Below are 126,677 nucleotides of genomic sequence, written 5' to 3' on the forward strand. Positions count from 1 at the left end.
TTTATAATACACTGATTTGTTATAACCATGTGGACTTATTTTTGGATTCTCTGTTTTGTTCCATGTGGTATTAGTCTCTTCCAATATCCATAACATACATTTTAAATTACTTTAGCTTTATAGTAAATTGTAACATATGGTATGAAAAACTCCCCTTCATTATTCTTTCTCATAATTTTGAATTTTTCCTGAATTTTAGAATGAGCTTGTCAAATACAACCCTAACTCCCCCCAAATTGTGACTGTTATTGGAATTGTATTACATTTATACATTAATTTGGAAGCACCGTCCTCCTTTACAATATTAAGTTATCCCGGGTGCCTAGCTGGCTCAGAGAGTGGAGCATGAGACTTGGGGTTGTGACTTTAAGCCCCACGTTGGACTGTAGTTTAATTAAAAAACAAAACAAAACAAAACAAAACACAGATTAAGTTATGCCATCCAGGATTTTAAATGGCTTTTAATTTAGTCCAATTGTTTTATGTCCTTCAGCAAATTCTTAAGATGTTCTCAACATAGGTCTTGCTACTTTTTAAAAAACATACTCTTGGGTATCAAATGGGCTATTCTGTAGAGATCTGTCTGTGATTATTGCCCTCAATCAGGATAAAAACTGTAAATAAAAGTCTACAACTGTGAATTTTCCTATGCACCATATTTTTGTTTTGCCTCATCTTGAAAAATAGAAGTTAAGGCATTCAAAGTTTATAGGATGAACAAAATACATCAAGAATTAAAGAGGATTTTTTACTGGCTAAGATAGGTGAACTGTTTGTCTACTAAACTTGTCTGATCCATTAAATTTGTCTCCTCAAGCAAGATAAAATGTTTGAGTCAAAAGTAGATTCCATGCCTCTCCCTGGGTCTTGGAAAGAGAAAAGTTAGGAGTAAAATCCTTACTTTTAATGTGTAGAATCTCAAATAATCATGTGCATCAGAATCATTTGAAGGGATTATTAAAACAGAATTTGCATTGTAGCAAGTTTCCAGGTGATGCTGATGGTGTTAGTCCAATGATTACACTTGACCTCCGCTGATGTAGTGAAATAATGCTGGGAGAGAAATTCCAGTAGCCTTGTTGAGATAGATGCAAAAGGAGATGGTAGAGAGAGCATTAAAAGTTAGATCTTGGGGCACCTGGGTGGCTCAGTCGGTTGAGCGTCCGACTTTGCCTCAGGTCATGATCTCACAGTTTGTGGGTTCGAGCCCAGCATCAGGCTCTGTGATGACCACTTGCTCAAAGCCTGGGGCCTGCTTCGGATTCTGTGTCTCCTTCTCTTTCTGCCCCTCCCCCATTCACCCTTTGTCTCACTCTGTTTCTCAAAAATAAATAAATGTAAAAAAAAAAATTTAAAGTTAGATCTCTTTCCACAGTAAGGATTATTATGTTTGGCATTATACTCCTTTAAATTTATGATTTTTTCCTCTGGGTTTAGGTCTTATTCATATCCCATATATTTTTGTATGAAATGTTCTGGTTTTCTGGTTTTTCAATTTGCATACAATTGGTAATCTCAACTTTGAATTCTGCTGTGACCCAAACATTATGTAGTAGAGTGCTTTAAAAATTAGTAAGGTTTTAAGTCTTTTTGTCTCATTTGTTCATTCATCCATCAAATATTTATTGAGCATCATCTGAGTCACATGCTTGGGATATATCAATGAGTAAAAGAGACAAAGATTTCTACCTTGTGGAGCTTACATTAGCGGGCAGGAGATAAGCAATCCACAATAAACATAGTAAGTAAGTTATATAGCATGCCAGAAAGTGTTCAGTGTTATGGGTAAAACAAACAAACAAATAAAAAAGAAAACACATACACACACAAAAATAGGAAAACAAAACAGAGACAGGGGAATCATGGATGCAGGTGGAGGGGGCTGCAATTTTAAATATGCTAATCAAATTAAGCCTCAGTGAGAAGGTGAAATTTGAGCAAGGACTTAAAGGAGATGAAGGAGCTAGCCAAGTGGACATGTAACAGAAGAATGCACAGTTTATAGCTTGTGCAAAAGCCCTCAAGTAGTAGCATGTCTAGAGTATCTGAAGAACAAGGAGGCCATGGGAACATGCAAAGGTAGAGAACTGGAGATGGGTCAAAAACACGAAAGGGTGAGTTTTTTATAGATTTTGGATACTAGCCCTTTGTCTGATATGTCATTTGCAAACATGTTTTCCCATTCTGTCGGTTGCCTTTTAGTTTTGTTGATTGTTTCCTTTCCAGTGCAGAAGCTTCTTATCTTCATGAGGTCCCAATAGTTTATTTTTGCTTTTAATTCCCTTGCCTTTGGAGATGTGTCAAGTAAGAAATTGCTGCGGCTGAGGTCAGAGAAGTTTTTTCCTGCTTTCTCCTCTAGGGGTTTGATGGTTTCCAGTCTCACATTCACATCCTTTATCCATTTTGAGTTTACTTTTGTGAATGGTGTAAGAAAGTGGTCTAGTTTCATTCTTCTGCATGTTGCTGTCCAGTTCTCCCAGCACCCTTTGTTAAAGAGACTGTCTTTTTTCCATTGGATATTCTTTCCTGCTTTGTTAAAGATTAGTTGGCCATACTTTTATGGGTCCAATTCTGGAGTGTCTATTCTATTCCATTAGTCTATGTGTCTGTTTTATGCCACTACCATGCTGTTTTGATGACTACAGCTTTGTAGTAGAGGCTAAAGTCTTGAAAGCAAAATCTATAAAGAATTCACCAAACTCCACACCTGAAAAACAAATAATCCAGTGAAGAAATGGGCAGAAAGCATGAATAGACACTTCTCTAAAGAAGTCATCCAGATGGCCAACAGGCACATGAAAAGATGCTCTAAGTCACTCCTCATCAGGGAAATACAAATGAAAACCACACTGAGATACCACCTCATGCCAGTCAGAGTGGCTAAAATGAACAAATCAGGAGACTATAGATGATGGCGAGGATGTGGAGAAACGGGAACCCTCTTGCACTATTGGTGGGAATGCAAACTGGTGCAGCCACTCTGGAAAACAGTGTGGAGGTGCCCCCCAAAATTAAAAATAGATCTACCCTATGACCCAGCAATAGCACTGCTAGGAATTTACTCAAGGAATACAGGAGTGCTGATGCATAGGGGCACTTGTACCCCAATGTTTATAGCAGCACTTTCAACAATAGCCAAATTATGGAAAGAGCCTAAATGTCCATCAACTGATGAATGGATAAGAAATTGTGCTTTATATACACAATGGAATACTACTTGACCATGAGGAAGAATGAAATATGGCCTTTTGTAGCAACGTGGATGGAACTGGAGAGTGTTATGCTAAATGAAATAAGTCATATAGAGAAAGATACCATCTGTTTTCACTCTTCTGTGGATCCTGAGAAACTTAACAGAAGACCATGGGGGAGGGGAAGGGGAAAAAAAAGTTAGAGAGGGAGAGAGTCAAACCATAAGAGAGTCAAAAACTGAGAATAAACTGAGGGTTAATGGGGGACGGGAGGGAGAGGGGGGTGGGTGATGGACATTGAGGAGAGCACCTGTTGGGATGAGCACTGGGTGTTGTATGGAAACCAATTTGACAATAAATTTCGTATTAAAAAAAAACACAAAAGGGGCCAATTCGTATATGGTTTTTGTAAGCCACTGTTATGACTTTAGATTTCACTTTGAGTGAAATAGGGAGTGATTGAGGGATTCTGAGCAGATGAATGACACAATATAATTTATATTTTAAAAGTATCACAGGCTGTTATGTTCTGCATAGACTATAGGGAGCAAAAGTAGAACCAGAGAGATCAACTAATAGGCAATGGAGCAGTAATCCAGATGAGGGATGATCGGTTCCTCAAAAAATTAAAAATAGATCTACCCTATGACCCAGAAATAGCTGGGTCAATAGTGGAATCAGAGTGGGGGCAGTGGAAGAACTGAGAACTGGTCAGACTCTGGTTCCATTTCACAGAATTTCTTGATAAAATGAATGTGTGGTGTAAAAGAGGGAAATCAAGGATGACTCTAAAGTTCTTAGCCTCAGCAACATGAAAGATGGAGCTAACGACAGTGAAATGAGAATAACAACTGAACAGGTTTATGGTTGAAGATCAGGAAATTAGTTTCAGATGTCCTCTTGACATCTAAATGGAGATATGGAGTAGACAGTTAGATATAGGAAATTGTGTATCAGGAGAAAAGTCAAGGTAAGATATCCATTCAGGAATTATCAGCAAATGTTTTTGAAAGCCATAAAACTAGATATCATCACTGAGACGTATAAAGGACCAAATCCTGGGACACTCCAATGTCAAGAGACCAGAAAGAAGCATCAGACCAGTGGAAGAGACACCAGTACTATAGGGAGAAAACAGAATTTGGCATTCTGGAAATTAAGTGAAGAAAATATATCCAGAAGTAAGGAGTGACCCACTGTGTCAAATATTGCTGTTAGGTCAAATAAGATTAGGATTGAGGATCAATCATTGGGAGATGGGGGGTATTAGTGACCTTAACAAGAGTGGTTTCGGTGACTGGGCGAAAGCCTGATTGAAATAGGCTAAGGTGAGAACTGGAAAGGAGGAATAGTATAGACAAATAAAGACTAGTATTTCAAGAAGCTGTGTTACAAAGGGGAGCAAAGAAATGGAACATAACTGTCAAGGGAGGTCGAGTCAAGAGTTTTGTACTTTTTTTTAATATAGAAGAAATAACAGAATGCTTGAATGATAGTGGAGATAATCTAATATGGAGGCAAAAATTTGTTAACAGAAGAGAGAGAAGGGAGAATTGTTGAATTAATTATCATTGAGCAGCTGAGCGGATATGATCTAGCAAACTTAAAGGGCCAAATAATGACTATTTTAGGCCTTGAGGGTCACAAATATTCTCTGTTGTATGTTCTCCTCTCATACCCAGCCATATATAAAAATGTAGAAATCATTCTTGGCTCATGGACTATGTGAAAACAAATAGTAGGATTTGGCCCACAGGTAGTTTGCCAATCCCCGAGCTAGTACACAGGCAGAAAGCCTGATTTTAATAAGAGCATGGAGAATATGCATAGCTTTTGTATAGTCATAGGCTGAAAAGCATAGTACACGAATCCAGCTACTGGTAGGTAGACACTTAGAGTAGCAGAAGCTCTCCTGATTTCTTCAATTTTCTCCAGGAAATGGGAAACGTTATCACTAAGGGTAAGATTGAGAGCAGAAAGTGCTGAATATCTGAGGAGGAGAACTGTATAAAATAGTTGTCTATGAAAAGGAGAACTTGGATAAACTTGGAGCCAACATAATTGGATTGCCTGCCAGCATTGTGAGATCACTTGAGGATTGTGTTCATAAATTTAAAGTGAGACCTCTTCACACTGTCATTTTTCTTCCAGTCATGGTCAGCTTCCTGGGAGCAAGAGTGGAATAAACAAACACCGATTAGAGTTACAGTTTTGCCAGGTGAGTACGATGAATCAAGAGAGAATATTAAGGAAATGTCCAAAGGAGTGATCAATAATAGACCGTGAAATTTAAACAGAGGGAAAAAAGGGTGAGAGGCAGTGAAACAGTGATAGGATCAAATATATTGGAATTCCCAATGACTTGGAAGAATTGTTGGGAAGCAGGTATTTAGATGAGGTGAGCTGGAAAGAAAGAAGAAGGTGGTCATAGAGGGGGATGCACGAAATTCGGATACTGGTGAGTTTATAGTTACTGGTAATAAGTAGGGAATGACCAAGGGAGTGGCTTAAGTGCCATGGAAAGGAAAGCTAGTCAAGATGAAATCAAAACATTAGAAAAATCATTGAGGAGTGCCTGGGTGGCTTAGTCGGTTAAGCGTCCGACTTCAGCTCAGGTCATGATCTCACAGTCCGTGAGTTTGAGCCCCACGTCGGGCTCTGTGCTGATAGCTCAGAGCCTGGAGCCTGCTTCTGATTCTGTGTCTCCCTCTCTCTGCTCCTCCTCTGCTCATGCTCTGTCTCTCTCTCTGTCTCAAAAATAAATAAAAACATTTTTAAAAACTTAAAAAAAAAGATCATTGATATGCATATTAAGATCACCCAGAATGGAGGCAAGAATGTTGGAGAGACTGGAAAAGATAAATCATCAAGAAATAAAGGTAACTTTTGTTGACTTGAGGTTTTATTGTTTCGAGAGCTTAAGAGTAGGTTTTAAGATTTGTACCTCTGGAAGTTTCACTAAGGTTTTCTATGTAGCCAAACTTGATTAATAGTTGGAAATGCTCCATAGACATAAGACAATATGAATTTCCTACTTGTAAGATAGAAAATTACGTTCATAATTATTTTTCATTAGGTTTTTCTCAGTAAATATGGAGAGATCAGTTAGGAGGACATTGTATAGACAAAAGAATGATGGTTTAGATGAGGCTGGTGAAAGGAAACAGATGGGGGGACAGAAATTAATGAAATCAAATCATCAAGACCTAATGATGAATTGGATATGGCATATAAAGGATGGAAGCACCAAGGATGTCTTCTAGGTTTCTATAAAAAGGTGAATGATGGTCTAGCATTATCATTAAGAACAGAGATTCAGGATACCTTGGTTCAAAGTTAGCCTTACTTACAAGGTGTGTGATAGCAACACGTTATTTTGCTTCTCAGTTTCCTCACTACAGAGAGCAGGTAATAATATATGAGATTTTTGTGAGGATTAAATGAATTAATGGATGTAAAACACTTATATCAGCCCTAACACATAGTGAGCCTTCAGTGAGTATGAGCTATTTTTAGTCTTTACTGAAACATTCAAAGGTCATCCATTTTGAAAGGCAAGGAACAGATCTCAGCTTTGTATGTTTCAAAGCATATACTGGAAGCATACATGTGGAGGTGCTAAGTAAGTGAGCAGTTGGATAGTCAGGTCTGGAATGCAGAAAAAAAAAAAAAAAGATCTGGGCTGGAGATACAAATTAGTGTCATGTGTGTTCAGATGGTACCTATCCACAGAAACCGTTGGGGTGGGTAAGATTGCCTGGGAAAAAAAAAAAAAAAAAAAAAACAAAACAGGAGAAAGACTGATTTTTTAAAATTATTTTTTTAATGTTTATTTATTTGAGAGAGAGAAAGTGGGAGTGTAGGAAGGGCAGAGAAAGAGGGAGACAGAGAATCCCAAGCAGGCTCCACACTCAGTGTGGGGCTCGATCTCACAACCATGATATCATGACGGGAGCCAAAATCAAAAGTCAGTCACTTAACATACTGAGCCACCCAGGCACCCCTGATTGTTTTTTAATTGAGGTTAAAACTCAATTTTAATATGACATAAAATTCACCATCTTAACCATTTTAGTACAGAATTCAGTGACTTCCCAGTACATTCACAATGTTTGCAACCACCACCACTGAATTTGAACATCATTCAACAAAGGCAGTATTACTACCATTAGGCAGTAACTCCCAATCCAACCTCTTGCTAGCCCCTTGCAAATACTAATACTGCTTTTTGTATCTATGGATTTGGCTGCTCCTGATATGTAAGTGGAATCATACCATATGTGGCTTTTTGTGCCCGGCCTCTTTCACTTAGCATGTTTTTCAAAGTTGATCCATATGCATTGGTACTTCATTTCTGTTTATGGCTGGATAATATTCCATCACATCCATATACCAGTGTGTTTATCCACTCATCAGTTGATGGACTTTGGGGTTGTTTCTACTTTTTGGTTTTTATTTGGCTATACGCATTCCTGTACACGTTTTGAACACTTATTCTCAGTTCTCTTGAGTGTGTATTTAGGAGTAGTATTGCTGGGTCATACGGTAATTCAATGTTTAAACTTTGAGGGCCCCAGAAACTGTTTTCCATAGCAGCTGCATGATTCTACATTCCCACCAGCAATTTATGAGGGTTCCAATTTCTCCACATCACTGCTAATACTTGTTTTCAAATTATAGCCATCCCAGTGGGTGTGAAGTGGTATTTTACTGTGCTTTTGATTTGTATTTTCTTAATGGCTTACATTGTTGGGCATCTTTTCATATACTTCTTGGCCATTAGAATATCTTTCTGAAAGGAATATAGTCAAATCCTTGCCTATTTTTAAATTGGGTTGTCTTTTTATTGATGACTCACAAGAGTTATTATATACTTCAGATTACAGACCCTTAACAGATATATGACTTGCAAATATTTTCTCACATTCATTGGGTTCTTTTTCTTGATAATGTCATTTGATGCATAGAAGTTTTACATTTTGATAAAGTCCAATTTATCTATTTTTCATTTTGTGACTTGTGCTCTTGATGTCATATCTAAGAATCCACTGCTAAATCCAAAGTCATGAAGATTTACCCAAATATTTTCTGACATTTGTACAGTTTTGCTATTACACTTAGGTCTGTAATTCATTTCGAGTTAATGTTTTTACATGGTGTGAGAAAAGGGTTCAAATTCAGTCCTTTGCATGTTGATATCCAGTTTTCTCAGCAGCATTCATTGAAAATACTATTCTTCCCTCAGTGATCTGTCTTGGCATCTTTACCAAAAATCAGCTGATCATATGTGGTGCCTGGGGGGGTCAGTTGGTTAAGCATCTGACTCTTGATTTCAGCTCAGATCATGATTTCATGGTTTGTGAGATTGAGCCGTGTTGGGCTTTTTGCTGACTGCACAGAGCCTGCTTGGGATTCTTGCTCTCCCTCGCTCTCTACCCCTCCCCTGCTCATGCTGTCTCTGTCTCTCAAAATAAATCAATAAACCTAAAAAAAAATCCATTGACCATAGATGTATGGGTTTACTTTTGAGCTTTCAATTCTATTACATTTACATATCTATTCTTCTGCCAGGACCACACTGTTTTCATTACTATAGATTTGTAGTAAGTTTTAAAATCAGGAAGTTGAGGTGCCTGGGTGGCTCAGTCAGTTAAGCGTCCAACTTGGTTTTGGCTCAGCTCATGATCTCATGGTTCATGGATTTGAGCCCCACATTGGGCTCCATGCTGGCAGCACAGAGCCTGCTTAGGATTCTGTCTCCCTCTCTCACTGTCCCTCTCCTGATCTCTCTCTCTCAAAATAAATAGACATTTAAAAACACTACAAAAAATAAAAATGAAAAAAACATCAGGAAGTATGAATACTCCAAACTTTGTTCTTTTTCAAGATTATTTGGGGATCCTTTGTTATTCCATATGAATTTTAGGATCAACTTGTCAGTTTCTGCAAAAAAAAAAAAAGATGTTGGGATTTTGGTAGGTATTACAATGAATCTGCACATCAATTTAGGGAGTATTGTCATTCTAACAATATTTGGTCTTCCAATATACAAACATAGAACTGTCTTTCCATTCATTAGGTCTTCTTGAATTTCTTTCAAAAATGTTTTGTAGTTTTCAGTGTACATTTTTTACACCTCATTTAGACTTAGTTCTTGGTATTTTATTCTTTTTGATGCTGTCAATGGAATTGTGTTCCTAATTTCATTTTTGTAATATTCATTGCAAACGTAGAAAGGCAACTGATTTTTATAGGTTGATCTTGTGATTTTGCCAAATTTGCTTATTAGCTCTAATAATATATTTTGTGGAGGGGCGCCTGGGTGGCTCAGTTGGTTAAGCGTCCAACTTTGGCTCAGGTCATGATCTTGTGGTTCGTGGGTTCTAGCCCCACATAGGGCTCTGTGCTGACAGCTCAGAGCCTGGAGCCTGCTGTGGATTCTGTGTCTCCCTCTCTCTCTGCCCCTCCCCCCACTTACGCTCTGTCTTTCTCTCTCTCTCTCAAAATTAAACATTAAAAAAATTCTTTTTTTAAATTAAAAAATATTTTTTGTGGATTCCAGTTAGTCATGGAATAGAATCCTTTTACTATGCTGCTAAATTCACTCTTGTTGAGATCTTTGTATCTATATTCATTAGAGACATTGGTCTGTAGTTTTATTTTCTCATGGTGTCTTTGTCTGGGTTCAGTATCAGGGTAATGCTGACCTCATAGAATGAGTTAGTGTCTCCTCTTCATCTACTTTTTTTTTTTTTTTTTTTTGCTAAGACTTTGAGTCTTCAAAGAAGACTTTGAGAAGGTGTTGTTTTTTTAAATGTTTGATAGAAGCCACCAAGGAAGCCATATGGTTCTCGGCTTTTCTTGTTGAAAGTCTTTTTGATTACTGATGCAGTCTTGTTACTTGTGGTATTATAGGTCCATTCTATTTCTAATTGAGTCAGTTCTGGTAGTTTGTTTTTAGGAATTTGTTCCATTTAGATCATCTAATTTGTTGGCATATAATTGTTAAACAATTCCATTTATTTCAAGGTTGGTAGTAGTAGTAGTAGTAATAGTAGTAATGTCCCACGTTATTTCTGATTGCAGTAATTTGAATCTTCTTTTTTTCTGGTTTATTCCATTTAAAAGTTTGTTAATTTTATTGATCTTTTTAAAGAACCAACTTTTGGTTTGATTGATTCTTCTGTTTTCTGTTGTTTATTTCATTTATGTCTGTTCTAATATTTATTATTTCTTTCCTTCTGCTTGCTTTGGATTTCATTTCTTTTCCTTTTTCTAATTCCTTAAGGTGGAAGGTTAGGTTATGGGTTCTAGATCTTCTTTATAAATTTAGGCATTTACAACTATAAATTTCCTTCTTAGCTCTGCTTTTGCCGCATCCATGTTTTAGTGTGCACTGTTTTCTTTTTCATTCCTCTTATTTTAAAATTTCTGTTGTAGTTTCATACCATTGTGGTAAAAGAAGATAAATGATATGATTTCAATCTTTTTAAATTTATTGAGACTTATTTTATGGACCAACCTATATTCTATACCGGAGACTGTTCTGCATGCATCTGAGGTATCTTGGAATATCTCCTTCCCTCCTTTCAACTCATTGGTTCTTTGGTTCTAGAGTGAGTCCCTTGTAGAGAGGATATAATTAGAACATTAAAAACATCCATTCTAAAAAAAAAAAAAATCCATTCTGCCTGTTAATTGGAGTTTAATGCATTTATATTCAATGTGATTAGTGATAAAGACTTACTTTGCCATTTGCTTTCTCATATGTTGTATATCTTTTATGTTGCTCAGTGCCTCCACTACTGACTTCTTTTGTGCTAGCTATTTTCTAGTGTATCTTTTACTTCTCTCGTCATTTATTTTACTACATAATTTTTAGTCTTAATAGTTGCCCTGGGGACTATAATTAGCAACTAATAACAATATTGTTCAAATAAAAATCAACTTAGCTTCAAGGGTATAAAAAACTCTTTGCTCTTAGGGTTCATCCTATGTTATTGCCAATTACATCTTTATACACCATGTGCCCAATCATATAGATTTATAATTACTGGTTTTTGTTGTTGTTGTTGTATTTTACGTCATACAGAAAAAAAGCTACAAACCAAAAATACATTAACTCTGACTTTTACATTACCTATATAGTCACCTTTAACAGTGCTTACTCATGTGGATTCAAGTTATTGCCTAGTGTCCTTTCATTTCAGGTTGAAAAACTCCCTTTAATATTTCTTGTAGGGAAGGTCTACTAACGACAAATTCTCTCAGTGTTTGCTTTTCCGAGACTGTCTTAACTTCCCCTTCATTTTTGAAGGATAGTTTTGCTGGATATAGAATTCTTGACTGACAGTTGTTTTTTTTTCTTTCAGCACGTTGGATGTCATTCCACTGCCCCCTGGTTTCCATAGTTTCTGTTGAGAAATCAACTGTTAATTTTATTGAGGATCCCTTGTATGTGAGGACTTGCTTCTCTCTTGTTGCTTTCAGGATTCTCTCTTTGTCACTGGCTTGTGACAGTTTGATTACAATGTGTCTTGGTGTGAGTCTCTGAGTTTATCCTACTTGGAATTCATTGAGCTTCTTGGATATTTAAGTTCATGTCTTTCTTCAAATCTGTGAAGTTTTTGGCCATTATTTCTTCCCTTTCTCTCTCTACTCTCCTTCTGGGATGCCCATTATGCATATATTGGTATGCCTGATATTGTGCCACAGGTCTCCTATATTCATTTTTCTTCATTCTTTTTCTTTTCTGCTCCTCACATTAGGTAGTCTTAGCTGACCTATCTTGAAGTCTGCTGAGTTCCTTAACTGACAGCTCACACATATTGTTGAATTCCTCTAGTGAATTTTTAGTTTCAGTTATTATATTTTTCAACTCCAGAAGTTCTATTTAGTTCCTTTCTGTAATTTCAACCTCTTTATCAATATTATCTATTTGGTGAGACTTCAACCTCTTTATCAATATTCTCTATTTGGTGACACATTGCTGTCCTCATTTCGTTTAGTTCTTTGTTCATGGTTTCCTTTAGCTATTCCAGCATATTTAAAAGAGTTGGTGGAAGGTCTTTGTCTAGTAAGTCCAGTGTCTGTGCTTCCTTGGGGACAGTTTCTATTAGCTTCTTCTTTTTTTTTTTTTTCCCTGTATATTGGTCACGCTTTTTTTCTTTCTTTTCTTTCCTTTTTTTTTTTTTTCCTGCCTGGTTATTTTGTGTTGAAAACTGGACACTTAGATTATTACAATGTGGCAAGTCTGGAAATCAGATTCTTCTTCCTCCCTGGAATGTTTTCGCTGTTTACTGTGGTTGCTTTTGTTTGTTTAATGACTTTTCTGAACTAACTTTATGAAGTCTGTATTCCTTATTTGTTACCACTCAAATTTCTGTTCTGTTGGTTTAGTGGTCAGCTAGTGATTCAACAGAGATTTCCTTAAGTGCCTAGAGTCAAAAAATGAAGAAAACAATTTCCAGGTTTTATCAGAGGGCTCTTTGCGTGTGTTGGAGCGTGTCTTTATCACCCAAATGGGCAATTTATAAATCTATCTTAGATTTCATTAAGCAAATCTGAGCAGATCTTGAACATTAGCCAGAGGTGAGACTTTAGGAAATTTGCAGGGTTTTTTCTGACCATTTGCCCCAGGTAGTCTTTTAGATTCCAAGGAATATGTAGGAGCTTTTCAAAGATTTTATTCTCCAAAGTATTTCACTCTTCAGCCTTTCCTCCCAGGCCTTCTGTTGTGTCTATTGTTTGCCCCAACTGTTCCTCCTTTCCCCAACTAGCAGCAGCTAATAAATTTGCCTTTAAATGTTCTTGACAAACATCCCCTCAGTAGTCACCTTTGACTCAGGAAGTTCCACATCAGGCAAAATAAGGGCAAGCCCTTGCCCCAGTCCTTCAGGGAGCCACCAGACAGGTCAAAATAAACTACTACAATTCTCCAATAACAAGGTCCATTTTGCTACCTCTGGCACCAGGAACCTACACCAGAAATGAGGCTGTTGTCTTCAAAACTGCCACTGAACTGGGGATGAAGAAATGGGGCTAGGGTTAGTTTAAATAACACAAAGCTCTCCTAATGGGATTCTACCACCTTGTTCTTGATTAAATGTTTGCCTGGTTACTGTAACCTTTTACTAATTTCCAGTTCACATAAACTTGCTTTTGACAATTATTGCCAAATTATTTGCTGTTTATGTGGAGGGACAGGTCCCTGGAGTTCCACGATGGACATTTTTGTTGACATAACCCACAAGAGACTGATTCACAGAGAACTTCAACATTTGGTAGTGGAGTAGAAGAGGATGAATCTGCAAAAAGGAATGAGAGGGGCTGTCAGAGAAGAAGAAAGAAAACAAAGAATGTGATGCATTATAGAAGCTAAGAGAGAATGTAATGCAAACAGTAGCTATTCCTGCCAAATATTCTAAGACCAAGTAGGAAAAAGATTGGAATATGTTCAGTGAAAACAGGTACATAGAAGTCATTTGTGACCTTAAGACTGTTTTTCAAGAAGTTTTCTTCCTTCCTTCCTTCCTTCCTTGCTTCCTTCCTTCCTTCCATCTCTATCTCCAATGTGGTGCTTGAACTTACGACTCCAAGATCAAGAGTTGCATGCTCTACCAACTGAGCCAGCCAGGCACCCAAGACTATTTTTCAACATGATACTGGTATTTTGAGAAGGGTAATTCTTTTTTTCTTTCTTTTTAAAAAAAAAATCTTTTTTACATTCATTTATTTTTGAGACACAGAGCACAAATGGGGGAGGGGCAGACAGAGAATGAGACACCGAATCCAAAACAGGCTCCAGGCCCCAAGCTGTCAGCACAGAGCCCAATGTGGGGTTTGAACCCACAAACCGTGAGATCATGAGCTGAGCCAAAGTCAGATGCCCAACCAACTGAGCCACCCAGGTGCCCTTCTTTTTTTCTTTTAACAATTTTTTTAAAGTTTATTTATTTATTATTGAGAGCACAAGCTGGGGAGAGGCAGAGGGACAGAGAGCTATCAGCACAGAGCCCGAGGCGGGGCTTGAACCCACAGACTGTGAAATCATGACCTGAGCCAAAGTCAGATACTTAACTGACTGAGCCACCCAGGAACTCCAAGGAGGATAATGCTTAAAGGTGAGGGACTGTCCTACACATTGCAGTATGTTAGGTATACTTGATCCCTGATAACTAAACAGCAGTGCCATTCTTCAGCCTTAAGTGATAACCAAGAATATACAAATCAAAACCAAGAAGTACTGCCACATATCTTCAAATGCCCCCTAGAGAATAATTAGCATTATCTCTTCAAGAACCACTGCATTAGAAAACTGTATTTTGGTGATATTATGGGGGCAGATGACAGTAACCTGGAATGAAACCAGTGAGGTGCCAGAGACAAGGCTTACTGGAAGTTTAGCTGAACTGAGGAATGGGACAGTGTAGTAACTGGGATCAAGGAAGGGATGGGGTTTTTTGACATAGGATTCAGGCATGTTTTTAAAAAAATGGATACAATCCAAATAAAAGGGAGAGTTTAAACACACAAAGAAAGGGGTAATTGTTAGTGTAAAGTAACTTAAGAGGTGGAAGGAAAGCATGGGGGAAGGAAATAACCTTAGAGAAGCTTAATTCCTGTTTTGAAACAGGGACCTTAGGACGATGCAGTAGCATCCGAGCTAATTTCTCTGGCTTCTTCCTTGCCATATAGACTATTCTTAACACAGTAGCTAGCATTACTTTTCTGCTTTTAACTCTCCAATGGCTTCCCATCTCACTCAGAATAAAAGCGAACCTTCTCACAATGGCCTGTTAGATCCTTCATGATCTGCCCCTTAATCCCCCTCCTTTAACCTATTTGACTGCATTTCCTAAAACTTTTCCCTTCTGCAAAAAGGAATGAGAGGAGCTGTCAGAAGTAGAAAGAAGTAACCACTCCCCCCCCCCCCCCCCCCCCCGCTTCCTTATTGTTCTTACACACCAAACTCCTGCCTCTAGACGTTTGCTTTTGCTGTTCCTCCTGCCAGGAATACTCCTCTCCAAACCGCCAAACAGCTTGCTCTCTCACCACCTTCGAGTCTTTGCTCAAATGTCATCTGCTCAATGACTACTCTATTGATTACTTCTTAATCAAGTCCTTCTTATAACCCTCCACTCTTCTCCATAGTATTTACTACTTTCTAAATTGCCATACCACGTATTTGTTTTATTCCCATCTTCCCCCACTAAAAGGTAAGCTGGTGAGGGGAAGTAAAGATTTTTCTTTGTATGGCCCATTCATGTATCCCCAGCACATAGTGGGTACTCAGTAAGTTGTTAAGTAGGGAGGATGCGTGTAGGGAGATTTGCAAATTTGGAAAGATAAAATTTCTATTTGATGGCTTCAGTTTGGGAGGAAAGTGATGATGTGATCTTCTGAGAGTGTCGGGGAGGTAGTAAAGTGAGGAGGGTAGATTTGAGGAGAGTGGAAGTTTGAAAACCTGGTTAAAAGTTGAAGAGATATATAAATAGAAGATTGTCTAGATGTACTTAGGGTTCATTTGATTTTAGTGATTATGAAATTTTAGTGGAATCAGACTGCTGTATTTTCCAATAGCCTTTGGCAGTGTGCAATTGCTCAGATGTTTGGTCTAATTCAGGCCGCAGTTCTGCCAGACAGAGTCAAAGGGTTTAGGGTACAGTTCTCAGTCTTGGCTGTATTTTACCATCTATCACTTGGAAGGACTTTGAAAAGTGGCTAGTTTGTAAATTCAGACCTCACATGAGTAAATAAGGACCTTTGGACCTGTTAACTATTTACACTATTATCTCTGCTTAAAAAGATACACCATTTACTAATATGGTGCTGTCCTGGAGATTTTTACTCCCCTTTTCTTTTTTTAAATTTTTTTTTTTCAACGTTTTTTATTTATTTTTGGGACAGAGAGAGACAGAGCATGAACGGGGGAGGGGCAGAGAGAGAGGGAGACACAGAATCGGAAACAGGCTCCAGGCTCCGAGCCATCAGCCCAGAGCCTGACGCGGGGCTCGAACTCACGGACCGCGAGACCGTGACCTGGCTGAAGTCGGACGCTTAACCGACTGCGCCACCCAGGCGCCCCAACTCCCCTTTTCTAAGTACTGATTTTGGTTGCAGCTTTCCTAGTTTTCCACATATTTGAATGAAAGCCTTACATCACAACTCTGAGAACTCAAACGGTTTCTTTTTAGTTACATATTGCAGTTAAAATACAAACTCTCTTGGGGGCACCTGGGTGGCTCAGTTGATTAAGCATCTGACTTCAGTTCAGGTCATGATCTTGCAGTCTGTGAGTTCGGGCCCCACATTGGGCTCTATGCAGACAGCTCAGAGCCTGGAGCCTGTTTCAGATTCTGTGTCTCCCTCTCTCTCTGCCCCTCCCCTGCTCATGCTCTGTCTCTGAAAAATGACTAAAACCTTAAAAAAAATTAAAAAAAATATATATATATATAAACTCTGTAAGAGCAGAAACTAAGTTAATTTGCTTAATACTGTGTTCCCAAGACATGATACACAGGTCAATAATGTTTTTGTTTTTTTTAATGAATGAATAATAACCACCAGCAATAGGGCATGTATATGCCAGGTGCTGCTAAAGTATTTATGTAATTTCATTTACTTCTGACAAACAGCCTTATACCCTATCAAGCCAATTTTAGAGACAAGGAAGCATAATCACTGAAATTTTAGTAATTTACCTGACGTCACACTGCTTGCTAGTCAGTGAATAATGTAGCCAGAGCTTTACATTATGTCATTCTGATTCCAAAAGCCATGCTTTTAACCACTATACTATGCTGTATGGGAGGAAGGCAAGGACAGAGAAAATAGGTAAAAATTTCAGGGAATATATTCTTATTTTGTGATCCTTTAGCAATTCTAGCAAAACCGGGGCACCTGGGTGGCTAAGTTGGTTGAGCATCTGACTGTTGATTTTGGCTCAGGTCATGGTCTCACAAGTTGTGAGACTGAACCCTGTGTCAGGCTCTGTGCTGGGTGTAGAGCCTGCTTAAGATTTTCTCTTCCTCTCCCTCTGCCCCTTCCCGGCTCTCTCCCTGTCTCTCTCAAATACAACTCCTGCCCCTTCAAAAAACAAAACTAAAAAAATAAATTCTAGCAAAACCTTTTTAAGTCACTTTTACAACTAGAGGCTTGAGGACTTCACTTTTTGACTCTTCTCCATGAGTAGGATCACATTAAAATCATGGTCACCTACAGCCTAATGGGCCAATAGTTCTTCCTATTGGCTGATACGTTAATCTGTTGGTTGAAATATGGGTCTTTTGTGCACATACAAACTTGCAATCTCTCAATAGAGAGGAATGTAAATAGTCTAAGATTTGTTATACATGTAAATTTTCAAATGTTATCTAATACAATATTTTATCCGCATTAGGAATAAGCCAGCTTTTCTCTATTTTATTTGTGACAGCCAGACTGGATCTTATAGCCACATGTCTTTTCTTCTTAAAATGACAATACTTTGCTAGTTTCCTTTTTTAGTGTTTATTTATTTTGAGAAACAGTGAGCCCAAGCAGGGGAGGAGCAGAGAGAAAGGGAGAATCCCAAGCGGGCTCTATGCTGTCAGCACGGAGACCAATGTAGGGCTTGATTTCATGACCATGAGATCATGACCAGAGCCGATAACAAGAGTCAGATGCTCAACCAACTGAGCCACCCAGGCGCCCCTTCTATTTCTTTTAGCAATTTTGTAGGTAAATATCCTTTCATTCAACATATTTTTCTGATGTCACAGAGATATCATTATAGTGGGGGACAACCAATAAACAAAATATGTATTATATGGCAAATAGTTAAAAAAAAAAAAAAGAGGATGACAGAGAGAGAATGGTGGGGTGCCATACACAGAGTCTCCAGAGGGAAGACCTTTCTAAAAGTGAAATAGTGTGAACCACTCAGGCGGCCCAAGTTTTTTTTTAAATGATGGCAGCTATTAAAACATGTTTTTAAGTTGACAGGAATGAATCACTTAAGAGTGAAAAAATCATAAAGTAGACAATTCCAAGAGTTAAACAGAATTCAAGGCAAAGGTGGCCAAGTTTGCTCTTAGTAATTTTGACAGTTTATCCACAGTTACTGGAGTATAGCAGCATATTCAGATATAGAAAGGTTGGTAGATGCAATGGTGAGTAGCAGACAGCTGTTATTGATTTCTGATTTTTTTTTTCTATTTCCCTGGAGAGATTAGAAGCATAATAAGGATCTACTCAGGAGGAGTGGGATTAAGAAGTTAAACAGCTGTTTAAGAGAACAGGCGTAAACGTATTAGGGAAATTAGACTAAGGGTATGGGGAGAACACAAGGAGCTCAATCCGGAGTTAGCAGGGCTGTGTTTTTCTCCAGCCAAGTTCAACTGCTCCGCAGCAAGCATACAGTGAATTAACCAGGACTGTGGATTAGAAAGATAAAATGGAAGAGAGAAGGAAAGGATTGAAGGTATTCACAAAGGGTTTATAACAATGGATAATGAAATCTAAAAATAGGCAAGGAATTTTTTAAAACATGGGTATAACATTTAGATGTACCTTTTAGTAAATAACTGATTCTTATTTTGTGAGGTAGTTCTATGAAGTCACCGTGAACACTGATCTGTTCCTAGGGGAAAACAGGGTTAGGTTCCAGAAGCACTCTGGTCACAACATTTTCATCAGTTTCTATTTAAACATCTTATATTCATTATTGATTCCTTAACACTGAACTCATCACAGTCAAGAGCACAAATAAGAAGCCTGAAAGTTTATCTAGGGCCTGTGTTTTCTCCACAAGGCACATCACATTTTGTGCCTAGGGGTACTAGACAGCACTTTAGCACTACGCTTGGAGGGGCATTTAAAACAGCAAAACCAATAAAAAGCATGAAAAGTGCAAAAACCACAAAAGTATATATATTATGAAAAGTACATTTATTTACAATATGAGAGCTGAATTAATAAGGGAGTGCTATCTTGTTCAACACAGCTGGGAATGTTACACCGTTTGCCACCGTGTGCATGCCCATGAATGCTATGCACACTGATTTGGTGGTTACAAATTTTTAGTGAGTAGGCAAATTTGCAAATATGGAATCTATGAATAATGAAAACTGTACATTGCCTTGTAGTTTCCTCCAGTTCGCGGCTTTTGATCAAAGGGTATATGTCAAAGTTTCAGCACATGATTACCATCAAGAAATTAGTAATAATTTTTGCTGCCGGTTTTCAAAAAGATTCTGCAAAGGATTTATATATTTGTGTGTACTCTGCTAACCTGTATCTTCAGTGCATTTGTTACAAACGTGTTAGAAATTGCACGTAAGACTCTAGGTTTTTAATTTTTTTTCCCCATTTCAGTCACTAGCAGTTTTGTTTTAGTTACCAATAGCTCACAAGGGGTATTAAGCTTTTACTGGTCCTCACAAAAAGCAATAATCTTAACATCTGGCAGGGGGACTTGACAAATGAGGGTATGTAAGCATTTTTTCTTCAATCAATTGTGATTTCAGGGCCTCTTCCCCACTTCATTCCTTCTCTTTATTAGGCCCAGCAATAAGGATAATTGTTGGAAACCAAGTCAGCTACTTTTGGATACTGGTTTTTGGTGGGGTCTTGTTTTTTTCTGGTTTCCCGTTTTACCTTTCTCTTTTACGCAAATAAGTATATACTTCCTTTATGTTTATTACAATCTATTCGTTAAGTTAATGCTGCCTTATAAGAAATTCAGCGCAGGGGAAAAGAAACCCACCTGAATATCAACCACTAACCACCCCACGCTTAATTCTGGGGGGTACACCTGACTTTTCCCCTCCCAATACGCCAATGTTGGCATTGCGCCGGTAGCGGTTTATAAAATTCAATTCGTAGCAGCTCCATTTAGCACCCCCTATGCCTTTATTCACATGCAGAACGTTCGAATGAGTTTTCTTTCACCAAAGGACTTCAAGGACAAAGAGGAACTAGAAGAGAAAAATGGGAAATACAGGTGAGGGTGGGGAGGACACTGCCGCGGACGGAAAATACTCAAGGATGAGGCGGGTCAACCCTTTTCCCCTGGAAACCATCCCGCTCCAGATCAGTTTCGGTTTTAATTCACTGCCCCAAGCCGCGCGCGCGCGCGCCCGCGCTCCCTCCTCGAACCGGGGACCTTCGCCTTACAGCCGCTGGGGCGCCCGGTCTTCCCGCATTCTGTACGACACCCCGTAACGCCTGCGTCTTTCCTCGCCCGGCAAGCTCGCTTTCCTGCACGCCTCCGGGGGTGACACTTACTTCCAGCGCGTCGACGGGCGAGCTCCGCGCAGCCCCTGCCCACCGAAGGCCGGCCGCGCGCCCGGCTTCCGGTCTGAGGCAGGTGCCCAGGCCCGGGTTCCGGCTCCCGGGAGCGGGCCAAAGGGAGCAGCGGCACGCTCCCCACCTCCCCGAGGGCGGCTGCTGTCGTTGCCAACCGAGGAAGCTCCTTGGTAACCGTCCGCCCGCCGCCTAACCGGGGAGGGGGGGGGGGGGAGTCCGACCACCCCGCCGGAGCCCGAAGGGGCGGGGGCCGGCGGCCGAAGAGCTCACTCAAGGGCACCCGCCCACCCCCGCGCCTCTGGGCGCACGCGCAGCAGCCGCAGACTCCTTTATTTAGTCCGCGATGGCTTCTCTCGCGCCCCACCGTCCTCCTCCCGAAGGCGGCTCCCTCCCCGCGCATCCCGGAGCCCCCGGGAACAGCCTCGAGCGGGTCCCCGAGCGGGACTATCCCTAAACTGGAACGGCAGCGGCCAGATTTGCGTGTGAGGAAAAGAAGCGGCAACCGGAAAGACCTGCCGGGTAGCGAGGAGGCGAGCCAGGCCTCAGAGGAAGAGGAAGGCCGGGGCGGGCCGAGGTTTGCCGAAGGCGGCGTTCCGGAGCCGCGCGGGGCGGGGAGGCAGGCAGAGGGTGGGAGAGGAGGGGCGCGGCGGAAACTGCCGAGGTTTTCCGAAGGCCGCGGCGTCCGAGTTGCCCGGATGTAGTTGGTGGAGCGGCAGCGGCGGCACCAGCGGCGGCGGCGGCGGCGGCAGGAGGCGGAGGAGAAGGACCAGGCAGCGGCGGCGACGGGGGGAGGAGGGGAGGAGGCGGCGGAGCAGGAGGAGGAGAAGGCGGAGGAGGCGGTAGCTCTCCGCGGGGCTGAGCCGGACGCGTCTTCTTGCCCCCTCCCCCCGGTTCGCCGCTGCCGCCGTGTAGTTGGCGCCGCTGCCCGGGCTGAGAGTGAGCGTGGTGTCGGCGGAGGGAGATGGCCCGGGAACGCCGGCGCCACTAACGGGGAGGTGCTGAGAGTCGCCGAGGGCGCGCCGGGCCCTGGTGCCGGTGCTGCCGCCCGCCCGCCGCCTGCGCGCCCGCCCGCCCGCCTCTCGCGGCCGCTCTCCCCCTCCCCCGACACACACTCACAGGCCGGGCATTGATGGTAATGTATGCGAGGAAACAGCAGAGACTCAGTGATGGGTAAATTGTCTTTTCGTTTCGGGCCGGGCCGCAGCGCGGGCGGGGGGCGGTGGCGGCGGCGGCGGCGGCGCGGGGAGGGGGGGGGGCTGTTCCTCCTTATCTGGTGCTGGCCGAGCCGCCATTTTTGTTGTTAACCCTGATCCGGATCGGGCTGGGGAGGAGGAGCAGCCGCGCGAGCAGGCGAGGACTGAGTGAGTGTGGAGGCAGCGGAGGGCCGGGTTCGCGGCGTTTCGCCCTCGTTACCGCCTTTCAGTCGTGTGTGTGTGTGTTCGTTGCCGGTACGTTTGGTAGGTCTCCCGCGGGGAGGGGCGCTGGGGGGGGGGGCACCCGTTTTCTTCCTCCCCGCCCGAGGTGTCTCATATCGCCGTCTCTCTTCCTGTTTTTCAGCTGTCACGACCGGAGGGGGGACTCGCAGCCTTACCAGGTACCAGCCGAGGCCGGGGTGGAGGGGTGGGTGGGGGGACGGAGGGGGAAGGGAGGAACTGCTACTCGAGCGCAGGCTTCAGAAGTCGCTACAGGCCCTTCGGTGCAACAAATCTGAAACTAGCACCGCGGGTCCCCTTAAAATTTGTGTTTGGTGCCATTAGCGCTCTCCAACAACGTTGAGTGACTTATTTTGACAGGTGACTGGAGGAAGTTCAGGGTTTGTTTTTTCTTTTTCTTTCTTTTTTTCTTTTTTTTTTTTTTTTTTTGGAAAAATATTCCTAGCCAGGAAGGACCTGACTCGATTATTTCAGTGTGAAGGAATCGATGGGATGAGGTGATAGGTGACTTCTAAGCAGTATTTATTTATTGTATTTGGGCACTAAAAATAACGTAATGATATTTAAATTAGGAGAGCCTAGGAAGAAATGATTAATTGATCTGCAGCTCTTAGTATGTCCTAAACTATCTCCTCCCCGTTTGAATGGTTTTGGCGCAAGGAATTGCCTTACTAGCGAGAGATAGTGCTTTTCTCTTTGTACGAGTTGAGATCTTTGGATACTTGGATAATTCATTCTAATATAGATGGCTCTAGGTATGTAAGGTTCCTTTTTGTTACTGTGGTTTCTGCATATCAAGTTTTTAAAAATTATAGAAGTGGGCCCTGTTTTGAGGGGGAAGAATCTCATAAACGGTAACTATCAGATGACACCAGAAGTAAATACATTCTACTTAGTACATTTAATCGCTTAAAGGGGTTTCTAAGCTGATAGTTCTGTTACTGGCTAGCCGGAGTTGTTAAAGCTCAAGTTAAAAGCCTTAGGTCCCTTGAAGTGTAAAATCGTTGTTCATTACCTTTGGATACTCAAGAGATTAAACTCTCTTGAATCTGCTCCTCTGAAACATTGTAATTACACACTGTGAAAGACTGGTCTATTATGGTTGTCTTAAGTGTGTGTTAGAATAAAACTGAACCATTTTTCTGAGGGAGTTCCATTAAGTTATGTTAGGAAGTAGGAAGTATTGACCAATGTTTTTATGCCTTAAAATTATTTTTCCACACCTGCAAGAGTAGGTGAGTTAGGCCTGAAATGTTTTATTTGAATCAGAAAGCTGGAGAACCTGATGCTTTCTTTTTTTGTAGGTTTTCAGAAACCTGCTTCTGCTTATTTATGCCTATCAGTTGTAGAACACAAGATTACACTAGTATACAAGATCACAGACTATGGAACTAGTACATGAGTTTCTACTTTGGGCTAAACTTTGTAATTTGCAGAAAAACTTACTATGGAATTAATGTGCCAAGGTGTTTGGTTTCTGGTATTTACAGTATATTTAATGAAGTGTTTTTCTGTTTCCTTTTTTGAACATGATTTGTATGAGGAGCCTTATAACTCTGGGGCATTTAAGTCTTGTCTGAATAACTTAGAGGCAGAATTGAAAATGGAAATTTTAATTTTATTGATAAAAGTTCACGAAACTGAAGTTAATACACCATATGCTAAAATTGATTTGGTTTATTGTTAAGTTTAAAGTTTCAATTCTTTCTCTCTTTTTTTTTGGGGGGGTGATGTTTTACAGGCACTTAAGTATTCATCGAAGAGTCACCCCAGTAGTGGTGATCACAGACATGAAAAAATGCGAGACGCCGCAGATCCTTCACCACCAAATAAAATGTTGCGGAGATCTGATAGTCCTGAAAACAAATATAGTGACAGCACAGGTCACAGTAAGGCCAAAAATGTGCATATTCACAGAGTTAGAGAGAGGGATGGTGGTGAGTAGCTTTTTTAATGAAACTTCCACATATATTTAACAATAGCTCTCTGTAAAACAATAGGTAGCAGTGATCTTTCCAGCCTGTGGACATGACCATATGGTTGTGTCATCAAAATATTTTATTTCCATCAATTAATCCCTAAACAAGTCACTATAGAAGTAAGGTGCTGATCTGACGAGCATTTTAAAATGGATACCAATGGCATGTAATAAGAGAATGCCTTTATGAATATAACCTATCAAATGCTTTATTAATGATGAGAGAAATGCAGAACATTTTTCCAAGAAAGGAATTTTCACCTTTTCAAGTAAAGATTTCAGTTTATTTGGCTCAGTTTAAAATTTTTATTGCTGCTTCATTTACTTTTATAAGGAGTTCAAATGTATTTCCTACTGATACATTATGAATTTAAAAGTTCAGTAGGGTTTTTGAGATCGTTTACAGGTTTAAAAAACCACTTGTGATTATAAAATTCTTACAGGTTTTTGTTGTAAGGATTTAAAATGTTACTTTCTGTATTCTCCAGGGTCTTATTAATGTAATTTCTATGCTGTGTTCATACAAATATTCAACTTTTTAAAAGTATGCCTCATTTCTTTTGTATAGTGCTGTTACCCTTAAGTTACTACCTTACCTCATCTTAAGTTCGTTGTGGTGGGAGGCTAAGAAAAAGTAAAGAAAGTAAATTCAATAACTTCAGATTTAATTTGCCCAGAATTTATCAAAAAATGCAATTTCATGTCTAAAGCATGTATTGAGCAACAAACCAATTTCACTAAGGTGATTAAAATATGGTTTTTTCCCACTATAAAATTTCTCCTTAATAGGTAACATGTTTGATATACAGATATTCAACAGTGATTGTGCTTTTAGAAGCTACTAAGGAAACTCGAGTCCATGTGGCTTTCTGCCTCTGACTGCCAACTACCTTCTCAATACTTACTTTTAAAAAATATCCTGCATCTTCTGGTCTTCTTTTTTGCCTCTTGGGGTGGAGAACTGCTTTGTTCAGTGTGCTCAGATAACTCGGAAACATGGGTCTCCTCTGTACATAGTTACTGGGTTGAGGAAATTAGCGATGTCAGAAGATGGTCAGATTGTGTTGAGATGGAAGAATTTAGATGGGTTATTGGTTGGGAGGTGAATATAGTTCTGATGAACATAGCTGTAGTTCTGTGCTACTTATGCAGATAAACTATTTTTGTTTGTAAGTAACCAGTAGCAGGTGGGTTTGGTTATTAAGTGTTAGAAGTTCTTTGGCAAAATTACTTAAACTATTAATATTTTTAATTTTGTGGATAAATTTTCCCTAGTGTTATGTACAGTCTGAGATACTATTCTCAATCACTCTTATGTAGTGGATTTCATCTTAAACGTTAGCTCTTGGAAGGCAGGTACTGTTTGCATTGTACTGTGCTTTATTTTTCAAATTTTGGTGATTGTGACAAAATAGGATGTGGCACTTCATCTCCTTATGGATAAGTATCTTGGGTTCTCTTTTAGTGATTGTGATCTGGTTTAATGTATCATCTATTTCTAAATCCAGGAAGAGTCAGTTTAGGTACTCTAGGAAAGTTCCGTAAATGCTTTCAAACATTTATAGTTAACTGTACCTGATAATTCCTTTATAGGTGAAATAATCCCAAGACCATTCTGTTACTTATTCAACAAACATGGGGCAACAATTGTGTTGTATTCCTGGAAGTAAAGATAAAAATGTGATCCTGTCCTGGAACCAAGTTTGGAAGACTGACTCTTGTCAGCTAGTGGTGGTTTTAGCTTAACTGCTTACTTTCTCTGTACTCCTTTTTTCTTCATTTTTATTTTAATTTTATTTCTTATATGAATTCCAGATACCTTTTCTAGGCTTTTAGTTTTCTTTATTTGCATCTGTTTGCTGATTCTTCCATTTGTAAGAAACTTCCTTGTTTTTCTGATAGTCATTTGCCGAGTTAGGCCCCACTTTCTGATTCGCTTTTTAGCTGCTTATCTGTCTTCCTCTGGAGACTTTAACTAATAGAAGCTGTGTTCTGAAGTTTGGAGTGCAGATTTGGTGTCCATTCTTTTAAAGATACGAAGTCATTTTCTCATTTTAATACTTATTTTGTCATTATACATTGACTCCAGGTGTTTGCCTTGATTGCTGATACGTGTTTGAAATGGAGTTTTTCAAAGTATATAAGTATCATCTTATTACAAACATTTGTATCTTTTTAGATTTTAATTTTTAAATATACATTTATGTATAGATATCTGTACATAGATAGGTATTTGTCTATTTAAACGCAAAGCCATTACCCAAAGTCAGATGGAAGTGAGTTGGGTTCTCTGCAGACCATGTGTTAAGAAACAACTTGATATAAGAACGGGTTACTGCATTGTTTATTGATTTAATATCAGATGTGTTTTCATTTTAGTGTTTTAAAAAAATCTAATGAGTTTAGTAAATACCTAATAACGTAAAAGCCTATGTGCTATGCTTTGTAACTTGCATCTTACAAAACAAACGGATGTGGAACTTACAAAATGTGTGTTTTTTTCCGAGATTGGATTTTACTGGCATCTATACACATCGCAACATATTTTTTTACAGTAATTACTAGATGTCTTCTATAGCACCTTGGATTTCCTTGAAAAGTGCCAGTTCAGATGTATAAAATGACTTTAAGTAATTTACCATGGAAAGTACGAAAGCAATTATTGAGAAGGATTGTCTATTGGATTGTTTGTCCTAGAAATCCTTAGCTAAAAGACTGACTGCAACATAATATGTGCAGTTAAGAGTTAAATTTTGTCCTTTAGGATTTATTAAAGGGAATGTGGTTTATTGTAAGTAAAGGGAAGTTCTGTGAGAGGATAATATTTTAACTTCGTGAATCAAGCTATTTTTTATGTATTCTGTGATTTATTTGCAAAGCAGTCTTTTGTTTAAAATGTTTTGTTTAAAAATAACCAAAAACAAGAATCTTAAGGGTTTTTTTGTGGTTTTTTTTTTTTTTTTTATAGCTTAGACATGTTTTAAAAGTGCAGCTGACATCCAGACCTTAGAAGTATGAGCATACGATTCAGGTTGAATTTGTATTTTCGTGGAATTTTAAAAACACTTTCTGTTTGGTTATGAAAGTATTTTTTCTGGAGAACAAGTTTCAAATGATTATTTTACCAAGTAACTAAATTTAAGAATGATGATAGTACAGATGAGTTTAGGAGGGAAAGGTATCTTTACAAGGATTCTGGAAAGCTGTTCCACAAAACTTCAGCCTCGTGGGAGTTGTTCCATTTTTCACACTATTCCTCTCAGAATTAACTGTTAAGAAACTTACAAGATACATTTGGAATACTTTTTAGAAACCTCTTTTCTGGGGAGACAGCTCAATTGACTGATAGCAGAATAATCTTTATTGGTTTTCTGATTTGTTGGACTTCATTGAATTTGCATAGCTTTTTAGTTAGCATTCAAATATCTTTGAGTACAAAGTAAAGTACCCTTAGTGGTTTAGTAATTATTGTTCTAAAGATTTTAAAGTTTTTAGCTGCATAGTGAAAGCTTTTATCTTGTTTTGTCATTTAGCTATATATTTGGAGATATTCAGAAATGTATTTTCATCTAATTTTCAAACGAAGGATACTATAACATTTGAAATTGTTCAGTAGAAACTATTTGGGGATAATGGGTACTTTTATAGGTTTTAAAATATACTTTAGTAACGTTTGAAGCTTTACATGTTGGATGATAGACTGGTACTTGTGTAACATGGCCTTATAGTTACTCAGATAACTTTGTTTTGAATAGAAAGGAAGTATGCTTTGCATTTATAATGCTAGAAAGTATTATAAAAATAAACAGTTTAATTTGATCCTCATGTTGCTCTTGGGAGGTAGAACAGATAGCATCCCTGTTTTACAGTTCTACAAATGAGGGAAAATTTACTTGTATAAAATTGAATAGTGGACTCTAGAAATTGGTCCTCTATACTCTGGTAAATTGTTCACACTCTCAGATGAAACATTTAAGCATATTGGAAGCTTATTTGGTGGGTGTTTACTATAGCACTAATTAATTTAAAGTCAGTTTGCTTGTATCCTCTTAATGCTTTCACCCAGCATCCCCTGTGGTTACATCATACCTAATTTAGTACATTATCAAAACCATGACATTGACATTGGTACAATATATGTGTGTAGTTCTAGACCAAGTTATCAAATCAGTGTTTTAGTTTTAGAAAGAGTTTTAATGTGAAAGTTGACCAGAGTTTTTGCTCTGATATTTAAAGGCTGTCTTGATTGAACAAAATGTTTTTTAGTTGTGTAAGATATATTTAAAGTTTTTGGTGTAACATATTTAGGATTTTTGGTCCATAATTCACAGGAAACTTATTCTAGATTGTCTCTGTTAAGCATCTGCTTCTTGTCTTCTGTTGTGCAGAATGGTTGTGGTGTATGTAGTTTATCATGTTATGCTTGAAAGAGTAAAGATAACAATGAGCTGGGGCATCTTTACAGGGTTTCTGTAAGTGGGACTCACATTCTATAAGTGGGACTATTCCGCTTCTGGGATTCTGTCCTAAGAACTGGAGATAACTCTTTGTTAATCATTTCAAAACCAGTTACTTAGGTCTTGCAAATGTATCCTAAGAAGAGTTTCCTTTCCATTTATGAGTTATGTGATAAATCATAATTTTGAAAGCTCTTTTACATTGTTTCTCATCTCATTCTTTAACAACTCTTTGTGAAACAGGCTGATGAGGATTATTCCTGTTTAAGTGGTTGTTCTTAGAAATATAATTTGAAGATCAAGCTAAGGTTTCATATAGTGCTAAAAACTTGCTTTCCAGTTTCAATAATTAATAGTAGCCTAAATACTTCACTTGGATTGCACTTATAACCAGTTTTTAGTACTTAAAATGCAACCATTATACTCCTAGCTACTATCTTCTCTTACCGGGACTGTGTAAGAGCCTGCTGAATGGTGTTCTTTTTGCTTCACACAATCATTTCCCCCCACAGTCCAGAGTGGTCCACTAAAATACTGGTCAGTTCACATCACTCGTGCTCAGAACCCTCCAGTGACTCTCTGTTACTTACAAGGCCTATATGAAAATACTCTGTGTAATCTGGTGTCTGAGTTTCTTCAGCCTCTTCACCTACCACTCTTCCCCCTTGTTTGTGCTTCTCCATTCTGGCCTTACAGGAAGAAGTTCGTTCTTATCTCAAGGATACTGCATGTTATGCTCCTCCTCTCTGGGACGTTCATCTTTCTATATGTCCTCCTGGTGCACTTTCACTCAATAATGTGCTTAAATGGCACCCTCTCCCAGAGGCCTTCCCTAGTGTTTGTTCCTGGTCGCTCTGAAACAGACATCCCCAGCACTGTTTATCCTTTTCATTGCTTTGTTCCTTGCTCGTATTTAACATGACTTGATGTTATTTATTTATAGTCATTCTGCTATAACATGACCTGTGTTCCTGAAAGGTTTCATGCTATGCAAAATAGCACCACAGGACCTACGGGAAAAATGTGGTTAGGGGCACATTAAAAAGATAGAAACCTAACAAATCCTAGCATAACATTAAATGGTTAAGGAGTCCATTAATAGTGCAGTACATATGGTACTTTGACAAAGACCTGGAGTTAGCTTGTGGAAGTGGGCATCTTTTGAAAGGGTTGCAGATTGTGAGTTATTGTGAATTGATGGGAAGAGGGTTACCTGAAATAACCCTTGTAAAGTTGTAACACAAATTGTGGATGGATAAGAAAGACTCCTACTGGCAGGATGAACCGAGGTAGCTGGCAGATGTTTGGGGTGTGCTTGTGAATTCCTGTGTAGCTTGGTTCAGCTGGGTGCAGTTAGTGTTTTTCATAGGTGAAACCACTCAGAAGTGGGAAATTTGTTATGCTCAAATAATTTCCTGATTTATCAATAGTGCTGGGACAAATTTGTGTTTTCAAAATAAGTGTTAATAGCAGAACTAACTGTATTTTAGTTTATTTTTGCTTATCTTCTGTGGAATACGCTCTAGAACAGAGTGAGTTTGTTTTGTTAACTTGTATTCCTATTGCTTAGAACAGTGCCTGACACCTTATAACACCTTATAACATTTCAGTAAATGGGTAGATAGTAGTGGGATTGTCAGTATAATTTAAGGGAAATGAATATTCTAGTTTTCTGAAACAGTGCTTCTCAAACTTCAATGTGTATAGTAATCACCTTGGGATCTTGCTAAAATGCATATTCTAGTTAAGTAGTGCTGGAGTTGGTTCCAAGGCTCTGTCTTTTTAACAAGATCCCACATGGTGCCCCTGTTGCTGGCTGCATGTGAGTAATGGATCTACAGCAGCTCTGTCCAGTGGAAGAAGATTGTGAGCCACAAATGCAAATCCCACGTATAGTTTTCTAATAGTCATAATGAAGTGAAAGTAAAGTACGATTAATTTTAGTATATTTTATAAACTAATTTGTCCAGAATACTACTATTTCAACATGTATTTGATATTTTAAAAACACTTAAGATTCTTTACATTCCTATTTTTGTGTGAAGTCTTTGAAATCCAGTATTTTACACCTGTAGCACATTTCAGTTTGGACTAGCCACATTTCATGTGCTTACTTGCCACATGTGATTATTGGCTACTGAATTGGACAACACATATTCTCCATATTCTGGAGAATATGATCATTCTGTTGAATGATCTAGCTTCACACATACTCCTATTTCTCTAAAGAAATTTTTCTTTTTTTTTTAATTTTTTTTTTTTTTTTAACGCTTATTTATTTTTGAGACCGAGAGACAGAGCATGAACAGGGGAGGGGCAGAGAGAGAGGGAGACACAGAATCTGAAACAGGCTCCAGGCTCTGAGCTGTCAGCACAGAGCCCGACGCGGGACCGTGAGATCATGACTGGAGCCGAAGTCGGCTGCTTAACCGACCAAGCCACCCAGGCGCCCCACTAAAGAAATTTTTCATATGCCTGATGATTGAAATATCATGTAAAATGCAAGGTATGGTTAGAGTTGATGAATCCTTGAGCCATAGAGTGCTCCTGTACTAAAATTTTTCTCTGTTAGGACCCGTTTGTGATAGAAGAATTAGGAAATGTGGAGAATGGGGGAAAATAAAATTGCCTTAAATACTGTCACTTGGAGTTAATCAGTTTTCACAGTATACATTTTTATGTCCTAAAATGTCAGTAGGGTTCCACAGGTAGCTTTTCCAGAATTTTTATTAAAATGGGTTTCATATTCCATATTCTGTTACGCCCTTTTTGGGGGCTTGTATTTAAGATTTGTGTAGTGGATTCAGTGGACACTTGGTGTTGATGGTATCAGTCTCAGAGGACTGATCAGGAATACTTTTTAGTTCTTAGAGAATATGCATATTTATCTTTTATCCTTACCTAATAGATTGAAGTCTTCTTTCGGTTAGATTAGTGTTTTAAGTCTAGACTCTGATACTTGTAGCTAGGTGATGTTAGGCACACTACATACTCTGAATTTTTGTGTCCTGTTCCCCTAGGATTGTTGTGCCTATTATGTATCTAAAACACTTCCAAGCAGTTAGGTGAGTGCCTGGACTGTGGCACCCTAAATGATTAGGTTTACGCGTATTCCTGTCACTAAGTTCGTGGTAGATCAGCAGGTGTAGGTCTCAGGCTACTGCTTTCTTTAGAGTCAGGAAGGAAAATACTAGATATTTTAGTTGCCGACTGAGGAGCCTGGCAAGTGAGAGCCGTGTCGGGGGCAGGGCGACACGACACGGCAATTCTAACTTGGTACCTGCTCCTACCCAGAACTTTGCAGTTTAAGGTAGGATAGATGTAAGGATAATTTCCCCCAGATATTGCTGCTTATTAGAATCACCTGAGAAACTTAAATCTACAAGTTCCTTGACTGCCTCTGAATTACTATAAATCAGAGCAGTTTCTAGGATGTAGCCTAGAAAACTGAATTTTTAAATAAACATGAATTTATTTATGAAGTGCAGGCCTGGAGAGAGTACATGTAAGAGGAGGAGGAACTCTGAGCGAGATTCAGGAATCTAGAAGTTAGAGTGCTTATTTGCCAAATCATAACGTTAACGTGTTACCTTGAGTTTTAAAGAATTTTCTTCTCTTTAATCTTTCCTAATTTATAAATAAGTACAATTTCTTTGTAGTTATACGTTAAATACCTAACCTAGTGTTCTGCGGCACATACATCTGATGCCCTACTGTAGAATTCGTGCTGGACAGTAGACAAGTTTCTAACCAGTATCAGTGACTGGGCAGGCTGCTAAGCTACTGGGGTGGTACCAGGAGCCACTATCACTGCGTGAGGTAAAACTGTCTTTGATACTCCATGTCCTCTGCCGCCACCCACCCACGCCGTCCCTGTGCGTTCACGTTGTCGTGAGACCGTTGAATGGTGAACTTCGTTTAGTTTTTGTTTGCGAAATAGATTTCGCCTGTTGGCGTACTCTGGCTGACTTCAGGTGTTCATAAACCGTTTTCTTAAAATTGACTTTTGGGAATAAGTGCATTTTAAAAGAAACTTAGGATCTGAGTGTGGCTGGTATATTTACTTAGTGTTAGTCTTTTGTTTAATCTTTCATTACTTTTGAATCGTGTGACAGTATACCAGAAGAGCGTGACATATGTTGGCTTCTTCTGAAAGATTCTGACCTGTGCTGTCTGAATAGAGTTAGTTGTTTTTAGCCAAAACGCAACGCTAGCAAAATGCGGTATTTTGAAATATTTTGGCTCATGTGGGAGCCAAATATGGGAGAGCCTCATATGGGAGAGGATCATGGTAAAGTTTCTTCACCTAATATACTGCCTGTTGCCTTTTCTGTGGTGGTTTGGTCCAGTTTCTTTTATGCCGTTTTTTTGGTTTCCCCTCAGGGTTTTAAAGCATTTGTATATATAGTATTGTATGCATAAATATCCGAGTCTCATTTATCATGGGACGTTTAAACTATTAAAAATGTTAAAGTCACAAAGCAGAGCTATACTTTGTAAACCTTAATTTTATATTTTTGTATAATTATGATAGTTCCTCTTTTCTATAACTGCTAAATGTCAGTGTTGATTATTTTGAAGAAAGAGGAAAAAGTGCTTAGCCCCTCAGTCTCCCCTTTGATTTGGGCCAGTTTTATTACTACCTTGAAAAGGAGTGGGTGAGTCCCTGACACTGACTCATAATTTTGGGATGTTCTTGATGTCTTGGGAAGAACAGGTTTCAGAATGCAGCAGTCATTTTAGTATTTCTGTGTTTAAATCCATTAGTGGATTTTCATTGCCATAGTTCGTGGAAAGACTTAAGTATGGTCAGTCTAGAGCAGAACGACTGGAGCTGTGACTCCTAACTGTTCAAAACTTGACTTTGTCAGCACATGTTATTAGCACAGTGAGGGGATTATATACCGTTCACTAGTTTGTCCCCCCCATGCCCTTGTACATTGGCACATTATCCATTTAGGATTTGAAATTGTCCTTTGCTGATTTGGGGGCACATTGGCTAAGTTTTGGTTATATAAAGCCTTATGTTACTAGCATTGCTTGTCGTACTGTAGATTTGAGGTAATTAGGATTTGGGTTAAGATAGTGGAAGTAGAATTTAAAGAGAATTGCGGTCCGTATGAACACTTTTGACATCAAAATGGTTAGAAATGCTAAAGAACAGCTCAAGCTTGAACCTGATAGTCTGGGTGAATCCAAGAAACAACTAGTTTTATTCATATAGGAGTGAGGCCTAGAAAGTTAGATTTTGGACATGTGTTATTGGGTTACTTTGGTTGCTTTTATGGCCTTTTCTGGAATTTTACTAATATGGGAAACATCAAAGTGTCAGTCACGTGGACACTTCTCATTTCTCTTTTGATAAGGTAGAATGGGTTGAGTTAAAAACACCTTAAATTTCCTAATTTATTTTTTAAATGTTTGTTTGAGAGAGAGCATGTGTGCACGAGTTGGGGAGGGGCAGAGCAGGAGAGCCAGAATTCCAAGTAGTACAGAGCCTGTCTTGGACCCACGGACTGTGAGATCATGACCAGAGCTGTGATCAAGAAGAGTTGGCGCTTAAGTGAGCCACCCAGGTCCCCCCACATTTTCTATTTTAAAACAGGTTTACTTAATTTTTACAAAATCAGTAGGACTGTATCCAAAGAGAAAGGCCTGTGCAAGGTTGCCATTATATGTAGTTTGTGCTAATTATATGTTTTGTTTCTTCATTAAAATTAGAACAGCAGTGTTGATGAAATGATGTACATTTCAGCTGCTTCCCCTCACTGTAGTTTTATATTAGGTTAATTTGTATAATGTTGCTATTTCTGTAAGTAAAAAAAAGAATCCTCAATTTCATGTGGTTCCACTTAAGTTATTATAGATTTATAGCATATTTTACTGCTTATTAGGGCAGTCCTCGTGTTTTCAAAAATATCAGGATATACTTAAATATATTTTCCTGCCTGGATAATCTTTTTATTTTTTGTTTTTATTTTTTAATTTTATATTTATTGCCAAAGATGGGTATCCAGATAATACTCATTGTGTTGATAGGGCATCTGGGTGGCTCTGTTGGTTAAGCATCTGACTCTTAATTTTGGCTCAGATCATGATCTCACAGTTCTGAGGTCGAGCCCTGCATCTGGCTCCATGCTGATCATGGAGCCTGCTTGGGATTCATTCATTCTCATTCTCATTCTCATTCTCATTCTCATTCTCATTCCCTCTCCCTCCCCCTCTCCCTCTCCCTCTCCCTCTCCCCCCCCCTTTCCCACCCCCCAAATAAATAAATGAACTTAAAGACCAGAAAAACCCGAAAAACAAATAATGTTTATTGTGTTGACAATGAACATCCTTGTTCATGACTTTAATGGGCATACTTCTATAGTTTCACCTGTAAGAGTACTTTTAGTTTTTTTGTGGGTATTTTACCAAATAAGACGGTTTCTTTTTCCTAGTTTGCCAAAGTATTTGTCAGGAATGGACCTTGAATCTCCTGCTTTTCTGCAGCCGTTAAGAGACATGATTTTGTTTTTTTCTTCAGTTCATTAATATAATAAACTACAGTATGTTTCTTCATGTTGAAGCACCTTTTCTTGGTCATGGTCTTCATGGTTTTGACGTGCTAGTGTTTCCCCCCCCCCCCCATGTTTATTTATTTTTGAGAGAGAGAGAGACAGCACAGGCAGGGGAGAGGCAGAGAGAGAGGGAGACTCAGAATCTGAAGCAGGCTCCAGGCTCCCAGGTGTCAGCACAGAACCTGACACGGAGCTCGAACTCTGGAACTGTGAGATCGTGACCTGAGCAGAAGTCGGATGTGTAACCAACTGAGCCACCCAGCTGCCCTGACATGCTAGTTTTTATTTTATTTTTTAATTTTGTGTCCCATTTCTTTATGTCCAGAAGTGAGAGGAGAAGCACTGTTTAAAATAGGTGAGAAATATTTTTTTTCCTCTTGAAGCAGCTTAAATAATAATTGGAATTACCTGTTTATGAAAGTTGTAGTTGAATTCTGCTATAAAATTCTGCTCTTAATGCCTTAATGAGTGGTAGAACTTTAGCTCTTCTCACGTTTTTTGTGCGGTTATTGATTTCCTTTTCCCTGCTTCCTTTAATATTTTATTAGAAAATGTATTGATACAAAGTTTAAAATTTGTATCTAACAACAGTTTCTCTTTTTTTTTTTGTATTAACATTGTATCCTGTACTTTTCAAAAATCAGACTTAACAAACCAAAGACTCTTTTCTTATATTGGTATTTTTAAACAAGCTACAGAGAAAGAACTCTTGTTTTCTATTTTTATTTCGTTTTTTATTGGATTCTTCTTTGGCCTTAATTTCTTCAGTTGAATCAGTTGGATAGTTTATTTTGATGTTTTGTTTATTGAAAAATTTAAACTTGTAAATTTTCTCAGCTTGACTGCTTTGTTCATACTGCATAGGTTTTGATGCAGAGTGATTGCATTTTTATTCATATCTCGATGTGATTCCAGTTTTGTCTTTTTTCTGTTTTTTAGCCCGAGTATTTGGGAGTGTGTTTTAAAAATGTTTAATGCTGGGGCACCTGGACGGCTCAGTTGGTTGAGTTTTTGGCTCAGGTCATGATCCTGGAGTAGTGGGATGGAACCCTGTGTCATGCTCTGGGCTGAGCATGGAGCCTGCTTGAGATTCTCTCTTCCCCCCCCCCCCCCCCCCCTTGGCCCTTCTCCTTCTCCTGAGGGCATGTTCGCCCTTGCTCTCTCTCCCTCTCTCTCTTTCTCTGTCTCTCTCAAATCAAATGTTTAATGAATTTTATAAACCAGTATTTTAAAAATAACTATTTAACTTTCTGCTAAATTCTAATTTTCTTGGCCTGTTGGAATTATTTTTTCCTTACCTCAGGATAATTATTTTAAGTATTTTGTGGATGTTTGAAAATAATCATCTTTTTGGTACAAAGGACTGTCAGATCAAGTTCTTTAGTTGTGTAACACCTAACTACATAATATCAGTCCTTAGTAGTTTTAATTTTGATCTGTTTTCTGACTGGTGAGAAAGTTTTCTGTTATGATAGTTGATTTCACTTCTCATTTTTTAAAAACATTTTTTGCCTTACATGTTCTATATGTTTGCATGGAGATTTATAACTGATATTTTTTATGAGTGGTAATCTGAAGCTTTGCATGTCTTCATTTTGTCTTTATACAAGAAGAATGATCTTTTGGCTAGATTAAAAAATACAAATCTTTTTTTTTTTTTTTCTTTTCTGAAGATACTTCTAAATTGGCGATTACCATTCATTGTTGCAGATGAGAAGTCTGATCTCAAATCTGGTTGTTATCTATAGGTAGTTTTCCATTGTGATGTGTGTCTTTTACTTTAATTCTCCTACCCCCCAGCTTGGGAGCCTTTAAGATTTTTCTTTGTCTTCATCCTAAAATGTAAAACTTCACCAGTCTTCTCTTGTAAGTGGGGTCTTTTTTCATACTTCTGCTTATGGCTCTTTTAGTCTAAAGAGAGCCCTTAGAGTTGTTCCTTACTCCTACTGCTACTTTCCCCCTCTTTTTTAAAATTGTTTCTGACTCCTCACCTTTTGGAATTCTTGTTATATGTTTTTTGGTTATATTCTACTTCCCTCTTTTCTGATAAACAGTAGACATTTGGATACTTTTTTTTTTTTCAAATGTCTATTTTTACTTTTTTGAGAGAGAGTGAGCGGGGCAGTAGCAGAGAGAGAAGGAGACAAAGAATCAGAAGTGGGCTCCAGGCTTCAAGGTGTCAGCACAGAGTCTGACCCAGGACTCGAGCTTACAAACCACAAGATCATGACCTGGGCCGAAGCTGGATGCTTAACCAGCTAAGCCACCCAGGCACGCCAATTATTCAGATGCTTTTTGAGTGAGAATACATTGCACTCCCGTGGCATATTTCAGCACACTAATTATATTTAAAGATGTGTTCATATCATCTACCTATTGAAAGTTCTATTTTGCACAATCTACTTTTTTTTATAGCTTTTAATTTTATGAACCTGATTCAATAGAAGTAGTCTGGGAATTTAAATTATATTTTCGTTTTTTTTCCATGTCAAATGTTTCCTCTGTTTGAGTTTAGTGCATCTCTTCCACATTATTGGGCTCCGTGAATTTTTTTTTTCTTTTTTTAATTTTTTTTTTTTTTAATGTTTATACTTGAGAGAGAGAGAGCGTGCGCGAGCGCGCGCGCATGAGCGGGGGAAGGGCAGAGAGAGATAGGCAGACAACAGAATCTGAAGCTGGCTCCAGGCTCCAAGCTGTCAACACAGAGCCTGATGCGGGGCTTGAACTCATGGACCACAAGACCATGACCTGAGCCGAAGTCAGACTAAGCTTAACTGACTGAGCCACCCAGGCGCTCCCCGAATTCCATGGATGTTTGCGGTTTATAGTTGAGTGTTCACATTTGGAAATGAGAATCTGGGTTAGCCACTGTTCAGTAGAATATATGGTTGAAACGTTTGATGTTTGGGCTATCTATATGGTAGCCACTAGCCACATGTGCTCGTGGAACATTTGAAATGTGACTAGTGCCACTGTGAACTTCAGGTTTTAGTGTTACTTAAATTTAAATTTAGCCCATTGCCCTTATGCTGTTTCTCTCTCACTTGAGGTTTTTTTAAAAATTTTTTTGCAACTGCTTATGATCTCTTTGTTTAACAAGTCCACTGAAAACCTTTCAGTCCATTAGTTTTTTGAAGTTTTCTCTTTCTTTATAATATTTCTTATGATGTTGGTTTTCCTTTCTCTGTTGCTGTTTTCATCTCATTGCCTGCACTGAACGGTTATTATTCCCTGACACGTTCTGTCCTTGCTGCTTCTCATTCTGTAAATCCTACCCTTTGGTGTCTAGGCCCACATGTCTTTTTTGCTTATTAGGCATGTTTCAATATTTTCCATAGTTACTTTCCTAAAATCTCTTCCTAAATTGATTATTCCCCGGTTAATGCTTAGGAATGCATCCTTGATTTCCTTTTTTTTCCTCCTGTGGGGAATTCTAGACCTCATTATCCTCTTGAAGTATTGCAGCATCCTTTTAACAGATCTTTTGTCTCATTCCTGTGCATTGCTATCTGAGTAAAAATTTTAGACTATAATTTTAAACATATTGCCTTCATTAACCCTTAGAAGTCTTCATTAATATTGTATTGCCAACACGATTGCCTGTGTATATGGCTTTCCTCCTTTGTCATGTACTTATCTGGGAAATCTGTCTGGTGTACATAGGGGACACTGAAACGAAAAGGGAACAGTTATGTTCATGCCAGAAATCTAACTAGTATCTCAGAGTAGATGTTTTGCTTGTAAATATAGCTTGAAAATTTGAAGAATTTAAAATCTAAGTCATCCTTGCCAAGAGTCCAAATTTGTCTCTTCTCAACCTACTGCCTCTCTCTGTACTACTGTCATGTAAATTTATTTACCCAGTCCTAGAACATCAAATGCTGTTGTCCTTCTGTACATTTTCACAGCCAAAACTGTCCTCTCCTATCCCATTTTTTTTTCTCTTGGTAATCCTTCAAGATTCCGGCTCTTTATTGTATGGAGACTTGCCTGAACCTTTTTATATTACAGTTTTTTTTTTTTTTTTTTTTTTTTTTTTTATGGGGAGGTTAATTGTTTGCATATGTGGTTTGCCTGCTATACCGTAAGCTCCTAGAAGGCAGAAACCGTTTTAATTTTTATTGTATCAAGGCCTGGCATATAAATGTATATGCTCAGTAATGTTAAATTAATGTCTGGTATGACATTTGACATGTCTAACACATGTCAGAAATAGGTAAGTGGTAGTAATCTTCAGGGAATTACTTGGGTTCAAGTGAGTTAATTTTTCAAGTGCAGTTGAGTAAAATAGTAAGAATTTACTATTTTAGAATTCCTAAAGTGGTTGAACTTGCTTTTGTACTATTTGTGAAGAAAGCAAATAGTTTATTCAGATCTTGAGGAAAATATATAAAGTTTTAGTTATAAATTTAAAAACAAATTGTAATTGATGTGCTAATTCCATCACAATACTGCCAATCCCTTAAGTAGCCCTGATTTTTAGACTGGTACCAGTAGCTTTATTCTATAAATACATATATGTATAATACATATATATTCTATAAATATTCTATATAAATATATCCTATAAATACATATATATAATTAGAATAAAATGACATTTTAAAGCACTTTTTAAGTTTGTTTTTTTAAACTTTTTAAAAAGTTATTTTGAGAGAGAGAGCGTGCACATGTGCAAGTGAGCACGGAGGGTCAGGGAGCGAGGGAAAGGGAATCCCAAGCAGGTTCTACACTGTCAACACAGAGCCTGATGCAGGGATCGATGCCATGAACTGTGAGATCATGATCTGAGCTAAAATCAAGAGTCAGATGCTTAACCTACTGAGCCACCAATGTGCCCTGACATTTTAAATGCTACAGACTTTTTACTAATTTTTAACTGTTCTTTTCCTAAAGCATAGTCTCTTTTCCAAATATAACCCTATATTTGAATATTCAGTTTTTCGAGCTTTATTGAAATTAAGAATTTCCCCAGAAATTCTCATATGTGGTGCTCCATTTCTCAAGGGTAAACCCTTGAGAATTACTGCTCTAGTTATTTTTAATTAGTGATTCATTGTGTTGTGATTTTTATTCCTAAAATGATTAAAATGTTAAGATCATTTTGGATCAGGAAAAAAAGAGTGCAGCTATAACGTGGCATATTTGGGCTCATGAATTTGTGCCTCTTGACAATAAAACTATGACTTTTAAAAAGTAAACTCTTTGAAAGAATATAAGGTATTCTAGTCCAGCAGTGGCTCAGTTGAAGTCTTTTGGGGTTGAATACGTATTTTGTTGAAAATCCAAGAGCCGCAGTAGCAGATCATTCATAATTTCTCTTTAATAACTCATTTTGTTTTTGATATGAAACATTAGCCAGTATTCCTTCTACCATATTTACCAGTATTTTAATTGAATTACTCACTATTTTTAACCCATCTCCAATGTTTGAAGAATTAGCTTAAGATATTTGAGTGAATATATTATAGGCTTTGAAATGGTTTCTCGAGGAGGAGTGATAAATGGTTTGAGAAGTGACACTGGAGAGTCTTAAGGTGAATACTTTGAAGGTTTCTACTTTTTTTGTATGTGAGTATTCTAATTTTTTTTTAATCACATATTTGTCCCTTTTCCAATTTTTTCTTTGTTTTTAGTCTTAAAGGATGTGTGTGGTTTTTAAAAGCTGTCTCGCTTTGAGGAGCACCTAGGTTACTCAGTCGATTCAGTGTCCAACTTGGGCTCAGGTCATGCATGATCTCACGGTTCATGAGTTCAAGCCCCGTTTCAGGGTCTGTACTGATGTCTCAGAGCCTGGAGCCTGCTTCAGATTCTGTGTTTCCCTCTCTCTCTCTCTGCCCCTCCCCTGCTGATGCTCTGTCTCTGTCTCTCAAAAATAAATAATCATTAAAAAATATAAAAGCTATCTTGCTTTGAAAAGCGCTGATTTATTTTTGTAGATGTTGGAATGGTGTATCATAAGATTTTTCCTCTAGGCTCAGAATTGATCAAATTAAGTGGAGAAAGTCCATTTGCTGGGCAGAGTGGTACTTAAGTTTTGATTTGTTAGCCCTGTTTTGTTTTATTTTGTTTTTTTTTGTAAACATATTGTAACGCTTTCAGTATCACTAAGATAAGTATCAATGGAGGAAGGCAGGGAGGCATATAGAGAACTTGCATTATGTGCAGTGTTATTTCCAAAGACTCTTACTGGTTAGCCTTTGAATATACATGTCAAAATCATCATGTTAAGGAACTACTGCCAAATAAAATTTACAACGTAAAGTTGTCGGATCACAGAGCCAGAACTCTGAATATTGACTGGATTCTAATTGTCTTATAAGAAAAGTACCTTTTAGGGACACCTGGGTGGTTCAGTCAGCTAAGTGTTCAACTTTGGCTCAAGTCATGATCTCGTGGTCTGTGAGTTCGAACTCTGCATAGGGCTCTGTGCTGACAGCTCAGAGCCTAGAACCTGCTTTGATTCTTTGTGTGTGTCTCTCTCTCTACCTCCCACGCACTTTATCTCTCTCACTCTCTCAAAAATGTTTAAAAAAATTTTTTTTAAAGAAAAGTTCCTCTTGGGGTTTGGATATATTTTCGGGATGCTGTGCTGCTAGAGATAGATCATTGTTAACTTGATAACAAGAATTAAGGTGGAAACGTGTAAAGCGGAAAGAGATACCCATATCTTGAGATATGGGTTGTAGTTGTGTTTTTTGTTTTTTACTGGTTATTAGCTTTTTTAACCATGGGCAAATCATGTTCATATAACTTCTTGGCTACCGCTTTATTTTTTTCCCCTTCCCCTTTTTATAACAAGGTTGGATTGATAATCTCCAAGGTCCTTTCCAAATAAATGGCTTGAGATGTGTGCATGAGAATTTTCTGATTTTTGTGCTTTAATTTGTTTATTTATTTATTTTGAGAGAGAACTCACTTGCACACACACACAGGAGAGGGGCAGAGAGAGAGAAGCCCAAGCAGGCTCTGCACTTTTGGTGCAGAGCCTGATGCAGGGTGTGAACTCAAGAACCATGAGATTATGACCTGAGTTGAAGTCAGGTGCTTAACTGACTGAGCTACCCAGGTGCCCCCTGCATTTATGAAGTTTAAATTGAGAAACAAGATTGACATTTTTGAAGACTAGTATAAACAGAAGTCCTAGAGTTTTTACTGTATATGCTATATATAATATAGAAATCAGATTTTGTTTATATAAAAAGTGGTTTAGTTTTTAACCTTGTCAATATAAGCTTCTAGTTTATTAAGTCTTAAGTTGCCCACCAAATTCAGAATTCATTTTTTACTTTAAGTATTTACTTATTTTGACTTTCCAGAGTATTAAACATTTTAAACTTAATCTACTGGTCTAACACCAGTTTCTTGTGGGTTTACTTTTAAAAAAAGTGAAAGATAATATTTGCATGTTCTAGAAGTTCTTTTGTAGTCTTTGTATTTTAAAAGTGGAGCCTTTCTGGTTTTTATTTAACGGGTGAGAAATGGGTATTATAAAACAGGCATTATATAGTTACATAATGCCATTTAACATTGTGGGAAGAGTCCTTACAGATTTAAAATATAAAATTTAAATTTTTACATTTAAAATTTTACATTTAAAATCTGTAAGTGATGGGCCCCCGAGTGGCTCAGTTGGTTAAGTATCTGACTCCTGATCTCAGCTCAGGTCTTCATCTCAAGGTTTTGAGTTCAGGCCCCTGTTCTGGGCTCTTTACTGTTCCTGAAGCCTACTTAAAAATATATATAAAGTTTGTAAGTGAAGTGTAAATGTTAATTCCTAAATTTGGCAATTTATTTCCAGTGAAAATTGAGAGTCAATATTTATAATGTTGTGTGTGTTTCTGTAGCTGGGGAATGGAATGAGCACTGAGGCTTGGGTGAAGCATCCTGGGTGTGCATTTGTATGGTTGTATGAGCTTCAGTTCTCTTTGCATCTTGGTTTCCTTTCCTTTCCTTTGCTTAGCCCTTGATTTTCTTAATGCCCTTATCCTCCCTTATCCCCAGTATCCAGTTTTTGAGTCTCTTAGATCGAGCCTCTGAAATAGCTTTTGAATCTATTCATTTTTTTCTCGGACCCTGATCCTCTTTTGCCTGAACTAAAGACGTGGGATACTGCCCCTTCCTTCCCTGCTAGTTCATTCTCCCCAGCACAGCCAGAATCACCTTTTAAGGAAAGTACATTTGCTCTTTCTTTATGTAAAAAATCTTTCAGTGTCTTCCACCCCCTTAAGATAAGGTACAAATGTTTCACTGAACAGCTTGCTATATCTCTTTCTCATTTTCTTGCTTTCTTACATGCTTCAGTTCTTTGAGGATAATGAGTTCTGTCACACATGGGTACTTCACACGTGCCGTTTCCTTCTAGGATATTGTCTCTCCTCCACCTCCTTTAGCCTAGTTAATTCCTTCCTGTTTTTTAGGGTTCAACTTAGAAGTTACTTCCTCTAACCTCCAGTCCTCAGTCTCGGTTAGTTAGCACATCTGTTACCACATGTAACACCTTATTTCTGGTGATTGTATGGTAGTGTCCAAAGCTTGGCCTCTCATTTTCCCCTCCCAAGCCTGCTTTTCCCACAGTCTGCTGTATATTGTTAAATAGAAAATACAGCCTCTCAGTTGCTCAGGCCAATAATCTTGAGCCTCCTAAACCAGTCTTTCTGCTTTCCTACTTTCTAGCTCTTCAGTTTATTCTCCACGCAGCAATCATATCAAGTTACCCCTTTGCTCAAAACCTTCTCACATGTCCTTACAATGGCCTACAGGCCCGGTGTGATTTGTTACTCTCTCCATTGTTACCTCTGACTTTATGTCTCTAGATTTTACTTTTCATTTGTTTGGCTTTAACCACAATGACCTTGTAGTTCCTTGAGCGTTCTATGCACATTCCTGCCTCACAGTCTGTCTTTGCTTTCTTTTTTATTGGATATCTCAGATGTCTTCTGTCATTTAGGTAGTTTGAAAATGACATACAAAATGTGGATTAAGAATACGTATCCGAGTAATAACACTGAATTGAATGGAATTATGAAAAGGATTACAGTGACATCTGTGGTACCGTGGTTCTTACCCAGGCCAGCAACAGATTGTTCAAATGCTGGGTTTCTCATGAATCTTTTTTTCTCCTGCCAGAGGAGTAAATCTCTAATCTTAAAGACTAAATTCAGTGTGGTAATTTAGAGTCTATAGTTTTTTTCTTTTTAACAAAAAGTGAACATACACTATCAAATATATTCCCAGTAACCTTAACAAGCCTTTGGTATTCTTCAGAATACTTTAGTGTATTTTGGAGAAACCTATATTCATTATGTTTTTAGAGAAACGTTATGGCTTTTTTTCCCTTTCAAAGAGTCACTCGGAGTGTTTAAAAATGCCACTCATTCCCACTCAACGACTACCTGAATCAGAACCTCTAGGTGATGAAACCTGGATGTCTGCATGTTGGGGCACGTAAAAATTTGACAACCAGTACTTCGTGCTATAGGAATGGTAGAGTTACAATGGAATAGAGGAATTAAGGATTCCAGGGCATGGTCAGTGGCAGAAAGTTTGGGGTAGACTTTTAATTTACAACTTGTCGGTGTTCCTGTGCCTTCTGATTCTGAATGACATTTTGTTACTTGAGGGTTACACTAGAGAACCTTGAGGAATACTCTTTGATTCAAATCAAAGAAACATCATGAACAGTTTGGTAAAGAGAGTTTATACAACTCCTTCTTTCTAGGGAAATGCCTGTTTTGTCTTAGTGCTTTGGTTGCATCAACAAATTTTAGGTGTGTGTTATAGGAATTGGGAACTGTTTTTATATTAGCACTCAGTTTTTAGCCTGAATGTGAATGGGTTATTTTGGGTTGAGGATGGCTATTTTTTCCTATGTGCTAGCAGTAGTTCTATTACGTGAAAACTTTGTTGCTTTAATCTTTTTAGTGTATAACAGTGTTAAGTTGGAGATTCTCCTAAACGTTTGGGACTGGCAGTTGCATACTTTGGTTATATTTCTGTGAATGCTGCTTAAGTCAAAATTATTTAACTTGAAACAGTCTTTTTCTAGTAAAAACAGGTGGTTATACCCTAAGGTGTTTGGAAATTAGCTTTGAGTATCTGTGTAATTGACTTATAGGCATAATTTAAAGCATTTTCAGTGCTGGTGTAAATCCTATTGAGGCAATATAACAACAGCATTATAAAATTGTATTAATGTCATTTAGTATTATTGTTACCTATGTGAAGGATACGAAATTTAGAAAGCTCAGTCTTTAGAGAGAAAACTTTACCTCTGTGAAATTACTCATTTTTTTCCCTGCTGCCACTTTAACTTTCTTCTCCAATGTTATGTGCAGCAGTCTACTTTTATAAAAATAAATTGTAAAAAATTTTTTGTGAGTGGACCAACCTATGCAAGTTAGGAATTTTTATTTTTCTTGGTCTTCATTATTGCACTCCATTGTGTTAAAAGACTGTAGTTATATTAATGAAAGCACATAAAAAATAACTGAATTTGCTTCAGAATCAATAAAACATGGCAAATTCAAGAACTTCATGGAATCCCAAGGTAGGACTGTCCCAAGGATTAAAAAGACGCTGCCAAGAGTGGAGCATAATATTTATGCATTGCGGGCTTTTTAGTTGATGAAATTGGTAGGCACCTAGAAGTCAAAGGTTGACCAGAAAAGAAGTTAGAAGATTTCAAGGAATTGTAAATTGAATCTGTAGTAGTGCATTGGTACAGATCAACGAACATGAATTTGTTACTGTAACAAATGGAATATGTAATTGTAAGAAAATACTGGGGAAAGTGATATTTTCTATAAGATACTGATATAGCAGGTAGAAATAAATTGGACGTCTACCATGTTAGAGAGTTCGAGAAAAGTGCTGCCTCATAGAAAAAGCTGAAGAAGAGGATATAAAAATAATCTAGGGAAGTGTAGGGGTTGTTAATAAAGAAATGTTGAAAGTAAGGGTTGCTGTATAGAAATGAGGAAGGTAGGATGCCTGGGTAGCTGAGTAGGTTAAATGTCCGTCTTCAGCTCAGGTCACGATCTCGCAGTTCAGGAGTTCGAGCCCTGCTTCGGGCTCTGCTTACAGCCTGGAGCCTGCTTCGGGTTCTGTGTCTCCCTCTCTCTCTGCCCCTCTCCCGTTCATGCTCTGTCTTTCTCTGTCTCAAAAATAAGTAAACATTAAAAATATATATATATTTTTAAAAAAAATGAGGAAGGTAGGCATAGGACTGTGAGGGGAAGAAGTATGTTCCAGGCAGAGAATAGTAAATGGCAAGGGCTTCACATGAGAATGTGTTTGGAATATTTGTTTGAACAAGATAGCTACAGATGTTTTTAGGGTGAGGGTGATAGAAGCTCAAGAGAGGTGAGGCAAGGGCCAGATCAAGCAGGGTCTTGTAGGCTTTTGAAAGGATTTGGGGTTTTACTCAGATGAACCATTGGAGGATATTGAGTGACTTAATCTGTAGGAACAAGACAGGCAGTATTGCATTAGGACAGTATTGCATTAGTGGAAAGAGACCATAGTGGCTTTGGATTTGGATGAAACAGTAGAAGTGGTGTGATTCTGGATGTATTTTGAAAGAATCAACAGATAAACTAGAAGAATGACTCCCAAGAGTTTTCGCCTAAGCATTTGGAAGCTGGAATTGTCCTTTATTGCACTGAAGAAGACTATAGAACGAAAGGTTTGGGGTTGGATAGAATTGCGAGTTTTGTGGTTTTGGGTTGTCTTAAATCTGAGAATCTTGTTCAGACATCAAAGGAGTAGGCAGATGGCTGGGTCTGGAATTTAAGGAGGAGATTGGGTTTGAGTCCTCGGCATATAGAGTGAATTTAAAAACTAGGAGACTAGATTTCACCCAGACTAGAAAATGAGTAATGATGAGGGTTCTGCAGCCTTTCTTTTCCGTAAAGGACCTAGATAAGTAAATATTTTTGACTTTGCAACCATATGGTCTCTTACAAATACTCTGCTCTACCAGTGTAGTGCAGTGGAACTATGATATCGTACAAAGGAATGAGTGTGGTCAGATGGCCAGATTTGATTAGCAAAAAGTTTGCACACCTCTGCCATCAACAAATTAAGATATAGCTGCAAATTTATCTGGTGGTGCCACCGTGTTTAGAAGTCAGGGACTCTCCATGTTTAGAAATCAGAGAGTGACTAGGAAAGGAGATGGGGAAGGAACAGCCAGTGGAGTAAAAGAGAACCTTAGAGAGAGTATCTCCTGGAAGCCAAGTGAAGAAAGTGTTACATGATGTTTGTGATGACTTCTGTCTAGGTCTGTCAGTAGGTTGGGTAACGTGAGAACTGGTGTCCTAGAGGGTATTGACCTCCAGCAGTTTCAGTGGGCTTGGGGGAATGAAGACCTGATTGGAGTGTGTTTAAGAGCATAGAAGAGGTGAAGACATTGATGAACACAGGAGTTTTGCTATAAAAGAGTAGAGAACAGAGGTATGGCTAGAGTAGGATGTGTGGGTTAAAGGAAAGGGTTTTCCTTCCTTCTCCCCCCCCCCCCCCACACACACTTCCTGCCTCCTCCTCTTCCCCGCTCCGTCCCTCTCTATTTTTTTGAAGAGTCATTAAAATATACTGATAGGCTGATGGAACCGATCTAGTAGTGGAAGAACTTGCAGAGGGACTATTGCTAGAGCAGTGTTGAGATTTAGTATACAAAATAAAGGGTTGACCTGAGATAGGAGCATTAACTATTCATTGATAATAAATAAAGAGGACAGCCTATTAGTATTTGAGTGTATATACTGATTGTTCTTTGTCATTTAATTATAGCTGGAGAGATCACTATAGCACCATTTTTTAAGTAAATCATAGGAAGATTTATTTGAAACTATAGTTGCTAAATTGGTGTTCTTAATGCTTTCAAACTGCATCCTTTGGTGCCATTGGTGTTCTGCAAAAGTACCTTGCCAGGTCACTGTTAGCAAGGGAAGAGAGACCAATTCTATTTGTATCTGTTTTATATATCTCTTCTGGGTAAGATTTGTTTTTGGAAAAAGATTCTTCTTTAAAGGTTTTGAAAACCACTTGTCAAAATATTTTATATTTTGTTAATATGAAGTGATAAATGTCAGAGTTAAAAGAGGGCCGCCTGGGTGGCTCAGTTGGTTAAGTGTCGGACTTCAGCTCAGGTCCATTATCTCAGGGTTCATGGGTTCGAGCCCTGTGTCAGACTCTGTGCTGACAGCTCGGAGCCTGGAGCCTGCTTCAGATTGTGTCTTCCCCCACCCCTCTCTCTGCCCCTCCTCCACTCACAATCTGTCTCTCTCAAAACTAAATAAATGTTTAAAAATATTTTTAAAAAAGTAATGGAAGGTGATGATCTACTGCACCTCTTCAGAACTCTGTGCTCCCCACTTAATTGAAGAAATACATCATTAAAAATAAAGGAAGCCTCTTGTGTAACTGCCCTTTTTCAATCATAGTATCCTCTGGATGTCACACTCTCAACCTTGTCCTGCTCCTTTCCTAGAATTACCCTGATTTTGGTATTTGTTGTTCCCAAGAATTTGTCTTCTTTTGATTTTGTGTCACCTAAAATGTACTTTCATAAATTTTCTTTTGACAGAAATGAAAAGTTTACCTTTATCTTATTTATTTTTTAAATTAAAAAAAATTTTTTAATGTTTATTTTTGAGAGAGAGGACAGATAGTGCAAGCAGGGAACGGGCAGAGAAGGAGACAGAGAATCCGAAGCAGGCTGCAGGCTCCAGGCTCTGAGTTCAGCACAGATCCTGATGCGGGGCTCAAACTCTGGAGTTGTGAGATCAGAACCTGAGCTGAAGTTGGATGCTTAAAGGACTGAGCCCCCCCAGGCACCACTAAACTACTGTTTTTAAAAACACTTATATTTAAAAGTAAACTTCTCAGGGCTTTGTGCTGACAGCTTGGATCCTGGAGTCTGCTTCAGATTCTGTGTCTCCCTCTCTACCCCTCCCCCACTCATGCTGGCTTGTTCTCTCTCTCTCTCAAATATAAATAAACATTAAAAAAACTGAAAAAACAGTAGTTCAAAACAGTCTGTATTAGGTAGGGTATGTGGATGTATGTGTGTTTTAATGAGATTTGACCCTAGATTGCAAAACTTAAATTTTTTCGTTAGGGGGGATGGTGAGTGAAATACTTTCTGGCTTTCTCTGCTAGACTATTGCATCAGAATCTTTTGTCGGTGGGGTGGTTGGGGAAGGGTTAACATTGAGACGACAGGAGAACAGAGAACAAGAGCTGATCATGATACACGATATATTGCAGACATTTGAGATGTGTTCTGTTTTCTTTTTTTTTTTTTTTAAGTTTATTTATTTATTTTGAGAGTGTGAGTGGGGGAGGGCAGAGAGAATCCCAAGCAGACGCCATGCTCAGTGCTGAGCCCGACCCTGGGGTCAGTCTCCCCATTGTGAGATCATGACCTGAGCCAAAATCGAGTCAGACACTTAACCCACTAAGCCATCTAGGCAGTCCGAGTTCTGTTTTCTAGTAGATTTTCTAGATGTTTTCCCCCCAAGCTCCTTAAAGACAATGACATCAGTTGAAAATCTGATTCAAATAGAGTGATCTCACCTTTTATAGCATGCTCTTTTGTCTGGTACGTGTTGTCCTTGCATATAATAGATGCTGAATAATATGATTTAATGAGAAAATAATGTTATGGTTAATAGTAGTTTTTGAATTTGAATATAACTTAAGAATATACTTTTAGGAGATAAAGGTAACAAAAGTTAATAAAATTGACGATATTTAGGCATTTTCTGTTCCTTATTTGAAGGGGTCAGACTAATTGAATATTGGTTTTCCTATACCATAGGATAGGAAAAAGTTTAGTGGGGATAGTCAATTATGTTAATACCAGTGAGTTAGTGACATTGTGGTACAAGGAAAAGAAATAAAATTTAACATTAGGGCAAAGGACTCTAACCTATGTTTGTCTTCCCCTTATTAACTCTGTAGCCTTGGGCTCATTATTTAAAATTTTTCTTTGGATTTTGAACTGTAAAGTAGGTATTTTTACTACCCCTCTCAAAGACTTGAGGATTAAATGGAATAATGTACCTGACATCTGTAACAGTCCCTAACGTGTACAAGGTAATCAAAACATGTTACCTTGTTTTTTTTTCTGTTTTGTGATACTTTGTTTTGAGTAAAAATCTATTTGATTTAGGCACAAAAAGCCCTATTCTTTCAGCATTACCCTTTTTAAGTAATCTCTTATTCCTCTCTACTTGTACCTAATATTTCTGTCTTTATTTTTGGCTTCTGCCCAAGCTTAGTTGTGTTCTAGAAGGTAGAACACATGAGATTTTGGATTTCAACAAAAAAAGGGAATGTTTAATGTGGCACTGTTTTTTATTGAAAATATTTCTTGAAGTTTAATTCTTAAAATGCTGTATTTTATAGCTTTAATCAGTTAGGTTTCAGAATTTTACAGTGAGCTTGAGCTGAACTGTCTGAAGTCTTTTTGATTACCTTCTACTTTTAAAAGTTTATGGCAATATAATGATAGCAACACAAGAGACTTCTCTATTTTTAAGAATTACAGTAAAACCTTATTTGACTAAAATAAAGTCTTTGTGAAATGGCATCAAATATAGAAGTGTAAAAAAGGAAAGGATGGTGTGAAGTTCATTGATGTGATTGGCTGGTGTCGGTGTTGTCTCTGCAAGGCAAGATGATTTATGTGAAGGTGATAGAATGAGAACATGGAGGTTAGACAAGTGAACAGGGTGATTAAATATGAAACAGACTTTGTGGAGATGAGGAGGTTTAGTGGGGATAGTGAGGAGCAATGATGAAAGTCACCTTCCAACAAGAATGGCTTTATGATTAGGGACTGTGAGAGAAGAAAGCCACAATGTCCCCTCTACTTGTCATCAACAAGCAGGATATAGAAGGAGCTGTCACACTTGGGTTTAAATCCCAGCTGTTTGTTTTTAGCTGGTTTCCTTTTTTTAAAAAATCTTTTAATTATGAGGTAATTGTAGATTTGCTTACAACTGTAAAAAATACTACAGAGAGGCCCAGTGTACTTTTTATCTAGTTTGCATGCATGCAGATAATATCTTCTGTAACTATAGTATACTATCATTAGCAGGAATTTGACATTGTTACAGTTGTAGGTGTGGAAAACTTTTTCTTTCCCTTCTGAGGTTCTTTGGCTGGTCTAACAATTAAATTGGCATCAAACCGATAAATAGGAGAAAACAATTTGATTTCCTATCTACAAGAGCCCCAAACAGGGACTCATGAGTCCATCAGTTGAGGCACATACGATGTCTTGAGTCAAGGAATGGGATGGGGCCTGGGGCTTCATAGGGGCGGAAGGTAATTCACAGGATGATAAAAGCAGATGTTTGTAATTAGAAGTTTGCCCTGCCATACAAATAGGTCTTTTAGTTTAAAAAGTTATCTCAGGTAATTAGGAAGCTCATACCAGAAAAAGACTATCTAAATTCTTTTAGGTAGTTATGGGAGAGGGAGAACTTTTTCCTGAGTCTGTAGGGTCTTAATTTTCTTTAGCTCAAAAATATCCACATGCTGAAGTGGCATATTTTTGGGTGACATATTCTGCTCTCCTTCACGGTCTCCTGTGGCCGTATTCAGATTTTTACCAATTTTACATGCATTGCATATGTGTGTTTCATGCAATTTTATCACATGAGTAGATTAACATGACTGCTGTCACAGTCAAGATACAGAACAGCTCATCACAGTAATTTCTTGTGCTTTTTATAGCCACATCCACTTCCCTCCTTCCACTCAACCTCTAGCAAGCTAACTGCTCTCAATCATTACGATTTTGCTGTTTGAAGAGTATTATATAAATGGAATCACAGTATGTATGTAACCTTTTAAGATTAAATTTTTTAACTCCTCATAATTCCCTTGAGAACCAAGGGGCTGTGTATCAGTGATGCATTTCTTTTGTATTGCTGAGTGGTATTCTATGGTATGGTGAACCTCAGTTTGTTTAACCGTTCACTTGGGTGGTTTGCAGTTTTGGGCTCTTACCAACATAGCTGTGCGTTCACGTACAGACTTTTGTGTGAAATAACTTTTCTTTGTTGCAGATAGCTAAGGTACAATTGCTGGATCATATGGTAGGTTAGCTATTTATTTAACTCTTATTTTTTTTAATGTTTGTTTATTTTTGAGAGAGACAGACACCGTGAGCAGGGGAGGGGCAGAGAGACAGGGAGACACAGAATTCGAAGCAGGCTCCAGGCTCTGAGCTGTCAGCACAGAGCCTGACATGGGCTCAAACTCACGAACTGTGAGATATGACCTGAGCTGCAGTTGGAAGCTTAACCGCCTGAGCCACCCAGGTTGCCTTAGCTGCTTAGTTTTTTAATGACAACTATAAGTAGAAAAATTTTGACTTAATGGTCATCAGTCATCAAACTGTGTTATTATAATTACTGTTGCCAGAATTTAATCCTCGTGTATTGTCCTCTCTGTAATTATATTCTTCTGTAAGTCATGATACAAATACCTGCATGTTTTTTAGGAAAGCCTTTAATCACTGGATGCTAATTTAATGTTTCAATATTTATATCTAATGTAGAGTGATATTAAATGTATCAGATTTGCTTTCTTCTGTTTTACTTAGAATGTAATATAAGCAACTCTCCTGGGTAACTTGTACTTTCATATTTGGTCATTATACTTATTGGAACAAATAACACTATTCATTTAATAGATTTAAGGCAATTTTTAACCTGTCAAACTCGAGCTGTTATATTTTCACAGAGGTACATATTGCTGCTACTCTCTTTTTAAGACATTTAAAAATTGTGTTCAAAAAGCAGTCACATACTCTAGAGTCAGACGTAGCACGGTGCCAATACCTACTAAACTGCAGTTGTCAAAAAACACACCGTAATATAAAATACAGTCAGCAGTAAAATTACTGGATGTTATTTAATCTGCCTTGGAAGATTTAGGAGACTTAAAGAGATTGTAGTGTATGTTGTAGCCTTTGGCACGTGTCTATCAATCACCTGGGAAGCTCAAACGAACTTGAAAATTCTCGTTCTTAAAAGTGGTGGTATGGGACTAGAAATCCCATATTTTCTTTTGATACATAGTTAAGTCTGTGAAACTAAACAGAACTCCAGGGAAGAATGATTTCTGTTTTATTCTGTTAGTGTCTTGTACCATCTTTGGTATTTGCTCTTCAGTGTTTGTCAAATGTGAGTACTGTGTGCAGCAGGGTGAGGGGTGTAGCCGAGTGCTTTTATGAAATAAAATTACAACAAAGGAAACATTTAAAGTCTATTTTGAGTAAATTAATATTTGCTGTATAATGTCATTTGGCATAAAAGTTTTCAAAATAATCAGTGATCATAAGTGGCTGTTGATTCCAGATGTTAAGCAGGTGCGTTTAGCTGCATTTAGTGCACACTGCTATCTTAGCAGTACAGCTTCTCTCCGTTTGAGATTTGTTATTAGTTCGATTTTTCTTACGATTGTTAGTCTGTGTTAATCTAACCCCATCTTTCCCCAGGTTATGAGTACTTTAATTTTTGAATTCTTAAATATTTGATAATGTCCTACTGTTGTTCATTATAAATGACGTCTTGGTTAGAGAGGCAATTTTCTGGGTCACATCCATTTTCTTCTTTTAGCACAAGACATTATCACTTTGTATTCTAGCATTTAAGGTTTCTGTGGAGAAGTATGAGGTCAGCCCTTTTTTGTTTGTTTTATAAGTGACCTGCTTCTGCTGCCTGGATGCTTTAAGAATTCTTTCTTCATGCTTAAAATTCAGCAGCTTTACCAGACTGTGAAGGAAGATACGCATCAGTTTTATCGGTTTTTTATTTTTCCTCCTGTATGGTGACCCCCTTCAATCTCCAGAATGAGATCTTCCTGTATTTCAGGAAAGATTTTTTTTTTTTTTTTTTTTTTTTTTTTTTTTTTAAGAATACTTCAGTGTCCTGTTTTCTGTTCTCTTCTTCAGGACCCTCCAGTTTTATGTATGTTGGCTTCATTTTTCATCTGTGGCATTTTATCTCTAAGTGCTAGCATCCCTGTTGTTTTGTCTTCTGTGCTTTGTGTTATTTTTCAGGTCTGTGTACCTCCTTATGGATGACATCACTTTCAGCAATGTTGATTCTTTCATTACCTCAAATGTTGTATTTGTTTCTTTGATGATTGCATCCTTAAGTTTTTCCTCTTACTTCTTCCAGCTCCCCCACCCCTTTATGGTATCCTTTTGTTTCTTGTTTTGTTTTTGTTTCATAAAATTCCTGTTCTTTGTACTCTGAGATAGAACAGAATTTGTTTAAAAGTTAACTTTTTTCAAAGTTTTTTCTTCACCCTACTAATGGTATATACCATTACTTTGGTCTGTGTATAGGTTCTGTGTAGGGTGGTTTCTGTGTACTTGAGTGAATTTGAGTATCTGTGTGTGTGTGTGTGTGTGTGTGTGTGTGTGTAAATTGTGATTCATTTCTCTTCGATTCTGTTTCTTATTCTCCTGGACACTACATTAATTGTATCCTTAGAAACTGGTTTTTTATCAAATGCTTGGCAATTAGGGAAAGGGGTATGGGAAGTGTCTTTTGGGAGGAGAGTCATGGAAAGGAGTGTCATGAGAAGGCAGTTCATTTGTTTTTTTCTCAACCCACACTGTATGTGATTAACTCTCTCTTCAGAGCTCACTTTTGGGGTCAGTGCAAAGGTTTAGCGTGGCAGGGCCCTCCTTCCTGTTTCAGGTTGTTCTGTACTTAATTGGGCCAAAAAGTCAACAAATGGGCCAAGTGACCTTTCTCTCCCAGCTCTTCTGCCTGCTGTAGTTTTCAAAATATATATCCTAACAGACTTTAGAGGAACTGGGTATTGGTCTTTAGCACTTTTCTGTACTGAATATGGATTTGATTTTAATTTTCTCTTGAAACCATCTGTCAGTGCCAGTTTGTTGGGTTGTGACCATTCCATTGTTGGATTTGATTAAATTTTCTGTCCCCCCCCCCCCCCCCCCTCCGATTTTGATAGGTTTTATAGAGGGCAAATATAGAAACTTGTTCATGTGGTCATCCTTCTGAAAGTCTGTCTTTAATGTAATTTTCATTACCAAGTTTTTGTGCTACGTAAATCATTTAATTGTTGAAATATATTTATCATTTGAATCATTGAATTACAGGCTTTTAAGATCAAGTTGGAAGTAGTCTCTTAAGATGACTCTTCATGGTTCTTTTCAGTGTTAAGGTATTGCTAACTCCATTTTTGTATGGGTTGGGAATTCTGACACCTAGGTAAGTGGTCACTAGAAGACACAAATATTTCTCTGATTGGTTATTAGGGTATTTGCATGCTATATGGAGTATAATGTTGCCATTAGAAACAGTGATGTAGAACCACTTTTTTATTGAGTGAAAGTGTTTCTGGATATTTAGGGGAAAATCCACACATTAAATAAGTAGTATGCTTCTGTGTTTGGGTATTATATGTACATGTAGGAAAAAAATCTAAGAGGATAGAGTTATTTTTCCTGATTTTTTTTTTTTAAGATTATGAGTATAGTTAGTATTAATACCTGTTTCAGATAAGTTATTGCAATTTTTAAAAAAGTAAAAAAAAAAAGTCTTGATTGGGAGTGTTCTTGGTATTAAAACGTATTACTTGGTGATAAATGATCATTATGTATAAAGATCATCCCTTCTTGAAGTTTATCTTCTTCATACTGAGGAAACTACCTATTCCTGCAGTTGGTAATTTGTTGTTAAAAGTCTGTTTGAAATTTATCAAATGCTCTCTCAATCTGTTGTTTTTGTTTTTTTTTTTTTAACGTTTATTTATTTTTGAGAGAGAGAGACAGAGCATGAACAGGGGAGGGTCAGAGAGAGAGGGAGACACAGAATCCCAAGCAGGCTCCAGGCTCTGAGCCATCAGCCCAGAGCCCGACGTGGGGCTCGAACTCAAAGACTGCGAGATCATGACCTGAGTTGAAGTCGGATGCTTAACCGACTGAGCCACCCAGGCGCCCCTCTCAATCTGTTTTTAAAAATCGGTGCATTCAAGATTTATATTCATGCAAGTTCGATATTCAGATATTGTGCTTTCCTGGCCTGAGGTGCATATATAGTTGTGAATTCTAACTTCTGTAACGCCCTATGGTTCTTGTTGTCTTTGTTAGAATTTTGTAATGGGTTTCTTTTATGATTGAGTCTGTTTCTGGAACACATGATACATTATAGGAATTCTTTTTCCTTGAAAGTTTGAAACAGTTCCTAAATCAACCTCTGTAATCTAAGTCTGGCTAGAGCTGTTATTGGACAGGGAGGGGGGTGAGAGATGGACCAATGAGACTGAAGGGAGAGTGAAGAGATCTGTAATATTTATCCAAAAAATGTTGCCATAAAATGGATACGTCGGTTAAACATTATCAGCAAATGTGATCTGTTGAACTTCTCCTCTTCTAATTATTGAGCTTCTGTTTTTATTTTTATTTTTTTTAAATTTTTTTTTTTTCAACGTTTTTTATTTATTTTTGGGACAGAGAGAGACAGAGCATGAACGGGGGAGGGGCAGAGAGAGAGGGAGACACAGAATCGGAAACAGGCTCCAGGCTCCGAGCCATCAGCCCAGAGCCCGACGCGGGGCTCGAACTCACGGACCGCGAGATCGTGACCTGGCTGAAGTTGGACGCTTAACCGACTGCGCCACCCAGGCGCCCCTGTTTTTATTTTTAAAATACCTCATAGTAAGCAGCATTTGCATCTGTGTTTATAAAACTGGTTTAGGCAATGTGTCAGTGTTTACTTTTCCCTTTAATAGACACCCATTTCACAGTTGGAGAACACCTAGACACAGTGTCCAATGTTACATTACCAGTAGCTGTATGTAAAACTTCAGCCCTGTCTCAACGCAAAAGCAGGATGACTTAGCAACAGAAACCGATGGGAGTTTTGGAATAAATGCTGTCTGTTTATGCGTCTCCACTAGGAGCCATGGAAGAGCAATATTAAAAATGTCTTACCTGGGCTCCTGGGTGGCTCAGTCGGTTAAGCCATGACTCTTGGTCTCGGCCCAGGTCATCTACCGGTTCGTGAGTTTGCACCCTGCATCGGGCTCTGCGCAGTCTCGAGCCTGCTTGGGATTCTCTCTCTCCCTGCCCCTCCCCTGTGCAACATGCTCTTTCACTCTGTCTCAAAATAAGTAATAAACTTTAAAAGAGAGATATCCTAACTTTAAAAAAAAGTTCTACATGTAAGGGAATACCCAATGTTTTCTTTGAGGTTACTCTTCTGTAATGTGCTGCCTTTTTCTTTTAATACCTCATAATTTTGGGAAAGCACTTTTCCGATTAATATAATGGTGTACAGGGAGGAGGGTAGAATAATTTTTTACTAATATGTACTAATTATACAGTTTTAGTGGGTGTTGGCAGGTAGTGAAGGTCATCTTAACACTTTTTTGCTGTGTCATATTAGTTACATTTAACAAGTGAAGTTTATATACTTATATATAACCCACAGGATTTGTTACTACTACCTAGCTTTTTGATAGCTAATATATAGAATTTATCTGTATCATTCCTTTTGTTTGTTTTATTTATTTTTAAGAGCGAGAGAGAGAGAGACAAAGTGTGAGCCAGGAAGGGGCAGAGAATGAGGGAGACACAGAATCCGAAGCAGGCTCCAGGCTCTGAGCTGTCAGCCAGATCCCGTCACGGGGCTTGAACCCATGAACTGCGAGATCATGACCTGGGCCGAAGTTGGATGCTTAACTGACTGAGCCATTCAGGATTCTGTGTCATTACTTTTTAAATGATACTGTATGGAGGCTAGAGGTTCCAAGGATGGGACTGAGCATGTCTTCAACCCCTTATACTCCCATCACAATAAGAGAGTATCCTGCTGTACATATCGGGCTTTCATTCATGCATGTGTTTTATTTTAGTCTACTGACAGACCCAAGCGCTGTTACAGGTATTCTAGCTGTGACATGAGAGGCAAAGTCCCTGGGTCAGGGAGCTTTTCTCTCCTAGTAGAAGAGACAGACAATATGAAATAGACAAACAGGATAATTTCATATTGTGGTCTGTGCTATAAAGGAAATAGTGATTTGACATGGTAATGGAATGTGACAGGAGGTGGTCATTTATAAATGCTCTTTATAAAGGCTCTTTTAGGGGGTAACTTGTGAATTGACATTTGCAGGAAGAGCAGCAAGCCATGTAAGGAAAGAATTCGGTGGCTTAAAGTTGGGAAAATATTAGGCAACTATTTCTTTGAAAGAATATTCTTCTTTAATCTTTTGTGTTATTCTTAAAGATAAATACTCTTAAGTCTCCTTTTTTCATGGTGTACCTAGTACTGTTCAAAAGCATTGGGGGGAAAAAACCAAAATACTCAAAAGCAAGTAACAGTTCTTAATATTTTGAGAGTTCCTTGTCTGAGAGATAAACTCTGTTTTTCCCTTAGTTTTGCTTCCAAGGTCCTTCAGTAGTTTTTTCTTAATTTAGCTTTACACCCCTTTTAGCTCATCTATAGAAAGTTTATGTTCCTATCCCACTAATTTTAGTGGGAATCGTTATTGCTCTCTGAACCCTTGTCATCCTGTGCTTTCCTTACGCCATTTCTCATATTGTTTTTCTTGACTGAAGTTTATTCTTCATTTCATTTTATCCAGTTAAATCTTTTGTTAGATGATCTTTGTAATTTCCTTTACTATCTTAATATAAACTGAGAGTTACAAGTGTGTGAAACATATGAGAGCGTAGCACATACTTGAGGATTCCTTTGTTTTCATTTTTCGACCATTTCTAGATTGAAGAATACCATGAGGCTTCCAAAGTTGAAACTGATTACTTTGCTCAATTGATTATAGTCAGGAGGTAAAATTACTTGGAGACACATAGGCATGACAGGACCTGCCTCTCTTTCGCCGTGTTTGCTGTACTCTCTCTAAAGGCATCAGCTTGGGAAAGGATAGTTTCCAACTACATAGTCTCCTACCCACCTATTCAGAATCTTAGGATAATTTGGTAAGTTTCCTAAAACTCAATTTTTTTCATGCTAACCTATGCTATATTCTTTTCTCTTTCAAAGGAATGCGTTCCTTACTTTGGCTAGCCACGTTGTTAATATAAATAGAAGAAAACAGAACAATATGAGTTGTAATCTAATTACACTCCATACAAATAGCTGTTAAGGAGAGATATGTGCTATGAGAGGGGGCTTGTTTTAGGTTGGAGGATTAGGAAGGGCATTTCTAAGGATGTGGCTTTTAAGCTGAGACTGAAGAAATGGATGACCAAGAGATAGGCAGATAAAGAATGGGAGATAGAGGTGAGATAGAATGTATGAAGGATCTAGGGTAGGAAAGAACTGGGCATGTATTCAGAAACTTGAAAGTGGCCAGGATAGCTCAGATGTAGAGGGCAAGGTGTGGTTAGTGCTGCAGAATAAGGCTGGAAGGGTAAGTAGGGCCAGAGAAGTTGAATGGCTTCCCACTGTAACCATTAAAATTCAAGACACCTGTCATGATTGAAGATACAGGCTTGAAAGATTACTTCGACTGCTCTGTAGAGACTGTTTTCAAATGGAGACCAGAATGAAAGTGGGAGAGCAGTTTGAATATTACAGTGAACCCAGTGAATTTCTACTGGAATTCATAAGAATGAAGAGATCCTTACTTCAAGATTAGTTCTACATCAGCCCTGTCTTGCTGTTTGCTCTGTGTCGTACTGAATCAAGTGCTTGAGATCATTGAAGAGTCCAGAGTCCTGTGTTGATAGTTTTTCTAAACAAGTAGAAGTAATTCTGCACACTGTCCAACCAGTATCTTATTTGACAAGTGAAGATAATTATAGAAGGTGGGTGACCTCCTCACTTTTATTTAGTAAGGCAGAGGCAAAGTCTGGACTGAAGCCTATATTTATCTGCTTGAGTGCTGTTTTCCCCACATGGTTCTCAATTTTAAATGTCTTTTTAAAAATTGAGGTATAGGGGCACCGGGGTGGCTGAGTCGGTTGAGCATCCAACTTCAGCTCAGGTCATGATCTCACGGTCCATGAGTTTGAGCCCCGTGTCGGGCTCTGTGCTGTCAGTTCAGAGCCTGGAGCTTGCTTCGGATTCTGTGTCTCCCTCTCTCTCTGCCCCTCCCCGACTCACGCTCTGTCTCTTTATCAAAAGATGAATAAACGTTAAAAATTGAGGTGTAATTCGCATACCACACAATCACCACCACCACCACCACCACCACCCCACCAGTAGCAGTCACTCCCCATTTCTTCCCCTCCCTGCCCACTCCCCAACCACTGATCTGCTTTCTGTCTGGAGAGAGTTTTCTGTTATGGACGTTTCATATAAATGGATTACATGTGGTCTTTTGTGACTGGCCTCTTTCACTTAACATAGTGTTTTCATGGATCACGTATGATGTGTCATGTGTCAGTACTTAATTCCCTCCCCCCCACCTACCCAGGTTAAAGTTTCTTTACTTCAGTAATTCTTAGATCCTTTAAAGTACATTTAAGTTTTCTATGAGAGAATATCATATACAACTTTTTCCAGATTTACATGACCATGTGACATTTTGTATTCAAAGCATCTCATAGAATTAGAGTTTAAGAAATGATGAATTAAGGGTTTCTGTCTAAGCTAGACAAGTCAAAGTCACATTTAAGTTATGGCAGATTTTTTTTTTTTTTTTTTTTTTTTTGGTAAGTTTTATTGGTGTGTAATCCACCTCCTGTACAGTTGACTAATTTAAAGGGTGCAGTTCAGTGGTTTTTAGTATACTCCCAGTTGTGCAACCATCACCACCACCCATTTTAGAACAATGTCATTACCCAAAAAGAAACCCTATAGCTTTCACCTTGCCCCCAGTCTTAGGCAGCCTTTATGTCTCTATAGATGTGCCGATTGTGGATGTTTCATCCTAGTGGAATCCTACAAGGTACAGCCTTTTGTGACTGGCTTCTTGGATTTAGCATAACATTTTCAGTTCATCCATGTTACACGTTGTGGCAGTACTTGTTCATTTTTATTGTCGGATAATATTCTGTATCTTATTTATCTGTCAATCAAGTAGACATCTTGTTTGTTCCTGTCTTTTTTTGTTTGTTTTATTTTTGAGAGCGACAGTGCACAAGCATGGGAGGGGCAGAGAGAGAGGGAGACACAGAATCTGAAGCAGGCTCCAGGCTCTGAGCTGTCAGCACTGAGCCTGATACGGGGCTTGAACTCAAGAACTATGAGAGCATGACCTGACTGAAATTGGAGGCTTAACCGACTGAGCCACCCAGGCGCCCCTGGTTTGTTCCTATCTTTTGGCTGTTATGGACTCTGAACATTTGTGGACACATGTTTTCATTTCTCTTGGATATATACCTAGAAGTAGAATTACTGGGTCATATAGTTCTGTGTTAAAAAGAACTATTTAAAAGGTTTAAAAGTGTTTAACCTTTTAAGGAAATGCCAGACTGTTTTCCAAAGCAGCTTAGTATTTTATATTTTCAACACCAGTGTGTATGAGGGTTTTGGTTTCTCTACATCCTCCTCAACACTTGTCCATCTTTTTTGACTATAGCTATCCTCATGGATGTGAAGTGGTGTTTCATTGCAGCTTTGCTTTGCATTTCCCTAATAGCTAATGTTGGTGACCATCTTTTCATGTGCTTTTTGGTCATTTGTATGTCTTTGGAGAAATGTTTGTTATCTTTTAGTCATTTAAAAAGTACTGTTTGGGGACGCCTGGGTGGCCCAGTTGGTTAAACGTCCGACTTCGGCTCAGGTCATGATCTCGTGGTTGGTGGGTTTGAGCCCCGCCTGCGTCGGGCTCTGTGCCGACAGCTCAGAGCCTGGAGCCTGCTTCAAATTCTGTGTCTCCCTCTCTCTCTGCCCCTCCCATGCTCATGCTGTCTCTCTCTCTCAATAATAAATGTTTAAAAAAATTTTTAAATAAAGTACTGTTTGTCTTTTATTGAGTTGTGAGAGTTCCTACTAGTAGATCTAGGTAAATGTCCTTTGCATATATATGATTTGCAAATATGTTCTCCCATTCTGTGGATTGACTTTTCACTTCCTTGATGGTGTCCTTTGAAGCACAAAAGCTTTAAATTTTGGCAGAGTTTAATTTATATTTTTTCTTTTTTCACTTGTACTTTTGGTGATGATTTGCGCTTACATTTACTTATAAGAGTTTTAGTTTCATCTCTTACATTTAGGTCTGTGATTCATTTTGTATTATATGTATGTATAGTGTATAATGTATGTATGGGGTGAGGAAGGAGTCCAACTCAACTTTATTCTTTTGCATGTACACCTTCCCTTAAAATATGTTGTGAAATTCCATTTCTAGACTGTAGGTAAATATAAATAATGTTACCTACGCATGTTAGAGTAAGAAAGATGTGGGTAGTTCTAAAGGAAGTATGTAATACATACTTTTCACAAAGTAGTTTGTATCACTGCAGAAAAATAGGTAGCATATTCATTTGGGATAAACATAAAGGATAGCAGTACTGCTTTTAAAACAAGCTTTATTAATGAAATTCAGTGAAAGCTGCATCTTTCATTTATCTCTGCTAGTTTAATTTTTGGTCCTTACTCTTAACAAAGGAATCTCTTTGATATCATTTGTTTGTGATAGATACAACAGCAGGTATATTGTATGACGTTGTTGGTGATGAAGTTTTTCAAAGTGATGAGCATCTTGGTAAGAGTTTGAAACAGAACTAAGTACTGTACAGTACAATCTAAATTTCTAGAAAAATTTGCATATTGTGTTAAGCAGAATTAGGTTCTAGGTTTAGCTAATTATAAGCTAATTTTTTAGATGGGACAGATCTTTGAGAAATGGCCTCTGTACACTAGGCATCTCTGGCCCTCTTTCACTAATTGTCAGTGGGTACCTTCATCTAGAACGGTGCTGTCCAGTGAGCCATGTATGCAGTTTTATTCTACCAGCCAACATCTGACATTAATTTTAATCATATATACTATTTAACCCAACATATCGAAAACAGGTCATTATGTAATCCATATGAAAATATTAATTGTGCTATTTTATATTCTTTTTGTATTGAGTCTTTGAATCCAGTGTGTGTTTTGTACATACGGCGGATTTCCATTTAGAATAGCCACATTTCAAGTGCTCAACAGCTGTGTGTGGCCTAGTGAACTATCACTTGTATAACACAGATCTCGAAGGAGTAACTCAACTACAGGGGACTGTCCAGTGCAAGCCTGTTGTCGCCACATTATCTTATTCATTTCCACCCTCACCGAGAAACGAGAAACGTAGTCTGATTACATTTTGCTTTTCCACCACCATTGAGCTCGTGTACAAGTAGTAAATTGGAGAATGACATCAATATAAACTGAAACTGTGTTCGTTCATATGTGAAATTTTTTTTTTTCTAGGCAGGGAGAATCAGAATAGCAGGAGTAGGTTATGACCTTCAAATAGAAAGGATAAAGCCCTCAACCAGCTGCTGCACAGGCAAGACCCCTAAAGTCAAGTCTACTCCCCCAGCCTTCATGGCTCCCTGTCTGTGGCAAGTTGCACTTTCTTCTCTGTCCATTTTAACTGTAGCCTCAATGCTCAGAACTTCACTTCTCTGTTCTCCGCCTCAGCAAGCTGCATTTCTTTCCTAATTTTTTTTGCGTTTTTAATATCCCCTGAAACAATCTACAACTGTGCTGAGCTGCTTGCCTGTGCTATTCAAGTTTTTGTTTATGCTCTGGTTGTAATAAAGTTGCATAATTTTGAGTGATTTGCTCTTATTCTATTTTTCCCATAAGACTTATTTTTAGTGTGAGTTTGCAGAATTTAAGGTTTTTCAGGAAAATATTTGTCATGTTATGGTAAAATTACTCATTATAGGTGTGGCTTTCTTTGTAAAATCTCCTTATTTTTAACTGTTTGTGGCCTTTCTTTGAACTCTTCAAAGGAAGACTGAAGACAGTGGAAGGCAGTAGAGCATTTAAAATAAAAGTGTGGCCCGGATACTGACCATATTAAAACCCTCTTATGAAAAATTTATGTCTTGGGGGTCTCATCCCATATACCATGAATCAGAATCTTTGTGACATTCAACCTTGAAATCTATATTTTTTTAATATACTAAAGTTTGAGATCTGCTGAACCTTATTCAGGCATACTTACTATCTGCTTTTATTAGTTTGAATAGCAGTTTAGGGTGGTTGAAATCTTGCATTTAGCATTCTAGGTATACCTTACCCATTCCAGTTATTTGTTGAAGGCATTAAGACTTAATTTCTAAGTCTGAGGATCTGATAACGGTTGTTCTGAATAAGGATACAAATGCTGTGATATTTATCCCTGAGTAGAATGAAAACTGTTGTTTCACTTTTTGAAAAGCTGGTTGCATTTCCCAGCCTTGTTTGATCATATAGAAGTTTATACCTGCCGTTTTTCCTCTACACAGGCGCCGCTACTTTATCTTAGATTAAAGCCCAATCTAGCAATATTTTAGTATTGTAGGTCTCACAGTCATTGTTACAATTAAAAGAGAAACAGTAGCCATAGGTAATACTTAAATGGTTGGCTCTCACTGTGTTCTGATAAAACTATTGATGAAAACTTACATCCAGCAGGTTGTATTTTGCTGATACCTGGATTCTAGTCTGACATTAGCATCTAATCATGTTGGTACATCTCTGTTTCATTTCTGCCTTTGGTTAAGCATAGACCTATAACTTATTCCACTCCCCACCCTACCTTTAAACCTAAATCTCAGTAATATCCTTTTCTTAGAGGTCTTTAAGACTTGCTTCACCAGTCCTCACTTTTAATTTTTTAACGCTATCATTTAAAGTCGATTTTATCCCGCTTATCCATAAATCTACCTTTCTCAGATTTTTTAAGTAGTGAGCCCTTTTTTGGTAATATACAGAGAGCATTGGGGAGCCTGGGTGGCTCAGTTGGTTAAGCATCTGACTTCAGCTCAGGTCATGATCTCACTGATGGTGAGTTCGAGCCCCTCATCGGGCTCTGTGCTGTCAGTTCAGAGCCTGGAGCCTGCTTCAGATTCTGTGTCTCCCCCTCTCTCTGCCCCTCCTCCATTCACACTCTGTCTCTCTCAAAAATAAATAAACGTTAAAGAAATTTTGTTTTTAAATATACAGAGACCATAAAGGGTACCAGACCATATAAACAGCTTTTGCTTCTATTATTTTCCTGGGCCAGACAGCATCCGTGAGACTGTCTTTAACTGGCTTTATATATATATTTATATATTATATTAATTATTATATATATGTGTGTGTGTGTATACGCATTTTTTTCCTCACCAGCATATAATCTTCCTTTGTGCACTTGAATAGTCACTGGATATAGTATTAAAATTCTGAGTTCAAGGTTTATGCATCTTTGGATATATTGCCATCCACAAATCACTTATTTTTTCTCTCAGTCTTAGACTCTGCAACCTACTAATAAAAATTTGTGTTCTGGGGAACCTAGGTGGCTCTGTCGGTTGACTGTCCGACTTCAGCTTGGTTCATGCGTTCAAACCCTACATTGGGCTCTGCTGTCAGTGTGGAGCCGACATCGCATCCTCTGTCCCCCTTTCTGTGTACCTTCCCTGCTTGCTTGCTCGCTCTCCTTCAAAAACAAATACACATTGGGGCACCTGGGTGGCTCAGTCGGTTGAGCGTCCGACTTTGGCTCAGGCCATGATCTCACGGTCCGTGAGTTCGAGCCCCGCGTCGAGCTCTGTGCTGACAGCTCAGAGCCTGGAGCCTGTTTCAGATTCTGTGTCTCCCTCTCCCTCTGCCCCTCCCCTGTTCATGCTCTGTCTCTCTCTGTCTCAAAAATAAATAAATGTTAAAAATAAATAAAATAAAATACTGGAAACTTTAAAAAAAAAAAAAACAAAAAAAAAAAACAAATACACATTAAAAAACAACGGAAAACTTGTGTTCTTACTCTGAAACACACAAACTCATTGTAGGGCAGTATACAAAAATTCATGTGAATTTTTAAGATAAAAGATTTAGAAGAAATTTTGTGATGTAGCACTTTTTGTATAGGTATGGCAAATGTAGCTCTGAAAATCATAACCACCATCCCCATTAACTCTGATGCTGGGTGTGTATCATCACTATACTTTTCTACTTGGGTGTTACTTCAGTTTGGAAAGAACTACGTGGAGAAATGAAGACTCAAATGGCATACCCCCCAAAACTGCATTAGAAGATAATATAAATTGTAGCTTTTATTATAGAGAGTTAGTTTTAACTTAATATAATCATGTTATTCAGAAGCAAATCTGCCCTGCCTTAAGTTCTTAAGCACACCCTTCTGGCTAGAATGTACGGATTTATTGCCTACCATATCATATCATGCTTTTTATAAAAACCTCTTTTACTTAGTTTTGAATTCTGTTTAAGAATGTCAGTTTATTTTTAGTCTCTTACTAAAATATGTGTCTTAATCTTGCTTCTCACTTCTAAGTTTCAGTTGTTTTGCTAAGTGGTCTAGATAAATCTGTTTCACAGGATGTAGACTCTAATCCCTATTGAAAAAGCTCCTGTCTCTGAAAGTGCCTTCTCTCTTAACAGCTGATTCAGTTTTCTCTTCTCTCTCAAGTCTTAGACTGGTGTGCCTCTGTACTTGGCGTTTTTGGCGATTATGTTATGCCCTCTGAAAACACATACATCAGGCCTGAAAGCTCTCTGATACCATCTGTGTCAGACTTGTGGAAAGTACACTGTTTCTTCAGAGGCAAGAGCTTAGCTAATTGGGTGGTTGTCAATTTTTGAATTTTTGTTGATAGTAAGAATAACATTAAAGTGGAGTAGATTCATGGATTTTAACCTCATGGGAGGCTCAGTCAGTAGACCTCATTCCTAATATAGCTTATGTTTGTTTTTTTGAAGTTTGTTTATTTTGAGAGAGACTGAGATAGCACAGGTGGGGGAGGGACAGAGACAGGGTAAGAGAGAGCATCCCAAGCAGGCTCAGCACTGTCACCGTGGAGCCAGACAGGGCTCGCATTCACAAAACCCAGGAAACCGTGAGATCCTGACCTGAGCTGAAACCAAGTCAGATGCTTAACCAGCTGAGCCACGCAGGCACTCCAAATATACCTTAACGTTTATAGAGTACTTCACTTAGCATGTCTTTTCAACAAATCTTTAATTTGGGTCTTTTATTTTATAGATTTAAGCATAGATTCTCTTGCTTACGAATAAATACAAGTAAACGTCAGGGCATCTAACACAGGCTTCTTAAAGGATTATTCTAGGATTCTTTTCAGTCTTTAAAATTGGCCTTGATTTTCTTTATTTTCAACATGCCTTTGGAAATTTCAATGGGAATCTCTACTAGGGATGTATAAATATGACATTCCAAGTGTGTATTATTCTGCTTTTTATTTGTAAACCTGACTTTAAAGTAAGAGTTGTAAAGAGTGCAAATTTTGGCATAGATCTGGTTTTCTTAAAAACCTGGGAGTATTGCCTTTTCTTTGTAACTGAGTGTGTTGGGACTTGGTGATTGTCTAAGAGGCTCACAGGACCCAGTGTGTAATTACTACCCTGGCTATGACCTATTATCGTGAAAAGATACAAAGCATAGTCAGCTAAGGGAAAAGATATGCAGAGTAAAGCCTGGAGGAGACCAGGTGTGGGCCTCCAAGAGTCTTCTTCCAGTAGAGTCAGACAAGACCTACTTCTTCATTCCTTCAGCAGTAAATTGTGACAATACATGTGAAATGTTGACCACACGGGAGGCTTATTAGAGAATTAGTACCCAAGATTTTTACTGGATTTGGCTTGTCGTTACATAGGCACCTCTCCCTAGCACGTACCAAAAATCTGGATTCCCAATAGGAAAGCATATGTTAAGCATAAACCATATTGCATGCACAAACAGCTTAGAGCCAGTGAGCAACTGTCAGCTGTTGTGGGAACTCTCCAGAAATCTAGGTTCCCACATGTGAGCCAAAGGCCAACTGTGTAAGCGGGCTTTTCTAAGGATAGCAGTCTTAGCCCGGCTCTGTAACTTTTCTGCACACTGAATTAATCTTGACTGATTTCGTCTTGATTGTGTTTTATGTTGTTTATTGAAGAATGTTTAGCCAACTGTATTAAAGTTTAGGGTGTTTTATATAAACACATGCCATACAGCAAGAAAAAAATTAAAAACAAGTAGATGAAGAAGTCATCAAGCAGTAGCCTTGTTGAGAAATTTCCTGTTATACCACCTCCGTTTTGCCAGGTTCTTAAGTAACCCTCTTTTGTCACTTCACTAGCTTTTTTGGGTCTTTGGATCTGCTTCTGGCATCCCTTGCAAACTGGCCCTTATCCAAGGTTAAGTGTTGGTCATTGCCTTTGCTCTTGCCATATTCTTACTTCATTCCAAGCTCATAGTGCTTGTTTATATTATCATGCAAGGTAAAGTTAGAGTCTCCTACCTTTCACTTCTAATGGAGGAGACTTCCAGATCCCCTTCTGAATTCCTGGTTCTGTGTAGATCTGCTGACCACTTCCACTTGGGTATCTTAAAACTTTATAGTCCCCTTCTGTCCCCAGTTCACTTTCTTATCCACCTAGTTTCCTCTGCTGATATAGTTAATTCTTAATTATTTCTACTAATAACAACTCTGGTTCTAAGTGCTAATTCCTAGACCAGTCATCCATTTAAATTACTCTTCCCACTTTTTTGTTCATTATAGGGTACCCTCCATACCATTGACAGTGTAGTTGTTTTTCTTTTTTTTTTCTTTTTTTTTTTTTTTTTAACAAAAGTTGAATTATGGTACCTTGTTGCTGAAAAATAAACATGTGGAATGAAATTTGAAATACTAGCAATTAGACTTTTATGATGAGCCTTTTCATATCCTTACCAGCATTTTTACAAGTCTATGTTTTTATACCTTGGCTTTAAAATTTGTTGTTGTTGTTTTTTTTGTTTTGTTTTGTTTTTTTTACTATTTATGTTTGAGAGTGAGAGCAAGAGGGGAGAGGCAGAGAGGGGGGGAGACACAGAATCCGAAGCACTTCCAGGCTCTGAGCTGTCAGCACAGAGCCCAACGCAGGGCTAGAACTCATGACTCATGAGATCATAACCTGAGCCGAAGTTGGACGCTTAACTGACTGAGCCACACCGGCCGGTGCCCCTCTTTTTTTTTTTTTTAAAGACCGTGAACACTTATCTCTGATGGTCTCTGAGATGTGTGGTTTATTCATAAAACTTATGAATTACTTTAAAAACCATTCTTAGGTAGAGTTGGTCCTGTTATTAGGGGACTTGATAACATTTCACCATCTTGAAAGGGAAGTACTTTCCCTAAGATTTAGTTTTCTTGATATTGTTTTAGTTAAAAAATTGGCAGAACTCTTTAAAATAAAGTTGTAGGAGCTATTTAAGAAATTGAAAAATAGGGGCGCCTGGGTGGCTTGTCAGTTAAGCATCTGACTCTTGATTTCGGCTCAGGTCATGATCTTGCGGTTCTTGAATTTGAGCCCTACATCCCCACATCTGGCTCTGTGCTCACAGTGTGAAGCCTGCTTCTCCCTCTCTCTGCCCCTCCCTCTCTCTGCCCCTCCCTCCACTTGTGCGTGTACTCTCTCAGTAATACGTAAATGTTCAAAAATATTTTTAAAAAGAAATTTAAAAATAATTGCAAAAACATATTGGATATTTGTGACTTTTAGTTGTGTATCGCTTGAAATTTTGTGACTTTTTTCTTTATGTGTGGTTGTGTTTCTGTCTTTCCCTAATATAACTTATTTTAAAAAAAAAACAAAAACAAGTTGCCAGAAATGATGTAGATTAGGTTTTGCTCATCTAAATATAGTTAACATTTTTCCTTAGGCTGTCAGCCATGTAAGATACATGCTCTTCAAGCCATATCTTTAGTTGGCTCACAAATGCTTAATATTGCAAGAAGTATGAATATGTATATATTCCTGATGCTTATGTAAAATGATTTAGGGTTACACGGTGATCTGTAGTATGGTAGAAACCAGTTGAAATTAAACATGAAATATGATTTATAATTCACTTTGCTCTTTATTTCTTTTAAGGGACCAGTTACTCTCCACAAGAAAATTCACACAACCACAGTGCTCTTCATAGTTCAAATTCACATTCTTCTAATCCAAGCAATAATCCAAGCAAAACTTCAGACACAGTAAGTATATAAACATGCTCACTTTTGGTTTTGGGTTTTTTCTGTTTGTTTCATTTATTGCCCTACCCACCTCCACTCTCCACCCCTTCAACCAAGTCTGTTGTTGTTGTTGTTGTTGTTGTTGTTGTTGTTAAATCTAATGTCTTTTTTTTTTTTTTAAGTAAATGTTGACCTTTTTAAAAATGTATTTGAAGTAATGAGCTTACCTTTTAGTAGAATTGAGAATACTTGGGAGACACCATTTTGATATTTCTTCACTTTTTTACTGTACAGAGCAAAATCTACCGTTGCAATATCTGAGATATAAAGATCTGTAGATTATGAAACTTCTATACTTAGCTAAAGTGGTTTAACTTGAGCTTGTTCTCCTTCTATAATATGTACACATCTTACAACATCTGTTAAGAGCATCTCCTGGGTTACACACTGTACTAAACACTAGTGATGTGAAGATTCCTGTCCTCAAGGGAATTTAAGTCAGGAATTTTAGATATTTCTAAACTGAAGTAATAATAACTCAGCTTGGGTTTTTTAAAGTCAGGGTTCAAATGAAAGTTGTAACAAGTCCATTTTACAAAAGTTGCCAAGCATATGCTAGGTTGTAGCTATATAGTACTAAGAAAATGTGGCCCATCCTAAAGGAACTTTTGGACCTGTGGTGAAAACTGAAGAGTGAACAGTTAAAACAGTGTGCGTTAGGGGTGCCTGGGTGGCTCAGTCGGTTGGGCGTCCGACTTCGGCTCAGGTCGTGATCTCGCAGTCTGTGAGTTCGGGTCCCGCAACAGGCTCTGTGTGGACAGCTCAGAGCCTGGAGCCTGCTTTGGATTCTGTGTCTCCCTCTCTCTCTGCCCCTCCCCTGCTCACAGTCTGTCTCTCTCTGTCTCTGAGAAATGAATAAACCTTAAAAAAAAAAATTTTTTAAACAGTGTGAGTTAAAGTTGCTTTGGGAGCACTCAGAAGGAGAACTCCCAGCTTGGATGAGAGTAAGATATTAAAGTACAAGTAACACTACTGAGCAGATTGAATAGAACTTAGCCAGTTGAAGAGGTCTGGAATTTGTGTGCTATGCAAAGGGAACAGCATCTACAAAGACAGTGAAGTGTGAGATAGCCCAGTGTATCTGGAGAACGGCAAGGATTTGATAGTGTGAAAGAATGGCAAGAGTTCAGGTTACAGATGTGAGTGGGAGCCAGATCACAAAAAAATAATATATCTTACCAAGGAATATGAATTTTATAGAAAGGCAGTGGAGAGCTATTGAAGCATAGAATTGGTGAGGTAACCTCATACTTGCAATTTACAAAATTCTATCCGGTAGTACCTTGGAAAATCTAGGAAGGAAAGAACAACTAGAAGACTATAGAAGTGGAGGTTGAATCCAACAGATTTTGCTTTGGTGATCATCATGACTTAATCAGCATTGAAAGGTGCTTGGGATTGATTATTTCTTGTCCCTTGTTGAAGCAGTGTGGATAGTACATTTCTGCAGAAAGTCGAAACATAAATGGTAGTATTTTCATAAAGGTAGATTTAGAATGGTTTTAAATATTGTATTAGTCAGGGTCCAGATAGGAGAACAAAACAATACTGGATATTTCAGCACAGAAAATTTAATAGTGCAAAGAATTTTATATATAGGATTAAGCAGATACTGCATGCTTTTGAGGACTGAAGAAACAAAAAGGAACATTCGGCTACTGCATCTATAGTAATCACCATTAGGGCCAGAGTACAGTAAGAAGACGTTGTGGTTATTAGAAGCTAGTAGTTTAGAGGAGGAGTCCTGCAGAGATCTGGCTAGAACCTCAGTGGTATGAAGCTAGTTCTGGTTTCAGACAGCAGAGAGCCAGAAACTGGAGCCAGCTGTGGCTGCTAGGCTTCTCCTTTCTCCTGCCTTTCAGTCCTGTTCCAGTGCCTACTGTTGGCAGAATCTAACGGGAAGCCAGGTGACTAAATAGAATGTAATTTGCAGTATCACAGAACAGCATAGAAGTGTTGGTGTTGGGGTGCCTGGGTGGCTCAGTCGGTTGAGCCATCCGACTTCCGCTCAGGTCATGATCTCACAGCTCGTGAGTTCGAGCCCTGCGTCAGGCTCTGTGCTGACAGCTCGGAGCCTGGAGCCTGCTTCGGATTCTGTGTCTCCCTCTCTCTCTGCCCCTCGCCCGCTCATGCTCTGTCTCTCTCTGTCAAAAATAAATAAACGTTTAAAAAAAAAAAAAAAAAAATTTAGGAGCGTGGTGTCGAGACTGAGACAACAGCTTGGTAAACCTTAAGCGGTGTCTACCAAACTACTTGTGAGGAGTCATTTCCATTAAGGTGTATAGTCAGGATTTTAGGATGAATCTTTTTTGTGGAAAATGGCTCCATTAATTTACAAAGTAACAAGCAATAACTTAAAGTTCCATTTATCACTCACAATTCTGATTTGGTACTTGCTGACAGAGTGGCAGGCCATGTGGACATTAGTTTAAACAGAATCTTTATTCAAGGAAAACTCATTCTGGTTATTTTGATTTCCAAGATGACAATGAGCAGTCAGAGAAGTTTCATCAACCCAAATCATGTTAGGGGATTTCATTATGTGGGTGGATGCTGAAGACTGTACTGAAATGGAATGAATTAAGTGTTACATGTTTTCAGAATCAGGATTTCCCTTTTGGTAAATTTCAACTATAGGTATATAATTAATCTCCAAGCAGGTGTCTTTTTTATTATAATGTACCCAGTGGGCATGACACATGTTTTATAAAGTATAAATTTAATCTTACCTGAGAAGTTAGCTTTTCAAACTTCTGCATGTTACTTAGTTGTAAACTGACTTTCTCTTCAAATCACTTCTAATGGAAGCTTTTGAGTAGAAAATAAAACATAAAATTAGTTTTTAGTATTTTCATAGCGGAAGAAAAGATGAATATTAGGTAACTTAGGTCAACACGATATGGAATAACTTTTTAAAAAAGTAGTTCTTTTTTCTCTTCGAAGTTTTCACGTTTTAAATCTGTCTTTGAAAATCTTATTTAGTTATCTACAAAGACATTTTATTGTTGGGTGATTTATATTTATAAACTGTTGAAAATCAAATTGAAGTTGTCTTATTTTTTCAGTATTAGATTAAGATGCTCACATGTCCTGTGATGATGAACATTTATTGTGGTTTAACACAGAACCGAGCCCATGGTAACTAGGAAAAGCTTTTTGAATGCGTCCTCCTTCCTGATCTAAATCATAATAGGATTTACCTCATGTAGATTATTTTAGATTAGTTACGCGTATTTGTGATTTTTAAGAGGCCTCTAAATTGCTTCATTTAGGAAAAAAATTATTCCCATTTAAATACATAATTGGTATCTTCCCTTCTGCCTGTCCACCAATTTTGATTTGCTAAGGATTCAGTCCTAGATGACTTTGCATTTATATATCAGCTCTACTGTTATGGCTTAAGTATCTTCTGCATATTTTGGAGCTTTTCAGTTCGAGGCCCTCAGGATCTAGTTTCTGTAATCAGCCTTGCCCAAAGATACTCCTCTTAATTTAAAAAAAAATTTTTTTTTTTAACGTTTTTATTTATTTTTGAGACAGAGACAGAACATGAACAGGGGAGGGGCAGAAAGAGAGAGGGAGACACAGAATCCGAAACAGGCTCCAGGCTCTGAGCTGTCAGCACAGAGCCCAACGCGGGGCTCGAACTCACGGACCGTGAGATCATGACCTGAGCTGAAGTCGGATGCTTAACCGACGGAGCCAACCAGGCGCCCCACAGCTTAATTTTTTAAAAATTAGAAATTTATCAGAGAATTCTTAGGACTCCATGAAATTCTTTGTTACAGTAAATGCTATCTTCGATGTTGTTGTTCAGTGAACTGTTCCTTAATAACCATTCGTAGGTTAATTGCAAGATTAACCATTTCTTTCCCATGGTCTCACTTGGGCAAGAAGTAGTGGGATTCTGTATTCCAAGAAAGACAGTAGAAAGGGATATGCTTTTTTAAAAAGAGAAAAGCAGTGTTTGCGTAAGAGGTAAAAGACATTTTGAATTGGAGAACAGATGGTGCCTATGGAGTACTAACTGTTTAGTACTATTCGTTAAGAGCAGTTGTTTTCATTCTTTCTCAAGATCTTTCTACATTCATGAGTTTTGAGAGCCTTTGTTTTTTGTTTATCTTCTATCAGTATTTGCCATATTAAAAATTAAAACTTGATAAATATGAAAAATAATTTTTAAATTGGTCAATTGTAAACCCCTTTATATGTTAGCGTATGTAATGTTTTTATGAAAAATAACTACAAAACAAAAAAATAGAATCGAATTATCTCTTTGACACTTGTCTTAATAGAAGATAACCTAGAACTTCACATCTGCTCTGCATTCAATCTCCCATGGTTGGGTTCCTGCAGCTTGGTACTTGTAGGCTACTTCTGGAAACTAGAAGGATTGAGAGTTAACTTCCCATTGGTATCAGAAGTTTGGAGGCACATGGGTGATTTCCAGTAGCTTCATTTTTGGGGAGCATACTCCCAAGAGCATAAATGTGGCAGAATCTGCAATATTTTTTCATCTACCCTCAAAATTATTGTGACCTATTTAGAATTGGAGTTGATTTGGTGGAAATAATGGGCATCCAGAAACATAGGTGTTGACCCTTTTTTCTGTCACAATTAGTTTTGTGACCTATGGACAACTTGTAAGTTCGTTCTCTAGGCTTATTTCCTACTTGGTGAAATTAAAGCAGGGCATGAGAGTTTGTTCCTCAAGCTTTAAAATTGTTCACTTTACACCGGTGACCCCAGAAGAAGTGTGGACTACCAAAGTATGACATTGTTTCATTTTGATCTCAAAGCTCCTTTGAGAAAATAGTCAACTTCATCTAGAAGTACACTTGGAAACCTATCCGATTTCCTGGGGCCAGTGCAGGCACTTAGACTTCATACTTTTTGAGATCAGTTCCATGGAAATGGGGCCTCCTTTCAGACTTTTCTAATTTCTTTATAATTTAACAGTATCTATAAAATACCTAGAGAATGTGAGAATTTTTGAAAGGCTGGTTTTTGTTACAGGGAAATGAGTGATGCTGCTGACCCTGTGTATTAGACAAGGTTTAGCTAACACTTGGCCCATCTCATGGATTTTGAAGGTGAAACAAATTTATAGCACAAGGCTGTGTTTACATTTCTTTTTTTAATTTTGTGCCTTTTTTTTTTTCCACTAAGTAAGTTAATATAGGCAGGGTGTTCTCTCTTACATTGTATGTGAGTACTGTTGTGCCATAATGAGTTTAGAACTGCTGCACTGTCCTGTCATCAAATCAGTCAGTTGAGTGGGTTTTCTAAAACACTCTCCCTCCCGCTGCCGTGTGACTGGATTTCAGCAATTAAAATTACAATAATGGGCAACTTTTTGTAATGCTTTTCTACAGTCAAGATGTGTTAATTTTGCATTTCTTATTCTGTGCCTAATCTAATGTAATCTGTTTAATTTTATAGGATTTTCTATTGTTATTTTTGATGGTTTTCAGTAGACCAAGGTCTCCTAAGATATATATACAGAGAATTACATTCTAGATCAAGATCCCTTTGTTTTATAGTCTTTTTCCATATATATGCTTTGAAAACCTTTGGCATTCTTGATATTGATTGATTAGCATTAACATTTTCTAACTTGTAAAAATGTATTTTTAAGCCTTATGATTCTGCAGATGACTGGTCTGAGCATATTAGCTCTTCTGGGAAAAAATACTACTACAATTGTCGAACAGAAGTTTCACAATGGGAAAAACCAAAAGAGTGGCTTGAAAGGTATTTGCTCTTATTGAAAAATATTTCTTCTTGATTCTACAAGTTAATATCTTAGAACATTCTGAGTTTAGATTTCTTATAGTGAAACTCCTCGTTCTCCTCTTTAGTTGTAGGAGTTGGCCCATTGTGTTTTCTATAATTTCTCTTAAAATAAAAAAAATAACTTGGACAGATAAGCAGCTGTCCCCAAGGACTTTGTAAACAGTATATTTAATTATAATTTTATATCATCCTATATTTATGTGTCTTATAATTTGTAATAGAGATCTTTATAATTCTTAAAGGATAATATGTTTCCTTCATATATGTAGAATTAATATTGGAGAGTTTTGGTTGTAGGGTTAATGGCATATAAATAATTGCTATAATATTGCCATCACTGAGAAACATTAATGTTCTGTTAGCTATGTCTCTCTCATCTTCCACACCACTTGATAGTATGGCTGTGTTCAGTTCTTTTATTTTCCATATACCATTTTGTTTTGACCATTTGTTGAGAAGTGGCACATGTAAACTCATTGTACTTGATATTATTTTTATGGGTTTATCCATGTTTTATTTTTAGAGAACAGAGACAAAAAGAAGCAAACAAGATGGCAGTTAATAGCTTCCCAAAAGATAGGGATTACAGAAGGGAGGTGATGCAAGCAACAGCCACTAGTGGGTTTGCCAGTGGAAGTAAGTATTAATTATTTTCTTTGCAACAGTATAATGTTTGATTCACTCCTGTAGATCATGTATTTATCTCTGTATGCATAACTGTTTACATATGTAAACTAAAATAATAGTAACATACAAGGTTTCTTTTATGTCAGATCTGTCCCCTTAACCTCCACCATTTTGATTGCTGAAAAGAAAAAGGGTGCACAGAGGAATAGTACATCTATGTATTCATCACTACTCATAATGGCTATAATGCAGCCGAATTGGTGAGAAATAAAATTTCATAATGTGGACTGACTGCTTTTTAAGGCAGGAGTTTTGTGTTTTTTCACCTTTCCTGAATTGTGTCCTATTAAACTGGACAGTGAAATCCCTTCCAAAACTCAGTGTTTCCATCTAATTATTGATTTGTGGCCACACACAGATCGTGACATCCAAATATCGGTGCTTTGTGTTTATCAGGGAGTAACTTTTTTATCCTCATAGCTGGATACTGATTTTGTCATAATCCTAGATCTGTATAACGTCTCCATAATGTGGGCATACCTTAATATTTTTTGAGGTCAGATTATGTCTAAGTGGGACAGTATGAGTCCTATACTTTTATTTCTTAATTCAAATTGAGTTTGAAATTGAAGCTTTTTACTAGTGGTAGTCTATTCCCAGTGGCTTCCCTTGCCTGGAATAGAATTTAAATGCCACTGTAGAATTTTTAGGCTCTTTGTCAAATTTGAAATTTTGAGAAGAATCTTAAAAAGATGTGTTCTGGAAATTCTTGGACTTAAGCATTTGAATCTTCCTCCTGTAACTTATGTAGGGGATGTGTTTGGTCTCAGCAGAGGATGCTGATTTTTTGATGGGAAAAACTTTAAGGTGAAACAGATAGTTAACAGTTCTTCAGCACTGAATGTTTAATTTACATTCCTTGGAACATTTAATTTTTTTATATTCGTGAGATTGTACTTAATTCTCAGAAAACAATGACTTAAAGTACTGAAGTAAAATTAAAACTATTTTGAGACAGAAGGCTTGGGTTCTAGGTCCATTTCACTTACTACCTTAAGTAACTGACTTCTGGCAAACAATCAAAAATGAGATAAAGGGTTTTCTTTCCAGGTTAAAAAAAAATAGCACCCTGCTTATGGGCCTTCCGAACAAACTGCAGAAAAAGGGATATTAGGAGGTATGGAGAAGGAGTGGCACATGGGTGTAAAAATAATAACTTTATTAAGGTTTTGGGGCAGGCCTCTCAGTGGCTCATGGTTCCCGGATAGGAAAACAGAGCATAGTGTGTCTGCTTTATTCTTTCCAAAACAAAATACTCTTATCAGTTAAGTCTCTTTTCCTCCCTTGAGGGTAGAGTACATGAGAGAAGTAGTTAAAGATCTGATGCAAATAATGATGGAAGTGAAAATGTTATTTTTTTTGTCTTTTTAATAAACCACCTTTAAGGAAATAAAATCAGTTTTTAAATTGTGTGCATCTTTTTCTTTCAAAGATGAAATAGTTTTTTCCTTTTTTTCATAACTTCACAAGTGAGGCATGTTTATTGTTAAAAAATTAGAGGGGTCAGTTTTAAATTCCGTCAGCCAGGAACATTTGGGGTTATACTTTTTTTCTATATGCTTACAAATGTTTATAAAAACTACATATATTTGTGTGTGTATATATATATATATATATATGAGATGATATGTTACTGCTTTTAGTCTTTTCTTTTGTTAATTAGTATTTCAAGGAAATGTTTCTTTGTCAGTTTATAAATCCATGTGTTAAATTGGCTGCATGGTTTTCCATTTTTGGTTGTGCCCTCGTATATAAATAAGATACTTAGGTGGTTTTTTGCCTTTTCCTAATGTCAACAGTGCTGCGATTCCTATTATTACTTCCTCAGCCAAATTCCTCGAAGTGCAAATGATGAGTCAGTAGGTCTGACTTTGTGTTGAAATAGAGTCATGAGTCACACCTTTTCAGTTTTAAGTAATGTTTGAGAAAAACCTTGACTTTCTCCTTTTATTTTTCCTTAATTGATCAACTGATTTGTACTTAGGTGTGGTAGTAATGAAGTCATTATGCCATTTCAGTGCTTAACTTGGTCTATCCAAAAAATGTTGGCAACTTTCCCATATGTCCAGTGCATTGGTGTTCATATAGGATAAGGCTTAAAGCTTTGTAGTTCATAAATGCCGATAAAATGTGTGGGGCGAGGCGGGGCAAGATTGAAAGGTTTTATATGTAAAGACATCAAGGTAGAAAATAGATTTGTTTTTTGCACTATAGCAAATAATGTTATCCAGAACTTGACATTGAAAACTTTCTGGATAAAATTTTTAATTTGACATTATTGCTGCTAGGTTTTCATTGTCTTTAATCTGTGCCTCATAGAATGATTGCTCTGTGCTTAGAGAAACCTTAATTTGGGGTTTCTCAACAGTAGCACCGATGACATTTTGGCTTGGGAGATTCTTTGTTGTGGGACGCCGTCCTCCATACCTGTATACTGTGCCTGGCCTCTACTTGCTGGGTACCAGTAGCACACCTCCTCTCTCCCCAGTCGTGACAACCAAAAATGTCTGCAGACGTTTGCCAAATGTCTTTGTTGTGGGGGGTGTGCAAGCAGAGTCATTGCGTTAACTGTGTTTTGTCTAGAGTTGTGAATAATAGAAAGTTGTTGCAGCTGCTACTTCCTTAGCTCCTGTAATCCTGCTGCCATTTTTTTCCCTAAAGCTTAGAAGTGAAGAAGTATCAGCTTTAATTTTCATCTGAATGCATTTGCTTGTTGTACTTTGACTCCAGTCATACAGAACTGAAAGGGACTTTTGTTGGTGTCCAGGAAAAAAAAGTTCTTGGTAATCAAGTGACATGATTAGGGGGAATTGGGCATGGTGTTATTTGTTTTATCTGTCCCGAAAAGTTTCTATTGTAGCGGTATTCTTCCCAGGAAGACATTCTAGAACAAAATTTCTTAAGTTTCATGTGCTGCATGCAAGTTGATGGTTTAATGATGAGTTAATATCATGCAACAGATGTTTGTATTCTGCTCTGATAGCTCAATCTGTGTGTTCATTTCTTTTTTTTTTTTTTTTTTTTTTTTTTTTTGCTAAGGTTAATATATGTGTAACTTATAACATTGAATTTCATTTATTAAGTCAAAAGACTGTGTTTTCGTACAACTGAAGGTTTTTTTGGCAGTTCCCAGTACATGTTGTTTAGCATAACACGTAGGAGTTGTGCACTGAAGATTTGGAAACTGACTTGTAGTTTCAGTATACTTCCTTCTTGCACTGTCTTGATCTCTAGACTCAGAGGAACCACGAATTGGAAAAAAACTAAAATATTCAACAGGGAGGGCATCCTTTGGTAATGTTATCATTGCATATGTGCTTGAATCTTAAGATGTTTCTCTACTTGAAAGTTGCTTAATTTTTTAGTTATAAATTAGACTATTAGAATTTTGGCTATAGAATTTTTGATAAATCCAAATTTTGTTATCATGATTGTTGAAATTTTCCTTGTACTCTTTTTTGGAAGTAGAATATTTCTGAGGTTTCAATATTTTTGTGACTTTAAATCGGAAGGAGATGTTTTTAATAGAACTGGTAAATAGCGAGTAGAATTTTCTGACTGTGCTGCCAGATGTAGGCTTTGTATTTTCAGGTAGCATTATCTATAACTTGAGTTTATAACTAAATGGTATTATTAGCATTATTAAAAATATGAACTGATTTATGTTTTGAAAGCACAGTACATCATAAATTCAGCCATCCCAAAATAAGGTCATTTAAGCCCTAGCACAAACTACTTTAGAGACCACTAGTTAGCTACTTTACTATTCAGAACAATCAGGCTAATAAAGCTGATATTCCTTTGCCGTTGAACCACTGTGGATAATTCAATTATTAGAACCTGTGGTCCATATTTTAAAGGAATGGACCATTTCCCTTTTCTATTTTAAAATATTTAAAAGGGTTTTCATTTGAGTAAAATGTTATAACTCCATATATTTATTTTTTCCATGTTTTGTGTGAACTGTGGTGTGGTTCTAAAGAATCGCCCGAAACTAGTAGCCCACTTGAAGTCTGAGTATAGATTAATGCTTAATTACAATTGAGCTAAAATTTCTCTCTTTCAGTATTCGGATTTTTATATATGCTAGTGGTAAAACTGCAGATACTAACTGGGCTTGCAGTTTTATATCAAGATACAAGTACAGGTATGTTGCTAAATTAGCTGATGTTAAAGACAGGATTCTAACGTAATCTTTTTTCTTCCCCCTTCCGTCATTCCAACATCTCTTTTTTCGAACTGTGAACTAAAGTGGAAGACAAGCATTCCAGTGATGCCAGTAGTTTGCTCCCACAGAATATTTTGTCTCAAACAAGCAGACACAATGACAGAGACTACAGACTGCCAAGAGCAGAGACTCACAGTAGTTCTACGCCAGTACAGCACCCCATCAAACCAGTGGTTCATCCAACTGCTACCCCAAGCACTCTTCCTTCTAGTCCATTTACGCTACAGTCTGATCACCAGCCAAAGAAATCATTTGATGCTAATGGAGCATCTACTTTATCAAAACTGCCTACACCCACATCTTCTGTCCCTGCACAGAAAACAGAAAGAAAAGGTATGCCATTATTACCAGATGATGCACGTTGAACTATAGTTTCTGAGTTTTTGATTATATTACATTATCTCCATTAGCTTGAATAAGACTCTTTAAAAGTCTTTTGGAATGTTACTGCATAGATTTAGGTCTAGAGTTAGCCATATTTAGCTTTTTCTTTTAATTTTTAATTATGAAGCTTTTGCACTGTTTTTTGCCTTTGACACTTTGAAGTCACGTGCTTAATTTATAACAGTAATGGTTTAAATAACTTCTCAAAGTCAAAGGACTGTCCCTTCATATTTGTATAATTTTCAGTTTTTGTAATAATTGTCATGATGGTTTAGTTCAGATATGGTTTCAATTTTCTGTTAATTAAAATTTAATATGAATATAATATGAATAGACATTTTAAAGCTTGTTATTTCTGCATACCGTGCAACTATTGGTTTTAATTTGTGAATTAGAAAACTGTGTCATGGGCCATAAGATAGAGTCTTAATGTCTGAAATAGAACTTTAATCTGAAGAGTAGAAGTTAAACTTTGCAACCCAAATTGTGTTTTTATACAACTCAGTGCTGATAACCGTAGCTTGTTAAAAGACTTAAGAGAAAAATTGTGGCAACAACTACTTGGGAGGTAACACACAACAGAAGCAGAGCGATGAGATAATTATATCTGCGTGGACCACAGTTCTACTAAACTTCACACGTAATAACGCGTTTTAAGACATAAAGGCAATTAAAAGGCATTAAGGAAGTAAATTATGGGCAAGACCCATTAGCAGACTAATTGGCAGATTAGCATCAGTAACTGTTGAGAAACTTTTAAACGTCCTATGAGTTTGGGAGATGCTACATGGATCTGATGAGTCTTTAAGCTTTTAATCTATTACCTGATTCGGTATTTCACATTAATTTGTTGACAAAGGGTTCTCATAGTTTGGTTTCTTTTGCTTCTTGTTTCCTTTTATGCATGTTACTTGAATTTCTCTTGTAGTAGTGGTTACATATTAAGCCACAGACTTTGATCGTATAGTCTTTTTAATACATTAAACCTTAAGCAGGTTGTTCCAAATGTCAGATTCCCCTAAGATGGTTTGTACCAGAATTCATACGTGTAAGTCCTATTTACCTTGATGCAGAATTAAGTTGGTGAAGAGAATTCTTGAGAGATGAAATCTGAATTAATGCAGTAATTGTTAATGTGATAGAACTTTCTAAAGGATGTTAATGGTTTATAATTTTGATTATTTGGTCACAGAAATTTTATTTTAAAATCCTGTCAGTTAAAATCCTGTGGCCTTTAAAAAGTCTTTGTCTCATTTCCTCTCTCATTCATTTAACACTTACTTCTTAGCTCTTACCTCCCTTTTGAAATTCTTTCTTTCCTTAGCTTCTGGGATACTGCCACTCTTCAATTTACTAATTCTCTTTGCCCTCCTTAAATATCGGTATCGTTCAGCCTTTTCCTGTGGTTTGTTCTTTTTTTCTTGCTCAGCATGTTCTCTTTTGCTGAACAGTTGTTCTTGTGGCTGCTTTGTCTACAAAGGTGACTCCCAAATCTTTATTTCTAACTCCTACTGCATATATGTGTCCCAGATTCCTCCCTTTCCCCACAATTTATTCTTAGGTTCTCAGTGAGTAACTACACTATTCTCCCAGCTATTCCTTGTTCTTCATCAAGGTTCATCTGCACCTACCCTTACCTGTCTATTGACAAATCCTGGATTCTGCCTTCTGTATCTTGTGTGTGTGTGTGTGTGTGTGTGTGTGTGTGTGTGTGTGTGTGTGTGTCCTTTCTCTGGTTATTGTTACTACCGTTATTGAAACTCAGGGCATCTCTTTTGAAATAACTATCTGATAACCGCTCTGCTTCCTTCTACCCAGACTTATGGTGGCATCATCATAAAATTTAGGTTGGATTGTGTTAACTTCTTTGTTTAAAATTTTCTAATAGTTTTCCATTATCCACAGGATAAAGTCCATACTTTTTAGTAAGATGATCATAGCAAGTACTTGATAGTCTGGTTGCCGCCTGTCTGACTGGCTTGATCTCCACCATTCCCCATATTTCATCTTTTGCAAACTTGTGCATTTCTTAGGGCATGTTATATTCTTTCATGTTTTGAGCCTTTGCTTAAAAGAAGGACATGTTTGTTCTTCCGTTCCATCCTGTTGAACTCAGTACTCTTTCTTTAAGAGCCAGCTCTAATGTCGTTGGGTTTTCAATGTCTCTCCCAGTCTCTGTGTTTCCCAAACATCAGGTGCTTTTTATTTATTACAGCACTTACACATTTTAATTTTAGTTCCTTTAATTAAACTGTTTAGGGTTAGATGTTAATTGCATGTTGAACTTGTTTCACCTTCTGCCCTCTGCCTCCATGCTATAAGCACCATTCCTGACAAACTTTTTAAACATCATTAAAAATTAACTGTGTACCAGGTTTGGGGCCAAGTGTTTATCATACAATTTAGTTTATTCCTTAAAACATAATTATACGGGAAGGTGATGTATCTCTTAGCTAAGAAGAGCCTGAATGTTGCCACCTGGTGTTAGAGGCAGCTTCGCCATTGTTTCCATTAAAACTGTAGGTAATGAAAGACACAAATCTATATTAATTTGGAGTCCAGTAACTCAAAATTCCTGACAAATCATAGGTATTTTAGGAAGAACCTTGATTACTTTGGAATTGACTATTGATAGAGGGAAAATCGTATAATCTTTGCAGGTACTCCTTGCCTCCAAATTGAAGACAATATTCTTATATGACTGTTTGGATCTTTTCGGATTGTTTAGCACTTAGTCTAAATTTGTGAACTGCTCGTTAATTTGAAATATTTTTTTTTTCCTAAATGGAGACATCCATGTTATTTAAGTTAAGCTTCCTATTGACTCTTCTCATCAATACAGTGATTTCCTTGTTTGGATTTGCCCTAACAAATAAATTTATATTGAGAGGTTGATGGTTCTGGTAAGATCAGACTCTTTGGACTCTTGGTAATAAGTGCTGATAGTATAGCTAAGCTCTATCTAGGGATATCAGTGGTAGGGTGCTGTATTAAGTAATACAAGAGCAAGGTCTTTGTTTTGTTTACCACTGCTCTGTCTCTAGTTGTTGACAAAATAATAGGCAGTCAGTAAATATTTGTTGTAGATGGATAAATACCTGAAAGAAGGGTAATGAGTGTGTTAAAGGTTGGGGAAACACCTGCAGTGGTCATGTTTTAAGAAATGTATTTGCAGAAATAAAGTATTCTCTATTTGTTGTGAATCTAATTAAAAGATACCAGCAATAGATTTAGATGCCAAAATGCCAGTGTGCCTTTTGAGAAAAAGAGCCCAAGATAAATTCAAATACTTGCTTGAGAAGCCAGAGTGTGGAGAATCTGAAGCTCCCGTTTTCTAGGGAACAATCCTGGTGTTCAGTAGAGTGAAATAAGGTCGTGTATCTTTAGATCTGTATCTGTTGCTAGGGTAACATTTGAACATCTGCTGGCAAGATTACTCTCCTGAACAACCGTATAACAAAGTAACAGAGATAGTGATGTGCTTAAAAACCTAAAATTTGATTTTTATCGGTTGGTACCCCATTGACCATTCTAAATCGGTCCTAACTCTGCCCTCCCTTCTGTATTTGTGACATGACAAAATGAGCAAGAGACCTTTGCTTTGGCCAAATAACTGCCAGTCCAGAGGAGTTTAATGACCTTAATTATGAAGTTTCTTATTTAGTAATTTAGAGTTTTGATTTATTAGCATAGATAAGCTTGAAAAGTAAAGCAAAATGGCCACAGAAGCAGATCTATTCAGTGATTTACAAGATAGCTTTTAGGAGATTAGCATATCTAACCATTTACTTGGTTCCACACTCTTAATCTAATGGGAGGGGAGATTAGTCCTTCATTAACATGAGGTGTGAGTTAGGCACTTGGAATAAATTTCCCTTTTGTGTTTTGATGGTGTCTGTAGTCAGTGTGAAACCTGAATGAACCTGAAGACTTAAGTTGGTCATTAACCAGCTGTAGTGGGCCACCTTCAGCCCTGAGTTGCTTTGCTTTATAATAATTTTTGGGATTAATAACTATTCATGAAAATTAATAAGACTGGCCATAGAGTTACTCAAATTTTGTTGAATAACTGAATACATTAGTGGAAGAATTTAGTCTGTTTTAATCAATAAGTTTAAAATGATGTTAGTCAACCTAAGATGGCACTTTGAACAGTGGTGCAGGAGAAATGCAGTACCTGTGATGAAAGAATATTAGAAAATACAGTTTTAATTTGAGAGGTAGGGGAGGACTTTTTAAATCAAGACCCAAAATGCATTTGCCTTTGAAAAAAATGTTGATAGATTTGAACACGTAAGACAAATGAGCAATGGATATGAACAGGCAATTATAGAAGAGGAATTTAAAATTGCCAGCCTTGGCTTACAGTTATAAAAAATTAACTTAATGGATCAGAGACCTTAAACCTAGGAGCTAAAACTATAAAACTCTCAGAAGAAAACAGGTGAAAATCTTTAGGACATTGGATTTGGTGGTGATTTCTTAATTATGATACAAAAAGCACAGGCAGCAAAATAAAATAAATTGAACTTCATCAAAATTAAAAACTTGTGCATCAGAGGACACTCTATAGTGAAAAGACAATCCACAGAATGAGAGGAAGTAAATTGTAAATCATATGTCTGATACAGAATTAATGTCCAGAATATATGAAATCCTGTAACTGAACAATTAAATGAAACAACTTGGTTCAAATATGGGCAAAGGATTCGAATAGACGTTTCTCCAAGGAAGATGTTCTAGTGGCTAGTCAGTAAGCTGAAAAGGCATTCAGCACGGTGAAATACATAGTTCACACCCATAGGATGACTACTATAAAAACAGCAATGAAAATAAGTGTTTTTGAGGATGTGGAAAAAATTAGACCCCATGTACATTTCCTGTAAGATTGCAAAATGATGCAGCTCCTTTGGGATACAGTGTTTCCTCAAAAAAACAAAACCTGGAATTACCATAGGATCAGACAATTCTGTGCTTAGGTACATAGCCAAGAGAAGTGAAAGGGAATCAAACAGGTATTAATACATGGATGTTGTTCTTACCAGTATTCTTTACAGTAGCCAAAAGGTGGAAACAGTCCAAGTGTCCATCAGCTGAAACAGGATAAACAAAATGTGTGACACATGCAGCGTTACCCTGAAAAAGGAAGGAATTTATGACACATGCTGCAACATGGATGAACCTTGAAGACCTTATGCTAAGTGAAATAAGCCAGACCCAAAAGGACAAATACTTGTGATTCCGCTTCTATGTGGTACTCAGAGTGAGCAAATTCAGAGACAGAAAGTAGAATAGTGACTTCCAGGGAGCAGGATGGTGAGGAATCCTTGTTTAATTGGTTACAGAATTTCTGTTTGGAGAGATGGAAAAGTTCTAGAGATGAATAGTGGTGATGTTTACATTGCACAACAATGTATATACTTAATGCCACTGAATTGTAAACCTAGAAATGGTTAAAGTGGTAAATTTTATATTGTATGTATTTTAACAGCATAAAAATTTTCAAGAGAAAGCTTTGTCAATACAAATTGGAGAGTAAAATGAGATTTTTCATCCTTAAGATTAGTGACAGTTAACAGTTGAATGTGGGGAAGCACAATCGGTGGGAATATATAAGTTGGTTATTGCAGGAGTCATTTTAATAAAATCTGTTAAAAGTTTTAAAATGTTTATCCTTTATATCTGTTAGCCTAAAGATTTTCTCAGTTGAATAAAAAAGCAAGTTGCAAAAATATATCCTAATATATTTCACATCAACACCATACTTAAGTACCTTAGTGGATGGATAGATGATTTAAAGTATTCATGAGTTATCAAAGTAAAAATAAATGAAAGTCACAGATTATATTGCTGTCAACAAGCTACTTTACAGTTTTGTTTTGTTTTCTTATTCTACTACGCTTGAATACTTTGTTTCCTTTGCAACTTCTCCATGTTGTAATTTTCAGTGTCACACCACTACTACAAAATAGGACAAAACAGACTGCCCTTGTTGCATCGGTGGTTTGTACTTGTTTGCATGTCCTGGTGGAGTGGCATTACAGCAACTGTCCAGACATCATAGGAGATTAATGTTTAGAAATGCAATATAGTACCTTTTACTCTTTAAGTGCCGTATCTGTTTAGATCTTACTGTGTAGTTCAAAAAGGAATTACTTGGCATACCAGCAAAATGTAGGTCAGAAATAGATTTTGACTTTGGTTTATGCTCTTGGATATTTTGAATGGGTGCCTAGAATTAGAAGAGGTGAATGTTACTTTTAACCTTAACAACTCAGAGTGTAGTAACAGATTTCTGTGTGATTTGTATGTGCAGTTTAGTCTTTAGTAGGTTTCGCCCCCTACTGGTAAGCGTTGGAAATATAAATGAATAATTCATATTTACAGGCATAAAAGGAAAGAAAAAGGTTTTGTCAATGCTATATATACAGAAGTTAAAATCAGAGGATAACATACTTATTTTAAGGCTCATATTAAAGGGAATAATTGGTTAGAGATCTGTAAATCCTAGAAATATCAGATGGGAAAGTGACTTAATTTTTAAAACAGCTTTGGGAAGAGACTAAAAAAACGCTCAAAGGAACCTAGGTTGGTTTGAATGCTTGGGAAAGTTTGCTTTTAAAGGAATGAGACCAGGCTGATATTCTTTAAAACTGAAAGCCTATAGGAATGGCTTTGTAATGCAAAATAGTTTTTATTTATGTTTGATACACACTTGTAATGAGCATGTTATTAAGTATATCAGCCTTACTTCCTAACAGATTAGATTCCAGATTAAAAGGTCTCATAGAGTCGCCTTCTTAGCGCAGTGGGCAGCGCGTCAGTCTCATAAAAGGTCTCATAGAAATGTTAATTACAATTAAATACCTGAGGGTACCTGGCTGGCTCAGTTGGAAGAGCTTGCAATTCTTGATCTCAGGGTTGTAAGTTCAAGCCCTAAATGAGGTGTAGAGATTACTTAAATAAAACTTAAGAAAATTAAACGTCTATATAGAAAAAACTATATTTTGGAGGTTTTTAAAAATAGACCTACCCTATGACCCAGCAATAGCATTGCTAGGAATTTAGCCAAGGGATACAGGAGTACTGATGCATAGGGGCACTTGTATCCCAGTGTTTATAGCAGCACTCTCAACAATAGCCAAATTATGGAAAGAGCCTAAATGTCCATCAACTGATGAATGGATAAAGAAATTGTGGTTTATATGCACAATGGAGTACTACGTGGCAAAGAGAAAGAACGAAATATGGCCCTTTGTAGCAACGTGGATGGAACTGGAGAGTGTGATGCTAAGTGAAATAAGCCATACAGAGAAAGACAGATACCATATGGTTTCACTCTTATGTGGATCCTGAGAAACTTAACAGAAACCCATGGGGGAGGGGAAGGAAAAAAAAAAAAAAAAGGTTAGAGTGGGAGAGAGCCAAAGCATAAGAGACTGTTAAAAACTGAGAACAAACTGAGGGTTGATGGGGGGTGGGAGGGAGGGGAGGGTGGGTGATGGGTATTGAGGAGGGCACCTTTTGGGATGAGCACTGGGTGTTGTATGGAAACCAATTTGACAATAAATTTCATATATTAATAGTGAAAAAAAAAAACTATACTTGATGACTGTTCCAAATATAATTTCTTATATTTTTTTAAAAAAGGGATTGAGTATAAGATATTTTTGAGAGACACAGAGAGAGTGTGCACGAGAGAGAGAGAATCCCAGGAGGGGCAGAGGGAGAGAGAGAGAGAGAAAGAGAAGTGGGGCTTGTGTTCCTTCTACCTGAAGGGGAACATGAGCTCACACCATGTGGGACTCAAACTCATGAACTGTGAGATCATGACCTGAACCGAAGTCCGATGCTTAACGACTGAGCCAGCCTGGTGCCCGAATGTAAGATTATTTAAAATAAGTTTAAATAAGTTAAATTTATCTCTAAGACTGTATACTGTTAATCCCTGTTTTGAAAATAGCATAAAGTAAGCCGTTAATTGGCTGTTTGGAGACCTTAGGCTTTCCACCCCATTATCATAAGTTCTACACCTAGAGGTTAAGAGGGAGAGGGAGAGCACATGTATGTGGACCTGGGCCTTAATGACAGAATCAGGCACCCATTCAACAAACACTTGTTGATGCCACCTTGTTGCCAAGTCCTATTTTTGTACCACGGCTACAGAAGTAAATACAACAAAATTCCTCTCTTGAAGGAGTTCAAGTTCTAGTAGGAGGGAAACATAAAGATAATAAACTATATAATAGAAGATGCTGAGTAATATGATAGATCTGTGTTAGGACAGTCAGAACTCAGAGGAAAGGTACCCAACTAATACCTTTTGTGATATTAAAAAAAAATTTTTTTTAATGTTTATTTTAGAGAGAGACAGAGCACGAGTGGGGGAGGAGCAGAGAGAGAGGGAGACAGAGTCAGAAGCAGGCTCCAGGCTCTGAGCTGTTAGCACAGAGCCCGACATGGGGCCCAAACTCACGAACCACAAGATCATGACCTGAGCTGAAGTCGGACGCTCAACCGACTGAGCCACCCAGGCGCCCCACCTTTTGTGATATTTTAATGATAAAACTAAGACTGCCTTTTGGGGTAGCATATTTATATTAATAAGCTCCATTATTTTCAGTTATACATGTAGATTGAGGCAACTAATATTTTAAATGTATAACGTAACATGCTTTGGAAGGGCGTTTGCATGGGTATGTGTCTTAGGGTGGAGCTATTATTTAAAATAGCATGGAAATATTTATATGAGGAATCTAAAAATATAAAACCAAGCTTATAGATACAGAGACCAGATTGGTGGTTGCCAGGGGGGAAATGAGTAAAGGAAGTCAAAAGGTATAAACTTCCAGTTATAAAATGGAAGCATGGGGACAATAATGTGTAGCATGGCAACTATAGTTATTAATACAGTTAATATTTGAAAGTTGTGCATATTTGAAAGTTGCCAAGACAATCAATCTTGAAAGTTCTCATCACAAGAAAAATAATTTCGTAATTGATCATTTCACAATATATATGGATAAAGATTGTTGAACACCTGAAACTAATACAGTATTGTATGTCAATTATACTTCAATTAAAAAAAACAATCGTATACTGAAGACCTGCCTTGAAAAAAAAGATTTAGTTTCCCTGTCTTGCATCTTATCCTTAACTCTATTCACTCCTGTATGTTTGTGGTATGCTTTTTTAATTTTGTTTTGCTTTTGTTTCCTTTGGTTTTTAAAGTTAAAAGGAACCTTGGAAGTTCTCTAATCTATTTTTTCAAAATCAGCAAGGATGTCAGAATCACCCATAGAATTCTCACAAGTTCAACATATGCTTGGGCCTCCCCAGGTTCAGTAGGAGTGGAGTCCAAGTCTCTAGGTTTTTGTTTTGTTTTGTTTTAATTTTGTTTCAGCTTTATAGATGATTCTGATCAGCATTTTGTTGAAAACTAATATTCAAAATCAAACCTTTTAATAGAAAAATCCTGGCCTTTCGATCGAGATGTTACTTGTTTAAGGGTCTCATAGGTATTTAGTAGTACCAGCTAGTTTTATACTGCTCATCAGTAATCTTCCACAAAACTTCAAAAGAAATTTATTCTTATGGTAAATAAACATTAAAACTAGGAGGTAAGGATATTTATGTTTTGTTACTTTATTTCTTTATAGTGATGTGTATTAGTTTTCTATCTTGGGAGTGTTTCCTTTTCTTGGATTAAAGGGTAACACTGAAAAGTTTTTAAGTTGTGTTGATTTTTTAAAGTCTGGGTAGATTTAACAGCATCAAAATACAGTTGGAGACCGTTTTTACCTTCTTTAGTCATAATATCACTGTTCACGAGTTCGAGCCCCGCCTTAGGCTCTGTGCTGACAGCTCAGAGCCTGGAGCCTGCTTCGGATTCTGTGTCTGCCTCTCCTTGTGTCTCTCTCTCTTTCTCAAAAACAAATAAACATTAAAAACATTCTTTAAACATTAACCAGGAATGGCCCTAAGGGGGGATGTACCTGGGTGGCTTAGTTGGTTTAAGATCCTACTCTAGATTTCAGCTCAGGTCATGATCTCAGGGTTGTGAGATCCTGCCCCTTGTTGGGCTCCCTAATGACCTGGAGTCTGCTTGGGATTCTCTCTCCCCTCTCTTCCCGTGCCTCCCACGCTCTCACATGTGCTTGTTCATGGGCCCTCTCTCTCAAACTTAAAAAAAAAAAAATTTGCCCCTCAGCAATATGTTGACTAAGCTGACCCTTGTGGAATATGATCTGGAGAAAACTGTTACTATAGTCTTTACCCCAGAAAATGTAATAACTGACAGCATGTTTTCACAGAGAAAACCTTACTTCATTCAAGTTTCTGTATATTTGTGAATCCAGAACAGCAGGGTTAGACATGATAAGCGGTCTGCTAGGCTTAATAACCCTCCTTTAGAATGTGTGCCTTACAAAAATTAAAATGTCTTATACTTTATGAATTGGTCGTAGTTGATCAGCATAGCCTTGAAATGTATTTATAGCAGCTATGAGGTCCATACTTGAGAGAGCTATTGCCCCTGGTTGTGTTTTACTATTACAGTGGTGGTGTAAAAAGGCTGATAGAGGAGTCCCTTTTCAGTAAGTTTGCTAGTAATTCCCAGCTTCTTTGGGGACATGAAGATTAAAGAATGTTTTGTTCTGAGAATTGGAAATGAGGATTTACAGTTACTACCAGTGTAATATTCCTGAAACTTTTATGCCTCGTAGTAGTCTTAATTTGGGTTGTACAATGTATATATGAGCTTGAAAATCATCTTCAAGAAATGGGTGTGTATGGGAAACTAAAGATACTTAAGCAAATCTTCATATTTAGTCTTTAGGCCAGTATTGTAAGAGCGTGTATGAATATCTTGAATAGTTGAGTCTTAATGTTTTTTACCCAGGTGTCCTCTAACTCATTTTTTCGTCCATTAAAGTTACTGTATTAGTAAAATTCCATGATATGAAAATAGTTTATGTTCATCTTTCTGTTGGTAGACATTTAGTTTGTTTCTAGTTTTGTGCTAAAATGAAAACAAGCATAGTACTATTATAAATATTGTTGAATATTTCTCCCAATTTACATACATCAGTTTCTCTAAGGGTATTCTTCCTAAAGGGAATTACTGAGTCATCAGGTGTGTGCATCTCCACATTTCCTAGATAATGCCCAATTATTCTGCAGTGTGGGTACATCAATTTAGTGTCCATCAGAAATGTTCCTGTTACTCCTTTTCAACATTTGATACTGTCAGATTTTCAAATTTTTGTCAATCTGGTAAGCATAAAAGGATATCCTGTTGATTTGCATTTTCCTGAATATCAGTGAAGTTGATTACCCCGTGTTTTCTAAAGGCATTCAAGTTCCTTCTGTGAAATGTCTTTTTATTTCAGGTCTTCTGTTCATTTTTCTATCATGTGGTTTCTTTCTTGATTTCTAGGTAAAGTACTTCGGTTATCAATACTTTGAATGCAATTGGTTTGTTTTTTGTAATTTTCTGTATCTAGATCTCAAAGATACTTTCCTATTTTCCTTTACTAGTTCTAAAGACTTAAATATGTATACAGAAGCTTGATCTTCCTTAAATTGGTTTTACATGTAAGTTTTTATACTGGCAAGACACATCTCACTAGCTATGTTCTTTTTCTTCACGAATTTTGTGGCTGTACCAGCCCTTGTCTTTTTTAAGTAAGTTAATAGAATCATCTTGTCAAATGCTGCTAAAAATGCTATTGGGGTTTTGATTGCAATTACGTTGAATCTATATACATAATTTGCATGGACTGCTTTCAAATGATGATAATTTTCCATGAATGTTTTTAAAAGTATGTAATCGTAAAACTCAATTGTTAAGTATAAAAGTTCAAAGTAGGGAGTCTCCTCATTCATCTGTCCTTCCCCTATTCTGGAGGTGCTCATCATGGTGCCAATCTTGATTTGTATTCAGGCCATTGTGTTTATTAGGAGGGTTGTTACTGTGGTCATAAACATTTTCATCTTAAATTAAGTTCAGGAGAATTACATTGTCCGTTTATCCTAATGGAAGCTTATTTAACGGTGTAGTTAATTCATAACTTTTTGAAACAGCATTACCAGTAAACAGAGCATGGTACTTTCAGAATCAGACATGAATGTGGTTGAATCACTGCTTTATACCAGGTGTTGTGATTTCAAGCAAGTTCCATAATCTCTCTTTTTTAGTTTTCTCACCTATGAAGTTGGGATATAAAAATGCCCTCCCTCATTATTCTAATCAGTCAAATATTTACTGAGCCCCCTCTGTGCTACCTTGGAAAGATTAAATGAGGTTACTTGAGTTAGGTGTTTGACGCAGGAAAGTTGGTTTTTTTTGCTGTCGGTTCCAGTTTTCTCTATTCAAGTAACTTTTTTCAGCCTTGTTATCTCCTTTTTACCCAGAGTCTACGCCAGGAGACAAATCTGTATCACATTCTTGCACAACTCCTTCCACATCTTCTGCCTCTGGACTGAATCCCACGTCTGCACCTCCAACATCAGCTTCAGCAATCCCGGTTTCTCCTGTTCCACAGTCCCCAATACCTCCATTACTCCAGGACCCAAACCTTCTTAGACAGTTGCTTCCTGCTTTGCAAGCCACACTGCAACTTAATAATTCTAATGTGGACATATCCAAAATAAATGAAGGTAAATTTTCATAGTCAAAACTTTTTAAAAATTCATTTGCATTGGTCTTTGTTTCATTTTGAAATTCACATTTGAACTTCATTTGCTAGGATTTATATCCCCCATAATCCAAGGCCTTTGGTATTGTAATTGCGTTAGCAATATTTGGATTTTTTCTGTATATTATTTAAGACTTGCTGTGTACCTGGTAGTTAGTGGAGATGAGCTGTTCTGTGTTTGTGTAATGTGTATGGTGAGTTGTTTTTTTTTTTTTTTTTTTTTTTTAAGTAAAAACAGCATTTCCAAAAACTGATATGAAAATACTTGAATTCTAGAATTTCAAAAAAATTCTTGAATTTCAAAAAAACCTCTTGTATAGGAGTACATTATTTGAGATATTAAGCTAATTAATAAAAGTAGGAATTCAGGTAGTTCCTTATAATACTTGAAAAAAATTTGAGGTGAGAAATAACATTTTTCTTGTTTTTCTGGTTAATTGCAGTATTCCAACTTTGCTTGTCAGCATGCTACTTATTTAGGTAGTCACCTCAAAGAAGTCTGAATAAAAATGAATGTAGTTTTAATTCACAAACCATTCAAACAGTCCTAAAGGCATTGAAAAATTTTCTGTTTAGAATAGTCAATTTTGACTTGTGTCCATTGTTGTCCCAGAATATATTTAATAGTAGTGTTAAGTGGTTAATTTCTTCCTTTATCTTAAACATGTAGCTATTTCAGGCCAGTTGGTCAATAATCTTCTGTCTTTATTGTACTTTTCTGTATTTTGATTTTATTGTGTGATAGGTAACTGTGTTATTAAGGATTGTGGGGCTTTTCAACAGTTTGAAGAAATGATAGCGTAAAAAAATGCCAACAATAAAAAATCTTGTATGTCGAAAATACATGGTATTCCTAAATTACCTAGCTTTTTAATGTCTGCCTTTAAAAGATTGTTGGAGTATCAGTGCAGGATTTGAATGGTCAGCTTGTCTAATAAAGCATTTGCATGATATAGCTACCATTTATTTATCCAGTTAATTCCAAGTAACATACTGAGCACTTTAGCAGTGGATGAACAGGTTTCTGGTTATATAGTCAAATTCCCGGGAACATGCTTTACTGTTTTTATCAAGTCTTGGAGGAGTTTCTTTAACTGAACACCTAAATTTTAGTGTGAAGGAAACTACTGTTTTCCTTTGCTATAAACTGATTAAGTTTCTTTTCCTCTGTCTTGTCATTTCACATTTCTAGATCCATTTTATTACTCCTATCTTCTAGAGTTCTAAGTTTGAAACACTGTAGTTTTCTGTGGGTTCTTTTGAGTTTTCAAGTTACTACTAATGCCATAAATGCTTCTGTGTTTTTATTTTAATTTAAGGTATAATATGTTTTTAGTTCTTACAGCAGCTGTGACACAAGCCTCATTGCAGTCTATAATTCATAAGTTTCTTACTGCTGGACCATCCGCTTTCAACATAACTTCTTTGATTTCTCAAGCTGCTCAGCTCTCTACACAAGGTATTCATATTCTTAGGTATCACGAGAATTGCATATTAACTTGGAGGAGGGTTTCATAGCAAATTTTTCTTTAGTCTTTGAAGAAGTTAGCTATAATAATGATTTGGGTTTTTTTTAACACCAGTATATACAGTATTTTTACTTACTGATTCTTTTTGAGATGAGGCAAGCTTTGACATTTGTTTTGCAGTATTGCCATTAAACCTGTAATATATATTTAATTCAGAATTTAAGTTGCCAGTGAAATATTTTACTCCAAAGATAAATGTAAATTGATGCCCTCAATCTTTGTGAGACATTGAATGTATTTTAAGAGTTGACGTTTGGTTTCAGCTTTGATGGTAGATGGGTTTTGACCAGAGGATACAGAAATGCTCAAGTCTTGTCTTGAATCAGCCATTTCTCTTCTCTGTGGAGGTATTCAATGGAGAGGGACATACATAGGAAAAAAGAGAAGTGAAAGGGTCACTTTGACTTGTCCCCCGACCCCAGGTCAAAAAATTGATAAACTGAGCAGGAATACTTGTTCTGAAATTGAAATGTAATAGTGAAAAGACTTCTATTCCTCTGGTTAGCCTCATGAAGCAGGAGATACAGGGGGATAGCCAGGCTTACGTGTAGAATAAGAAAGAGGAAATAAGGATGGTGAGGGTGGCTTCCCATGTAAGAACAGGTTCAGGCTTACCTTCTTGCTCCAGCCTAAGAAAGGGGTTAGGGGAGGCACACATTAGGTGTGCCTGTCTAATCCGCGGCTAATGTAGTCCATGTGGCCCCAGTGAGTACTTCAGGTTCTTGACTTTCTCGGGTAAGTGTTAAGTGTTCTCTTTGGGGGGCAGGGGGCCTGTGAAGAGATGGAAAGACCTCTTCACATACATTGCAGAGGTTTTGGTTTCTTTGAAATTAATTGCTTCACTTTTTTACAGCCCAGCCATCTAATCAGTCTCCAATGTCTTTAACTTCTGATGCATCGTCCCCAAGATCGTATGTGTCTCCAAGAATAAGCACACCTCAAACTAACACAGTCCCTATCAAACCTTTGATTAGTACTCCTCCTGTTTCATCACAGCCAAAGGTATGTCGCTTTTGAGGGAAATTTGGAAAAGAAACCACTCACTTTTGGAAAAACCAACTTAATGTTTTAGAATCTGTAGTGTCGAAAAAGCTCTCTTTGAGAACGTAGGCAGTGGTGGAATGAATGAGGGGTGAGAATAGATGCAGGTTAGACTTGGTAAACTGAGGGCTAGATTAGGGAATTTCATCTGTGCTTCCTCTTTACACACTGATTCTGTTCTCTTACTCGCTTTGGGATTTCTGACCTGGAGAGTGGGATAAAGAAGGATATGCTAATTGTCTTAATGTTTGTAGAATTGTTTAACTCTAAAAGGTAGGAGAGAACATGTTTTCCAGTGGCTCCTCCTACCCCGTACTTTTATTTCAGAGATGAGTCTGTTTCTGTGCTAATGCCTTTAACGTATATATTTAACGTCACATGAGAATCAACAACTGTTTGGTTCATTTAATAGATGAGAAAACTAAGCCTTCAGTTAAATCTAGTTTTTTGTGATGGACTCAGAATTTGAGACCTAGGTCTTTCTGAACACAGAACCCATTTTACTAAGCTATACTGCCTGTGTTTGTCCAGGAGAAATTTTCTCTAGATGGCTCCTCAGGGCACAGTTAGAAAGTTGCTGGTCTGTTCCTTTTGGAATATATTTAACAACAACAGTGCTGCACCCCAATTTTGTACTACATCATTTGAGTCTTGCCTACAGATTCATAAGTAAATCCCAGTCCATGCTCATTCTTGGCTTTGTAGTCCTACTACCAGCAACACATTAAGAGATTTGGAAGTTGGTATGTACAAATTGCATTTGTTTTTTCTTAATGGTAAATTTAGGAAATTCTTTTTAGTTGTTGTAAAAAGCGGGCTGTTTTCAGTCCTTGATGCCAAGGAATTTTTTACTGAAATAAAATCATAAGCAGAAGCCTAAAAATAAAAGTGCCTTGATCCATAACTTGAAATTGATGGTAGGCCAGCTTAGGTCTTCCTGTTGGCTTATCCCTTCCTTTTTCAGTCCTTTATGCATGTTTTAAGGTCAATCTGGATTGAGTTTTTAAAATTCTGACTTAAACTTGTTAGTTTATTGTGCAGTTTCTTATTGTTTGCCTGTATTTTCATGGGAGAATTGTGAGTTTCAGCTAAAGAGACCTTATTCTTAGGCCTTATCCTTAGAGCTTAAAACTTAACTTCAGGGTGGTGTCTTAAGAGTATAATAAATGATGACTGAAAGGGAAGTGGTAGTGTTAGTTTTATAGTCAGTTATAAAATTAGCATTTCAAATCCCTTAAGCATATGGCTATCAATTTTTTGCATTCAAAAACTTTTTCGGGGTGCCTGGGTGGCTCAGTTGGTTAAGCGGTCGACTTCAGCTCGGGTCATGATCTCCGGTTCGTGAGTTCAGATTCTGTGTGTCCCTTTCTCTCTGACCCTCCCCCACGCGCGCGCGCGCTCGCTCTCTCTCTCTCTCTCTCTCTCTCTCTCTCTCCCTCTCTCTTTCCCTCTCTCTCTCTCTCTCTCTCTCTCTCTCAAAAATAAACATTAAAACAAAATTAAAAAAAAAAAACTTTTTCAAGTTTGTTTTTTTTTTTTTTAAGTGGACATTGGGTATTCTATAGATCTTCTAAAAATGGTCTTTATAAAAGGACATGTTCTTTTACATTCAGAAGTTTGCCAGGCTATCCACAGATTTGTTTTGGAGAAAATGAATCAAAAAAAGAAAAGAAAAAAATAACTGCTATCGGAGGATGTGACTTAATCACAAATGGCTGTTGTTGCCTTTGTGCCTTAATTTGGGGCTTATGTTTAAAACTACTTCTTTTCCCTCTCAGTGGCATCTGAACCTGCATAGTATATATATCGCCACTGACAATTATGGACCTCTTCTTGTTCCACCTCTACAGGGTAACATCTCTTTGAAGACCACTCCAGTTGAATTTTGCATGGGCCATACCTATACCAATATATAGGCCAAACTATACATTCTCTGCACATGTTGAAATTTGAGCCAGCTGTATTTTATGTGATGTGTTAACATTAATTTTTCTTGATCTATAAGTAACAGTAAATCAGAAAAGCTATTTTAGCATATTGGAAAGAAAACTTTCCACAACAGTAGGCACAACATTAGGAGAACTAGTTTCTTAGACTATTGTGCTAAGAAAGTAGTCTTTTTTTAAATAATTTTTTTAAATGTTTATTTATTTTTGAGAGAGAGGAGGGGGAAGGAGCAGAGAGAGAGAGCGGGGGAGACAGAATGCAAAGGAGGCTCCAGGCTCCGAGCTGTCAGCACAGAGCCCGATGCGGGACTCGAACTGACGAACCGCAAGATCATGACCTGAGCCGAAGTTGGACACTAAACCAAATGAACCCCCAGGCACCCAGAAAGTAGTCTTAACGGCCTTGGGCTGTTTTATGAAGAAATTAGATCCTAGTCTCAGAACTTGACTGTCTTCTAACTACATGAACTTGGGGAACTTATTTGAGTTCACTTCTTTAAATCTCTAGATTTTTCACAGTTTAAGATTTTTCAACCAGATTTGGAGGGGTGTGTGGATTTGGGGGCCTTAAATTACCATGATTTATACTATTAAATATGTCTGTATCGCTAATACTAATTTTATTATGAAACAGAATTAGGACAGTTTGTGTTATCTTAAATTACTAAAGAATAGAAATAATAGGTACTTTTCGTTGATAGTACTTTTGCTTTTATTTAGTTTCCATGGTATTTGTCTTATGTGATAGAAGGATATCTCACCAGATTTTGACATTTCAGGTTAGTACTCCAGTAGTTAAGCAAGGACCGGTTTCACAATCGGCCACACAGCAGCCTGTAACTGCTGACAAGCAGCAAGGTCATGAACCTGTCTCTCCTCGAAGTCTTCAGCGCTCAAAGTAAGTTGATAGGTGTTGAAACATTTTTTCCTTAATATTGCATGCTGCATTGTTTGAATATTATAAATATATATGTGTAATAGAACTTGATCTTGGAAGAATCCATGGATAGCCTTTGTTTTGTGCATTATAAGATTTATAAAGGGAAATCTTATTAGAACTAGGTGATTTATCTCTAGTATTGAAGCTGGGTTATTCTTGAAGAAAGTGATTCCTTTCTTTAGAATTTTACTTAGTGGAATATGATGGGATTAACAATATGTGATACTTGTATAAAGAGGGCACATGAGTGTATAATACTTTACTTGTTGGAAATGACATCATTTTTAACCTCATAGCAGTTTTAGATTTTGAGTGTATTGACGAAGCCAAAAATGTTACCTCTAAGACTCGGGCCAGTATTTATATCCCAACTGGTCTGTGTCAGGTTTTCCTGATAGCTTTAACTCTGACCCCTATGTGGATTGCTTGTCAGATAGGGCTGTGTTGTGTTGTCACTTTCTTTGTTAATTAACAAATACAACTTTAAATGATTTTCATTTGATTGATTTTCCTATTTTTATTTCTTGCTATGAGGTGGCAAAATAATTCAACTGTTGTTTTTATTGTTGTTTTCTAAACAAGCATTTCAGAACTTATACATCCAAATGAGAGTTGTTCCCTTCAAAATAATCACCTTGGGAAGCTGTCTTCTTACTCCAGCAATGTTGCCATTGCTCAGAACATTTTTGGGAAACTCTTCTTTTAAATTGTCTTTAGAGGCGGCAGTATTATTTTAAATATCCTCAGTGATGAAAACTCTTCATCCTTTGGGAGATTTAGTTTTTGGAAATAACTGAAATTCATTCAGAGCCAAGTCTGGTGAAGCAGGTAGGAAATCAACTTGGGTGATTAAATTTTTGGTTCTCACCACCATATCCCCAAACCCTAGCCCAAACCATACAGTTTTAAAAGAAGATAACCAATCTCAGAGTGTTACTTTTTTGGTCTTATTTTGCCACTAAACTCCTTCATTGCTCTCCAATAAAATGCCTGTATTTTGCTTCACATTATCTACCCTCTGATTGAGTATTTCGTTCTGATGTTAAACAAAGGCAATAGACTTTTTCCCCTCCATTATCTACATGTATGTAAAATAGAATATTCAGTTCCTTGTATCTACAACGGTTAAAACTGGACCGTTTCTAACATTCTTATTAGTGTCTCTGGTATACGAAATCAACAGTTTCTGTTGTCAAATTTAGAGAGCAGTGGTAGTTTAAATTTAACTGACATTAGTGTTAAAAGGGCTCTTTTTTCCCCCTAAAGTGTGGAGAGGAATACACGATATAAATACAGTTTGGATTTTAAATTCTATTTATTTGATGTTCAAATAACAAATTTTTCTTAGGAATTTGGATATCTGTAAATTAGTAGAAGGTATTGACACTTTCTAGGATACCTACTTTTTTAAACATACTACACATTCAACTTTGTTTTCTCTTCCAGTAGCCAGAGAAGTCCATCACCTGGTCCAAATCATACTTCTAGTAGTAATGCATCAAATGCAACAGTTGTACCACAGAATTCATCTGCTCGACCTACATGTTCATTAACGCCTACGCTAGCAGCACACTTCAATGAAAATCTCATAAAACATGTTCAAGGATGGCCTGCAGATCATGCAGAGAAGCAGGTATGTTGCATGATTCACAGAAGATGTTTTACCTTTGGGTGAGTGACGAAAATACAACTTCTCCTTTTAGAAAATCTAATCCAAATCACTGAATTTAAGCTACATTTTAAAATAACTGATTTCTAATTAGATTGTCTGTAGTCATTTTATAAAATATTTGATAAATATAGGGTATTTATGAGGTGACTTTTTATCCTATTAAAATAATTACTGTTACAGCTACCGTTATCAGATACTCAGCAGTTAGCACCTGTGCTGAGTCCTTTATTTTTCTCCACTTCTCAAAAAACTGTTAACCGATGCAGGTAAGGAGTTTTCCCATTTTACCAGAGTCCCTTACGACCAAATAAATTCTATATCAAGGTCACCCAGTTAAATCATGATGGAGCTCACATCAAAGCCATGGTGTTTTTTCCACTCAGCTGGCCACTCTGATATTTAGAACCTGTTCATGTAGTTAGTCTTCCGTCGTTCTCTCCACTAGACTAGCAACTAGAAGTGAGGCAACAGTTTTGCTTTGTAGTGAGGGACCTTTGGACAGTGCAGGTAACTGCCACTGGCTTCTCCCTTTGAGCAGATCACTGACTGTCTGAAATTTTCTCTCAGTTCACAGAGATAATGTTGTGTGTCTTATGACACAAGAAAACAGTGAGGCCCTTTTATCAGTGTTACACCTGAACTTTACTCGAGCTGACTCAGCATCTTTTTATTAACCACAAATCACGAGATCTATCCTAGTGCTGTGCATTACTGAAATTGGAAATACTGTTTTCTCAAGCAGTTGAAGGGGAAATCTTTGAAAAGTACTTTCCACCATTAGCGATGGGTTTTCTTTTTTTTAATTTAATTTAATTCAATTCAATTTTATTTTTATTACTATTTTTTAAATGTTTATTTTCAAGAGAGAGAGCACAAGTGGGGGAGGGGCAGAGAGAGAGGTGTGGATTTAAAGGAAAAGAATTAGGGGCGGCTGGGTAGCTCAGTCAGTTAAGCGTTCCACTCTTGATTTTGGCTCAGGTCATGATCTCCTGGTTTTGTGAGATCGAGGCCTGTGGCAGCACGACATGGAGAGCCTGCTTGGGATTCTCTCTGCCCGTGCCCTGCTTGCACACGCACCCTTTCTCTCTCAATAAGTAAGATAAACTTTTAAAAAAATAAAAGGATTAGTTTGTAATCTTGGTTTAAAGTTCTACTCAGCAGTTTGATGTTTTTTTGGTATGTGATTGTGACATATTTTCCACGATTTGTATTTCTTTAACTATAGGCATCAAGATTGCGAGAAGAAGCCCATAATATGGGAAGTGTTCACATGTCAGAAATTTGTACTGAATTAAAAAATTTAAGATCTTTAGTCCGAGTATGTGAAATTCAAGCAACTTTGCGAGAGCAAAGGTAAGTTTTTCACTGAAATCCATTTTTGTGTGAGCGTTGTATATCTTCACGTGAAGAATATAAACCACATCTCACTTCTGAAATTTAAAGTTCCTTCTGCTATATCATGTTCCATAATACTGTAACTGCATTTTTATAGTTTAATAGTATTCCTGGTGAATGGTAATGGCATCTAGATTTTAATTCTCTAACCCATGGTAAATGCTGTTATAGACTTCTTTTCCCCTTATGTTAGGACTCTGTAAGGTACAGTAAGTTTTAAAAAAATAAAATGTTTGTGTGCCTGGGTGGCTCAGTTGGCTAAGCGTTCAACTCTTGATTTCGGCTCAGGTCATGATCCCCATGGTTGTGAGATGAAGCTTCACAGTGGGGCTCCCCATTGAGCATGGACCTCGCTTAAGATTCTCCCTCTCCTCTTTCTGTCCCTCCCCGACTTGTGCTTGCACGCTTTTTCTCTTTCTCAAAAAAGAAAAAAGAAGTGAAATGTTGCAACACTGCATGTTAAGTATACAGGAATTTTTAAAAAATAAAAATATTTTTTAAAAGTGAAATGTTGGCAGCAGCTGATTACCAGGGGTCTCTTCTTTAATTGAGCGTGGGATTCCGAGGATGCTTGTTTCAGCTGAAATTTCAAATCGTTATTTACATGGTGTTCGGATCATCTGCGGATCCCTTGGGAATTACAGTAAGACTATAGTTGTCCCAACAAGTATATCTATTTTCTGAATTGTTTTCACTTAAACTCTTCCTGTCTCCTATTTCTTAATCTAGTATCATACTCCAGTAAGGATACCTACATCCCAATAAATAGTATAGATATTTTTTAAATGCCGATTACAGAATGAAGGACAAACTTTTAATGGCTTCACATCCTGTCTGTGTAAGTCACTGGTTTATAGGTAGAGTTACTCTTAACATGAAACCACAGATATTTAGTAAACACTAAGTTGGAGTTTATCCTCAACTTGGAAAAGTAACGCATCTTGCAGTCACTAAAGCATCTGGAGGTACATTTTGAATATCACTTGACAGTTGTGTACTCTAGGGTTGCTCTGAAAGTACTTCTAATAGACACAAAGCTTGACTTCATTTTGGCTTGGTAAGATAGACGGTTTGACTTGCAGGAACTTGCAGCCTCAACCGTTGACACAAGTGTACACGGGTAAATACCAGCCCGTCCCTCTTATGATCATGCCTAGTCCACTGCTACGGGTGGCAAATGGCCCACTTCACAGAAGAGAGGGCCAGAAGGGGGACAGTTTCACGAAGCTCCTGGAAATCTAGTTGCCCGTGGAGTTGGTGTTTTACTAACATTTATTTTAAATATTATGTGTCACTTGGACTGTGACGTGGCTCCGTTTTTAAGGGTCTGTATTTATGTTGGGAATTGTTCTTCAAAACGATTAGCCTCCTGCACCTAGTTAATTCTAGGCTTACTGGATTGTGGCCCAGAAGTCATGCAGTCTAGGTTTATCTCCTATTTAATCTCCGCTGCCTTTTGTGTGTGGGTCTCTGATGATACAGTAAACAAAGTACATTTTATAAGTCGGTCTTGATATCGGGGCACCTGGCTGGCTCAGTCAGTTAAGCACCCGACTCTTGGTTTCCGCTCAGGTCGTGATCTCCTGGTTCGTGAGTACAAGCCCCGCATCAGGCTCTGTGCTGACAGTGCAGAGCCTGCTTGGGATTCTCCCTTTCTGCCCACCCCCCACTTGTGCACACACGCTCGCACTCTCGCTCTCAAACTTAAAAAAATTTTTTGTTAATCTTTATATTCAAATTAATTGGAATTTTTAGGAAACTAGGAACATTCTAACTTTTGTCATCATAATACTTTAATACGTGTCATATACTCACTGGTCATTTTGTGTTAACAAACCCATATTTAATTACTTAGTCTGAACTGCGGTTACTCATTTTATCTTTTTTTAAGATAATATCTGTAGTTAAAAATGTGGTTTTTGGTAACATTTGTATGAATTACATGAGTTCTAATGCCTTCTTTTATTTTTCAGGATACTATTTTTGAGACAACAAATTAAGGAACTCGAAAAGCTAAAAAATCAGAATTCCTTCATGGTGTGAAGATGTGAATAATTGCACATGGTTTTGCGTACAGGAACTGTAAATCTCTATTGCCCGATCTTAACATTTTTGAGCTGCATTTAAGTAGACTTTGGACCGTTAAGCTGGGCAAAGGAAATGACAAGGGGATGGGGTCTGTGAGAGTCAATTCAGGGGAAAGATACAAGATTGATTTGTAAAACCCTTGAAATGTAGATTTCTTGTAGATGTATTCTTCACGTTGTAAATATGTTTTGTAGAGTGAAGCCATGGGAAGCCATGTGTAACAGAGCTTAGACATCCAAAACTAATCAATGCTGAGGTGGCTAAATACCTAGCCTTTTACATGTAAACCTGTCTGCAAAATTAGCTTTTTTAAAAAAAATTTTGGGGGGTTAATTTATCATTCAGAAATCTTGCATTTTCAAAAATTCAGTGCAAGCGCCAGGCGATCTGTGTCTAAGGATACGATTTTGAACCATATGGGCAGTGTACAAAATATCATGAAACAACTGTTTCCACACTTGCACCTGATCAAGAGCAGTGCTTCTCCATTTGTTTTGCAGAGAAATGTTTTTCATTTCCTCAGTGTGTTCCATTTCCCTCTGAAATCCTCGATCTGATTTTATCCATTTTTTTTTTAAGGCTCCTCTTTTTCTCCTTTCTTAAGGCACTGTTGCTATGGCACTTTTCTATAACCTTTTCATTCCCGTGTACAGTAGCTTAAAATTGCAGTGATTGAGCATAACCCACTTGTTTGTATAAATTATTGAAATCCATTTGCACCCTGTAAGAATGGACTTAAAAGTACTGCTGGGCATGTGTGCTGAAAGTACATTGATTGCTCAACTAGAAAGAAATGGCCCAATGAACATGGTTGTGGGAGGGGAAAGAGGAAACAGAGCTAGTCAGATGTGAATTGTATCTGTTGTAATAAACATGTTAAAACAAACAAAAATTGTTATTTTTCTTTTCCTTCGGTCAATGCATATTAGAAATTGAACTACCTGGGGATTCTTTATCAGAACTATTCTTGTTGAATATTTATACTTAATTGAAATAATTCCTTAAGGGAGGTTTTGTTTAAAGCATATTAACAGGAAATTGTGTATAAGATATTTAATGAACTAAGAAATTCAACAAGAATGATTAAGTCACTTCCCAAGTGGTTGTCATTTGTTATAAACCCTGGTTTAACCTGTCTTGCTATTATGACATTTCATTTTGAAGGATGTTTGTGTTGTAGCTAACTGTTCAAGTCTGGTGCTGACTGCTGTTCTTAGCCATCACAAAACGCTAAATTTGTGTCATTGGAGCTTCCTTCTGTTACCTGGAAATGGTGGGAAAGCTCAGCTTTGTATATTGTTTCCTAAAGTATATTAAAATAAAAAAAGAAACTATTGCTACTATAAAATTACCTTGGCTTTTTTTTTTTTCTTTTCTAAAATATTGGTCACATGGCCTTAGCATGACACTGCCAGTATTCTATCAAATCACAAGGGTTTCTTTGTGCAGAAAATTTAATTTCAATTTCAAAAATCTTAACCGATTTAGAGACTTTTTTCCTATTGAGGCAGATGTATTTATGTGCTTTCAGAACTGCCAGCACCAAGGGCTTATTTTGTGATGTTAGACATGTTGTTGCATTCTGGGATACGAAAATTCCAAAATTGCTCTTGTGCTTCAAGCATATTTAAAGTATAGAAGATAATGCTCAAACCTTGCAGTAAACTTTAAAAAAGTAAACTGTAAGTGATAGTATGGATGATACTTTCGAAAATACATAAATGTTCCAGTGTAATTAAGAGGAATCACAATCTTCTACTGGAAACTGATTTTTTTTTGTTGTTGTTGTAACTTGAGCTTCCTTTTAAGAATGTAAGAAAAGACGACTGTCAAATTATATCCTCATGGAATGTTCATACCTGTAAGATTGTTAACATTTGCTGGGCTTGATTAGTGCATGTAAATGAAACTCCAAAGGGCAATGTTAAGCGAGAACTCTTAACTGATGGAGTCCTGTATCTTTCCTGGAAAGAAGTGAGCAGTTTGTGATGTAGTAGGCAATGTTTCCTGGTCAGATGGCAACTTGACTTGTGGTTTAAGGTAAATTGGAATTTTATTTGCTAATAGTTTATGGATCTATGTCACCTTATTCATTTGCTTTGAAAAAATGTTTACATCCCTAAATGAATTGCTCACATATATATATATATATATATATATATATATATATATATATATATGAAGATGCCTAATATGAAATTTCCTGGTGAATTTTTAAACAATTAAAATTTTTGTGGAAATATTTTTACAATATTTGATTCACTTATTATTCTGTAGTAAATTATCTCAATCATTGCGTTTAATACATTGTGTCCAGCTACAAACCTTCTTGAGATAACCAGGGAGTATTTCTTAAGATAGGCATGATACCCAAGAATATTCTTCATACAGTCGGCCTGTTGCCATGGCTTGGAACACGTATCTCATTTTGATGGGCACCTTGGCTCAGATAATTTGAAAATAGGAATGCAAAGAGTCCCTAGGAAACCTCAGGGTTTTTATTTTAAAAGGACATTAGCAGTCTTCTATTCAAACCTTAAAAACTGGTGTCGTAATAAAACGTATTTTGTGAAGGTGAGTCTGTTAGGAAGTCTTTACCCTGAAGAACCAGATTTCCTACTTTTACATTGTTTTCTGTTTAACTAGTTTGACTAATTTTTCATTTTAAACCTTGGACTATGACTCCAGATTTTAAGCACACTGAAAACTCCATTCTTCAGCTCTTTTTAAAGACCTGATGCTTCTTTTAATAACCCAAACGAATGGTTTTATCTTCTCAATTTTATATACATTTCACACTTCTGAAACCTTGGAAAGGAGGTGCTTAAAACTTTGCAAAGTGAATTGTTATCCCATTTCCAACAATCTATTGTTTAAACATAACTAGCTTTAAGGGATTATTTCAAAGGGGGGGGGGCACAAAGTAATTTATTCTGCAAACCGGAACTATTGTAGTTGAGGACTTAAAGCTACTGTATTTAGATGTGGGTTTTGAATATACGGATTTCTTTTCAATACCTGTATATATGGCTATATTCTTGTATTTGTACTGAAGTGTACAAAATGACACTCAAAGTAATAAATATGTTTTGACTATATTGTGCAGTTATTTCAGAACAGTCTTTTGAAAGTCTTAGTCTTAGAATGCATAATTTGCATTTGAGTAAGAAAATACCAAATTACTGCAAAAGTTTTACTACGATTCAGTAGTTTCCATATAATTTAATTGCACTATTGTGATGAAAAATTTAGCTTAATCTTTTGAGGTCTTGAGATCCTCTTCTAATTTGCTGTACCCTTTTTTCCTGACCTCTGAGTTTTGGGAGTGCCCTGAAAGTACAGTCTGCCTAGGTGATGTCATCTTGGCCCTTGGCTCTGAGAATCCCAATCTTCGGTCAGTTTCATCCACATTAACCTCCAGTCTTGAACCCTTCAGCTCCAAACAGCAGTCGGTGTAGATACTTGCCTCAACATGGCAAATTCTCAAAAAAAACAAAACGAAACAAAACAAAAGCCTTGTGCTTCAGACTTCACTCCCTAGTGTCCCCATTTTCAGTAATTGATCCCGTCATTCCCCATTGCTTGAGACCCAAACGGACGAAGGAAGCATCCTTTGTCTAGCACCCTGTATTTAATCCATCAAACCTGGTTTCCAAAATATTTTTTTGGGTCTGAGCGCTCATTACCTCCATGTTTACAACTCTATTCCAACCCACGATCATCTATGAACCAACCAGACTGCTGGCATGATCGCCTACTCCGCTTACCACCACCACCACACGTACCCAGTCTGTTCTCTATGCCAGAGAGAAATGAGAAGCATGTATCATTCAGGTCGATGACTTCACCTACAACAAAGTCCAAACCTCTCCCTGTAGCTTGTGCTCAAGGCCCTGAATACCCACTAGATTCTCCCTCGCACTGCAGTCTCACCTCAGGGTTTTTAAAATACCTGGCTGGAAAGCTCTGTTCTTGGAGACTTGTACAGCTTGCCGCCCATTCAGTCTCTTCTCGAAGGACACACAGAAGCCTGTTCTGACCTCCCATCTAAAAGAACACCGTCACTGTTCATTCATTTTCTTCGAGAGAACAGTGTCTGATACATAGGAAGTACCCCAGAAATACTTGTTGAAAGGGATTAAGAAAAAGGGCTGTGGAAAAAATCAACTTACAATTTGTAAAGAAACTTTTTCTTCAAGGGTTTTGATTTTGGTCCTTACACCTTGGGAGATAGGCATGAAACAGCAACTAGCTTTTTTTCATTTCTCTTTCTTCATTTCTTTTCTTCTTCCCTACCTTCCTTTCTTTCCTTTACTGCAACTTACTATTGGTTACCAAAACCTAAGTCCGTACCTGTTTTTATTGTGAAATGTGGTCTCTAGACGTTTAATCAATGGAACCAGTAATCATTAGAGGCCCCTCAAGGTAGGGATGCTTTCACAGGCCTGTTTGGTTCGGATGACGCCTTTACATCCAAGGAAACCGTTCCGACTTTTTAGGACAAGGGTGTAGGCAGAAAACACTTGACCACACTCTAAGATGTGTCACAGAACATCTGTACCACGTGTATATATCCTACAGGAAAATGGCTGGGGTGTGGGAATGGCCTGCCTTTATGACAGGTGGGAAGATTTAAGATTGACAGGCCCTTGACACCATTGTATGCACTTTATAAACAGGATCTTTTTCCTTTTTTAAGGTGGGTACCATCGCTTAGTTTGATCATCCTGTGTGGCTGTGTTAGCATCACAATACGTTTCCTTATCCCTTTTAGGTAGTTACAGGATTATTACCTTGGATGTGAAAGGCAGAATGCAAGGACAAAATCGGGTCTTCTGTGTTTTGTCTACCTCCCAAACCTAGAAAGGTCAGCACATAGTGGCTGCTCAGAATTTTTGTATGAATCAGTGAGTGAAATACACATTTTAAATATTTTCTCTGTTAAGTTTGCTCAAACTTGTATTTAATTTTTAGGCATAATGTTTTCAAAAATATTTTTTAAATTAAAAGTTTGTTACTAGAGGGGGCTCCTAGGTGGCTCAGTCGGTTGAGCGCCGAACCCTTGATTTCAGCTCAGGTCGTGATCTCACGGTTCATGAACTCAAGCCCCACATCAGGCTCTGCACCAACAATGCGGAGCCTGCTTGCGATTCTCTCTGCCCTTCCCCCACTCACACTTTATCTCTCTCTCTCTCTCTGTCTCTCTCAAAAATACATAAACTTAAAAAAACTATTAGGGGCGCCTGCCTGGCTCAGTCAGTGGAGCATGTGATTCTTGATCTTGGGGGTAAATTCAAGCCCCATGTTGGTTGTAGAGATTAGTTAAAAATAAAGTCTTGAAATTATTGACTAGAGCTTTGAATAGAGTCACTCTGAAGCTTCGACAAGCCTCTTGCCTAATGTTTTTTTTCATTGATGCCTTGAATATCATCTTAATAACTAAAACTGTTAAAATGATAAAATTTTACCATGGTTGGACATGAGCTCTAATTTTTAAGACACCAGTGCAGTCTCAGGCTACATCTCTCTATGCCAGTTTCAGAAGCCCAAAACTTCCAAAGATAGCATGTAAAAACACTGACAATGGAATTGGAGGATAAGATCGCTGATGAAATTTCACCCAACGCTTAACAAAAGTATTTAAAGAGGCAAAATATTTCTCCACAAACATCAAAACAATGAAAGAAACAAAACTTCTATGATCTTTGAAAGGTGATAGAGAGAACGGAAAATAGAAAATTTTGGTATAATTTACCACGTTAAATGATCCCCAAATTAGTGAGGGTTCAGTCAGAAAATAGAGGTCACCTTAGTTATTTCAAAAGAGAGTTTGAAACTAATGGCGAATGAAAACAAGGCAGCCTTATTCGAGGAAATGTCAGGAGAGACCTGGGAAGATAGAGGGAAGGGAGGGAGGGAGCAGGATCCAAGGAAAAGACAGAACTTCTGACCAGGGTCGGCTTTAGCTCAAGCGGTTACTTCGCGTGTGTGGTTACCAGAACTTCTGACCAAATGCCATGTGAAGCAGAGGGAGGGAGAAACCCAGACTTTCCCTCTTTTTGTCCTCTAGTTCTGCCTACGTTGGCAGATCTTACTCAGAAGCAAGAGGACGAGAGAGCTTGGGACAGTCCCTGCAATGCTGAGAAGGGTAGAGAATGAAGGGAGAAAAATGAATCTGAGGGCAAACCCCCAGCATAACCTCTGACCCTACCAGCAGACAAAGGGAAGAAAGAATGTCAATTCAAGCCACCTTTCCTGACAATAATGGAGGCACGTCTATGAAGTTCTAAGAAATGTGTAAGAAAATGTATTGGGACCCAAATATTGTATTTAGTAAGCTGTTCAAATATAAAAGCAACAGTGACTCCCAAACATGAAAGGGTCAAAGACTGTTATTGAACTCTTGAGTCCTTGAAGAAAACAACTGACAAAAGCTAAGAGATGAGTGGTGAATGGTGATAAAAGCATTACTGATGACACAGAAGCAATTTACATATGCAACCTCAGAATAATGGGAAAAGTACATGAATTCAGTAAAATGTGGCAATGTTGAAATAAAACGGGAAATGGTCAGAAGATGTGAGGAAATATAAGTGCCTTCATTTTTGTTTTAGTCAGAAAGTCCAAAGTTGATCAAGAAATAAAGTGGCACCAAGGTACACCAGGTTCTCACTCTAGTGACATTCCATTTAAGTGAAGGCAGAACAATAATAAATTGAAAAAGCAAATGCATGCAAAAAAAAAAAAAAATCGGAATTCAATACATAATGCATGATAAATGCAGAAATAATTGTGAAGAATATAAAACAAGGTACTAAATTAGAGACCCACAAGGGAGAGATTGTTAGCGATTTTAGATCATGCGTTTAGGAAAACCCTTAAAGACTTCTTAAGGCATGACTTTTGAGTTAAGATCTGAGGAGTGAGAACAAGACAGCCATGTGAAGCTTACTGTGTTGTGCTTAATAAGTGTCAATGGCTGAAGGGACCCCCCAAAAAAAATGTATTTATAAAATGGAATATTATTCAGCCATAAAAAAGAAAGAAATCCTACCATTTGCAACAACATGGGTGAACTTTGAGGGCATTATGCTGACTGAAATAGGTCAGAGAAAGACAAATACTGTATGGTATCGCTTTTATGTAGAATCTAAAAAAGCTGAACCCATAGAAATAGATGAGACTGGTGGTTGCCAGGGACTGAGGGGTGAGGAAATTTGAGAGATGTTGATTAGAGTTGCAATTATAAGGTGAATAAGGTCCAGGCATCTAATGTGTAATATAGTGACCGTAGTTAATATTGTAGTGAATACTTGGAAGTTTCTAAGAAATTAAATATTCTAACTACCAAAAAACAAAACACACACACACACACACACACACACACACACACACACACAAACTAAACCCAAAATCATGTGAGATGAATCTTATTATGGTAGTGCAATATATACATGTCTCAAATCATCATATTGTGCACCTGAAACTTGCACAATATTATACATCAACTATTTCTCAGTAAAACTGGGAGAGGGGAAGATATGTGTAAGCCTGTGTGAAAAAACTTTAGGGGTGCCTGGGTGGCTCAGTCAGTTAAGGATCTGACTCTTGATTTTGGCTCAGGTCATGATCTCAAGGTCATGAGATTGAGCCCCATGTCAGGCTCTGTGCTGGGCTGGAGGCTGCTTGAGATTCTCTCTCCCTATCTCTATGCCCTCTCCTTATCAATCAATCAATCAATCAATCAATAAAATTTTTAAAATGTCAAAATCCTCAATATATTCAATGTAATTTCAATAAAGTACCAACTTTTTTTTGGTGGGAATTTGATAGAATGATACCTATGTTCACCTGGAAAAATCAACGTACAAATTATTGGAAATAATTTTTTTCTTTTTTTTTCCTTTTTTAAATGTCTATTTATTTTTGAGAGAGAGTATGTGAAAGTCAGGGAGGAGCAGAGAGAGAGGGAGACACAGAATCCAAAGCAGGCTCCAGGTTCCGAGCTGTCAGCACAGAGCTCGACGCGGGGCTCGAGCTCAAGAACCGTGAGATCATGACTTGAGCCGAAGTTGGACGCTTCATCGACGCAGCCACCCAGATGCCCCAAAGCTTTTCCAGTTTTGAACACAATATGAATTCCCTGAGAGAAGTCTTGTGACAAAAAAGTGCAGGTGAGGGTAGAGAGAAGCTTGCTTACAAAATCCTCTCTCCCTGCCTTTGTGTCCTTCGGTTGTTTATCCAGTTATGTATAGAAGTTGCCAAGATGTGCAAACATTTGCTTTAGCTAAATATTATGGTCACAACAAGAATTTTTCAAGTGACCGGAGTGATTAGCTTCAGTATCGATGGCCAACTCTGGGTGCCATCGGCTTGGTCAGGCCCTTCGAATCCGCCTTCCACCTGTACCCTTCCCCCTCCTCCACACCCTACAGAAAAAGACACCAACTTACACTTTCGGGGCCTTCATTCAGCCCCTTCGTTTGTTGTTCTTTTCCACTTTGTTTTTGATTCCTTTTGCTAGGCTCTAACGTTTCCTGGTTGAGCATAAAAATGGAAAAGAAAGGGTGACTCAGTTGGCTCAGTCTGGCTCTCCATTTCGGCTCAGGTTGTGATCTCACTTCTTGGGATTGAGCCCCGCGTCCGTCTCTGTGCTGACCGAGCAGAGTCTGCTTGGGGTTCTCTCCTTCTCTCTCTCTCTCTCTCTCTCTCTCTCTCTCTCTCTCTCTCTCCCTTTCTCTCTGTCCCTCTCCCACTTGCTCTCTCTCTCTCTCTCTCTCTCTCAAAAATAAATAAAGTTAAAAAAAAAAAAAGATCCGGGCAAAAACAGATGCTGGCGAGGATGTGGAGAAAGAGGATACCTTTTGCAGTGTTGGTGGGAATGCAAGCTGGTGCAGCCACTCTGGAAAACAGTATGGAGGTTCCCCAAAAAATTAACGATAGAACTACCCTGCGACCCAGCAATTGCACTACTAGGTGCCCACGGGATACAGGTGTGCTGTTTCGAAGGGACACATGCACCCCCATGTTTATAGCAGCACTGTCGACAATAGCCAAAGTATGGAAAGAGCCCAAATGTCCATTGAGGGATGAATGGATAAAGCAGACGTGGTATATATATACAATGGAGTATTACTCGGCGATCAAAAAGAATGCAATCTTGCCATTTGCAACTACGTGGATGGAACTGGAGGGTATTATGCTAAGTGAAATTAGTCAGAGAAAGACGAAAATCATATGATTTCACTCATATGAGAACTTTAAGAGACAAAACAGATGAACATAAGGGAAGGGAAACAAAAATAATATAACAACAGGGAGGGGGACAAAACAGAAGAGACTCATAAATACGGAGAACAAAGTGAGGGTTACTGGAGGGGGTGTGAGAGCAGGAATGGGCTAAATGGGTAAGGGGCACTAAGGAATCTACTGAAACCATTGTTGCACTATCTGCTGACTAATTTGGATGTAAATTAAAAAAAAAAAATGATTAACAGGAGAAAACCAAATTTTAATTTTGTAAGTATGGGAGCCCTGTAAAGACGGGAGATTCCGAGGGCAGTCTGGTAATTGAGGCTTATCTAACATCCGGAATTAAGGCAAAGGGTGGGGGTCCCCCCCACCTACGGAGGGAAGGTGACATGTTTGGAAAGCAAAGTTTGCCCTGAGGGGCAGGTAAGTTTATTAAGTAAGAAAAAGACATCTCTCTGGTAAGGCCATCTTCCGGGTCTAGGTCTCCTTTCTCATGTAAATTTACGTCGTTGAGCGCTGCTAAAAGGCTTTCCCTGGATCTGCTGGGTTTCGATTCCCTTTAGCTGGAACTAACCTTCAGGCCCAAGCGACGTATTCTGGGGTGGCAAATTTCGCTCCACTTCATTGACCACAGTATGCAACTCTTCTGTCCCACGCTGTGTCAGGTCAACTTGTGTTGGGTTGGGCTGGAACCACTGAGGTTTATCAAGTAGAGGAAAATTCCTTATGTACAAGAAGGTTTGATGCTACCCCCGGGGGGGTGTAGGCTGGAATCCAGTCCCACAAGATTCAGTTTGCCCGTGAGCCCTCCCCAGCCTCTAGAAATTCTACTCACTACCACCTGGAAGGGCGCGCATGCGCGTGGGCCACATTCCTAGATTTGGATATTAACCCGTGAGCCCTGCCTAATCTCTCTCCTCCCACTCCAGTGATGCTTGTGACTTTATATTGGAAGACCGTCACACATACAAAAAGTTACCACCGTCTGGATTCAATACCTGGGCTCTCTTTTGTCCCCCGGATCCGTTTCAAAGCCAGACGCAGACGCTGCGGCACTTACCCCTACGCCCTTCAGTGTGAGTCTCCTAAGAGCGAGCCTGTTATCCTACATAACCAGGACACCGTTGTCACAAGGACAGGTACAATTTCATGGAACTGGGGGTTAAGGAAAATTAGGGGAATAGAGGTCAAAGCAGGGCCGACTTGGCTTCCCACTGTAGAAGCGAGCTTTTAGAATCATTCTTCCCAAGCAGACTCGCAAGTGTTACAAGGAGCGTGTTTCTTTTGCAGTCCGAAAAGCAAACCGAAACAGTCCGAAAAGCAAACCGAAACAAAGACAAGGGGGAATCAGGGCCGGTAGCTTCTGTGTCTGGTGGCCGCTCTGGGTGCTTCGCGGGCCTGGGCACGCCTGCTGCCGCCACCAGGTGGCGGTGTTGGGCTGCCGTCAGCCAGCTCACCCCAACTGGTGAGCTAGCCCCCCAAGAAACTTTAGGTAGGGAGCAAGAGAACGGTTACGTTTTCAAAGTCAATGTTAGAACCGCAGGCAGACCCTGAAGAGGCAGGAAGGGGGAAAATGACAGAGAACTTATTTTAATGAACGCACTTCGGGGCTCAGTCGGTTAGGCATCAGACTTCGGTTCCGGTCATGATCTCAGGGTTCGTGGAATCGAGCCCCGCGTCAGGCTCTGTGCCGAAAGCTCAGAGCCTGGAGCCTGCTTCAGAGTCTGCGTCTCGCTCTCTCTCTCTGCTTCTCCCCTGCTTGTGCTCTCTCTCTGTCTCCCTAAGTATAATACCTGGCATAAAGCAGACGACTTTATAAATAAGTGAACATTTAGTGAATACATAAACGAAACAAGCAAACGGATTTTTTTAAAAGTATTTTGTGGGCGTTCAGCACTGTGTTAGCCACAAGCAATTGGTAAGTTTCTCAGTCTATGGAAAGGAAAAAAAAAAAATTTCCCCTAAAACTAAGGATGTTCCAGGAGTGACCCCAGAAGCTGCCTCATCTGTGCCTCTGGGCCCGCGAGAACTGAGAGCATTCGTGGTATGAGGGGGCAGCTGGGTTCTTCTGTCCTGATGTGCAGAAGGCTGCTCTGGACAGGGGTCCCCAGTACCTGCCGAACCGCAAAGCAAGGCTTGTGAAATAAGAGAAAATAAAAAAGCAGGGCACCTGGGTGGCTCAGTTGGTTAAGCGTCCCACTGTAGATTTCGGCTCAGGTCATGATCTCACGGTTTGTGAGTTCAAGCCCCGCGTTGGGCTCTGTGCTAACAGCTCAGAGCCTGGAGCCTGTTTCAGATTCTGTGCCTCCCTCTCTCTCTGACCCTCCAACTTTAAAGTGTCCAACTTTAAACCCCCGTTCATGCTCTGTCTCTCTCTGTCTCAAAAATAAACAAACTTGAAAAAAACTTCTAAAAAAGAGAGAGAGAGAGAGACAGAGAGAGAATCCCAAGCAGGCTCCTCACTGTCAGCGTGGAGCCAGACATGGGGCTCGAACCCACGAACCATGAGATCATGCCCGGAGCTGAAATCAAGGCTCGGACGCTTAACCGACTGAGCCACTCAGGCGCCCCTCGATGACATTTTTATAACCCGAAATTACAGGCTGTTTGGGGGAACTATTTTGAACTCAGGGCTTTGTGCTGCTTTTCCATAGGATGCAGACCTTTCCAGCAACTTCCCTCTGGCTGTCCTGCTGAAGAGCTAAATAAGTGTTTGGGAGCAGCACCTCGTCTCCTGGGGAAGGGCACCCCTCCAGTGGTCCCGGGGTGCTCCCTGACGGAGGTGGGGTGCTGGAATGTGGGAGGGAGGCCTCCCTTGGGTCTTCCCGGCTCTGGGGGCCGAGCTCTGCCCTGGCTTCTCTTGCTGCAAACGTTGGTGGGTGGAGTCGCCTTGGCCGTAGGCTGGGGGTGCCAGGCTGGCGGGTCCTCCGTGCGCGGCGTGGCCAGGGCCCAGTGGACGCGGATGAAACCGGCAGAGGCAGTCCTAGCCGCCCCTCCTGCCTCGGGCCGCCTCGCCCCTGCCCATCGCTCTGGAGATTCTACCTGAGGTCTGAGACGGTGGACCCCAAATTACCTCTGCAGCTGGGGACCTGCCTTCCCACCTGTGCTTTGAGTAGAAGAGGCCGTTTCTGGGGCAGATACGATGCAGGGTTTTCCACACGAAAGTTAAGGTCTGGTCAAGTAAAACAGATGGGGTTCGTGTTGTGCAGGACACGTCCGACTTCCCTCTTCCCTTACTCCCCGTCTCCCGACCTCTGCCAACAGTTCTGCCCCTCACAGCTCCGAAAGACCAGAGTCCTCAAGGCAGGTGGCACAGGGGGAAAGAACAGTAGCCCCGGACGCCAGGAGCTCAGAAAGGCTAAGGGGAAGGCAGGGCGGGCCAGTTAGCTGCGGGGTCTCCAGTTTTCTGTGCTGGTCAGACCCTTCCCAGACCGGACGGCACGCAGCATTGAACTCTGCAAGACGGGAGCGATCCCCGGAGCTAGAAGAGAGGTCAAGGGACAGCCACAGTGGTGATTAACGTGGTAGCAAAGGAATTGGAATGATTAACGCAATGAAAAGGGTCAGACCACATCCCACGGTGGTCTTCTGATACCTGAAGGGGTGTCACCAGCCGTGCTCCACTGTTCTTTGTCCTAAGGATGATCGGACAGGAAACGGAGTTCAAAAATTCTGTAAAATGTGTAGGTCCGATGAGAGGGAGACCTTCTGAGTCTTGAAGGTCATTAGGCCCAAGAAGGGATGTAGAGGGAGGTAGCACCTCCTTGGGGTCAGCCCAAGGGCCAGGCCCGATTTCCGTGTGTCCTGTTGAATGGAGGGCCTGTCTCTCGCTCTATTTGAGTTAACAATGAAATGGGTTTCGGGGGCGGGGCGGCGGGGGGGGGGGGGAGGAAGAAGAGCGTGTGGAAACTGACAGGCAGGTGAGAAATGTGTGTGAAATGGCAAAACGAGTCAACCCTGACACCTGTCACTTGGAGGAGAAGTCAGAAATATTACCTTTTGGGGCACCCGGGTTGTTCAGTCGGTTAAGTGTCCGAGTTCAGCTCAGGTCTTGATCTCACGGTTCGTGGGTTCAAGCCCCGCGTCGGGCTCTGTGCTGACAGCTCAGAGCCTGGAGCCTGCTTTGGATTCTGTGTCTCCCTCTCTCTCTGCTCCTCCCTGACTTTCACATACTCTCTCTCAAAAATCAATAGACATTAAACAAAATTAAAAAAAAAAGAAATATGACTCAAAAAAATTTTTTTAACCTTTTTTTCATTTTCAAGAGACAGAGAGAGACAGAGCATGAGCAGGGGAGGGACAGAAAGAGAGGGGGAGACACAGAATCCAAAGCAGGCTCCAGGTTCTGAGCTGTCAGCACAGAGCACGACACGGGGCTCGAACTCACGAACCGTGAGATCATGACCTGAGCCGAAGTCCGACACTCAACCGACTGAGCCACCCAGGCGCCCCAGAAATACTACTTTTGTGATGATACTGTACTTAGAAACTACTTGTGCCTTGGCAAATAATTATCACTGGTGACCCTTGAGCAGCATAGTTGTTGAGGCCCTATCTTCCTTCCAGAAGCATAGGCCCATCCCCGAAGCCTGTATGCGCCTGACAAATACTAGCTCAGGCCTCAGTTGTGGAGTCCTCACTCTGGCAGACCTTCTGCTGACGTCAGACGAGGAGGTCTGCTCAAGCAAAGCTACACGATCGGGTCTTGGGAGGGTTTATTTATCTAGAAAACCGAATCAGGCTTGGACCTAAAGCCAAAAAACTGTGACGTACCTAGACGGGAGCTGGGGAAAACACATCCTTCTAGTTTTCACAACCTTATTGTCACATCTCCTCATTTAGAGTTTATTTAGGATGGTGACCGCCACTCCAGCCTTCTCATACTTACTGTTTGCATAGCGTATCTTTTTTCATCCATTTGCTTTCTGTTCATATGTGCTTGTATATTTAAATGGCACGTCTAAGTAGTTAACCCAGATATATACATAATACATACATATGTAAAATCTTTATCTGACAAAGCTTGCCCTTTATTTTTTTTAAGTTTATTTATTTATTTTACGAGAGAGAGTTCAAGTGGGAAAGAGGCAGAGAGAGGAGAGAGAGAATCCCAAGCAGGCTCTGTGCTGAGAGAGCTGACTCGGGGCTCGCTCGATCTCACGAACCATGAGATCGTGACCTCAGCTGAAACCAAGAGCCGGCCGCTTAACCAACGGAGCCACCCAGGCACCCCAGAGCTTGCCTTTCAGTTGGAGTGTTTAATTCATTAATGCCTAATGTAATTATTGATACATTTGGGTTTGGATCTATTGTTGCATGACTTTTCTCTTGGTCTACTCTGTTCTTTTTATTTGTCTTTTTCACCTCCCCGCTCCCTTTTCTTTCTTTAAAGGTTTTTTTTTGTTGTTGTTGTTGTTGTTTTTTGTTTTTTAAGCAGTCTCTACACCCAGCATGGGGCTCGAACCTACAACCCGGAGACCAAGAGTCACACGCCCCACTGACTGAGGCAGCCAGGCACCTCCTCTCCTCACTCTCTTTTTAATATCACCGCCATGTCTCACGTATGCAGCCTGGATCTCTCTCTCTTGAACTCCAGACTCTGAAATTCAATTCTCTACTCAACACCTGTGTTTGCATATACAACAGGCATCTCAAACTTAACATACCACACCCAAGCTCCTGATAGTCCCCTCCCTAACTCTCCCGGGGGTCCCCCTCTAGGACAATGGCAGCTCTCTCCAGTTCTTCCAGCCAAACTTTGGGGTCTTACTTGGCCCTTCTCTTTCTCTCACACCCCACATTCAACACATGCACATCCTGTCAGTCTTGTCGTTAAAGTATCTCCAGAATCCACTACATTCCACAGCCACTCCGGCTCCACCAGCCTCTATCATCCCAGACCAAGTGCCATTACCTGCGCCATAACAATGGTCTCCAACTGGTCTCCCTGAAGTCCATTCTCAACATGGCAGCCAGAAGGATTCTTTTTAAAGCCACGTTAAGTCACTTCACTCCTCTGTTAAAAGCCTGCAATGCCCTTCATTTTCTTAGAGGAAAAAGGGAAGGGTTTATGATGACCTATAAGACTGCTCCCCATTATTTTTCTGTTCTTCTCTCTTTTTCACTCTTTCCCTTGTTCCCTCCATTCTAGCCGCCTTCACTGTTCCTGTACCTCGGCGTATTGCAACTTTTTTTCATTATTGCCCCCGTCAGGGGCAAAAGGAAAATGTCTTTTTTTTAGACATTTTTCCTAATCAACCCTACCCTCACCCCATGACATTTTAATACCACGGACATACAGGCACATCTTGTTTTCTTGTGTTTCGCAGCTACTGCAGCTTTTACACATCGGAGGTTCGTGGCAGCCCTGTGTCGAGCTTCTACAGCATTTGCTCGCTTCGTGCCTCTGTGTCGCATTTTGGGAATTCTCACAATACTGCAAACTTTTTCATTGCTACGATATTTGTTGTGACGATCTGCGATCAGTGATCACGGCTTGCTGAAAGTTCAGACGATGGCTAGCATTTTTTAGCAATGAAGTAATTTTTTTTTTTTTCAACGTTTTTTATTTATTTTTGGGACAGAGAGAGACATAGCATGAACGGGGAAGGGGCAGAGAGAGAGGGAGACACAGAATCGGAAACAGGCTCCAGGCTCTGAGCCATCAGCCCAGAGCCTGACGCGGGGCTCGAACTCACGGACCGCGAGATCGTGACCTGGCTGAAGTCGGACGCTTAACCGACTGCGCCACCCAGGCGCCCCAGCAATGAAGTAATTTTTAATGAGCCCATACGCGTTGTTTTTTAGACGCAATGCTGTTGCACTCTTAACAGATGACACGATAGTGTAAACGTAACTTTGATGTGCTCTGGGAAGCAAAAAATTCATTTGACTAGCTTTATTGAGACAAATATTCCCTTTATTTTGGTTGGTCTGGAACCGAACCCACAATCTCTCTGAGGTATGACTGTACTATATACATATTTACTTAACTTACTTAAAATCACTTAAAAAGTTAAAGTAACTTAACTTACTTAAAATCACTATCCGGCCCGTTTCTGTGCTTGCCTGCCTGCCTGCCTTCTTTCCTTCCTTCCTATTTTCTTTTTCTCTTTTTCTTTCTTTCTCTTTCTCTTTCTTTCTTTCTTTCTTTCTTTCTTTCTTTCTTTCTTTTTTTCTTTCTTTCTTTCTTTCTTTCTTTCTTTCTTTCTTTCTTTCTTTCAGATTTTGCTTTTTTTTAGTAATCTCTACACCCAACGTGGGACTCAAACTTACAACCCCAAGATCAAGAGTCACATGCTCTATGGATGGATGGCTGGAGCCAGCCAGGCACCCCTGTATCTGTGCTTTATACATTAAAAGAGTAAGATTTTCAGGGTGCCTGAGGGGCTCAGCCGGTTGGACGACTAACTTTGGCTCAGGTCACGACCTCACGGTTCGTGGGTTTAAGACCAGCATCAGGCTCTGTGCTAACAGCTCAGAGCCTGGAGCTTGCTTTGGATTCTGTGTCTTCCTCTCTCTAGGCCCCTCCCCCTCCCCTGCTCGCATTTTGTCTCAAAAGTAAATAAACATTAAAAAAAAATTTTTTTTAAAGAATTAGATTTTCATCATCCTCCCAAGAATGACTTTTCACCCCCTTAGGAGGATGTCTCCCCTGTTGGGAATGCATACTTTCACTATTTGCATATAATTCTACCTCAGGACCTTTGTACTTACTACCATCTGGCACCTTTATATGTTCCTTGGCTGTTTTTTGTTGTCTGTCTGCCTTCATGAGAATGTAAGTCCCAGGAGATATTTGTGTTCCTTGAGGCATCCCAGATGCCTGGTTCCTGGCACACAGCCCGTGACCATTCATATCTGTTGAGGACCCACACGCTGAGCTCACTTGTGCACACCTGCCTCTCTTTTGTGTGACTTCGTCTGCTGCCATGTCATCTTTTCTCCCTTTTATCAACCAGGTCCTGTCCTTGCTTTAAAACTCGAATCAACGGCGCCTGGGTGTTTCAGTAAGTTGAGTGAGCGTCCGACTTCAGCTCAGGTCATGATCTTACTGTTTGTGAGTTCGAGCCCCGCGTCGGGCTCTGTGCTGACAGCTCGGAGCCTGGATCCTGCTTCGGATTCTGTGTCTCCCTCTCTCTGCGCCCCTCCCCCACTTGTACTCTCTCTCTCTCTCTCTCTCTCTCTCTCTCAAAAATAAATAAACATTAAAAAAATAAAACAAACAAATAAATAAATGAAACTCAAATCAAGCAGCAACTCCTTCCTGGCTGCTTTTCTGGCTTGATGTCCTCAAGAGTATTATAAAGTTCTTTATACCCCACACTCCTGGCAGGAGATGTAGAATTAGAAGGAATTACTGAACTTTTTTCTCTTTGGTCTCATCTGCCTCAAAACGATTCGGGCACCTCCTTGGGCACTCACTATGAACACTACCTTTTAGCCTCCAGAGGCGTTTGGTTATTCCTAAAATCACGTATGTTTGTGTGCCATCGGAAGACCGTGTGTGGACATGGGGGGGTGCTTCTGAGTTGGGCGTGTGGACACGAAGGAAGGAGAGAAAACCATTTAGTCTTTAGGCTGATTAACACTGTCTAAGTACGCTTTGGGTACATTCAATTGGCCTTGTGCTACTGGAAATAAAGAATATATTTTTTTGTTGTTGCTGGTTTTCATTGCATTAGATCATGTGGTTTTAACCCAGGGGCCTCAGGAAGTGCATAGTAAATTTGAGCCCTCGATCAAATAAAACAAGTGTGCTTAAACTGCGTTATGGTTGTGCCACAAATGCTAAAAGTTCAAGTTGACATTCCAGCCCGAGTTCCTAATGTTATTAGTGAGGAGCCCGGGGCGGGGGTGGGGGCGGGTGGGGGGGGTGGGGGCGGGGAGCAGAGAGGGTATCCGACTTCAACACACGCGGTGACGTTTGTGGCTCCACAAGAAATTGAACTTGGTGATAACCTCACTCCTTTGTGTTTATCCATTTTCTCGCGTGTTCAGAGGTCAGGTCTGGGTAGGACAGAGAGTGTCTGTATGTTTTGCCAAGTAGATCTTTTGTTGGGTGGGCATCTGAGAGGAGGGACAGGCTTTAGGGAAAATCACTATCCGGCCCTCCAGCCCTCCCCCCCCCCCCCCCCCCCCCAGCTCAGCTCTCCGGTGCTGATGGACTGAGGGTGGGGAGGGGCTGTCCTGTAGCGGGAGTGGGGCCTGCAGCCTGCTACCCCTGCCCCCCCCCTCCGCCACACACACACACAGGCTGGCAGCGTTTGGCCTTGTCTGTGTTCTGTTTGTCAGCAACCCGGGGAACGTGAGCAGTGAGCGTGCAGCATCTCAATTCAAAGAGCAAGCACCATCAGGGACGCCTGGCTGGCTCAGTTCATGCAGGTGACTCTTGATCTTGGGGCCATGAGTGTGAGCCCCCCGTTGGGCCTGGAGATTACTTGTATTTTTTAAAGTTTGCTCATTTTTTTAGAGAGAGCGAGAGAAAGCGGAGAAGGGGCAGAGAGAGGAGAGAGAGAGGATCCAAAGCAGGCACCACGCTGTCAGTACGGAGCTTGACGTGTGCCCTACTCACCAACCCCGAGATCATGACTCGAGCCGAAATCAAGAGTCAGACGCTCAACTGACTGAACCGCCCAGGTGCCCTGTGGAGATTACTTAAAAATAAATAAATAAATAAAAAGGCAAATAGGGGCGCCTGGGTGGCTCAGCCGGTTAAGCACCCAGCTTCGGCTCAGGTCACGATCTCACGGTTCGTGAGTTCAAGCCCCGAGTCGGGCCCTGTGCTGACAGCTCAGAGCCTGGAGCCTGCTTCCGATTCTCTGTTTCCCTCTCTCTGCCCCTCCCCCGCTCATACTCTGTCTCTCCCTTTCAAAAATAAACGTCAAAAACATTTAAAAAAGAGTAAATAATATTAAAATGTTGCCTATGGAACATACCAAGCCCCAGCACACAAGCCCCAGACGGAACCACATCTGGAGAGCCAGACTTTTCGGGCAGCCGTGGCAGCCTTTGGGTGTAATTACGAGAAGGAGAAGTCTGTGTTCAGGGTCTTCTCCGGTATCCTTCTTCCGATCTCATTCTCCCGTCCATGGTCTGTCCTCAGGTTTCAGTCCCTTAGCCTTCTGGGAACTAATCTTCACAGCTCACCAAACAGAGTCTCCAGTGATGTTTTAGTTTTAATCCTTGCAACATTCCTAGGAGGTGGGAATTATCGTGACCTCTGTTTCATCGGTGAGAAAGCGGGAGCGCAGGAGACGCTGAGTCAGGTGACATATTTTGGCATCAAAATCATAGATCATGTAACTTCCTAGATCATATAACCCAGGCAATGTGTAGATTCTGGCCAAGAGCCTCAAATCCTAAGATTTTCCCTTATCAGGTAACCAAAGTAGTAACGATAGCCAAATGCATTGAGGGCTCACTATGGATGGTCATTTATGCGATGTGCCTTACATATAATGTCTCATTTTTTCCTCCCAATAACCTCGTGAAATGGTTATTTAATTGCCATATTTATTTATTTTTATTTATTTATTTTGAGGGAGAGAGAGAGAGAGAGAGAGAAAGGAAGAGGAGCAGAGAGAGAATCCCAAGCAGGCTCCTCACTGGCCACGCAGAGCCCAATGCAGGGCTCGAACTCACAAATTGCGAGATCATGACCTGCGCCAAAACCGAGAGTCGAATGCTTAGCCGGCTGAGCCACCCAGGTGCCCCTTTATTCCCATCTATAAAATGAGAAAATGGAGGCTTAGGAAGACTTAAAGACTTCAACCAGGTGTCTTCTGAACAAATCGATCCATTAAATCCACTGTAATTTAAAAAGAAGTAGCGGGTAAAAGGGCGCCTGGGTGGCTCGGTCTGTTGAGCATCAGACTTCGGCTCAGGTCACGATCTCGTGGTTTGTGGGTTCGAGCCCCGCCTCGGGCTCGGTGCGGACAGCTCAGAGCCTGGAGCCTGTTTCCTGTTTCGGATTCTGCGTCTCCTTCCCTCTCTGCCCCTCCCCCACTCACACTGTGTCTCTCTGTCTCTCAAAAATGAATAAACGAGAAGCAGTGGGGAGAAGGAAGTGGGGGGAAGGGATAAAGGGGAGGGGAGGGGGGCGGGAGAGGGAGGTCGGTGAAAGAGACAGAGGAGGAGGAGTCTACAGGAGCCACAGACCCAGTCCTGGCTTGGCCAGCGTACCAGTGGGTGTTTGAGTCCAGAGCGTGCCCACGGCCAGCGGCCGCCTCCCCAGGCCACGGCCTCCATCAGCCCCGAGGGAAAAAGTGTTAGGTGGATGTGGGGTCAGGAGGTTTGTGGGTGGAAAAGCATTACTGAGCCATTATCTCAGATGCCAGTAGTTTGTATCTCGGACCAATGTAATAGTGGAGGAAGGGGCATGACTCCCACCTAGTTTAGCTGGAAAGGTAGTCGCTTGCGTGGGGCAAGTCCAAGCCAGGAAGATCCCAAGGGAGAGACCAGCTGACCATTCTGGGTGGCTCTCAGTTTGCTAAAAATCCTTCTGCCAACTTAGGAACGTTGGCAAAGCTCTCTTAAGTTTTTTGGTTTTTTTTTTTTTAAGGTTTATTTATTTCTGAGACAGAGAGAGACAGAGCATGAGCGGAGGAGGGGCAGAGAGAGAGGGAGACACAGAATCCGAAGCAGGCTCCAGGCTCTGAGCTGTCAGCACAGAGCCCGACACGGGGCTTGAGCTCACGGACCGCGAGATCATGACCTGAGCCGAAGTCGGTCACCTAACCGACTGAGCCACCCAGGCGCCCCAAGACTCTCTTAAGTTTTTATTCAAAACTTTGTAATGCATGTTTTGCCCCTCCCCCTATTGCCAGCACTGCTCACCTCCAAGTGCAGACAAATCCGGCCTTTGTCCTTGCTCTGCACAGCCATTGCCGCTCTCCCAGGCCCATCTCCTTCCAGCCGGTGCTGGGAGACTAATCATCCAACTTTCGTGGAGGCCAGCAGGCCAACAATATTTTTCCATCCCTCTGTCCTTAGACACCTGTCTCAAGGGATCCGGTTTTGGTGGACCAGGTTTTGGGTGTAAGAGCAGAAAGCCCAACTCGGTGCCCTGCGGCTTGGGAGCTCCCCACTGGGCAGCACCTACTCCCCGTGTCCCCCCCACCTCCCAGTATCACTGACGAGGGGTGCAGGCCCCTGCTCTGGGCTGAGGCTCTCGGGGTAGGTGAGCAAGGTTTTTAATCTCTCTTGCAAAAGCTCTGTTCCAAGAGTCACTGTTTGACAAAACGATAAGCACAGTCGAATCGGTGTAAGAGTCCGTGTGTCCTCCAGGGGAAGCATTTAACAGGATATGCGGGGGTTTTCGTTCCTTTACCCTAAGAAGGAGGTCGGACTTCCCTAGAGCTGCACTGGAGTGTTCGGCAGGAAAGACTCTTCTCAGGCAGCGCTCCCAGGACGGGTGATGGAGAATGAGCCTGATGAACCACTTCAGTCACGTTGTTCGGGAAGCTCATCATTGTTGACGGTGAAGGGGTGCGGCCTCGTTCTGTCCGCTTGCAGCCATCACTCTATACTACCAGACTGCCAACTCTCTCCGAGGACTTGCCGTGAACTGCATTAACTGACGACAGAAAGGAATCCAGCAAGTGATCAGACATTCTAAAATCAAAACTGAGAGCTAAGTGCTAAAAGCGGCCTTGTGTCCGTCTTATCCGGGCAGTCCTCGTCTAGGACGCTGGGTTGTGCAGAAAAATTATCTGGTACAACTAATGGCGGTGACTGAAATACGATGCAAATTCATTCACCGTTTCCCTAGACTGTTGGAAAGCCACACTGAGCGAGAGTCAGGGCCTTCGGCTCAGGTTTCTGCTGCGTTATGGCAACGGAGCGGGAGAAAACAGCTTTCTGAATCATCTGGCTTTGCGTGTGTTAAAGCGATACCTAATTAGCACTTCAAGGAAGTGATTATTTGGGTAGAAAC

General features: G+C 38.9%; 2 protein-coding genes and 2 long non-coding RNA genes across 15 annotated transcripts; 2 read left to right on the forward strand and 2 right to left on the reverse strand.

Annotated features, from left to right (window-relative positions):
• Nucleotides 1-6,995: 6,995 nt before the first annotated feature.
• LOC145715608 (uncharacterized) lies at nucleotides 6,996-18,732 on the reverse strand. Its single transcript, XR_014137904.1, has 2 exons — nucleotides 16,895-18,732; nucleotides 6,996-13,498 (listed from the first exon to the last, which is right to left on the reverse strand). It is a non-coding gene; the product is annotated as an uncharacterized LOC145715608 (long non-coding RNA).
• Nucleotides 18,733-18,994: 262 nt separating this feature from the next.
• On the reverse strand, nucleotides 18,995-21,607 carry LOC144617003 (uncharacterized). Its single transcript, XM_081796288.1, has 3 exons — nucleotides 21,597-21,607; nucleotides 20,460-21,478; nucleotides 18,995-20,149 (listed from the first exon to the last, which is right to left on the reverse strand). Exons 1-3 carry the CDS (start codon nucleotides 21,605-21,607, stop codon nucleotides 20,133-20,135), a joined length of 1,047 nt encoding a protein of 348 aa, XP_081652414.1. The 3' UTR covers nucleotides 18,995-20,132.
• Nucleotides 20,542-107,586, forward strand: WAC (WW domain containing adaptor with coiled-coil). 12 transcript variants are annotated; one of them, XM_060659085.3, is made up of 14 exons: nucleotides 20,542-20,650; nucleotides 22,038-22,074; nucleotides 23,655-23,850; nucleotides 69,939-70,045; nucleotides 75,723-75,838; nucleotides 76,404-76,516; nucleotides 80,820-81,128; nucleotides 93,570-93,839; nucleotides 95,214-95,336; nucleotides 96,260-96,408; nucleotides 99,173-99,291; nucleotides 100,780-100,966; nucleotides 102,231-102,358; nucleotides 104,374-107,586. In XM_060659085.3, exons 3-14 carry the CDS (start codon nucleotides 23,712-23,714, stop codon nucleotides 104,441-104,443), a joined length of 1,830 nt encoding a protein of 609 aa, XP_060515068.1. In that variant the 5' UTR covers nucleotides 20,542-20,650; nucleotides 22,038-22,074; nucleotides 23,655-23,711; the 3' UTR covers nucleotides 104,444-107,586. The 12 variants fall into 12 exon arrangements, with proteins under 12 accessions (XP_060515068.1, XP_081652206.1, XP_060515066.1 ...); XM_081796080.1 differs by having other exon boundaries at nucleotides 22,038-22,073; nucleotides 23,636-23,850; XM_060659083.3 differs by lacking the exon at nucleotides 20,542-20,650 and adding an exon at nucleotides 20,947-21,054.
• On the forward strand, nucleotides 81,137-92,465 carry LOC145715607 (uncharacterized). The gene is made up of 2 exons (XR_014137903.1): nucleotides 81,137-87,960; nucleotides 88,015-92,465. It is a non-coding gene; the product is annotated as an uncharacterized LOC145715607 (long non-coding RNA).
• Nucleotides 107,587-126,677: the final 19,091 nt, after the last annotated feature.

The sequence above is a fragment of the Panthera onca genome, chromosome B4 (assembly GCF_046562875.1).
Source record: "Panthera onca isolate mPanOnc1 chromosome B4, mPanOnc1 haplotype 2, whole genome shotgun sequence".
NCBI classification, from domain to species: domain Eukaryota; kingdom Metazoa; phylum Chordata; class Mammalia; order Carnivora; family Felidae; genus Panthera; species Panthera onca.

Bases quoted from the DNA above. Each gene is read 5' to 3' on its own strand.
- WAC (XM_081796075.1), top strand. From the start codon at position 21,610: ATGGTAATGTATGCGAGGAAACAGCAGAGACTCAGTGATGG. The intron at 93,840-95,213 runs GTAAATTTTCAT...ATATGTTTTTAG, and splicing joins CATATCCAAAATAAATGAAG to TTCTTACAGCAGCTGTGACA. The intron at 100,967-102,230 runs GTATGTTGCATG...CTTTAACTATAG, and splicing joins CAGATCATGCAGAGAAGCAG to GCATCAAGATTGCGAGAAGA.